The sequence below is a fragment of the Pollicipes pollicipes genome, unplaced genomic scaffold, assembly GCF_011947565.3.
Source record: "Pollicipes pollicipes isolate AB1234 unplaced genomic scaffold, Ppol_2.1 Scaffold_5724;HRSCAF=6776_pilon_pilon_pilon, whole genome shotgun sequence".
Classification (NCBI taxonomy): domain Eukaryota; kingdom Metazoa; phylum Arthropoda; class Thecostraca; order Pollicipedomorpha; family Pollicipedidae; genus Pollicipes; species Pollicipes pollicipes.
Genome location: NW_023596746.1, coordinates 1,370,947 through 1,513,090, shown reverse-complemented (window position 1 = coordinate 1,513,090; position 142,144 = coordinate 1,370,947). Strand labels below are relative to the sequence as shown.

Here is a 142,144-nt window from a genome sequence, read left to right as displayed (position 1 = left end):
TCAGAGGCAAACACAGGACGGCGTACCATCCACCTAGGATGACTATGCCAAACATCGGTTTCAGAAGGATCGGACAGCATGGACCGCACCACACGTCCCGTATTCTTACCATGGTAGTAGCGCTGTAGACGGTAGCAGACGCAGCAGAGGCCGCTGCCCAGCTCGGCCAGGAGCTCGACCTGAAAACACGGAGAAAACCACGCGGCTGTGAGCATGGCCGAGACGAACGTGCTGCCGTGAGCCGGCAGGAGCTCAGGCGTGAATCCAGATAATCACGGGCTCATCTGTGAGTACGCTTGGGTTTCATCACGAAAACGAAAGTATTGCGCGACGGAAATGGAAGGAGGGAGGGGAGGAGAGATCAGAGATAATCATGGGGCAACGTGATAATTCATAACGTTCGACGAGACCAACCAACCAAGTGACGCAATACAAATATGCGACTTCCAGTTGTCAAAGGTTTGAGTTACAATTACACATGGACCGCCCGAAACGACACAATCTTGCAGCTGAACTGAAGTCAGTGAAGCAATATGCACAAAAGCTGAGCTCACCTGGTCACTATCCAACCCAGTCACCAGGGTCTCTGGCAGTGCAGGCAGCCAGCACTGCAAGCAGGCCACAAGTCACCAACCAGGCCAGCGACACGGTTAAAATAGACGTCCGAGTCGTGTTTCAGACCTGTTGAGCTTGATACTGTCACGGTAGTACAGGATTGATAGGCTTCATCACTTCTCGTGTCCAATGATGCAAGTGAGATGGGGCAAAATGTCCCACAAAAACCTGCCCATAAAGCGAGGTGAGCTAGTTATACCACTAAAGAATTGCTCCGTGGCATGAAACTATCGCGCACACCGAACGGAAACGCACGGACGAAACCTTACAAACACAACAAAACGCCTTCCCACGCAAAACACTGGCCGGTTCTCACCAGGCATGCCGTCCGCGTCCAGTTGACTGCGGGTGGTACGCCACCCACGCAGCCAAGATGCCGGACCCCCTGGCGGACGAGACACCACACGGCTCGTCAGTCCCGGAGCCAGCCAGCGCAACGCCGCCAGGCAACGCGCGCTATCAGGCGTGAATCCAGATAATCACGGGAATCAGCAGTGAGTACGTGTAACTTTCATCACCAACGCGGGCACCCTCGCGGCAGACGGACTGGCATGACGTGTTCCGGGACCACCGCTAGCATTTCGACGTTCCCCATCTCGTTCGCGGCAGCCAATGCGCCTCTCCTTACCCCGAGCAACACCGGCAGCGCGGGGGCGGGGCGGTCGGCCGGCGACCGGAAACCGTGCCGCCGATGCTCAGGAGCTGCCTGGCGGCGCAGGGAGCCGGAGTCAGGCGAGCGCGCCCGGGAGGGTGGCGCCGGGGCCAGCTGGCAACCAGACTCAGATAGGGGCGAAATAATGCAATCACGCGCTGTCATAACCGATTCAATCATCACGAGACAAGAGAGTAGGCGCGCCAGGATGTGCCACAGATGTGTGGTGTCGCGGCCGCACAGCACGCACCTCCTCGACGTCAAGGGCCATCACATCCTCCGGTCAGGAATTATTTCACAGCTGCATTGTCATGCCAGACTGAAACAGAAACAAAACGCCATTAGGCCCTATGCTGCTTGAACAGTCCACCAGCGAACATTATCGGTAGTCAGCCCCAGAGCATAATCCCGCAGTTGTCGGGCGGGCGGCGGCGGCGGCCGGGCCCCGTCAGCGGGCCAGAGAACCTGACCCGGCGACATGGGCCAGGTCACCGCCACTGCGAGGCCGGGCGGCGGCCGCCCGCACCGACAGCACAGTCAGAAAATGGATCAAGGTTCTCATCACACTGTCGCGGTCACAGTCAGGTGGAGGGTGATATGTTGGTCCGATACATACCCCTTCGTTTTTTCGCAGTTAAGACCATCGAGGGTTCACTTTCTGGCGAATTCCCAAAGGCAGCCTGGAAAACAGTACTGATGGGTCAGAATACACTTAGTGGCTAATTATCTGGCAGCTAACCAGGCATAAATCAGCATAGGAACAGTCAGCAAAGCCTGTCGGCGTTTATGTCCGCCCGTTCGCTTAGTATCATCACGAAGTGTATTCCTTTAGTACTGCAATTACGGCCAGGCGCAAAAGTCCACACAGCTCAACTAGTTTAACAAACGGCTACCAGACCGGACAGCATATTCGCTCTTCGAAGGGGACCGTAATATGTCAACGGCTGATAAGCAGAGCGCAGCAACGCAGATGGGAGAGCAGGGAGAGCAGTGCATCAGCTGAGTGACCTAGCTACCACTCACGTTCGCCTGGCGGAGGATCGACCGGGCAGACGACAGCCGCCGGCCCACGCTCGCCCCCCGGGCGCCGGGTCTGCCGACGGGGTGCTGAGTGGAGCAGTGGCCGCCTCTCCCGGGCCGGCTGCCAGCCAGGCGCCTCCCGCCAGCTCGGGGGCGGCACCAGCCTGCTACAGCCGGGAACGCAGACACCGAACGTTAATCCATGCACCGGGCGGAGCAGCGGCCCAGCTGTACACCAGGCGTTCTCAGAATCCTTTTGAAAGAATCATTCTGTGTCAATATCGGTATTTTCCTCATGTCATGGGCGGGGGACCGGTCGCGGCAGAGGGCCGGACGCCTCACCTGGCTCACCGGCGAGGCTGTAAGGACAGGACGGCGCCGGCCCGGGACCGCTCCTCCCGCCACCTGACGACAGGGACAGTAAGCTGACGGCGGCCCCGCAGTGGCGGCCCGCCATAGCCGTAAACGGGTGGGGCATCAGCTGAAGATTTGTCTCATCCGAGAAGTCAACAGTCTAACATGTAAAGACATCACGTGCGCGGCGCAGGACGAGTGACCGGGGCTCGCGTGAGTGAGCGGCGACTGACCTGGTCCGGAGGGCGATGGCGACGACAGAGGACCCAGAAGCGCGCGCCAGGCGGTGGCCCAGGGCGGCGCGGCCCTCTCCGCTGAGGACCACACGACAGAGGTCACGAACTGGCAGTGATGTGCCCGCACGCCGTCGGGCGGCGGCGCAGTCAGATAGGGGCGAAATGATGCAATCAAATATGTCATAACCATTATTCAATCATCATCTCTGGCGGTGACGTAACAACCACGCCGCCGGCGCTCTGGTTTACTGACCTCTTTGGTTGAGACCGGGGCAGACTGCGGCCAGCACCTGCAAATGGAGAACATATGGTGATCTGGTCCCGTGGTAATACCACACCGAAAGTGGCAAGTTTCTCAGCGATCTTGGTGGTAAGTGTATCGTAATCAACAGACTCAGATAGCAAATACTTGATCATCACAGTAGTGTGAGCGGAAGCCATCACATCTGAGGCCCGAAGCGTCGCGTGTCACTTACCTCCAATGCCCCAGCTCCACAGCACCCCAACAGCTGCCCAGTCCGTGGCGCGACCCACAAACTGAGGCGGTGCGCGCCGACCACACCGCTGATCCTGCCAAAACAACACAGTGCTCAGAGGCACCCCGTGCTGCAGGTCCAACATCGGAGGCGGACCGGATGTCAGCCCCAGAGCATAATCTTGCAGTTGTCGGGCGGGCGGCGGCGGCGGCCGGGCCCCGTCAGCGGGCCAGAGAACCTGACCCGGCGACATGGGCCAGGTCACCGCCACTGCGAGGCCGGGCGGCGGCCGCCCGCACCGACAGCACAGTCAGAAAATGGATCAAGGTTCTCATCACACTGTCGCGGTCACAACGCACCGAGCGTTTCAGGAGCACACCAAGTGTCATTGCCGGCTGACCGTGATATCTTACCTGGCACACCCAGCCGTCCAGGGCGGCATCAGACTCGGCACGACAGGATGGCCAGCAACCGTGCGACTGGACGGTCGGAAGACGAGTCTGCGGATACCAGGAGCGGAACCGGCCTCAGAGCGAGCCAGCGGCCGGCGGGGAGCAGCTGGCGCCGCTAACACGGTTCAGACGCGTCAGGGTATTCCCAGTCAGGGGTCGAAATTGCAGGACACTTGTCATCACGTCACAAGAAGGGACACCAGCCATGCGCCCCAAGGCCGCGAAAAAGAATGAGGCGCATGACACAAACAAGTGCATTATGACAAAGAAATAACTGCAATTTATAACTGTCTTAACTCACCTTGTATTAGCAAACTCAAGTGATTTCGTAGATTACCTATGTAACGGCATCAGAAATGATTTGCGGTGACATGGCCAATTTAGACCACGAGTCTCACGAGGATTTATAATTTTCACGATTATCAGGCATCAAATGCGCCCGGCCGCTGGATTCAATGAGCACAAAGCGCAATACACAAACCTTACCATTCAACTGGCTCCTGAAGTTCCACATCCAGTCAGCAGAGGTACGGCCCGCCCTCACACCAAATCACTGAAAGCGCAGCCTTCGTCAGTAACTAGCCATTCGTTACATAACCGCGGATGCCAGGAACATCTCAGCTGTTTAAAAAGCTATCACTCACGGCCGCCTGGGCGGCTGGTGAAGGATCGACTGGAAAACATCATGTTCCCGAAAACACCCTGCTAACGTTACCCGCGCCACACCGCCAAGCGGCATCCACACATCGAGCATTGTCAAGAGCAGAACTTCGTCCAAACCGGCCTATTCGCTGCCTGTGATCCGCATCTGCAATAATGTAACCCAAACTCCCAGCTCACCTTGTCTGACTGCGGATGTCGCGACCCAACACGCTTCAGCCGAGCCCGCGTGGCCCGAGATCCCCACCGCACCGGATCTCTTAAACAGACAGACAGTTGTCAGACTGCGGCCCTCGGGAGCACATGCGGCACAGCGAGAATGCCGGCATCAGTCCCGTCTTGAGGTTCCCAGCATTCATGTCGATGGTGTATGTTAACATCACTTAAGCCACGTGGGCGATGCCAGACCAACACCAGCCACGACAGACCGCACCACATACCTTCAGAGCAGCACCACACAGAGAGATGGGGTCGACCTGCGCCAGCTGGAGATGGAGGGCTGACAACCTGCAGCGGAGAGGGAGAGAGCATGGTCAGGTAATGAACGCCGAGCACCGCTCATCTTCGACGGAGGGACACGCGTCAGTTATGGAACGCTCAGCAGTGCCGACCGGCAACTCTGTCCGCCCGTTCGCTGGAATCATCACTCAAGCTGGAACATGAAACACAATGCTGATCGACTTTGGTGTCACAAAGCAAAGCTGCACAAATACGCAGCACACCATTTACATTCTAAAGACTAGAACATACAGGCAATTAGCAGGATTTCTTTTTAAATTCAGCCTAGCCCAACCCAATCGGAAGACTTCGAAATTAGACAAGGGCGGATTGCATTGCACATGGCAAGACCAGTATCCTGAAAATATAATGTGTGAAGTGTTGTAGCGTGTGGCACACCTGCCGAAACTGCCGCCGACTGACCTGGTGACACTGACGGTCGGCACCTCGGTGCGTGACGCCAGCACAGTGCCGGGTCCGGAAGGCCAGCCCAGTCCGCCTGTGGCAGACGCCCTAGTCAGTCCTGCACCGGATCCACGACAGCCCCCTCGGCCAGCCAACACCGTATCAGAGAGTACATGTAGATATCATTCAACGCCCGGCGACGAGCTAGTGAAGGATCGACTGGAAAAGCATCATTTGAATGGACATGAATAGACTTCTTTAAAGAAGTGATGATCTGACTTGAAATGTCATGGAACAGCTTGGGAGGCTAGCTTACCAGGCAATCTTTTGAATGTCCTGACATCTTTCGCTGTTCACTACGAGACGGCCTTCTGCAGAAACGTGGGACCTGAAAACATCATCACAGTGGTTAACAAACCAATCAGTAAACAACCAGGATGTGTTTTTTCTCCAGCGCCTGTCAGAATCCTTTTGAAAAGATCATGGCTGATCACCCATATAGTTTTCCTCATTTCACAAGATTTACTGAAGCATGGCAAGATGTTTCAGGGCCCCAATGAGCATTGGTTCACAGAAATGGAAAAGTTGTGACTCTTACCATCTAAGATGAATGTTCGCGAACGTTTCCGTCCCCAGTTGTCAAGAGGGCACCGTGGACTGAAAGACGACAGTATGTCAGCAACCCCATTACCAGGAAAACAAACTATGTTTCACAGAAGCTATCAGAATCCTTTTGAAAAAATCATGAGTGGTCACGTTTAAATTTTCCTCATTTGCATGATGGAAGACAAGTAACAAGTCCCTTCGGCCCTATAGCAGTACAACGGATCCCCACTGACCCGTGTCCGGCAGGCCGCAGCTGTACCCGGGACCAGCCGCGCCCTGACCGCACCGGCTCGGCCACCAGTGACCACCTGAAACGGCAGCCGCGCGTCACGACCGGCAAGGGACCACACCGCACCCGGTCCGGTCCGGCCACCATCAGCGGAGAGTTACGTGTCATCCCGGCGGGTCAACAGTCTAACATGTACAGACATCACGCGAGCGGCGGCGAGACTTCCGGCTGACCTGACCCCTGGGTACTCACCTGAGGCGTGGCCGACGGACGCTCCCGTCACCGGCTCCGCCCGCCAGGCCTGCGGAGAGGGCAGTGGCCGACGGACGCTCCGTCACCGGCTCCGCCCGTCAGGCCTGCGGAGAGGGCAGTGGCCGACGGACGCTCCGTCACCGGCCCCGCCCGCCAGGCCTGCGGAGAGGGCAGACACACGTCAGGCTGTCGCCAGGCCACCGCAGGTGCCAGGCTACCGGCGCCGCTCAGATAGGGGCGAAATGATGCAATCACATACTCATAACCAATTCAATCATCAGGTCAGCTGGAACAGGTCACTCTAACCACGTGGTGCGTATTCTGGTAGCACGTGCAACCCACCTCGTCTCGGCGGCACGAATTAGCCGGCACCGTCGGCAGGACGCCTGTAACAATACGAGATGCTGTTAAGGCTGGCAGCAGTCAAAGACGACCTCCAAAAGGGCACAAGGACCTTAGCAGTAATGCATATGCACTCAGATAGCACACTGTCCTGTCAGTCCATTCAGCCTCGGTCAGTAACGGTGTCCGAAGAACGATGCCGGGCGTCTCATGCACATGCTACATGCAGGGCCCACCTTTGTGTTCAGAATCCACGCCGGTCAAATGAGAACCGGTGCCGTCCGTTGGTGCGACTTTGCACATCTGAGAAGCGAGACGTCTGTTACTGGCTGTGGATACGTCACATACAGCAGAATCAGCAGCAGGAATCAGTCCTATCATTGGTAATCACAGAGGTCATTGGATTGGCTCTAGATATGCATCATGTACGAATATAAAACTTAATGACCCCTCGGCCCTTCTCTAGTGTCCCACCTTGAATGCGCCGTCAGACTGAATGCGTTCTTGTCAGCACTGACATCGCAGCTGCTGCCTGTGGGGAAGAATCAGGAGACTGAGTGTGACAAATATGACTGTCGAAATCACGAAATAGATAACAGCAGTCAGAAGGAAGGCAGCATTGTCGGTGAATCAACAAGATTGTTCTGCCGAAACCATCGGTTCTACATCATCTACTTCAGGGCATTCAGCCTAAATCATCAGTTTTGCTATACTTGCTTCAATGCAGGTAGATATGAAGACATGGGACATTCATGTTTACAAAATTGCTAACCAACAAAAAAGAAACAGCTCGCCATACCTTTAAATATCTTGTAGTCCTGGGCCACGCTGGTGCCACAAACTGGTTGCCTGCAAAGGATCACGGCCGTCATCACCAGGATCTGGCAGCGTTCGAGACGTCATCTCTTGAAACAATGTCAGTCCGCCCTAGGATCGTCACTAGATTCCGATATATTCCAACCGTTTGATCAAGAGTGGTTATCATCACGCCTGCCGGGCACCGGAGCACACATCCCACCGGCCCGGGCGCAGCACTCACCGCCACGGCCGCTGGAGCTCAGCGCCGCCGTCCGCCGCCGGCCTGTAACGGGGCGCCGCCGCTCGTCAGCAGGGCGCCAGGCCAGGCGACGGCCCGAGCGGCGCCACACATCTCAGCCGCGTCGGTACATTCCCAGAACAGCGCGTCAAAATTGCAGGACACTTATCATCTGTCCTTCACCATCATCGGAGAGCGAGAGCATGGTCAGGTAATCAACGCCGAGTACCGCTCATCTTCGACGGGGGGACGCGCGTCAGTTATGGAACGCTCAGCAGTGCCGACCGGCAACTCTGTCCTAATGCATATGGACTCAGGCAGCACACCATCCTGCCAGTCCGTTTAGCTTCGGTCAGTAACGGTGTCCGAAGAACAATGCCAGACGCGTCATGCAGATGCTACATGCAGGGCTCACCTTTGTGTTCAAAATCTACGCCGGTCAAGTGAGAGCCCGTGCCGTCCTTTGGTGCGACTTTGCACATCTGAGAAGTGAGACGTCTGTTACTGGCTGTGGATACGCCACGTACAGCAGAATCAGCAGCAGAGATCAGTCCTATCATTGGTAATCACAGAGGTCATTGGATTGGCTCTAGATATGCATCATGTGTGAATATAAAACTTAATGACCCCTCAGCCCTTTCAAAACACCTCCAGTGTCTCACCTTGAATGCGCTGTCAGACTGAATGCGTTCTTGTCAGCACTTACATCGCAGCTGCTGCCTGTGGGGAGGAATCCGGAGACTGAGTGTGACAAATATGACTGTCGAAATCACGAAATAGATAACAGCAGTCAGAAGGAAGGCAGCATTGTCGGTGAATCAACAGGACTGTTCTGCCGAAACCATCGGTTCTACATCATTAACTCCAGCGCATTCAGCCTAAATCATCAGTTTTGCACGATTTGCTTCAATGCAAGTAGATATGGGGACATAAGAAGTTCATATGTTTACAAAATTGCTAACCTACAAAAAAGAAACACCTCGCCCCACCTTTAAATATCTTGTAGTACTGGGACACGCTGGTGCCACAAACTCGTTGCCTGCAAAGGATCACGGCCGTCATCACGAGGATTTCACGGTGTTCGAGACGTCATCTCTTGAAACAATGTCAGTCCGCCCTAGGATCGTCACTAGATTCCGATATATTCTAACCGTTTGATCAAGAGTGGTTATCATCACGCCTGCCGGGCACCGGAGCACACATCCCACCGGCCCGGGCGGAGCACTCACCGCCGCGGTCGCTGGAGCTCAGTGCCGCCGTCCGCCGCCGCCGCCGGCCTGTAACAGAGCGCCGTCGCTCGTCAGCAGGGCGCCAGGCCAGGCGACGGCCCGAGCGGCGCCACACGGCTCAGCCGCGTCGGTACATTCCCAGAACAGTGCGTCAAAATTGCAGGACACTTGTCATCATTTGAGACCGGCGGAATCGCAGCACAACAGGGGAGTTGCCTTACCTGCTGCATGAGGTGGACGGTGTACACTTAAGATTCTGCAGATGAGTCCGGCTGAGAATTGTGCTTTGCAGAGGTCTGGCGGAGAGACATGCAGGCCTTCAGTTACAGGATTCTATGACGCCAGGCGTGCTGGTTACGGGAGACATCAGCAAGGGAACACTCAACAAAGCCTGCTGGCTGTTCGGTCCGCCCGTTCGCCAAATATCATCATCTGAAGAGAAAAGCAGACCACGAGGTTTACTGTAAAACTGTGATTGGGCAGTTTTGGATTATGCGCAACAATGCCATCATGTTACCTACAGGTGTCAGCATGACTGAGTATAACTTACGCCATAATACACAAAGACCATCTGTTTTGCACATAGCATCTCCAATTAACCAAGAGCCCCAAATCGAGCTTGACTCACCTGAGACACCGGCTGGAGCCCATCCCTGCGCCGCGACCAGCTTGCCGTCTTCTCCAGAAGTCCGCTGCCGATAAACGAGTGTGAGCACGACAAGGACAAACAGCTGTCCACAGGAAACAGGGTGGCAGTCAGTCCTATCATTGGTAATCACAGCTGTCATTGGATTGGCTCTTGGTATGCATCACGTCTCCACGCTGTCCTGTCTCCCGACACGAACGCCGACTCGTAGGCCGAGGCACGCTGCCAGGGACGTACCTAGTCATATTGCCACTGGGCTCCTGCCACTAGTCAGGCAGCCACTCCTCGTCGCGCCACACCAGGAACCTGCCGACAAAACCAGGTGATGGTCACAGGCGGTGATGGAGCCGGCCTGAGCGGCGCCGGACGCCAAGTGGGCACGACGGCGGGGGTGGAGGGGGGAGGGAGAGGTGTCGCCGGCGCGGACGGGCGGCAGGGCCAGGGCGGCGCGCGCCGTCCGCCCTCCCGTCGTCGCTGTCGGCTCTCAACTGATCGCGGCCGGGCAGGCACACACCCGGCCGTGAATGGGTAAGAAGCCACCGCCGTCGGGGTCACAGCACGCGTCCTAGACGTCTAACATTACCGGCGGGCGAAGCTAGCCACCAATGGCACCAAGCATGGGGCCATCCGCACACTGGGACCATCTACAGCGGACTGTGCCTGGATAACAAGGGCGCATTCCGGAGATCATACGGCCAATGGACAGCAACGCACAGATCACGCGTCCAGGCACGTATCTGTATCAGTAACGTATTCGCATGAGAAGGATAGCATTGCTTTTGAATGGTAGTGGCAATTGACATGTTCATAACAGAAGTCGCAAACTTACCGCGGTACCCAACGCCGTGGTCAGCTGCGATGTAACTGATAAAGCCACCAGTCGGACATCCCACTCTCCACAGCGCCGAAATAACACCTGCGGACGGAGCGTGTGGCCGTCACAAATCAGGACCAGCACCCAGGGAGTGCCTCAGGTAGACAGCAGTCAGGGCTACAGTCATCTCCACAGGCGGTCAGAGCGCGAACAGTAGGCTGAACTCATCACAGGGAAGTAAAACAAAGCACTGTGGTAACACTCACAGTGGGGGGACTCACCACGTGTCTGAAATCCGGGCAGCCATGCAAGCTGGACGTGGGCCCGCTTCGGAACCTCGACACCTCCAGAGTCCATCCCGTCTGTGTTCGGGCACGCCAGCTCGCGTCCTGCGGCAGTGATCGACGCTGCACGTGAGCCCTCCAGTCCACAGATGGTTGTCACCGCTGGGTGACACGCTCTCAATGGGGAGCTTGCTGGGATCAGTGACACACGAGGCGCCGGAGCAATACACGACTGCCTCCAACCATCCGCACATACATGACGGCCCGTCCCTGCATACATCTGTGACTGCCATCAGCATACGGCCTCTGTATCAGTCACCCAGGAAAGCAATTGCCTCGGAAGCTAGCCCGACTAGACCTTCCCCACCCAACCGCTGGCCAAACTCGCGCAAATCTGGAGACTTTCGAGCGGACAGACGGTGTCTGGTGTGTGTCGCCGGCGGCGGCGAGCGGCGGGGCCGTGTTGGCGCCAGCCGCCCACCGCCGGCGGAGCGTCGCTGTCGGCTCTCAACTGATCGCGGCCGGGCAGGCGGACACCTGGCCGTGAATGGGTAAGAAGCCGCCGCCGCCGCCGCCGCCGGCCAGGACGCGGCATGTGACGGGTGACGCTCACCTGGCGGTGGCGAGCGGAGCAGCGCCGGACGAGCCGCAGCCGGGACACAGCCGAACCGGGGCTGCAAACAAACAGCTCACTCAAGGGCATGCAGGAAACAAGATACACTGCCTTTTTAAGTCATCATGTCAGCAAATAGGCTTCCATCACTGGCAATAGGAAGAACGAAAGTATGACCATCATACATGTTACGTGTGGTGGGCTACCCGCCACCTGGTCCCCCACGGTTTACCATCCAGAGGGGGGGGGGGGGGGGGGGGGGAGACCTAACGATACTCCCGGGTATCAAGGCAAAGGTAAATGGCAAATCACGCGTCATACGTAGAGGGCGTACTGTCACGTTAGCGGTGTCTCGTGGCAGTGGACAGTCGTCTCGATTGTCTGACAGTGAACACATCTCTGCTCTGCGCCGTCTCCCCCGGGGGCGCGGCCGTGAGGCACAACTCAGCGCAACATATCCATCTCTCCACTCACGGAGTTCTCATCCAGAGTCCTGCAGGGGTGAACACCCTTCAGTCATAGTCTCTGGAACCCTGCAAACAAAATCAAAATAGTCAAAACAAATCCAAAGTGGCTAGTATGTGGGAACATGTTTGTGATCAGTTTGAAAAGACTTCCTTCAATAAGAATTAGGAAGAACGAAAGTAAACCCATCATTTCTGTGCAGATCTGCACATGAAAACTGGATTACACTTACCAGTCAGCTTGGATACATTCCAGTGGACAGCAGCTGTAACCGCCGTGCCGCCACACTCCGCTGCTGTGGTTGGAGAGAGCACAAGCCGGTTAGCGACACTTCTGGGCATGCACGGCCTGCTACTGCACTACACACAGTATCAAACATGTGATGTCTTCCAGCATCATCAGTAGAACAAAAGCAGTACACATCGTACAGCCAATAAGTTGACCCCAGACAACCAGAAATACTCACCTAGAAAATGCAATTGATTGCGCGGCAAATTTCGGTCCAGAGGATCCAACCAAAAGTTCCATTCTCATCAGTGCATGACGAAAAGGTCACAGCTGGAACAGGAAGGTCAATGTTAGATAAAGCCAATGCCAGGGCCACAAAATCACAACGCATCCGACAGTAAGTTCAGTCAAACGAACTCCTCATGGTATGGTAGGTTTAGAGGGATCGTTTCGTCATCAGTGTCTTCAAAGCAAAACATTCACATGCTCACTGCTCTTGAACTCACCAGAGCTGCAGACATGCAAACTTCGACGTCGGAGGCGCAGCAGGATGAACAAAACCTGCAATTCAGGACAGGGGTAAGACTAGGATCCGCACAATCGTGTCCGGACGTACACACGTTCACATCCGCGGAGAACAACACCTCTACATCAGCTATATTGCAGATACACGATGTTGCCCACTGAAGCGGCTATGAGAAACGGACGAGATGCCTGGACGAGTCCACCCAATGTAAGTCATAAAACCATCCAGTGATGCTTCTCTGTGCAGATACGCACCACACAATTGCAAAGTCCTAAAACCAAATTGTCCACTTACCTAATTTTGACGAGCTTCGATACTGCATTCCATTACATCATCAACCCACTTTGTCAAATCAGCTGTGGCATGAACAACAAACACACTGGTACCACTGAAGGGGGCATACGTATATTTGCGGCAGACGGGACAGGTTAAATCATGCGCTTGAGCAGCTCATTGATCATGCCCTCCCGGTTGCCGAAGTCGCCGCCCTCCACGAAGTGGTTCGACTTGCGGGCCCAGCCGCCAGTGGGGGTGCCCAGCTGAAATGACATGAAGCATGTGTCAGTCTCAATCCATGACAGGCAGTGTGGTCGGACTAGTAATGAAGACTCCCATGTCATCATTCCGATAGTGCATATAATGCAAGAGCTGGACAAGTGGAATACAAAACATCGGAAGCAGTTACCACTATGCAGATAGTTCTTGACATTTAATGAGACAAATGTCCCAATACATCATCCCACACGCTAAGTGCACAGAACATATGCCCGAGTCCCGAATAGTCATACCTTGAACGGCCACAGGAAGTTGGTGACCTTCCTGAAGTTGGGTCCGACGGTGAAGACCTCGTGCACGATGTCTTCGATGCAGATGATGCCGCGGCTGCCGACCTTGCTCTCGATCAGCTCGTTGCTGGTGATGGGCAACCGCTGATTGTTCACCTTGACGAAGCCCCGCTTGTACAGCAGCTGGCGCACCGTGCTCAGGCTCGGGTAGCCGTAGGCGATGTATGGCTCGGCGATACGCAGCATGTTGATGGTGGCCTGCCAGGCACAATGAAGAGGTCAGCATCTCCATTATGAAATGAACATCTTCACTTTGAAACCAGGACATGTAAGGAAGTTTTACATCATTACAAGACATGCACAGCTCTATAATGCCTGCTCCACTTTGACATGCTTTCAGTATGGAGTTAAGTCAAAATGACCACGGGTCAATGATCCATAACAATTATGGCATCAATCTTCCAACGCATACCTTGTTCAGCTTGACAAACACGCCGTTGTTGATCTGGCGCAGACGCAGCAGCTGCAGCACCTTGCGGACCTTGGGATGCAGACCCAACACACCCCGGATTCGCACGACAAATGCCAACTTGGCCTCCTCCGGTACATAGAAGTTGCCCTCCTTCTTGGCCTCTCGCTTCAGCCGGATGATCTCCCGCTCACGCTCGCGGTACTCCTTCACATACTGCTCAGCACGTTTGAAGATCAGCTTTTTCTTCTGCTTGCGCAGCTGGCGGTCCTGAGAAAGAAAAGGTCCATGATGACAGCTGCTGAATGATCCTTTACAACCATGCTTTACTTACTGCAAGCTTATATGTTGGAGGGATTTTCGGATCAGCATTAGTGCTCATGACAAGCACACTTATCCCACCACCTTCTTATGAACTTAGGTCAACAACATTATCATGAGACAAAATCTTGATGTACCGCAACACTTGGGATCACTCATCCTGTGCTGGGCATCACCTGAGCACGCCACTCCCACCAACTGCAAGCCAGCTTTGCCAGGAAGGGGCGAGTACCAAACGTGACTCGAGCCTACCCCTTCCCTGATGGGTGAATCCAAATGCAGGCAGTGACCAATCAGGATGCAAGACATCTTATTTTAGCCAATAAACAGCTACAACCAGGGCCCTAAATGTTGCATTACAATGCCAATGGTGCAAAGGGAGCTGTAAGTCGGTGTTGCCCAACTTGCTCATCTCCTTGAAAGCTATGAGACAAATCATCCACACCCCTTACATTCAACCTCAGCCATCCTTTCCCCACACGGCCATACCTTGATCGCTTTAGCATGTCCTGCATTCTTCCTCTCCTCCCTCAACTTCCTTCTCTTCAAAATAGTCTCAGTGACAGTTGGCAGTTTTTTTGAAGCTGCCAACTTCTTCCTGTAAAGAAAAGAATTGCCTCATGACAGCAATATTCCTTTCATGCCTCACTTTGTGTTTTCAGTTAAGTCAGAGTGTAAGAGTTTTGATTGTGGGTTTTGCACATATGCTGGTCTGGCACTCCCCTTGCAGGTGCATTGTCATGCACTGTGATAAAGCTGTCATGGTTATCCCAATAACAGTAGAGTTGTGGAGCCAGTGGCCTTTGAAGGGTTATTTAAAGTCTGCTGTGATACTGGTTTGGTGTGCTTTATTTGGTTTACATATGCTGTCAAGTCGATTTTGATTACCAAAGCTACTAGTTGTCCTCTGATAGTAGATGGTACATACCATTCCAGTGTCTTAATCAGCTGGCATGATATTTGTCCTTACAATGTTCTGCAAAACTTTTTCATCCACTTTATCATCAGGACATGCAATTTTGATAAAAAGTTGATGGTTTGATTTCTTGTCAAGTGGTTTCAGTTTCTGTCTATTCAAGGTGGTCCTTACCCCTTGGTCACTGCGCTACTTGAAAAACGGTTATCTTGCGTCACTCAAGCTCATGGTGCTTGATTACTTCATCCATCCATTAGAATGACAACATGGTCTAAAATATTGATCCTGCTGGTCCAGCAGGCATCATGAACTTTAACAGCGCAAGCAACTGCTCACTAATAACAGCTATTCAAACAACGCAACTGACCAAGAGATTACATCCACCTTACATTGACAAAACCCCCACTCCATTCCATGAGTGGAGTGGTAGTTCTTTATCAAGATCAAATGTCCCCATCATGTGGTGGATAAAACTTTTACACAGCATTGTCTACACAAATGTCACAATGACTGACACAGACAATGAAACAAGACTCACAATATTTGTCAGGAGCAATACAACAAAGTGCCTTGTGATGAAAAACAATCCAACAGCACACCAAACCAATGCAGTGTGAATTTAAAGGTAGGTATGATGACTACCAGCTTGGCCACTTGAGCTGTATTACAATGACCAGGACATCCCTACCACAACCTGTGACAAGGCACCTGCAGGAGGGAGGGCACACCAGCACATGTACAGGACACCAGCAGCACATTAGGGTACACCAGCACTTGTAGACCAGCACATGTACAGGACCCACAATGAAAAATTCCTATACTCTGACCTAATTGAAAACAAGCTGATACTACAATCATGTCCAGACAAACACTGTTTGCAAGCTCTCAAAACTATCCCCATCATGGAAAGAATACCATGCATCACTGGACCTGTTCAGTCACCAATGACAGCAGGGTGGTTTGATGCCTTGAACCCACCTTGGTGTCAAACTGGCTGGAAAGTGATTAATCTATGATTAATGACTCACTGTTACTAGGTCTATATTACCAGCAGGGTCATGAAGTTGTCTGCTTGGATTCTATGAAATTTTGTTTGCTTTTTGTGTGGAGCTGCTTTAAACTACTCTACATGTAACAAAATTCCAGACATGGTGATACACACAGGATCTAGGTCATCGCGAATTCAAATTGGCAACTGGGCACATCTCATGACACATGCTGCCCTGGCCAATGGACCATCAAAAAGATCTGAAAGGATTTGGACAGAATGTGACCACAAAGAACCACATGTAAGTCGACTGGACTGAGCCAGATAGAACACCATGAAGTAAGATGCCAGATGGGACCACTCCAGCCTGATGGGTTCCTCATGGAGCCAGGCCCGATGGGACTGGAATAACCAGACAAGACCAGATGGCATCACACAAGACCCAGCGGAACAGTAATGGACCCAACAAGGATTGGATGGAACTGAATGGAACCAGATAAAATGGACGAGACTAGACGGCATCAGCCATGAACAGGCAAAACAGCAATGGCACTGGACCAGACGGGATGGGATGAAACCTGACTGCGCTGGACAGAAGTGGACTGGGTCAGATGGAAACAGAAGGCATATGACTGAATGGAGCCCCCAGCTGCAAAACAAGACCAAGCAGGACAGGACCGATTATGATGATGGTGGCAGATAGGCCTGGATAGAAGCAGACAGGGACAAACAAGACCTGATGGGATGGGGTGGAACTGGATGTGCCATCATGGGGCTGGATGGTACTGGGTGGAACTGGATGAGACCTAGTGCCCATGACCAGGAGAAACAGGAGGAATCATGATGGGACTAGATAAGGCTAGACAACACAAAGGACAAAAAGAAAGCCAAATGGAATAGATCCTGGTAGAACTGAACCGGACAGGACTGGAACTGCCAATCCAATCCTGTAAGGCCTGATCTGACCCCAGTAGGTTCTGTCCAGTGTTGCCTGGTCCCACTCTGCCTTGCCTTGATTGATCTAGTCCAAAAGATCCTTCCTAGCCTAGCTCAGTCCCATCCAGATCAGCCCAGTACCTTCCAGCCCTAAGCCTCCTCGAAGGAGTATATTTATTAAATGGAGAAAGCATTGTCTAGAGCAATAATTTCTATTAAGAAGCACACCAAAAGTTATATAAGCTTATTTCATCATATCTGATGTTTGCTTTATTACCTCTGAATGTGTAACATGCCCCTAAGAGCCCACTGACAGCTGATATATCCTAAATTGTTCCCACACATCATGAAATAAATGCTAGATGAATGGATATCAACTTTAATTTTGCCTCAGCTGCAGCATGGCTTATGGTATGGCAGGATCTCAATCATGTTACTATGGCATCACAGATGTCTCTGTGACCTTGGAAAGCTCTTTCCAAAAGTCAGTGCATCTGCACAAGTATATATCTTAAAATCTAGAGTTCAGGTTTTAAAGGCAGAATATATGGCACTAGGTGATCCTCAAGATAACTGTTTCAGGTCAAAATCTGAAACAAATGTATGACAACACTCCTCTTAACCAACTGAACTTGTCCCTTACCATCAACAGCCAGGTTTTGGGTCACCAAACAGTTTGACAGTGAAGGTCTGTCCACAACAGTTTAGGGGAAAAATGAATACTCTGCAATGCTCAGCACAGTCTGTCCCACTTTCTCATGTCATCTAACCTGCAGTCTTTCATCTAACCTGCAGTCTTGATCCCATCTTCCCAAAGGTGGGTGAATCCAAAGGGGGACCCTGACTATACTGGGCATCCAGACAGGACAACTTAGATACTGGATTTGAATCATTCCACCAGTTATGCCAAACCATGTGACCTGTGGCAGCCTCAGTTAACCATATCAGGTGACATAAGGGGCAAGACAAACCATGGGGAGCATTGCCACGTGTTTAACTTTCACAATCACATCCTGTTGACGTGAAATTGTACTCAATGATGGCAGGACTCAAAACCAAACCCTCCTTGGCGTGGGCTCTTATCACAAGCATCCGCCCACTCAATAGGCTTAAGGTTAAATTCCTAAGGTTGACGACAAGACTTGCAACCCGAAAGTTCGCAAAACCCCAAACCCAACCTAATTTTTGGTGCGCAGACGTTCTCGCCGCAAACAAACACATGCACATGACGGCGACAGAATCAATAATTCGTCAGAATATTCCACTAGTACCCAACTCCAACTTCACCGTCACACATATAACGCGTTTTTGACGCCACACACACGACGATACACAACTAATGCGAGTGATTGTGAGGACGTACGCGGTTGTCGGCGCCATGACGACAGCCACCGGAAAAAGGGGGCTGCCGGGCGCCGCCGTGCTATAATATATTTTATTCCTTGGAAAATTTTACTAACACATTGATATAAGAAACAATGAGAAATATTGAGCCAAAAAGACAAAAACTTTTATCATTGAAAAACAGATGAATAAAAAATCTTTAGATTTAATCGAAGACTTAAACTCGTAGCAAATAAAAGGTCTTAAATAACGATGGGAAGCAGGACTTACAGCAAAATATACTAGGCCACGCGTTCTTTCAGGCTGGCGATCTCAATTCTTAATTTAAATAAATCGGCGTGACAATAATTTAGCTTCGATCACTTTTTAAACGTTATTTCACTGGTGAGATGCTTAAGTACTTGCTAACAAAATTGTAGAATAATATCCTAAATAGCCTAGAGAAGTGCCTTAATGTGGCAATTTTTACGGTTATGGTGCTCAGGGGACAGACCCGGAGCTCCGGATAGAAAAAGGCTTGGAAATTGGTTTAGGTCGTGGAGGGGAAAGGGAGACGTCGTGTTGGCTCACTTGGAAAAGGGATTGGAGGCATGTATAGAGCTATGTTTCAAGAGATTGGCATCTGTCATCATTCATTGTCAACTGTTATCTGTCATCAATCTTGTTTGACCCTGCACCCCGCCCGCGACGCGGCGTGTCGCCTGTCCGGGGTGGGCTGCTTGCGTAAACCATGAGTGGGACGAAAGGCTCCCCTGGATGGGGGACTCTCAAACGTCGAATGATTGGGGGAGTCAAATGATTCAAAGAAGTTATAAAATGACGTGAAAATTCAGCGTGTTTTGGCGTGGTCTGTCTCGCACACATGAGTATGCGGTTCAGTGCACTAATGTGTAGGTATGTGGGACAGCAGATGGATTTTTGCTGGCCGGATGGGTGCTGGGTTTGTGTTCTGCAGTGCACAGTGTGCGCCCCCAGAATAAGGTTGCAGCACTGGCACATCAGCTCTGTACGTCCGAACCTGCCAACCTTGACCTGGATCTGCATTTTCTGACATTTCCATGCTGCCGACCGGTCCAAATCCAACAATACTCAGCCATGTCATTATTGCAGCCCGGTTCTTCCAAGTACTCGACACGACACTTGAGCATACTGAAATACACGACTTTCACGCATATTCCAGTATGCTCAAGATGATGCTGCAGTGTGTGTTGAACATTCGGAACCGTTTGAGTACCTGTTCCCGCCTTCGTTCTATCCTAGCCGTCCGCCAGCGGATAAGGGGAGAGGAAGCGCCGTTCTGGCCGTGCCGCCCAAATGGCTAAAAATCCTTAAAAGGTTTGGCCCCTCATCAGACCGATTTGATGCCGCTGTTGTAAGGAAATAATGTTTGCGGGAAGTTCAAAACCAGAAAACTCGGACCTTTAGCACGAATTCGCCAGCACTCAACCGTTCTGAAGTTATCAGCCGAGCTGTATGGGTAGCGGGCGTATTCTGTGCATATAATAACATACTGTGAATGTGATCGTGCCTAACATGACAGCAAAGTTCAACTGGCATTGAACACACTGAAGCAACCGAAGCACGAGAGCGCAAAATGGACATCAGCTGCATGCGCTGAACCTCAAGGATTTTGCAGTCCGTTAATCCCGACATATGATAAGTGTGATTGTGACCATGTGACCATGGCACGATTACGAATGCCGTTTGGTGGAGCCCGCCGGACCATATTTGCAAAGACAGGTGTTTTGCAAGCTGGAATAATTTATCAAGAAGTCCTTAGGCTCTATTCATTAATATAAATTAATTCCGGGAAAGGAATTGGAATATGAGAAAAGCTACATCTGGGATGGCGAGCCTACCACGAAGTAGCGTCGACTGCGGGGAGTTTGAAGCAAGTTGCCCTCCCCTTATCGGAGAAAAATGCCTTAAATGAGGGATTTTATAGCAATTCGGGATATGTCGACAATTTTACGCGTTGACTGGTTTTATTCCTGAAATGTAAGCACCAACACTTTCCAGCAACCTAAGGATGCGACATCTGGTCTGCCACGCATGGTAGGCTGCAAGCTATCCTGGCTTTGCGTGAACCCGGAGTTACTGCAGGGTGTGCATGAAATTAATTCATAAATCATCGAATTAAAAGAGGAGTCGCACAGTTATGTTCACAGTCACTTCAATGGGCTGTTGTTCCGCACTTAAACATTTGAGGCAAACATCAAGTGTGGCGGAAAAGGCACCCTTGTTACTATTTGTATGCCTGTCCCGTACAGATGCAGTCACGGCTGTCGGTTTCGTGCAGGATCGGGCTTTTTCCTGCCGGATGGGTTTCAGTCGGGCCTTTGCACAGGTTCCTTTATCTCAATCAGTTTTGTGTCAGACCTCGTATTCAGAATCGGTCCCTTTCAGTCAGGTTTATTCAGAGCCGGTCCTCGGGAGTCGGGCCGACTGCGACGATTTGCTTTGCGCCAATAGTGCTGGGCTTCAGACCAAAGAGGAAGAAATGAGTATCGCGACGCTCAGCGCTCCGTTTCCCATGAGGGCGAAGCACCCTGGCGGACGCGTGCGGAACTGATTGTGGACATGAACTGTTAAGATTATGAGCCGGGGGCATTGTTAAATGTGGGCAGGATAACCGCCCGCGCAAAAGGATATAAATCGATGGGCGAATTCGTACGCCAGGAATCGGGATAATTTCTCGTGCCTCAATACACTAACGTTGCCTAGTTATCAGCACCATGAAAAGAACGCCGCTTGTTTCTATCGTCTATTATCTATGTTGCTCCTGCATAAGGCGTACGGACACCACCCACCGCGCGCCGGTGATCGCATGCAGTCTGACACGCGCATGCGTGGACGCCGTGAGATCGGTCATCCGACGGGTGATGACCCCGACATTGCAGGCGGGCCTCCCGCCGCCCCGGACACGGCAGCCAGGCCCGGGCGGTCGCGTCAGCTAGTGCCGCCAGGCAGCGCCACATCCACCGTACGGCCGTGACCGCGGCGGATCGCGCGGAACAATCGGGAGCGAGTCGCGATCGGATCGTTTGGGGCCGGCGAAGCGCCCAGCGCCCAGCGCTGTCTCCTTGGTCTTCCAGCGGCGCGGCGTGCCCCAGGTCGGCTCGGCGCACTGTCCGCGCGCACCGTCGCGACATGCCACCTGCCAGAGGAGTGCGCGATGGACCGACAGCGCGAGAGCCGAGTGAGCCCGCGGCCCAACACGGCAACACGAAAGAAGCGCGCGGGTCAGGCCCTTCGGCAGGGCGCCACACACCCATCCGGTGTTACAAACGTCTAATGGCAAGGCGATGCGCCGGGCACGGAAAGCTACACTGCGAGCGATTTACACCTTCAGTAAGGTGCGAGGGCAGGCGGGCGGCACCGCAGGCCCACCGGCGGCGGCGCAGTGACCGTCCGTCCATGACACGTGATCCAGATGATTCGTCTGCGCCGCTGGCATACACCCTCCCGCTGTAGTCCCCCGGAGGCGCGGGTCCTGGCCGCCGCGCGGGCGTCGCCGCTGGCTCGTGGCGTCCGGATGCGCCGCGGACGGCGGACGACCGTGTCTGTTTGTACTGGTCGCGGCGCGGCTGTCGTCGGCAGCTGCTCACAGCCGCTGCTGCGCCACGGCAGCTGCTCACAGCTGGACGCTGGAGAAGCCGGGGCCGCGCGTCATCACGATGTCGCTGTAGGCCGACTCCTGCACCAGCTCCAGCATCTGCAGCTTCTTCAGTGCCAGCGCCGTGTAGAACTTCTCCGCCACCTGTAGCAGCGCGGAAAAGTCGAGACCTCAGCATCACACATCACTTTGGTTCCGACGGCACGCTGGTTGGCTTCAAAAGTCGTGCCTTTGGAGGTTGCAAAGCAAACAGATAAACGCAGAAATTATTGTGGCTGAATACCTGGAGTGCTGGCAAAGTAGGGACAGATAGGAAGTGAAAAGATACATATGTGTTTACTCCGCCAGTAAAGGGGTGCGGTTCTTTCGGCGTTAAATTGCAGCTGCGCACGAAGTACTGGCTGACATATTGAGACACACTGCGGTTTTTGCTACTTACACTACAACTTTCAAACAACTTTGAGTTTCCCAAACAAGCCCGTGTGCTGAACAACGTGGCCGTGAGGGCACAGGGATTCATGGTAAAATCTGAATGCAGACACGCATCCCTTCGACGCAGCAAACAAATCTGTGGCCATATTCTTGACTGGCAAACGCGTTGAGCCGCCAACCCGCGGCGAAAACCGCAGACGCCCCTGCAATCAGCTGACAAGTACGGCCCGGTGGCCGCCAGTTCCATGCTGCGCCGCCGTCCCCGTCTCAGCGACGGCCCTCGCTCGCCGCAGGCGTCTCCGTCTCGGCGACGGCCCTCACGCGGTGGCGTGTCTGCGTCTCGGCGACGGCTCACGCGCGCTGTCGGCGTGTCTGTGTCTCGGCAACGGCCCACGCGCGCCGATGGCGTGTCTCCGTCTCGGCGACGGCCCACGTGCGCCGCCGGCGTATCCCCGTCTCCGTGGTGGCCTTCATGCGCCGCCGCGCCCACCTGTTTGCGGTTGCTGCACCGGACCAGGTCGGTCAGCTCGAACTTGGTCTTGATGACGCGGTACATGACGGCCACGCGTTTGTTGACGCGGTCCTCGAACTGGGCGTACGTCTCGCCCTCCTGCTGCGCCTCCTCCGGCTGCCGGACCGGTCACAGGTCACGCTGGGTGGCATGTCGGGTCGCATGTTAGGTCAGCAATAAAATTGTCAACACTGGCGCTGCCGAGATCTCATGGACAAAACGCCGCTAGCGCACATACGCCATGTAGTCATTGGGGCTTCATGGCACGCTTAGCTACTGCTAAGGCTATATGATGTCTGCCTCTCACCCTGGCAGGACAGGCGGGCACCGTGGGGAATCGAACCTAACACCTCTGGTTTCCTAGACATGTAGCTGGGCACCACACTATGCCCCCCCCCCCCCCCATCCGCTATGGAAGCGCCCAGAGTTGGGCTTCGGAGGCCCACAGCACCACGCCCAGAGTCGGGCTTCGGAGGCCTACAACACCACGCCCAGAGTCGGGCTTCGGATGCCTACAACACCACGCCCAGAGTCGGGCTTCGGAGGCCTACAACACCACGCCCAGAGTCGGGCTTCGGAGGCCTACAACACCACGCCCAGAGTCGGGCTTCGGATGCCTGCAACACCACGCCCAGAGTCGGGCTTCGGAGGCCTACAACACCGCGCCCAGAGTCGGGCTTCGGAGGCCTACAGCACCACGCCCAGAGTTACCCTGCCAGTGACGCCAAACACAGTCCCCCCAATTGGTGCCCCCTCCCCCCTAACTGGTGCCCCAAACACCAGATGTCACCAGTAATATGCCACCATGACCACGGAATGCTGAACAATGCATCTCCTATGATGTAATTAGCCGTTGCCTCTCATATGGTGTGCCATATGACGATGTCGCATGCAAAATGTGACGTACAAATCACAAATATCACATTCGACGTCGGTTTTCAAACATTCGCGGACTTCTCTGATTGCTTTGAAATTCGCCACCAATAATTACCTTACATGGTTCCACTTCGTCACCAAATATTATAGTATGACATTAGAACGCTTATCCTGCAGAGGCATTCAAACCTTGGAAATGACGGCCTTGCACGTGTTAACATATATGCTTTTCATGGCAGCTAAATGGACGAGAGACTCTATCGATCACCTTGAAATTTAAGACAAATATTTGGCATGTACGTGTACAGTTTTTTACCAAGTGGCAAGTTGTGACATTCAAATTTACGCATTCCAGAGGCTCTCAAGCAATGAGATACATGACATATCTCTAAAACGACACTAACAACGCTGTAGTATGCTACCAAGACCTAGGGATGGTATGCAGTGCGTCCCATGAAATGTATTTATCCACTGTACCTCGCTTGGCGTGTCATATGACAGTTTGACATGCAAAATGTGACATCTGAATGAAAAATATCACATTGAAATTATATAGGAGGTGCAAGAAGTACCATATTCATAACCAATCGATAACTGTGTTATGTGCCATAATATAACCATCGGTAACTAATCGCGCGCCAAACCGGCTCATCCTGAATAAGTCCGGTAGGCAGGTAAAACAGAGTGTGGAAGGAAAAAGGCACAAATATGCAACTGCCTTTGGTGTTAGGATAGAACATACGGAAACCCACGATCAACAAGGACCTGTCATTTACAACCATAATTTACGTTATATATGTGGCGAAAAAACTTATGCTGACAAGTTTCGGTGCATTGGGTACCAGGCCTGCACATTGATTCAGCATGATGTGTACTTACTACGCGTATGTAGAGTTAAGTGGCAAATTGGTTTCCGTCAGATTTTCATACTCTCTAGCAATTTAACCACGATATCAAGAACAAGGTCGGTTCAGTCAGTATAAGATGCCTCTGTGCGACGAGCGTTTGAATGTCACAGCATCATATTTGGTGGCTAGGTGTTGCCTGGCGGCGCTCTGAGGGTGTGCGGGAGGTGGTGTGCCAGCATCATATTTGGTGGCTAGGTGTTGCCTGGCGGCGCTCTGAGGGTGTGCGGGAGGTGGTGTGCCAGCATCATATTTGGTGGCTAGGTGTTGCCTGGCAGCGCTCTGAGGGTGTGCGGGAGGTGGTGTGCCAGCAAGTGACTCCTGACAAAGGGACGTTTGCGAACAAGAGCAGAAAATCCGCCCAGTAAGTGTTACAAATCCGCCCAGTAAGTGTTACAAATACAAATGCCGTTATCTAGTCATAACAAGTTTCGCAGGCTGGTGGTGCAGAGATACTGAACAGGTGGCTGTGTGTAAAACGCGAGACGAGCGTGACCATATCTCAAACGCCACGCTCTGCTTGTCTTCCTGACATCACATCGCCCATGGTTAGAAAATGGGTTTGATCTCATGCATGTGGCTGGCATGCAAAATATCCCACTGATTCTGCAAATGCCAAATCAACCGACCTTTCGATAGAAAAGAGAATCTGGTGTCAGAGACAGTGCCGAAAGGGGGGGGAGGGGGGCTCTGTAGACAGACAACTTGGTTCGTAAGGGTATCAGGGAAGACACTTCCCGCGATATCACAATGCCGCGGTGTCCATGGAAAATACATGTTTTCCGGCAGGAAGCGAAAGCAATGTCATGGATGTCGTACACTCCGTGGTGAATGCCTCTGGAAGACGAGCGTTTGATTGTCACAGTATAATATTTGGTGGCTAGGTGGAGTCATGTAAGGAGAGACTTTGTACGAAATTTTAAAGCAATCAGAGCAGTCCGTGAATGTGTGAAACCGACGTCGAATATCATATTTTGGATTTGCACGCATAGGTGTAGGAATGCTTCGAAAAGTGGGTGGGTGGGGGGGGGGGGGCAAGCTCAGGGTGTACTCCACGAACTTTTTCTGGAAGGCGAGCCCGATGACCCGCGGGGGGGGGGGGTGGGGGGTAGGGATGGAGATTGTTTTCGCTCTTTATTCAGATGCCATGGCTGGTATGCATCTAGAGCTGTTTATCACTGGTGCACAATCTTGCCTATTCGACTCATCCGTCATTTGGCAAATAAGGGTATCCAGCTTCCCTAAATTATTCGTCCATTTTAACATTGTCTTTCCTGGGGAGACGAAATTCCACGAGCGGGTAGGTATTTTGGGTCATTAAGGAAGCATATGCCTTCACAGTGTACATGCCGAAACACGGCATGGATATAGGCTGGTGAAAATTTTGAAAGTGGATCGATGGCTCACAGTGTGCTAGATTTTTCAGGCGCCTTCATTTCGCTGGCTGCTTTTCAAGAGATTTTAGGCGGAAACAAATTCGGGAGATTGAAACTACTAGAAACAATGAAAAAAGCCATAAAAATAGAGATCCTCTATTTAGAATCATGCCACATAATAACGCCCATCTGTCATATGTTCCTTATCTGGGCCCTACTCCTGTCCGCCGGCGGCGGCCACTGCCCTGGCCCGAGTGTCTCCCGCATGACTGACTGCGAACTGATCGTATGGCTGCCTTGTTGCATACTTTTGGACAAGCGTTACTACTACATGGTGTATGAAACGTGTTGGACACCCCCAACGGTGTCTTTTCCGAATTATCTTCCCTCACGCCACAACCTCGCAGAAAAATAGCCTCCGGGAAGCTGTCTGCCTTAGGTATGAATTGGCCCAACGGACACTTCATTGCCCATCATGCAACGTATACGACTTGATCTGCTTTTGTGTGTGGGCAGGGGCGTAGCCAGAGCCTTGCCAAGGAGGAACACAAGGTTGACAAAAGCCCATCTTATGGTGATCCTCCCCCTCCGATCCCCGCATATGGCTTACTTGTTAACAAGTGACACGGCTTTCTTCGTTTTATTGTTATTTTTACATTGTAAACAGAACAGAAACCAGGGGCTACTGTGAGCTTAATGCTGCGTTTTGAGGTCAATAAACTGCAGAAATCAGGCGCTGGACAACTGCATGGAAGAAATCACCGGCGCTCTTAATTTACAATGTTTAGCTGACTCTTTCTAAACCGATAGAATTCAGAAGCTTTGTCAATTTGTTATCTGGGTTCTACAGGCATTGGGGACATCGCGAAGGTAGATTGTAGATCGATATGTGTGATCCAAATGTGAAGACGAAAATTTGGTTGCAAATCGAGTGGTCAACAATGTGCATTAACATGGCCAAGCCATGTTTGTCTGAAGATCTTCACCATTCAGTTAGAATCAATTAGTGATTAAACTCATGTAATATGTTTTTCAACAGGCTCGCTCGCAAATCTTAGCAACAAAAATCTCGACACCCGGCGTTGCAGTCTCCTTAGTCCGCGGATAATTAGCCCAGTAGCTAATGTTAAGTTGTGACCAACGGGTGGACGAAAATGACGACGCTTCTCATAGAGTACCCTTGGACGCTTCACGACATCAGATCTTGTACTTAGACGGCAGTCTGAGGGCATAGTTCACGCGTGCAATTTTTAGATTGATGAAAAGAACGGATTGGCCCCTAAAGCACCGTGAAGTGGGGCTGGAAGCTGGTGGCTGAACTGGAAGAGGGAACGTAAAATCTTTATTTTTCGTGTTTCCACAGCTATTTATCTGTCCAGAAGACAGATTAACACGGCACCCGCAGTCTGGTGGCACTTGCAGCGGCCGAAACTTATCGGTTTTGCGGAAGTTGAAATCCAGACCATCATTGCCCTTGCTCTCGAGGTTGCGGGCGGGCATGTTCAAGCCTTTTGATGTAATTTGTTTCAGTAATACATTCTAAGAAATGAACATTTTCAGGCAAACATGGCATGACCTTGGTCGTTTTTTAAATTCGTTTTGATCCGGGCTTTTCAGCAATAATGAGAGCCCCACTCTACCGAACAGTAATGAGACCCCTTACTCCCTTCCGGGCAAGGGACATCTTGAGTAGAACACCAGGGGTACATTACCGTTTCTGGCCAAGGGCTGAAGGGCCATTCCGTCCCATCGCGAAGTGTCTTCTGGCTATCTTTCTGGTGGCACGGGTCGGGATCTCCTGGTCGACCCGGAGGTCATTAGAGGATATATCATATCACATTGTTCCCATCCCTGACACGGGAGGCCTTCTGATCCGCGCAATTAGCCCTGGATCAGCACAGGGGCCTTCACTGACGCAACAACATCCCTGATCACCCGCAGGCAGTCCGATAGTTTCACATAGACTCCAGTTCCATGTTTTTCTGTGTTCTTTAGAGATATTGAGTTCTCCCTGACTGTAGATTGCAGATGAAATGGGGTTCCTAACTCGTATTAACATGGCTAGCCCATGTTCGTCTTATAAAGCTCAAGATTCTGTCAGAGCTGATTACTGATAAGAAAGCTACGTAATATGGTGCTGAACAAGCGTGCTCGCGAGTCATAGCAACAACGGCCTCGACGCCCGGCGTTGCAGTCTCCAGGCCATGAGGCGTCGGCCTTGCGGCTGTATCACTGGTCAATGAGCAAACGAAGAAATGACTCATCTTAAGGGAGATGGCTGGCAAACTAGACAAATCGGCATGCATGTTTAATACAGTAGACCCCCCTGGAATGCCATGACCCCCTGCCCCCCCCCGTTCCTACCCCCATGTTTGTACGTCACATTTTGCATGCCGTACCGTCATGTGGCACATCATATGAGAGGCAACAGCTCATTACATCATAGAATATGCATTGTTAAGCATTCCTTGGTCTTGGTGGCACCTTATGACGCTGTTTGTGGCGTTTTAGAGATATGTCATATGTCCCATTGTTTGAGAGCCTCTGGAATGTGTAAATTCAAATACCGCAAATTGCCACCTGGTGAAAAACTGTATACACAAATGGTACAGTTTTTTGCCCAATTCCAAGGTGATCGAAGTAGTGACTCTGCCATTTTACTGACATGTAATGCATATATGTTAATACGTGTGAAGCTGTCACTTCCAAGATTTGAATGCCTCTAGAAGATGAACGTTTCAACGTCGTACTATAATATTTGGTGGCCACGTGAAACCATGTAAGGTGATTATTTGTGGCGCATCTCAAAACAATCAGAGAAGTCCGCGGATGTGTGAAAACCGACATCGAATGTGACATTTTTTATTTGTACGTCACATTTTGCATGCTGTACTATCATATGGCACATCATATGAGAGGCAACAGCTAATTACATCATAGGAGATGCATTGTTCAGCATTCCTTGTTCTTGGTGGCACCTTACGACGCTATTTGTGGCGTTTTAGTGATATGTCATATATCCCATGATTTGAGAGCCTCTCGAATGAGTAAATTCAAATGTCACAAGTTTCCACTTGGTGAAAACTGTGTATGTATATTGCTCACATATGTGCCAAATTTTAAGGTGATCGAAGGAGTCTCGCCCATTTAGCTGCCACGCAATCTGAATATGTTAACGCGTTCGAAATTGCCATTTTAAAGGTTTGAATGCCTCTGGAAGGCGAACGTTTGAATTTCACACTAAAATATTTGGTGGCGAGGTGGAACCATGTAACTTAATCATTTGTGGCGAATTTCAAAAGGAATCAGAGGAGTCCGCGAATGTGTGAAAACCGACATCGAATGTAACATTTGTGATTTGTACGTCATATTTTGCATGCCGTAACGTCATATGACACATCTTATGAGAGACAACGGCTAATTACATCATAGAAGATCCATTGCTCAGTATTCCTTGGTCTTGGTGGCACCTTACGACGCTGTTTGTGTCGTTTTAGTGGTATGTCATATATCCCATTATTTGAGGGCCTCTGGAATGCGTAAATTCAAATGTCACAAATTGCCACTTGGTGAAAAACCGCATACACACATGGTACAGATTTTTGCCCAATGCCAATATGATCGAAGGAGTCTCCCGTGCATTTAGTTGGCATACAATGTGTATATGTTGACACATGCGAAGCTCTCATTTCCAAGGTTTGAATGTCCCTGTAAGGCGAACTTTTCAATGTCGCACTATAATATTTGGTGGCTAGGTGGAACCATGTAAGGTGGTTATTTGTGGCGAATTTCACAGCAATCAGACAAGTCCGCGAATGTGTGAAAACCGGCATCAAACGTGACATTTTTGATCTGTGAGTCACATTTTGCATGCCGTACCGTCATCATATGGCACACCACATGAGAGGCAACGGCTAATTACATCATAGTAGATGCAATGTTCGGCATTCCTTGGTCTTGGTGGCATATTACGACGCTGTTTGTGTCGTTTTAGAGATATGTTATATATCCCATTGTTTGATGGCGTGTGGAATGCGTGAAAGGAAATGTCACAAGTTGCCACTTGGTGAAAACTGTGTATGTACATGGAACATATTTGTGCCAAATTTCAGGGTGATTGAAGGAGTCTCTGCCATTTTACTGACATGAAATGTGCATATGTTAACACGTGCGCAGCCGTCGTTTCCAAGCCTCTGGAAGACGGAAGTTTGAATGTCACAATCTAATATTTGGAGGCTAGGTGGAGCGATGTGATGTGCATGTTTGTGCCAACTTTCAAAGCAATGAGAAGAGTCCGATTTTGAGTGACTTTGAGCTTCTATGGTTCTTTACTGGCGTGGTTTTAAATGTCGCATTTGGAAAATGCAATCTCATTAATTGGAATGTTTTGTTCTATCAACAAACCAAATTGGGTCGAAACCTGTGTATTTGAATCACGATTCGGATACTAAATACGCAGCAACACCCAGCATTTGCGCAGGACAGATTCAGCCCCTGACCTAAACCGGCCGTCCCTACCTCTAGTCTGCGGCCGCTCCGGTCCGCACACGCGACCTCGGCCAGGTCACGTGGACAATGGCCCGGAGGCATAAACACAGCCGGCCGCGCCGGTTAACCGCTGACCAGGCCGCACCCGCGCGGCCGCACGACACAACCTGTCGAGTCCAGGAAGGTTCACCAAGCAATGACCTTGAACGACCTTGAACTTTGATCTTTAATAACTCCTTTGTTTTTTGGATGTCGCACTTAGTGACTTGTATATTCGTCAATGGCATAATTAGCTCTATCTGTGAGCTAAAGTTGCCCGAGTTGCGGCAATGATCTTGAGGCTCTCCTCATGTGAAATCTAGTGACGAAGCAGCATTTTCCAACAAAGTATTTCCCCAATTTATCTTGACAACGCCACAAGAGATGCACTCAAGAAAGTCAATTTTGATATAAAAGAACAAAATTTAGTTTTTTTAGCCGATGAAGATCATTAAATCAGACATCAAATTCCTAATTTCAGTTGGCTTTAACGAACAGTGTAACTCGTAATAGCTCTATCGGTGCGGCCGGTCGGGTTTGTTTGCCTGCTGGCGGAGCGGCCGGGTGGTGCATCGGGATTGCAATGTCGATGGCGGCCCCGACTGCCGTTGTCGTACTTGACAGAGGCAACAACACCACGTGTACTGTGAATCTCCACGGTAAGTAACCTATTTTTCCGCTTAGCAGTGCGGAAGTATAATATTCAGGGCGTCTGCCCCGACAAGGGCTGCGTCTGTGCTGCGCATTGTTTGTCTCCAACCGGGTCAGTTGCCTCACCTGAGGCTCGATGGGCGGTTTTTTTATAAACAGGAAAATGCCCTAGCAAAAAATAGTCTGGAGTGGTTCTCTTTGTCCATGCTTTTTATGACTTTTATGGTTGAGGAATTGTGTAACCAAACTGTTCATGTGGTATGGTTTTCAAGTCACCTGCACCTTTTAGTATATTTAAAGCTGTGTTAGATTCAGCCTATGCCCCTACAATCATGAAACCCAGAAAGTATGTTATACCAACCCCAACAAGAAAATGATTGGGATGGATGGGAATGAATACTATTTTGCATGCATGTATATAATATTCTGGAAGAAACATGTCAACTAAGCATCTACATATTGGGATTTGACTAAATTCAGTGCCATGAATGGGGGAAGGACCATGGGTATCTCTTTCATTTGTAGTTCTTGTGAGGGCCCTGCCCCCTCAACCATGTTGGTTTGGGCTGCCCTATGTTGGGTTGGGGCCTTCCTCCCAATGTTTTTGGCTGTAACATAAAAATAAATATAAAAACTGGCCATCACATCCAAGAGTATTTCATTTGATCTTACTGCATAGCAGGCTGACCATGGAGGATGCAGCAGGGTGACTTGATCCCCACAAGCTCAAAATCATTTTCCCAAATAATGGGTAACTGAAGGGCATGACAACTAAACCACTTCATGGATGCCATGTTTTGCCCATCAAATGTTTCTGCAGAAGTGACATACCTATGGTAAAGAAACTTGAAGCGAGCCTCAGAAACTATTGTGCGAAGCATACTCTTCAGTGAAAAGTAGTTTAGTCTTGGCCTTTGTCTGCCCTTCATAGTTGGCCCATGTTTGATGAAATTAGCTATACTTCTAACCTCATTGATTTTGCCATGTCACTTTTACTGCTCCATGTTGCTATGTTGGCAATATCTTGCCAGCTTTTGGCAAATTCTCCTGTAGCAATAAGCCAGTCAGTGAGTGGTCTTTGTTTCCAGAATTATGCCTTGTGCCTTAAAACTCATTTTGTTACAAGGGGCTCCAGAGAATTCACTTAGCTTAAAAGTCATAAGATGAAGGAACTATTTATTAATTTATTATTATTAATGATAATTGTTAGGATTTCAGGTTGATGCACTGGAACTATGGTCACGGATTGGGCATGGCCAGGCAGTCTAATTTTATTTACATATTTAATGAGATAATCAAGGCCCCTTACCTCCATCATGCCACTTATTCAGTCCTCTAGACATTTAGAGACCCAACTCTTTGGAGTGCCCATGAAATGATCAGAGTCTTTGAAAAGGGGAGGTTGGGATTCAAAGCAGTTCATAATGCTGACAATGATCTTTGTGCTTGGGTCTGTAATAGGGTTTACATAATTGTCTCAGGATCTAACCAAAAAATCAATGTGAGGCCCATAGGTTCTGAAGTAGCTCTCTGATATAATTGCTCCTGAAACAGTCAAGAAATGTCCTAAATCTTTCAAAGTAAGGCTGGGGAGGTAGCTAGGTGCATGCAACACAGCCATAACTTGTTAAGTCTCTGTCTAGAGATTGTGTTCATTGTTTATAGGAATTATTACTGGGTTTTCTGTAATGTGAAGATGATGAGGTACTTGTGCAATATGATAGGGTAAGTGATACAAACTGCTTAGTGTACAAAGGTCAGACTGGATTGGAACACATTGTTATTCACAGTACCCTCACATTGACTTGTGACAATGTGTCAAATGGATGAAATATATGTGTCTGTATCCTAAAAACAAAATGACTTTTTTGCCTTGAGCTAAGGAGAATAAATATACTGCATGCACATCCACCATGCCAGTGTCTATGACAGCAATATGATGACACAGCTGTCTAGGTCCAGGCTTGGGCATGAGTGCTGTGCCCTGGCTGCTGTGGGTCAAACAGAATGACATCTGACAGCATGTACCTTTTGCTAAGTTCATCCTAGCTAGTTATTTTTAGGTGTAATTTGTTCTTGCATATGACCACTGTGTGCGTCTTAGGCATCCACAACCATTATAAGAAAGTTTTGACTATTGTCTCAGCAAGTGTTTGAAAGTTGTGTGTAGTCATGTCTAAAATCTCAATGCCACACAGGGGCTGTTTTGTTGGAATGGCTGCATTTGCTGAGAAGCACAAGCATATGCTGAGGGTGTTTGAGCTTGGATGTTTTCATGCTTTAATTTGCATTTTCTTATACTGATCTTGATCATAGTATAATGATTGTATCAGGCAGTTGGCATGGTAACCCCATCTCTCTAAAAAGTTCTGACCTTATGCCCTTGGCCATGGTGTCAAATAACAAACATTGAATATCTGATAAACAATTAAGTTCATTGGAGCTCTTTTTCTGCAGATTTATTTATGCCCTAGCTTCAACAAAATGCACTTTGAGTTGAAAACTGCAGCACTTTGTACCATCATTGTATTCCTAGAAAAGTTATTCTCATCATGCATTTGAAAGCATTTATTTATTGAGGAGCAATTGAATGCCTTGGGGATACTACAAACATGCCTTATTCCAATTCTATGGTGTGTGTGCTCTTAACTAGAGATACAGAAGCTGGGTATGACATGTCATATACACGCTTGCTTCCGATGTTGAGTCTAGAGGAGCTGCTGCACGCCAAATGTGCGCTTGCTCCTGGTGTTGGCCCAAAGTGACTGCTGCATGCCAAATGTGCACTTGCTCCCGATGTTGATCCTAGAGCGGCTGCTGCGTGCAATATGTGCACTTGCTCCCAGTATTGAGCCCAAAGCGGCTGCTGCGTTCCAAATGTGCGCTTGCTCCCGATGTTGATCCTAGAGCGGCTGCTGCGTGCAATATGTGCACTTGCTCCCAGTATTGAGCCCAAAGCGGCTGCTGCGTTCCAAATGTGCGCTTGGTCCCGGTGTTGATCCTAGAACGGCTGCTGCATGCCATGTCCAAAGTCCATTAGTTATCTTTTAGACACCAGTGCTGTACTTGGCCAAGCGAGATCCAGTAAAGCTATTTGGATCGTCAGGATATTGTAAGGATGCTGGTTAGAATGGTCCATGGAAGATTGCCGCGGGAGATTAGGGGCGATTAGCGGTGACCGTGGGAAGTTCGCAGAACAAGGGCGCAATGGTGGACATTCATTGTCATACAAGTCAAAACTCTGAAAATTCAATATTTGTTATGTGCCTGTATGTTGGCACCATTCCGTGAAACTTGGGTGTGAAGCAAAGAAAGCATGATTATGCAGCAGGCCTTTCACAAACTAGACTGTTTTTTTTCCAAGTTTCCAGCATTTGTCCTTTTAACAAATGCGTGTCACAGCTTCTGCGTATCATAGCGCTCTGGGCATTTTGAACAATGTTTTGTTTGCTCTGCTTGTGGCTGATCACATTATGAGCAGAATCTCTGCCCCTTCTGTTGCAATTTTATTTATGTGCAACAATTCATGTGTGCACATGGAAGTACACTCTGGTTGATGTGCAACGTGGCCTTGAAGGTTTTGTCGATTCATGTTAACCATATGCGTTGTTTCAGGTGCCACAGTTGTATCATGGCGCGTTAACAACCAAGAGCAGCTGTTCGTCAGGTAAATGATTATTTGGACGGTGTGTTTGTGTTCGCAATCCATAGCATCAATTGTTTTGAAGTGATGTCTTTGTAATATTATGGGTTGCAATATCTTGTACTGCTCGAGAGGACTCGCATCAGTCCAGCGGCCCGGTGTATTGTCAGATCTTCAATTTGTAATACACACATGCGCACGTACACGCATACGCATGTATATATATATATATATATATATATATATATATATATATATATATATATATATATATGTATATAAACATGCATGTGAGAACCATTCCCGAAATCTTCTGTCTGGCGTAAGTCTGTTTTGAACATTCAGCAGTCGTCATTTGAAATTTGTGGGGCGAATCCTCGAGTGGTGAAAACATTGTGTGAAAACTTATGAAGTTTTCTGAACTATTATCGCCATTGCATTGCCTCCCACCCCTGTACCCGTGCAGCTGGTTCCGTTTCATTCCTTGAAGTGTGTTTATTCAGGTATTTGAGCGCGCTGAGCACTGGGGTCATATGGCCCCCACAGTGAGTGTGTAGCATCAATAAGTGAATGCACTATTGTTTTCAGCAAACAAGCACTGTTTGACGGGAAGAAGGCTATTCGTGGTGGCATTCCGATAGTTTTCCGTGAGTACTCTTCGCCATTATCGGATGGCGTATTTGGCGAGACATAACGACGGCTGGAGCAGGAATCGGTCGGGGACGTAAGCGGTTGCTTGGCCTGTCACGTCGCTCTTTTCATGACTGCGTTCTAGAGCCCGGTCCGTGATCTGTGGTCATTGTCGTTCCCAATTTTCGTGGGGATTGCTATTTGCCCCTAACGAGTGACGTAGTTTATGTGATGGCTACGCGACATCAGTGTTCGGCACTCGTGCCACCTGTGCATGGGGCGTGCGCCTGCGCTCTGGCGCGTGCTGCTGCTCCGCTATGGCCGCTCTGACCTGCTGGGCCCGCGCCGGGCAGCCCACTTCGGGCCGTGGCCGCTGGGGCCGCAGCACGGGTTCGCGCGCACCAGCCGCTGGCACCTGGAGAAGGCGCCCGAGCGGCTGCCCTCGGGCGACATCGAGGCCATCTTCGTGCTGATGGACAGCGAGTACACGCACCAGTTCTGGAAGTACTCGTGAGTGTCGCGCCTGTCCGCGTCGGACTGTGCGGCCGCGGAGCCGCCCTCGGCCCCCGGTGGCAGTCGGGGCCGGTCCGGCGCCCGCCGCCCGCCGCCCGCCGCTGGCCGGTCCGCTGTCTGTCCGGTCCCGCTCCCCGGGCCAGCCCCGCTGTGTCGAGGCGGCGGCGCACCGCGTCACGCCCGGCTCTCTGCGCTGTCATGCCCTGTCATGTCCGGCTCGGGTCTGCGGCCGTGACCTTGGCTGCATGCCCGGTGGTGCTGCCTCGCTGCCGGTGTCAGGTGGCCACTGTCCATGTGAGCTAGAACATGAAGCGCACTGGGCGAATACGATCAGATTCGTGCAACTGGTTCGCATCCATGCTATTACGCAATGTCAAAAAAAATGCGTCCGATCTTGTGCGCATGATAGCACACATGCGACTCTCCCGTCGCCTGCTCACCCCACTCCGTCCCTACCCTCCCCTCCCCTTTTGCAATGGTCCTTGTGTCAGCAGCCGCATGCCACCCCTGCCTGCCGTTCCTTGCCGCCGTGCACCTGACGCGCTGCGCTGTCCGTGCCTTCGGCAGGTTCCGTCTGACCTACCGTCTGATCCTGCGCGAGAAGGAACTGCACTTCAACATCGGCGTGTACAACCCGCTGGGCTCGCAGGACACCTTCAGCTTCACGCTGCTGCTGCACACCTACTTCAAGTGTCCGGACGTCAGGAAGTGCCAGATCACCGGCATGCACGGCTGCACGTTCATCGACAAGGTGGGTGAGATTGCCGCCGGCCGCGGCCTGGGGGCTGCTGTGACAGTCTCTATCACACCATACGGGCCATTGATCACGGAGACGTGTGAGCGGTGCTGGCTTCGCGATATCCTCGGCGAAGGCTGCGGTGCGTATGTCTATTTTGGGCGCCGTAAGGCGTCAAAGAGGGTCATAGTACTCGGGATGATTACATGGGATGAGGAAAGGCGCTAGCGTAGTTTCCACAGGTCTGCTAAATTGCCGGCTTGGAAGCCTGATGAAAGGCACGTTTGGTGACCCCAGAACCAGGCGTGATCGAATAAGGCGGAAAACGTCCCGTCTCAGGCGGTGCTGTCGCTACCCGCTCGCTCACGCCTCATGCTGTTTGGGTGAAACCGGACACGCCTTATCTACAACTGGGCGGACATGAGGCGGTTTTCTCGGCGTATCGCCGCCGCCGCCTCCGCCGCCTGGCAGAAGGGCGCTGCGGGGGTGGCGCCGGGGCGGCGTCGCGTCGACCAACGGCTGACCGTGGGCGGAGGATGTGGCGCTCGTGCGTGGCCCGCTCAGTCTGTCGTCCCCCAGAGATCTGGCTACCATAGGCTGACTGTCGACAGGCGGATGCGTTGGAACCTCATGGATGTATGTAGGGCTGTCTAACCGCTTGTATCGCGTGTCGCTGGCTTGAAGTGCTGGCCAAGCATGTACGGTTGTTCCCGGCTGGTGTCCGTGCCCCTCCGGACCTGACCATGGCCGGGCCAGGCCGTTGTGTGCCAACACCGCGGTCGCTAACCGTGTCGCACTGACGCGTGACGTAACCACGAGAGCGCGTGCCGGCCGGCAGACCCGCGACGGCGCCGTGTACCAGGAGGGCCGCGACGTGGTCATGATCAACGAGTGGACCGACCGCATCTACCAGAACACGCCGCAGGAGCACATCATTACCAACGTCGTCTCCGGCCGCAAGATGCGGATACAGAAGTTCAACCTGCCTGACACCGGTGCGTGTGCTGGGGAGCGGCGCGAGCTGACGCCGCGGAAGGGCGGGGACCGGCAGGCTGGCGTGAGCTGTGTGTGCTGGGCTGTCCGGAAAGAGCCGGAAGGTGACTCACGTGGTCCCGAGGGAGGGTCAAGGTGTGCGTTGTTTGTTGTTCCAGACGTTTGAATCTCTTCGGGTAACGTTCGCCCTATGTATTTGTGCGGTTATCTAGAACTCGTCTGACCCTGGCTTCTCATTGTTATCATTATTTTTTAGTGCTTTGCTGAATGGTGTGGACTCCTTGAGAGCCTTTCTCTGTGAAAAGCGGCGTGCAGTGACGCCCGAGGCGAACGGTTTCACGGCGGCATAGGTAACGATACTAACAGCTAGAAACACTGACCAGAGGTCTTAACTTTTGACGTGAGCGTTACGCTTCATCATCAGCGGCGTGCAACGCCTTGAGAGCCTCCTCACATATATTCTGTGCTCCATCCTCAGCTGCCTTAAGCTCTTGGAAATTGACGTGTGATTTCCAATGTGCTTTTCCCAGTGGTCTGGAACCCGTGGGAGCACAAGGCCAAGGAGATCGCCGACTTCGGTGACGAGGAGTTCCCGAACATGATCTGCGTGGAGGCGGGCAACGTGTCCACGGGCATCATCCTGCCACCAAACACGGTGTTCGAGGCCTCCCAGATCCTGCAAGTGATGTAGGGCCAACGACTCGGCGCATGGTAATAATGGTCAGCTCAGGAACTGTTGAACTCTGATTCTTTACCGGTAGGCTAGTGTTGAAGCTTGCCGGCGGCGGGGGCGTGGCGGCGCGCGCGGCGGCGGCCGCCGTCCCGGCCCCGCCGCGCCGGCCGCCGCCTCCCGCCAGCGCCAGGCCCAGGTCGTCTTGTTAGCTACTGACCGCGTGCGAGCTTCGCTTCGCAATTTTCTCTGTTAACCGTATGTTTGGTCGACAAGCGTGCGTGGTGCGAAGGCTCTTGTGCGTATCTGCCCGCGTGCGGACATTTTGGCTTTCCTGCGCTTTTCGTGAGGCTGGCTGAGCAGCTTGTTGCGTAGGCGCGCGCTTGGCGGGGGCGGCGCGCGGCGCGGGGGCCGCGAGGCGGGCGGCCGCGCCCGCTCGCCCGGCCGGTCGGTAAAGTGGCGCCGCGCGGCCGACGCCGCCGGCGCCAGCGCCCGTTTGTGATAGCGCGGAGCCTAGCGTCCGCGTCTAGACCTAGCCGGGCGGCGGCCGCTCGCGCGCCCGCCGCGCCGCCCCGCGCCGCCGCTTCTGAAGCGGGCCACTGCCGCCGGTGTGTGACACTCGTGAGGGCGCGCCGCGGACAGGCTCCATAGCCGGACGGCCCGCGCGCGCGGTGCCGCCGCTTTTTAGATGCATTTAGCCGGGGCACGGGCGAGGTGCGCGGCCGAGGGCGGACACTACAACAATCTCAGGGCAGCGACAGTGGCGTACACGGGGCGGCCGGCCAGCCGGCGAGCCCGTGTCGCAGCTGGCGCGTCTGATCAGGCATCGGTGCACTCCAGTGTCGGCGCCAGGCGCTGACGCCGTCTGATTCGAACCTGCATGTTTACTTCTGAACTAGTTTGTAATGGCTAGACTCACGTGTGTCGTACCCCCACCGTTAGTGCGGCCTAGGGCGTGTCTGATCTAGTGCATATGCCGCTACTCAGAATGGAAACGGTAGGCTCGTTGCACAATCCATTGTGGTATAAAAACAGAGTAGGCTAGTTTGGTGGGACCGGGGTGAAATTGTGTAAATTTGCCGACCCGACACGGCTGTATGCAAAAGCATCGCTTGCATGCAAAACGTCTGTTTTCTTGAACTTTACTTCTGTTTACTTCGGCGCGGGAAACTGAATGAACGGTTGATCTATGTGGTGATTATTAGTTTTCCTATCGACTGGTTCGCGCGTGAAAATCAGCGGAGTGGCGGGAGGAAGGAAGGAGTGATTGTTAGGATGGGTATAACCCGTAATATTGTGCATGTTATAGAAATGTATTTTTTCTTTCAAAAATCCAATGAACTAATAAACGAATGGGCTAGACTGTATTTACTGGTGCGGTGGAGCCGGAGGGCGTGTTCCAGAGGTGGCACGTGCCCACGGTGACAGTTGCTCCGCCGCTGGGTATCCGGTGGCCGGAGCGGTCGGCGGGACCGGAAGCTCGCCGCTTCCGCCATCAGAGGTCAGCGCTCGGCTGCGGGGGTCCGGGCGCCGGCAGCCGGGTGGCATGGTCTGCGTCTGCGGTACACTCGAGGCGCCGAATGTGCCAGACCAAGCCCCGCATCGCCGCAGGCTGCCCGGGCGGACAGATAGGCTACAATACATTGTGGAACGCTCTTGACTACCGGCGTTCCGAGCGCCGTGTTCTAAGGCATCTACTAGACTTCCCGCGTGTATGTCCCATGCGACAACTACGTCGTGCCTGCTGTCCAGCAGACTGTCTGACGTCTGTGTGGAGGCCCCGGTGGGGCGCCGTGCCATCACCCGGCTCTGTATTCGACCCGTTACCCGTCGCGAGGGTTGTGGTCTGTTGACTACAAAATGAGTATCGCCTCCAGCTGACAGGTCGGGCTGATTGTGTCTACCTGAATCCAGAATGGACACCGGCTTCTGCGATTGCCTTTTCGTCGTCCATTTTAGAGCCCTGGAGTTCAACATAGCACCATGCGATCGATTCAGCTTGCATTTTGTCGCGGCTCCCTTCCAGGTCCTTCGTTTTACGACTGGCTGCCCAGTGTGCATAAGGGGGAGACTGGTCACCCTCAATAACACTTGATGGGAACGCTGAACAACGTTGAAACGCAGTGTCTATGGGCAGTCACCCAAAATGATAACGCCATTTGGATGGTTTTGGAGTCAACTGTTGCAACGCGATAATCGGTGGTTGGTGAGAATGTATTCAGTGGTCACATCTCGGCGGACCACCCCACGCACCACGGCGAACTGCCGCACGCAACACCGACAGAGAGACCCACCCCACGCGCCCGAGCAGCACCTCTTATACCATACCCGCAACACGATCTGCTTGCGACTGGCCGGCGCCACCGTGACGTACCGCCCCGAGCCGGGATTGTTCTCCTCACTCAGACATGAGTCTTCGCCCCACTCGCCTTACATGCTGATACACTGACCCGGGGCATGGTCCACCGCTACAGAGAGATGCAGCCGCGATGTTTTTTTCTGCAATAAAACCTAACAGAGCTTTGCCGTCAGAGAAGCCTCCGAAAGTTCCTGGAAGTTTAGCACCGGTTGCAGGGGCGCAGCCAGAGCCTTGGTAAGGGGAGGGGCACAGGATTGAAAAAAGGCTCCCTTATAGTAAGAGTCCCCCCCCCGAAAAGAAAATCGCCGGGTGTGGCCCACTTGTTACTGAGGACATGTTTTCCCTATATATTGCGCATTTTATATAAGGCAGATGCTACCACGAGATCCATTCTGTCTCCAGTTTGTAGGTAATAAACAACCAACATTGAGCGTTAAATGGCCACGAAATAGATCGCTGGCGCTCTTCATTTTATAATAGTCCAGGGGACTCATTTTGAACCGATAGAACTCAGAAACTTTGTCAGAACTTGTATCTGGGTTGTACCCAAATAGCAAGGATTCCGTGGATGTAGCTTTAAGATCAAAATGGGGCAGCAAGTTCCATTAACATGTTCAGGCCGTGTTTGTCTCGATACCTGCAACATTCAATCAGCATTGTTTAGTGGTGCAAATTATGTAGCGTAATTCTGAGCATGCGCGCTCGCATATCTAAGAAGAAAAAAAAACTCGACGCCAGGCGTTGCAGTCTCCCTAGGCCGTGCAGCGTTGGTCTCGTGGCTTACACTGGGCCGTGGCCAACAGGTGGATGAAAATAGTGATCCATTTAAAAGAAGTACCTTTGAACGCTTTGGACACCAAAACGTGCATCCAGATATATTCGGCGCGTGTATTTTATCTGTGCGGTTTTTAGATCAATGACAATAATATATTGGTCTTTACAGCACCGCGGGGTGGCGCTCGAATCTGGTCGTGGGACGGGAAGAGTAAATATACAATTTACATTTGTCGTGTTGCTGTAACTGTTAATCTGTCCAGAGCATATATTCAGTTGTAAAATGGGTTCGCCCGGTGTTATATTTGAACCGTACGAACCAATTTTGAAAGACATTCGGGAACATTTTATCGTCATTGTTGCGCGCCCGGCGCCCACCCCTTTGCGTTACAGCACCTAACGCCGTTCGGTTTTAAGAAAACTGCGACCCAAGCCATCGCTATCCTTACTCCCCGAGATCACGGCCGTGCCATTCGGGCTTTATGACGCACTCAGCTGCTGGGGGCCGCAGCAGCCTCGGCCTGGGGCCATACGGTGCTGCCAGCCTCTCACCCTGGCGGGAAGGGCGGGCACCACGGGGGAATGGAACTCCGTACCTGTGGTTTCCCAGACGCGCAGCGGTTAACACAGGCGCGGGACCACTACACTATCGGTACCCGGCGTACGGGCTCAAACATTCTCATGATATTTGTTTCACTAGCTAGTTTCACTTTCACTAGCTGTTTCACTAGATTCTGCAACAATAATGAACGTTTTCAGGCAAACATGGGATGGCCTTATGCGTTTTCAATTCAGTTCGACCCACTCCATTGAGTTCTAGTGAGACCCCTTATTTCTTTCCGGCAAAGGGGCCCCCGTGACTACAACTCTGCGGGGCACATTGTTGTTCCCGGTCAAGAGCTTAACGGCCATTCTGTCCCACCGCGGTGTGTTTTCCGGCCGTCATTCTGGCGAAGAACCGTCATTAACGCAACAACATCCCTGCATACCGCAGTTGGTCAAACTATTGGCACATAGACCGCAGTTGGGCTTAACGGGCCCATGCTGAAAAAAGAGTCAAAGGGCCCACCGTTTGGGAGTGGGGTACCTTGACTGGCACGGGACTCTTGTAGTACCTCAATGTGAGCACTCATCATAAGTTCTTGTTTCCTTCAGTTGTCAGAGGGCCCCGACCAACGCAGGAGACCCTCCGCCTTCTGTCATTAGACCCTCTACCCATACCCTCCACCATGAGACCTTCTACCCATGCCCTCAGCCATTCGGGCTCTCGTCCCCGTCCCCACTGAACAAATCTTCTCCTGACCGATTCGAGGTCAGTGTGCCGTGTTGGGCGCTGTGAACCTGACAGTGTGCCGTGTTGGGCGCTGTGAACCCCTGAACGATACAGAAGCCTGACCGATGTAAATCGTGGTCCTGGCCTTGTCCCTGCTTGGGAAATGGACCCCAGAACTCAGACCAACACGGAGCTGACTGCTCGTTGTTCCTGATCTCCGGCCGAAATAGAGGAACGCTCTGTCTCAGCGGCCGCTATCGGTGCAAGAGATCATCTCACTGGCATTTGAGGTCACGGTCCTACGGGCAGGGCCCTTAATGTGAACTGCAGCCAGTCCTTCGGCCCTTCAGCTTTCCCATCGGGCCCTTGATCATTTGTCTCGAGGGACCCTTCGGCTCCTCTTCGGGCCCACTCAGACACCGCTCCGACTCGGGGCCACTTAATGTCAGCGACCCTGAACATAGCAAATCGCGGACCCCGACTTCGTTTCTGCATGAGAAATTGGTCTCAAGGGCTCTGACGGATGTTGAGCCGACGGTTCGGTGTTAATGGTCTCTGACCGACTTAAATAACGGCATTGTCTCAGGGGTCCCTGAAGCAGTGCAAGAGGACCTCTGACTGATATTTCAGATTACGACCCTACGGGCCGCGACTCTTTATGTGACCTACAGCCAGCTCCTTGGGCCCTTATGCCTTCCAACCGGGCCTTTGAAAGTCGGTTCCAATGGGCCACCCGGGCCCCTCTTCTGGCCTCAGCAAAAACTACCCTTGGTCTGCTCGGGGCCCTTGCGAGTACCAGGCCCTCTTTTAGGCATTGTGGGTCCCTAACGAATACAAGGCCCCCGACCAGTGTAAATCACTGGCCCCGGCTTTATAGCTGATTGGGAAATGGGTCCTCAGGCCCATACCGACACGAGGCCGACTATGTGGCACGGTGGTACCTGATCGACATACAGGCCCATGTCGACTCAGGGGGGTCCCCGATCGGTGCAGAGGGCCCTCTGACCGTTATTTGAGGGTCTGTCTTGGCAGGTCTGGACCCTTGAATAAGACTCTGACCAGCCATTTATGTCTTTAGACTCTTCAATGGGGCCCTTGATCGTCGGACCGGGTGGGCCCTCTAGGTTCTTCGGGCCTGCTCGAGCACTGCATCTGGCTGACTAGGGAACCCTTGACAACACAGGGCCCCTGTTGGGCGCTGTGGGGCCCCGAGCAATGCAAATCGCTGGCTCCGGCTTTGTCCCTGCTTGGGACAAAGCTGGAGCCATGACCCTTAGGCCCTTAGGCCCATGTTGCCACATAGCCAGGTGTGCGTTACTGGTGGCGTCTGACCAAAATAAAGACCCTTATCGACTTAGTGGGCCTCTGATCAGCGCGCAGGGCGCTTTGGCTGGCATTTGAGTGCCCGGCCATTGAATGAGAGCTCTGACTGGCTTTTCGGGCCCTTCGGGCCCGCAAATAGGACTCTTAATCGTTCCGAGGGGTCCGAAGTGCCCCTCGGAACCTAAAAGGGCAAGTGCGCCTGTGTTCCGCCCCCCCCCCCACGCCTGCGCTACCGGCCGGTTGTCCTTTGAAATAATCGACTCTTGGTGTCGTAACTACAGAGCCTGGTAGACCATCTCTTGGTCGCATGCGTCAGGTAATATCTTGTCCAGCACTATTCATCAGCTGTTGCAACAGTTGCGACAGATGACGAAAGCTGCGTGTGTGTGACAATTATCTGCCCGATACCACCATCTAACGACCACTGCTGTCCCGGTACAGATTTGGCGGCGCCGGTATTCCCCATGTGTAGAGTCCTGGAGGATACGAACCGTATTACAGGGGAAATTTAGTTGGTGAGTTACCAGATGGTTTTGCGAATTATACACGTGTCCCAACAACCTTTGGACCAAAATACGTGTGTAAATAGCAGTACAACTTGGCGTCTGCTGCCAAAGGCCCGACACTGGCCTTTGAGATGATCTTCGTGAGTTTTGCCTGCCGTTATTGCATGTGAGCATCAAGCTCAATATGGGTTGAATCGTGCCGAATTTTGAGCAGGTGCTGCTAAAATATTTTGGTTACTTTGCATGTTTTGCCATAAACATTTAAAGCATGATAATTATCTCAAAGCATTAGATGGTGATGTGCCAATACAAGTGACTCTGTGTTTTAAACACAGAATTTGTGAATTTATTGTGTCAATTTTGTACCTTGAAATATTCAGCATGTCACTGTTATGCTGTAAATCTTTATCATGACTGGATGTGTTCACAGTCTGGCCATATTAGATCCATTTTTCAAAATAATTATGACAATTGTCTGTATGACCATTTGCTGTTCATGCAACCTTGAATGTGAGATAATCATCAATTGTGACAATTTTTGCTGAATGCCGTGCTCCCCTTAAAAATCCTGGCTGTCTCCCTGTCCCTGGCAGGACCTGTGTTCACATGCCAGTATGCATCACAATCCCCCTGTCCTTTTATGACAGGTTCTAAAACCAAGGTCTTTGACTCTTGACGCTATGTTTGTGATCCTTGTGCTTTCAACCAGCAATCCTTCATGCTGCCCCAGCCTTGCCACAATTCACTCATGTGCACACCAGAACCGGTATAAACTCGGCTGTTTTTTATCTTGTGTTGAAACTGTTGTCCCCAGGAATCTGTGTGCATTGTCAGGCCCAGGGGCAATACATAACCACTTAGGTGTGCATATCAGGCCACTTGCATGTAGGTGAAGGGTTCCAAGAGATTCCACTTCCAGCTTTTGAACATGCCATATTAAATGTGCTCCTTTCCAGACACTGTAAACATGGACTTTGATGAGGTGGATGCAGGCCTATTTCTAGGTAAGCCCTATTTCTAGGCAAGCATATGTGGCATCCAAGTCTGGAATGTGCAAAGGTCGCTCTTTGGTGTAAAGTACAGCGTTTGCCAATGAAGGATAATTTTTTTGCAGACTGTGCCAAACCTACTGCAGCATTTTTGCTAGCTGTGAGACATAATAGTTAGCTACAGGCTGCTGCATTAACATGTAAAATTTTTGTGCAGGTAACAACAGCTTAATATCACAAGGTTATGCCTTCTCTGTTCAGCTTTTGGACATACTGTGCTTTGGTATGACACAGTGGAGCTATACTGTAATCTTTGAGCCCTGATAGTGGCACATGCTCTTTTTCTCGACTTCAGGGAAGACCTGAACGGGTTATTGAGATTTTTGAACTAACAGTCATATATCCAGCATAGAAAAACTGTGTTTTTGGTGTCTCTCTCTCTGATAATTTTTTCTCTACTTCTTCCTGCTTGTATTCTGTTCTGGCAGGAAGCAGAAGAGCCCTGAAGTCCTTTCTGTCCTCTCAAAGTGGTGTCACGCTGTCTGTCCTGACAGTGGAGAGTGAGGACCTCACTGAAGTCCTGCAGGAAGTGAATCAACACTTGTTTGTCCAAGGTACACCATGATATCTACTTGTAGGGCTGGCATACTTGTAGGGCAGCATGCACTGGCATAATACTGCAGGTATTTCACATTGCAAAAATGATTAGGCATGAAGACATTAAGCCTTGAGCCATTGGTGCACAGAAACATGCCATGATTGCACAAAGGAAATATTGAAACCATTTTCACCATACCACCGTTGCAGTGTGTGCCAGTATTGGTCTGAATTGTGCTCTCTGAGGTGATATTCGTGATGCGACTCTGGTGGCTAGGAATATACCTGTCCACAGAAATTAACTTCAGACTTGCTTGAGTTGGGATGAGGGAACCTGCCCGCCCTCACAATAGCATGGGTGGAACTGGCAAACAGTGCCACCTGCCTGTGGCTGCATGGGCCATTCAGGCTGCTGGGGTGTTTGCTTTCAGTGGATGACGTGAAAGATGGCGACCTGCTGTCTCACTTTGATGATATGCTCGCCTTCATTGAAGACGGACTGCGCGACGGCGTAGTTTACGTCCACTGGTAAGCTGCTCATCTTTGTAAATATATTTTATGTGTTGTAGTGGCATTAACATCGGATACAGAACATTGACGAATGGAGGAACGGTGCTGTCACAAGTGGTCAGCCACTCATGGGTCAAGTGTTCCACGCTCGCTCCCGCCTCTACCGCGTAAGACTGCTGTGACGCCCCGGGATTACCTCGGACGCCGCCCGATGCCTGGCGCCATCTGTGCTGACCTCCGTCCCCGCCCGGGGCAGCCGACACGGCGTGTCCCGCAGCGCGGCCGTCTGCGCCGCCTTCCTGATGCGGCGGTACGGCCTCGACCCCGGCCAGGCGGTGGACAGGTCAGTGCCGCCGCCGGTCCGGATGACGAAGCGGCTCGGGCGACGTCAGTGGCGTGCCCACAACGCTGTGAGAGGCCGTGGAGTTTGCTGGAGGCGGCTGAGGAAGTGGTGCGCCGCCGGCTTCCGGTGCCGTGTCGGCACGTTCTGCCGCTGTCTGTGGGCTGTTCGGTCGTCCTACCGCCACCCATCAGTGTCAGTGACACGAGGGCCGTCCTGCCGCCGTCTGTCAGTGTCAGTAACACGCTGGCCGTCCTGTCGCCGTCTGTCGGTGTCAGTGACACGATGGCCGTCCTACCGCCGCCTGTCAGTGCCAGTAACACGATGACCGTCCTACCGCTGCCTGTCCGTGTCAGTGACACGCTGGCCGTCCTACCGCCGGCCGTCGGTGATGCTGCGGCCGTGCCGACAGGCTGCGCCTGTCTGAGTCAGTGACACGCTGGCCGTCTTGCTGCCGTCTGTCGGTGTCAGTGACACGCTGGCCGTCCTGCCGCCGGCCGTCGGTGATGCTGCGGCCGTGCCGACAGACTGCGCCTGTCTCGGCCGTTCGTGACGCCGAACGCCGGCTTCATGCAGCAGCTGGAGCTGTACGCGCGGCTCGGCTGCCGCGGCAGCCTGCAAAAGCCCATCTACCGACGTTACCGGCTGGGCGTGGCTGGCCGAGCCGCGGCCGCAGGTCAGCGGCGTCGCCCAGCCATGCGCGACAAATTCTGCCGGGAAAGAGCCGTGACCCGTCCGGGGTCGCCGCCAATGTGACCCATGATCTATACCTGTGAATTGTGGTCTGCGGTCCGTCCTATGTGCTGCATAACTGACTGCGGCTGGCTTCTTCTGATAAATGATTACTGAATGTCTGTACTGTCCTCGGGTAATGATTACCAAGTCATGATTACTGAATGTCTGTACTGTGCTGGGGGCGTAATGACCATGTGGGTATCACCTTGGACACCTACGTGGGTAGCCCGGGTTTGAATCTCAGTCGCGCTATGGCCTCGGAGCGTTGATATGGCCAGTGCAGTTGCTGGTGCTCCATAAAAGGGGCGTGACGACTCCGAGTCTGAAGTCCGGAGTCCCGAGTTCCGAGTCCCAAGTCCCGAGTACGAGTCCTGAGTCCTGAGTCCTGAGTCCTGAGTCCTGACTGCGAGAGAGCGCGTCGCGTCATGTTCTACAATGGTAGCTGCTGACTGCCTACTGCTAGTGCTCTCCACTGTGTGAATGTGATCAACGGTCTCGGACCAGCCAGCCGCCCATCTCACGAAGGGCACCGTCCTCCGCGTCACGCCGGTGCCTCTGCGCCGGCCGCTGGCGCGAGTGATCAGCGCCACGCCGTGCCGGCAGACCCGGCCAGCCAGTCGGCGCTGGTGACGCCGCTCGTCCTGCCCGACCCCGACATGGCCGGCGCTGTTGCTGCTGTCTATAGGTGTCGCCAGTGTCGCACGGCACTCTTCTCGCAGCTGAGCGTCGTCGACGGCCAGGACGTCGAGGTCAGGACAGAATGATTACCCCCGGTCTGTTGTGCTGTGGTCGTCCGCACGTTGCAGACCCAGCTGACGCGCTGTAGCGTAAAAATACGCTTTTCTTGTGTGGTTGCAGCATCATGAAGCACGATTCGTTTCGTTCATATGGCGCTGCGGCACGATTCGTTTGCCTCACTCTGTTTGCGGAGCCATGTTTAAGTCTGGCGCCGTTTTGACTGTGTGCGGCCACCGGGCCAGCGTGAGGCAGCGTGTCCCCACTAGAGGACGCTCATGGTCCTGGACGGCCCGGTCGTTCCAGAAGCCAGACTCAGGCGGCGACGGCAGTCTGCGGGTGCTGCCGCTGCCCTGGATGGCCGGCGTGGCGGGTCAGCCGAACGGCAGGCTCAAGTGTCACAAGTGCTCCTGCAAGCTCGGCGCCTTCTCGTGGGCGCCAGGTAACCGGGCGACCGCGGCTCCGGTGGCAGACCTGGTCCCACGTCAGAGCCCGACACACTCCCGACAACTCAACAACTGCTCCGACGACTCGGTGCTCATTGCTTTGTACGGACGGTGTTACGCGCAATTTCATGTGTTATTCTCTTTCCTCTCCGCATCATTTTAGTCCGTTACAGCTGGTGGCAAAACAAAACGCATAGGTAGTACCGCAGTCCCACCTGATCTGAGTTCTCACAGAATGTGGCCTCTCGGCTCTCTGTCAATCCCAGGACAGGCAAACGGACACCGCGAATCAAATGTTTTCTGAGCGCAAATTTATTTTATGTGAAAGCGAGTCTGCATTCGCCATTTAGCGGGGCCGCTATGTTGTCCCTTGAGTTGCATCAGGTTCCCCGCACAACAAAACGCATTTCTTTAAGTCACAGGTTTTTCTGTAATACAGAGATTTAACAAGCCCAGAAAATGAATTCAATTGCCATGCAATAATGTTTGTGACAGTAAAATGAGATCCTTTGAGGCATCTTTGTCAAATGTTACCGTACGATAGATACAACTGAATGCCTGTCATTGTTAAGAACCGCGCTATGGTTAAAGCTGTGGTTTTTTCAAGATCCAATCCAAACCTTTTGAATGGATAGACTTTGGGGACCAGCGCTCACGCCCAGCAGTGTTTGTTGTGCGAGTTGCGTGACTCACGCAACAAGTTCGCCTGCCTTCCGAGCGCCTTCCTTCCGATCGTGGATTGGAAGGCAGGCGAAGGAAGGACGGTTGACGAACTAGCGGACCGTGTCGCACTGACGGACCGTGTCGCACTAATGGACCGTGTCGCACGCGGACCCAAAAGACAACAATCTGACGCTGGGACCTAAGCCCAAACTTTCGAAATATTAGCGCCGGCAGGCAAGACTATTTTGTTGACGGCTGACGTACAGACCCTTTGGATGTTAGCGATTTATTTGCATTCAGACTGTTGTTATGTAGACTGCTGGTTTACAGACCAAGCCGCATATCGGGTTTGCAAGGTATATTAGGAGACAAATAAGTGGCCCAGGCTTGGAGACTTTCTGTCAATGCCGATGTAAATGGCGTAGAAGGCGTATCGCAATAATAAGTGACATATAAAAGGCGTACAACAAAATTCCAGAACTTTTTTTAAGCGGTTTGAAACTTTGGCCTTGCAACCGGAGGGGCTCCATCCAGTCGCTGCTTGTACAGGGTGCGAGCCGACGCCGGGCCTGCGTTCAGCGTGACAGCGCCGCCTGCGCCGCTGGTGGTGCTCCTCCACGCGTGCTGATGGGAGTGGCCAACCAACACGAGCAAACCGGCGCTTGTGGTGTTTCAGAGCCGCAGCCGGCGCTGCTGGGGCTGCCCGAGCCGTCGTTCCGGGTCACACGGTCCCGCGTGGACCGCTGCCTTCCTCGAAGCGCGACCTCGTGACGGCGGCTGGGCGTCGGATACAGTGTCGGTGTCAGCGTCGGCGCTCCCGATTAAGACGTGAAAGTGGAGGAGCCTTACTTGTTAGCTTGGGAAATACAGACCTTGCTTTGGAACACGCATTGACTTAGTGTTGATCGCATTGAATCGAACAAGCCATCTCGAACAGATTTTCAAGAATAGGAAGCGTTGACCCGCCGCTTTGGTTGGTGAACATGCGACAGACCTCCCCATATTAGCTCATCCGTGACGGCGACCCGAGCATCCTTAGGCGTGGCGCACGAGGCGCGCTACGACACCGATCGCGCAGCGCTTCGTCACTGGAGCCAACTGGAGGCATGTCCGTAATTATGGTGTCCGTCCCGTGATATCTCAACATGCTCGCAGCACGGAGCATCCTGCATTTCGCGGGATTCCTTGCGAACCACTTGCTGGGTGATGATGTGTGGTGTGATGCTCGTGGCACAGATTTACAGCCTGGAAGCCGTACTGACCGGGCTTCCTTAAGTAACCTCCCTCGGCGAGCATTTAACCTTCCTGCGACCGCAGTGCTCGCCCGCGCAGTGTCCCTCGCGACCATTAGCAGCACAACTGCCACTGCCTCGTGCGACGCCGCGTCCGGGGCAGTCGGGTGACGGCCTCCAACACGGGGTCCCATCGGAGACAAGGGCGCCGGTGGTCAGTGCACCGCCCGGAGTGCAGCGAACGTCACCCCGGCGGCTCCAGGGCAGAGGCGGTCCGGTCAGACCTGTGTATCCCACGAGGTCTTCCGGTAAGGGCTCACAACGCCGCTCGGCGCGGGGCAGCGATCGCGGCGCGTCTGCAGCGCACAGAGAGGAGCGCTGAGCGCCGGGCGCGGGCGGACGCAGGCCATCAGACCTCCGCCGCCAGCCGCACTAGCACAGTGCGCCGCCCACGGACTGCGAACCGACCATGACCGCAAAGCAGTGCAATTCTATGTACGTTTGTACAAAACGTGGACACATTTATTAGGGCACGTACAATACAGTACATATTGAGTATACACCATACAAAACGGGGCTGGGGCCGAGAACGTAACAGCGTCCGCGCCCCCCAGAAATCACAATTTGAACAAAAACCTCGCGGCCGCGGCGCGTAGCCCCGCCGCGTTGCCAGCGCCCGGCGCAATCTGTTTCTAGCGTCGCGTTCCGCCCCGTCCAATGCACGCGCAGGATGCCCAAAACTTAATATCCGTGCGTGAGAACATCGCAAACATCCAGCCGGCTGCTGTGAGGAAACGAACGGGCCGTCGCTGACGCGTCGTCGGTGCAAATGAAGAGGGCGCTGCGGTCGGCGGGGCGACGCCGCCGGTCGGCGCGCTCCGACCCCTATTTACACCCCGGCGCCGGCTCGGCCGCCCCACCGCCGCTCGAGGCGAGATTCTCGCACCAGTAGTCGCCCGGCCCGCCGTGTCAGCGCGCCCACTGGCGGCGCCCAGTGGGCGGGACGCGATTTGGGTGACTGCCGTTCTGCCGGAGCGCGTCCCCGTCCGACGAGCAGGTCACATGCAGAGCCGCAGCCCGGTGGACGGCATGCGTGTCAGGTCAGGTCGCGGCCGGGTCATCTGGACGCGTGTGGGACCACCGTCCAGTGGACAGGACCCGTGCCGGGCTGCCGCCCGGTAGACGGGCCCGTGCCAGACCACCGTCCAGTGGACGGGACCCGTGCCGGGCTGCCGTCCGGTGGACAGGCAGGTCGCCTCTCCGGCCCGCGTCATAATATCAGGGCGCAGCCGACCGCCGGCGTTCGCTCGCCAACGATCACACGCACTCCACGCCAGCTCTGAAACAGGCCAGGGGCAGCATATAGCAGCGGCCAACAGACCAGACCAGACCCACCGACAGCATGTGGCAGCAGGACCGGACGCTGGGTGACGTGCTGCAGGCAGACCCGACTCTCGGCCGCCGGAGCCAATACGTCGGCCAACGCTCAACAATAGGCCGACCTGGAGCACAAAAAATTCACCCAGGGACTGAAATTGAAGGGGAGACAATGGCGCACAAAAGGCAATTGTTCTCCGCTCGCGAAACGATGACAGGAGAAATGGGTTGTGTTTGGGTGCGCTCCGAGATTGCGTGGGAGAACCGCAGAAAAGCGCAGACCGACTGGTGATGCAGACCCTCGGCCACCGACAGACCAGCGGCTCCTATCATCCGACGGCCTGGGCTGATCAGGCGGATCCGGGCCACGGTCTGCTTCGGCGGGGCCGGGCGCGGGGGAGGGGGGGGGGGGGGGGGACAGCCCGGCCCTGACGTGACCGGCCGCGCCGCCGCCATCGCGCTCCGTCTAATTTACAGGCGGCCCCCCGTGGCGCACTGCTCCCCGCTGCGACCCGCCGGCTGCACGGATAATGAACATTTACCTGGAAGGCGGCACAACAGCGCGCGAGCGGGCGGCCGCGTGTTTTTGTGGCCGCGGCGTCCCGCGCTCCGCCCGGGCCGCGCGGTCCGGCCGAGCGACCGACCATCGAGCGGGCCGACCGCCGGCCGCCGGACCGCCGGATTCGATGATGGATCGCGCGCCGGCCCGTGATGAATGTGCCGGCGGGCGGCGACGTTCGCACGTCCAGCGGTGCGGGGCGCGCCGAGCGGTTAGCGGCCGGCGGCGCGCTGTCACCGGCCGAGCGTGCTGCCGGGCGGCGCGCCCGCACCGGACCGGACCAGACCGGACCGGACCGCCGGCCGGCGCTGATGGGGCTCTTTAAATGCGCGCCGCGCCGGCGGCCGGACACGCTCGCTGGACGTGGCATTCGGTTTCGGCGTGCTCGATCCCGACGGCGGTCCGGCCGCATACCTAATGCGGCGCGACCTGCCCTCGCGGCGCGGCGCGGCCGCCGCCCGCCCGGCGACGGCCGCCAGTGGCCGTGTTTGGGCGTCCGGCGGGGTCGCGTGTTGCCTCACCCCGTGTCAGCGAGCGACGCATGGCCGGAGCCCAGCGGGGCCCGGCGGGAGCTCCCGTGGCCCGGCAGTCCACATGAACAGGGAGGGTTGAAACATCTCACGGAGGACAAATAAATCCCGTAACAAACCGTTTGAACGTAACTACTCCACTTTTCTGGCTGCACATCAGAAATGCAAACTCTACCATGCACTGGCCTTTGGTCCACGACCACTTTCTCCAGGAGCGCACTGTTTCCAAACGTCAGCGGACGCCTACGACCCAGCCGCAACACTCACCTCACAAAACACGGCCTCGTTAGTACCCTAGTCCCGGTTGCGAGTCGGAATAGCTGCTCTGCAAACAGAGATATTGACGATCGTCAGAACAACACGTTTGAAAAGCAATTGCTGGTCATTGTCCAACGCTGGGTTCGGAGAAGTAAACATCATGCTCCGAAAATCGCGTGAAAACATGCCCGATAACAGTAAGAAAATGCCAATACAACTCCGCATGGCCACAGTCCAGCAGTCTTTATCGCTATCACGTGTCGAACGCCACTCAAACTGAGCTGGTTGTTCCACACGACTTGGTTGGCGCCGGTGGCACTCACCTGGCTCTGACTGTTGTACTGGGCGCCGTTCATGGACATGTTGTAGCCCATGTCGGCAGGGGGTGGCGACATCATGGGGCCGGGCGTGCCGGCTCCAACGCTGTAAGGGGACGAGCCTGCGGCACAGTGGACGGGCCAGAAGTCAGAGGCCATGGGGCGGAGGCTCTGACTCCAACACAGTAGGGGGATGAACTGTGGAATAGTAGACGGCGACATAATCACAGTCCAGTGGCAACCAGGTAAGCCGGCGTTCAGGATGCTGAGAAAGTGTGGTGCAGTGCACCAGCCGTGATATACACAAACAACGGGAGCGTATTTAAATGACGTCCACCAAACTGAAAGCTAGTCTGGCCACTGAGATCAGCTTCTCAATTTTCACCTACAGCTGGAAACGCTCATACACGGGCTCGGCCGGGCAGTGGCCAGCCCGCATCGCTCAGCGCGCGAGGCAAACAAATGGTGCCAGGTGTCCTGCCGCCGTCGCCGCGGCGCCAACACTCAGAGGCGTATAGGTGGGAACTGAGGTCAGCCAGAGGTCGAAAGTCCCTTCTTTGCACAGGCTTACAAAAAACGGGACTATGCGTTGAGCGGTACTCTCGCATGCGTCATAAAGCCTGCATTCTGTATTCCACGAGCGGCGGTCCGACGCCATATCCAGGAACTGATCCACTCGGCGGATCAGCGATGCGTCCCCGGAGGGGTCCAGTAGGTCACATAAATTCCCACAATTTTACACGATGGTGTACTGGTATGAGCTCGACCTAACTGTTATAGCATGGATAAACTGCGAATGAATCGTGTCGGCCCAGTGGCATCGAGTCCACAGTTGGGAGTCTACTTGAATCGATGCAGCCGTTGGTCGGACTCTTCCCTCTGCATCTTCCGAGAACATCCTAACTTACTCTCAAGCACAATGCGTTTAATCAGCCGAGCTGCAAGTCACATATTTGGAACTGCCTCCTGTCGGCCACGTCAATAGCACCTACATACACGCGATCTTCCCCTTGGGCGCAAGCCAAACGTCAATGTAAAACACTTAGAACATGGAGATGAGAGCCGAGAGTGGTCCCCGAGAAAACATCAGACCCACGAATGCATTCTTCGACAACAGAACCGTCCATGTCTTCGGCGCGTTTCTTGCAACGGGGAGGCCCAAATCCCCTTCTGACTGAGAAAGAGTCGCCACACCGCGGCACAGAATAGTCACCACACCGAGAGGAGACCCCAGCGCGACCATATCCCAGATGTCGCGAAGATCTGCTACTGCCGCGCCGCTACCCGGCCGGAGGCTGCCCGATCCGTCGCGTTGAACCCCGGGACCGGTCAGCGGTCGTCGCAGGCGGCGCCCGGGCGCGACCCGCCGGCGGTGGACGGTCCGCGGCAGACGCGGCGCGCGCCGAGAAATGGCGGCCGGCTGACGAACGTCGGCCGTGCGCAATAACGGTGAGGCCGGGGCACGCCGCGCCGCGTCTGCCGACGGCCGGCGCCGGCGCCGGCCACCAGGCGCGCCACGTCCGTTCTCCCTCCTCCCGCGCTAAGAGCGACTGCCGGCGACGGAGACAGGGGGCCGACGGAGGCCGGCCACGCGGACTTTGATTGTGGCCCGTCCATCCGCCAGCCAACAGGTACGCCATGACTCCGACCCGGGCGCGACACCGGGAGACATGACTCCGACCCGGGCGCGACATCGGACGATGTGGCTCCGAGCCGGGCGCGACACCGGGAGACATGACTCCGACCCGGGCGCGACATCGGACGACATGACGCTGACCCGACCACGACACCGGTTTTCGATGCTGTCAGATTACCCACCGCCCTTGCCCCGGCATGATCTTCCCTGATGATATTCCGATTGAATACCAACATCAGTGCCTACTATCGGCGGGGCGTCGCGCGCCCTCTCGCGCCCGAGCCGATAGCGTGCCGGGACAGCAGTCTGGGCGCACCAAAAGGCCTTCACCGGCTGGGTTAACGTCATGGGACCCGTAAAGGATGGATAGCGGACTGCATTTGGTACGGACCTGTAGAAAATCACGGATAAGGTGCGGTTGATGTACGGTACAACGGTAAGGGTATGAATTTATGGGAATACCGGGTGTACATTTCAGGAGATGCCAGGCAATGACTGCTGTCTTCATTTTTTCAGTCACGGTGCATTCCACGGATACCAGTGTTACGACTGTCAAACAAAGGGTTCTGCTCACAAAGTTCTTGATCCCATCTACAACTTTGAACCAAAGCTTTACACGACAAAAACGAATGACTAACGGGAAGGTATCACTGATGAGGAATTTGTAGCGTGTAGCGGGTCGTTATGCTCACATAAGGGAACGGGTCGATTGGAAAGATAGTCCTATCCGTACAGGCCTCTAGGCCAACTCCTAACCCCTTCCTCCTCCAAGCCATCGGCAGGCCAATGCGTCCCCCCCCCCCGTCCCACTCATCGTCCACTCTCCGGATGCTATCAGCGGCCGAGGCCGACCACAATATCAATGACGTCATAAATCGCTACTCGAAGTAATTAAAAGCCGCGTCTTGACACGGCTGCGAGAAGCGACGTCGTAACTCTCCGGCCGGCCCGGCTCGGCGCGCCAGGCCGAGCACAGGGCCCGGCTGGTGGCACAGACGGCCGGACAGGACAGGACAGGGCAGCCGACAAGACAGAGCAGCCGACAGGACAGGGCAGCCGACAGGGCAGAGCAGAGGACAGGACAGAGCAGAGGACAAGACAGAGCAGAGGACAGGGCAGGACAGGACAGCCGACAGGACAGCCGACAGGACAGGGCAGCCGACAGGACAGGGCAGCCGACAGGACAGGGCAGCCGACAGGACAGGACCGCCGACAGGACAGCCGACAGGGCAGGGTAGAGGACAGGACAAGACGGCGGACAACACAAGACAGAGGACGGGGCGAGACATGGCGTCAAAGCAGGCACAGTGAGACAGGATGGCCGGCTGGCGACATCGAATCGAGCGTGTGAAGCAGGACAGGGAGGAGACACAGCAGGACAGATTAGCCGGGGCCGGGCGCGTGACGGGGCGGCGGACGATGTGGCACGACGCGATCAGTGCAGACCAGATCAGGACGGCTCGGACGGAGGACAGGGGTCGTGGAAGCTAAAGCGGACAGATGTCACACCGGACGGAGCGCCATCCGCACCACCCCCTCAGCAGAAAACGTCGGAGTGCCCTCTGCTCCCGCGTCCAGGCGACGCCGGACGAGTCTGCCAACTTAGGCTCGGATAGCCAAAGAACCCCAGCAGTCTGTCCCAGCAGCGTCAGACGAAGGGCGTTGTGCTGCGGTCCCCCCGGCGTGAACGACACAGGTGTGGCGGGTGCCGGCAGCGACGGGACGGGTGTGGAGGGGGAGGGGGGGGGGGGGAGAGGGCACGGGGGTGTGCCTGGCTGGCGGCAGGGTGCCCACTGGCCGGTACAGCACGGAGGGGCGGGGCGGGCCGCGGCCGGTGCAGCGGTCAGCACCAGCCGGCGCGCCGCCCCCGCTGCAGCCGCTGACTCCGCCCCCCAGCAGCGGCCATGCTGGGCCCGCCGCGCCGTCACACGCACGGGAACAGGCGCGACGACGGCGCCGGCGACCACAACACAGCGACGCCACCGCCGCCGCCGCCGACTGCACGTACCTGACACGCTCCCGGCCCCGCGCTGCCCCGGGGCGGTCGCAGCCACGGCCGACGTACCTGAGTTTGCCGCCTTCTTCGCTGCGTACAAGTTGGCCTCCTCTTGGGCTTTGGTGATGTTCTTCTTATATCTGATCCTTTTGTTGCCAAACCAATTCGACACCTGACAAAATACGAAAGTCTCGGTGACTAACCTGCCGCTTTCTTTGCTGCGTATAAGTTGGCTTCCTCTTGAGCCTTGCCGATGTTCTTCTTATATCTTATCCTTTTGTTCCCGAACCAATTGCATACCTGACAAAGTTCGGTACGGCTCAAACACATGCGTCCAACGCACGGCACACTCGGACGCCACGCTTCTGGAAGCATGCGAAAGCCGCAGCCCGGAAGCCGGCAGCTTTTCACGAAGCAGCCGCTCGGGATTCGCATCGGTCCATACCATTCGCGACGTCAATCGAACATCTCAGGACATTACGGACAAGAGCGGCCTCGTTAAGCCGGCTGAAGGCCCGCCGAACGGCGCCGTCGCGGCCCGGGGTCGCCTCCGGTCGGCCGGCGTCCTGGCCGGCCGAAACAAAGCCGGCCGACGGGCCCGACAGAGCCCAGGCCGCGGCCGGCCGGCATCGCTGAGCGGCCGCCGTCCGCTCCGGGCCGCGACACACTCGGCCATTATCAAAAATTGGCCGGCCACCGTACCGGCTAATGGACATTATGATTCGCTAACCAGCCAGAAATCGAAATTTCCGCTGACCGCGTCGGACCGGTTGCTTCGGCGGGCAATTGTTCAAGTTGCGGCGGCCGTTTCTGGGAGCGGGCGGCGCCGCCCGGCCGGCCAGCGTACACGGAATCCATTAGGACGGAACGGTCGGGCGTGCGTCAGCCGCTCCGCTCCCGACGCCGGCTAGCGACGAGCCGCATTAGTAGGATTACAGCGGGTCCGGCCGCCGCTGACGAGCCACTGAACGGTCGTGGCTCGGTCCGACCGCCGGCGTCTGCCCCCTGCCCCCACCGCCACCCGCCCATCCTCCCCTCTCCAGATCCCGAGTCCGGGAGGCCAACGGGGACTGACACTTCCCTGAAAGAGGCGAGGTTTGTGGGCCGACTTCGCCGTCCCGACAATGACAAGTGTGCCGTGTGGTTGTAACGACACACAGCCTCACTGAACAAGCCAGCGCGGCTGGCTGATTGAGCCCTGGACACGGGCACCGGAGGCGCGAGAGGGATTATCGGCCCAGCCCTACACCAACCCGCCAGGGGGCGGCCTGCGCGCCATAAAACACCCCACAAGGGTACCGGTGTCCTCGTCCGGGACAGAATGGCTATCTCCACAAAGGTGACAGTGACGAATGAGATCCCAAGAGCCCGGTACAGTCCGGGGCGGCGACAGTGGGGCGTCGACCTCTTCCCGCTTGCTTCACGGATACGCGGCCAGCAAGTCATTCTGCCGCGAGGCAAGCGGCTGTGTGGGTCGAACAGCTATGGCTGCTCTGTACGTAACGCGGCACCTGCAGGCCTGTTACGGTCGGTATTTCTAATTTTGGTGAAACAAACAGCTCGAGAACCTTTACGCTTGTGGTGTGCGGGAAAATATAAGTTACAGGCGTTTTATTTCAAATATGATTTCACTCCACGCCGAATGCACGCCTTCCCTGGCCGGTGGAGGACAGGAACACAATAGGCAAATACACGCGCCGTCATGCATTTTGTCCTCAAACCCCTCCAAAACGCGACCTGCACGGCCACACGTACCCCTCACGCGATGCTGACAACCGTACGTGAGTCGCAACACGCGGCCACCGTTCTGATGCCGCTTGCGTACATCACTTACCAATGAGATGACTGACTGAGCGACCCGGCGCAATTTCACTCTGGGCACCTCCCTCGAGACACCACAACTAACAGTGTGTCATGCACACTGAATCCTAACAGGGAGCTTCCAGGTAGCGCGCGCGGCGACCGGACGCGTGTGATAATGTGTACAGCGGGAACATAAATCAAGCTATCACATAAATTTACAGGACAAAATTATCATAAGCCGGGCAGTTAAATTCACCCTGCGGCACATTGTCGAATATAGTCAAATCAAAGCGCGTACTGACGACTTACGACCCCGTGTACCTATTGGAACAGCCCCCCCCCCCCCCCCAACTAAAAGGCAACCGCCTTGATGCCGGCGTGCCTCCACCTAACGGTTGCGATGTACTGTGTGCAGCGCACGGGATCATACCTGGGACACAGTGATATTACACTTTCTGGCCAGTTCCTCTTTGACCTCCTCCGTGGGGTAGGGGTTGCTCAGGTTGGCGTAGAAATACTCATTTAGCACTTCGGTAGCGGTTTTGGTAAAGTTTCGCCTCTTTCGCCTGCAAACAAACGAACAAACTTAGCGCCAGGGGAGAGCGAGAGAAAGAGAGAGAAAAAGAAAAGAGACCGTCGGACTGGCAGGCGGAGCTGGCATGGCCGGGGCTGGCATGGCCAGGGCGGGATGGACTTCGGCGCGGTCTCGGAGAGGACTGAGGACCCGGCGCGGCAGACGGCGGCGAGCGAGGCGCGACCTGAAGCGGTGCCCGTCTCGAGCGGAGCCCCGGCCCCGGCGGAGGTCAAGGGACGCGGCGGCCGGCCGGTGACCAGAGGTGGCGCCTCGCCCTCTCTCTCTACCTGACTGACGGTTATGCCACACTTTTTGGCCAGCTGCTCCTTCACCTCCTCTGTTGGGTACGGATTGGCCAGGTGGCTGTAGAAGTACTCGCTCAGGATTTCTGTGGACTGCTTGGTGAAGTTGCGCCGCCGCCGCCTGCAAGAGGGACAGACCACGAGCCCCGCTCAGGTGCGGGCGGGTCAGATTAGAGGGGCCCGGCGCCGCCGCCAGCCACACACCTGCGACACCGTTATGCTGCACTGCTTCGCCAATTCCTCTTTGGTCTCGTCCGACGGGTACGGATTGTTCAAATTCGAGTAGAAATACCCGTTGAGGATCTCGGCAGCCTGGTTACTAAAGTTCTTCCGCTTTCGCCTGAAGGCGTGAGAACATCGGTGGTGTAAACGTGCAAGCGATGCATGAGCGACGAGCAGCAAAGATGCGAGACGGCCGGAGAATGGGCATTTCTGGCGGAGCGGGACAGCGGAAATGGGACTTCTAACGGACCGGGAGAGCAGAAACGGAGAGCTTCAGCGGGCAGGAAAGCCGGCGGTGCGAACATGCAGCCGGGCCGAGAAGCGGACTGGTACTAAACGACGGCGCAGACAGCCGCGCGGCCGCGGGGAGAGCAGCCGGTCACAGACGGGGCCGAGAAGCGGACTGGTACTAAACGACGGCACAGAAAGCCGCGCGGCGGCGGGGAGAGCGACCGGTCACAGACGGGGCCGAGCGCGGCGACTGGGGCGGGAGCCTGACGGACGTGGGGGACAGTGTCGTGCAGGGACCGGACCTTGGCCGCATCCGGGGCCGGTGGGACGCGGCCGCATCCAGTCACGTGCGACGGAGGACAAGCCGACGACGGCAGCCAGGTGCCACCGAAGTGTGCCGCGCCGCAGCGTAACAGGCACTGAGGCAGGACCACTCCAGGTGTGGAGCTCCCAGCTTCTCACCGGCCCGCCCACTCAAGTGCCGTGAAAGGTCACCAAACTGATGACCTTGGCTTCCGCACCGTCCATAAATCACCTGGTGGTTACCTCTAAGGTCACGTAGCGCTGCATAACTCACCAAATGCCCCGTCATCTACCTAAGGTCATAAACCGTTGTAAGATTCGCAAAATTGACCCGAGAAACATGCATGCAGACAAGGCGCGGTGAACATCGCAGCCCGGCATCTGTTATATTGGCTGCTCCCAGTCAACGACCCGAAGACGTCCAATATTGGAGCGCGCCCCTTACATCGAAACGCGGCCGGAATGCCCGTCAGACGCGCCCTCAATGACACACCGAGGCTGCGGGCAGGCCGGCGCGGGCCAAACGAAATGAAGGAGCGAGCGGAAACGGCCGCGGCCGGAGATATTCCTGGGTGGTCCGACACATGCGTAGAGCACTGAGGCCGCAAATCAAGGATACAACACGGCAGAGGACAAGGCGTTACGACACGGCAGGGGCGGCAGAGGGCCAGATGTTTCGGGCGCCCTGGGCAGCCCAGCCAAGACTGAGATGCGCGGAGTGGCGCGCCGCTCCGGAGGACCTTTCGGAGAGTGCAGCCGCGCATAGCTGCCATTCACGTCCCTGCGACCCTACATCCCGGCAAGAGACCCTAGGTAGCCACGAGAAGAGACCCTTAAAAGCCACGAGACGGCCAGGCCGCACGACGAAAGGCACGGCTCGGGGTACCTAACGGCGTCAGCAGCCGGTCACACATGGCTGAGACAGCACCGGCTGAGACAGCTGGATCACGGCTGCGGACTCCGGCCCGGCTGAGCAGGCGGCCCCGGCTGGATCACGGCTGCGGACTGCACCCCGGCCGAGCAGGCGGCGCCGGCTGGATCACGGCTGCGGACTGCAGTCCGGTTGGATAGGCGGCGCCGCAGTTCAAAGCCAGGCCCGGCCACGTTACAGTTAGGCTCAACTGTGAGCTGAAGCCGAACGGAAGCTCTCCCGCATTAATCATTGAAGAGCCGTATGACGCAGTTTACTTAAAGGGAATGTCTGACATTTGGAGATATTGCAGTAAGCATCAGACATGATGAACCAAGCTCGCTTTAGTATTGGTATACTCTTAAATAGAAAAGACCGCTCTAGGCAACACAATTTCTCTGTTGAGTAAATATGTTCCTCGAAACGTTATCATTCCATTACGTCATCGTACCTTGCACATCATTGAATTAGAGCCATTGACGGCCGTTACGTCAAGAAGTGCTCACGAACGCCAGACATGAATGACTCGACCATTATATTTTTCTCGGTCTTCATCGCCGCATGGCTGACGGAATAGTAGGACTTGAATGATGTTATGATGACCTCATGAAGGGCACGGTTACGGTGAAATACTCTCCCAGCAGTCTCCCCATTTCTGAGGGCGTATAGCTCAGAAACTAGAGGGGTTTAGGTCTAAGGAAAAACAGGGTTTTGCACTGCATCGAAAGGTCTTCCAAGATCGCTATTTCAGTTCAAAACCTATACAAGTGCTGAACACTTCCTTTAACCATACGCACAACGCTTGGTACATCACCCACAGAAACCCCGTTAGTCACAAGCCAGTCCCATCAGGAGTATCAGAAAGCATAGATAACTGCAGACACATAGAACCCAACCAGATGTAAGTTGTTAAACGCCAGAGTCATCCCATAGGCTACCTGCTGCTCCAGACCCTTGCAAACGCTGCCCACCACGGCAGAAACGTCGTATGACTTCATCGAAATCGGCTTCGACGTTCGAATCAGCAAAGCGGTGCGCCTCGTCCGCCGGCCGTTCCTGAGTCGAGACTGGCAGCGTGACGGACTGCTCGTGAGCGAATGCCCACACCGGGCATTCGCTCACGACGTCTGCCGAGGCACGACTTTGTCCGGAACGCGCCGCCTACAGAAACCGACGGTCACACGCAGCCTCGTCCGGTCAGCTGGCCGGGCTCCGCTGCACGGCAGACACCGGCGGGCCACACGGCAGACACCGACGGACCACACGGCAGACACCAGCGGACCGCACGGCAGACACCGACGGACCACACGGCAGACACCGGCGGGCCACACGGCAGACACCAGCGGACCGCACGGCGGACACCGGCGGGCCACACGGCAGACACCGGCGGGCCACACGGCAGACACCAGCGGACCGCACGGCAGACACCGGCGGGCCACACGGCAGACACCGGCGGGCCACACGGCAGACACCAGCGGACCGCACGGCAGACACCGGCGGGCCACACGGCAGACACCGGCGGACCGCACGGCAGACACCAGCGGACCGCACGGCAGACATCGGCGGACCACACGGCAGACACCGGCGGGCCACACGGCAGACACCAGCGGACCGCACGGCGGACACCGGCGGGCCACACGGCAGACACCGGCGGGCCACACGGCAGACACCGGCGGACCGCACGTGGGGACGCAGACGACCCGACTCTCTGGGACTGACGCTCCCGCTGACGGCATGTGTTCCCATCCTGTCCCCCGTTCGACATCCTACCCTGTCCCTGTGAGATAGTCAACCGCCGATCCTGGCCGCACGGGAATGCTCAGCTCGCGCTAGCGCTCACCGTTCGGCTGCTCGAGTCTGTGTTCTTGAGCGAGATGATCGAGGTAATGAGGACCATTAACCACCCTCTTCCCACGCTGATTTACGACCGCTTTTGGTTGAACGCACGTCGTTTTCTTTTGGACGTTTTTAGGCCGAATTAAAGTCAAGTTACTAACTGCGTACAGATAGTCATGCAAGGGACGGAAACACATTATGCGTGAGCGTATACGTGCAGCATAGATGCCACAGATGCCGACACGTAAAACTAGGAATTGGTTATGAGGTTACAAGTACGTTCTGCGTGGTCTTTCTTCCTTCCATGTACTTTATATCACATTTCAGTCAATATAACCACGTACACGCCTTAATCGCATGTACAGTGATCTTCGTTTCACCCCGATAGCCTCACAAATCACACACGTCAGCCGACCCTCTCTACCCACGCGTCAGTCGGCCAATGCCGGCCGTTTCCAGCGAGGCCGGTATTCTTCTCACCGACGCCGGCGGGATTGGGCGGCCGTCGCCGCCACCGCCGGTGTCGCCGCAGCCACCTCCGACCGCAAACGCTTAGCGGCCCGCCGCATGCCCCAATTAGCATTTGTCTAATCGCTTTTCAAAATTCGATAATTGCCCGGTCGGGCGGATTGCGGAGCAGAAGGCGCGTCATTAGGGTCCGGCCGCGCTCGTTAGGACGTGTTGGGGCGGCGGGCCGACCGAACTGCGCTGCCGCACGCGGCACGCAGCGGTCTGCCAGCGCCGCTTCCCTCTCGCTGCCGCGGCGCCGGAGCAGGCGGCGCCGGCCTCGCACCGGAGCAGGCGACCGCCGCCGGCCACCGCGCCGAACTTGGGCCGGCATGTTCCGAGTAGTCGGGCGCTTCGCACGGAAGTTCGGCGGTTCGTGACGGGGTAATTAAACGGGAAAGAGAAGTGGTCACCCAGGTCAGGAAGCCGCCGTGTGCTGGCGTTAATGGCGCGCTGGCGATGTCCCGGCGCTAAATGGCTTTCGTGTCGGACGTCAAACATTCCAAACTCGGAGCACTCTGGGCCCCGGCAGAGCCAGACATCCACCCACAATGGAATGGAGAAACATGCCGCCCCAAGTCGGCACCGACTGCACAGCTGCAAACGAACACAAGGCATGCTCGTAAGACTGTGTGCAATCACTACCGAACTGCAGCCTGCCGACGGGCGACGCCACGCAGGCAGAGGGAGGGACCGCTGACGACACCGCGGCAGTGAGGTGTCCAGGGAGTGGCTCAGCACTGCCGCTGACCGACGAGACAAACGGTCCCCGGCGGCGGCTCCGACCGGCAGCCGCGGCGGGACGGACTCGGCCAGTGGCGTAGACGGGCGGCAGCAGAATTCAGGACCGGCTCACCAGCGCCCGCCCGCCTCCACGGACGCACGCTGGCCAGTTTGCCGCGCCGCGCCACACGGTCCGGCGAGCGGCGTCGGCCGGGCGGTGACCCGAGGCACGGAGCCGGCGGCGGACACGGCCGGAGGCCACGGCCGGCATCGCTCTTTGCGTGAGGGCCAGAGTGGGCCGGGTCCGGCCGGCGGCGGCCCGTCGACCGGAGCTGACCCACCGGCCGTCCCGGCTCTCACGACGCGGCAAACACGGCCATTACGGCTGGCGGCGACTGCCCGCCTGTCCTCCGGTGCCAGTCAGCGTCCTGGGACGGCCGGCGCAGCCCATGCGGTGTTTGAAGCGCCCGGCCCGGCGACCGCCGCACACGAGCCGTCAGGAGTGCGGAGGGCACCGGGCACACCCGTCCGCCGCCAGCGCCTCGTTGATTTTACGGCCGGCAGGCGGACCGCCGCCACATCAGTATGCACCGACAACTTTCAGCGGCGAGGGACCGTTTCAGAAGCCGCGGTCACACGTGGCCACAGCCTCCACCCCGAGACGGTCGGCGCGCGACCGGCCGCCGCCGCCGCCGCCGCCGCCGCGCGATCCGTGCCATCGCCGGCCGCCGACATGGGCCATTGGCGTAATTTCAGCGGCGAGCGGCCGTTTTCTGCACGATGAGCGGCCGTTGGACGGGGCCGCTCCGCGTCCGCCCGGCCGGGCTTGGCTCGTGCCGACGACGGCCGGACGGGCGCGGCGGTCGTCGATGGCCCGTCCGGCACGGCCCGAGCGGCCCGTTACGGCACGCCCAACGGCCGGCCGGCCGATGGAGACGTTGCAAAGTCGTCAGCGGCCCTGACCAGGCCGTCGGGTGGGGGCGGCCTCGCAGACAAGGCAGGGCAGAGTGCGGCGGGCGCAGCCGGACGGCGGCACGAGGCAGAAGCTGGACTGCGGCGCCGACGGCGCGGGAGATGCCCGCCACGCACAGCGCGGCGACGGCCGATCGGTGCCGACGGCGGGGGAGCCCCGAAGGGCGATTAGCCGCTGACGCACGCCGGTAAGGAGGATGGGGCGGAGTGGACGCGGAGGGCGCGCCGGCAAGGAGGATGGGGGCGGAGTGGACGCGGAGGGCTTGAAAAACAAGTCGGCAGGCACAAGCAGCGGCGGACACAGGCAGGCCGGCGGCTGCCCACAGCGACGAGACAGAACGGCAGTGCGCACACGAGCAGGTCACAGACCATCGAAAACAACACAGAGCACTACAAAAACAATGTATAAACGGCATTCGTCGCTCTCGGCAGCCCGGCGTCGCTGGCGATGCGTAAACACGGGCAAAACACGCAGCGTCCTTTCTGAAAACAGAGTGGCATTCAGCAGCGGCGGCGCCGCCAGCCTGTCGGCTCTACCGCCACCGCAAGCCGGACACGCCCACAGCCAGGCCAGCGTACTGAAGCGGGGCGCGGGCCACGCTCGCCAGCCGCGAGCCTCCTTCGCCGGCCGCCGGGTGGGGTCAGGAGCGGGCAGGATACACGGCGGACACGGCAGCCAGCCCGACGACCGACACAGCGCCAGCGCGCACAAAAACCGGCAGCGCGACGGCCGTCAAACGCGGCGCGGCGCGGCAAAAACGGGGCGGCGACACATCGCGACGGGCGCGGCGCGGTCAGCGGCGTGTCAGCCGGGGGCGGGCGCGCGCGCCGGCCCGGCCCGCGCCTGGCGCCCCGGCCCCGGCCCGCTCACCTGGCGTCGAGGAAGCGCGAGCGCAGGATCATCACCGCCTCGCACGTCGACTGCTTGAGCTGCACCTGGATGCTGGAGAACTTCTTGTGGATGATCTGCACCATGCGCTCGATCTCCTTGGGCGTGATGGGCCGCGTCCGCGACTGCTCGCGCAGCAGGTTCATCACGTGCGTCGTGAACTCGTTGCACGCCTGCGGAGGGGCGGCGGAGCGACGGGTCAGCGGGAGCCGGCGATGGCCGCCCGGGAAGGTCACACGGCGGGCCACGCGGGCCAGCCCCGCGCCGACCGCAGCCGGTGGACGCTGCGTCGACAGGTTGGATGCTGGTTGACGGATGGGTAATGCACATCACCTCCTACGCATGACCACTACGCAGATCAGGACAGCATGCATGATTGCGGAGTCATACATGTGCAGCCGAAAAAGTCTCCCGCATGATCGTGAAGTGATATGAAAGGTCACGCACATCGAAAGGAAAAAGCATTGGTAATTTGAGAACACATCTCGCCTTACGAGTACAATACTACTACAATCAAAACGAAATGCAGCGATGTTGCGAGTTGATATTAAAGCTGAGTCACTCACGCTTAGTTTACGGGTTCGGCCTACTACGCCCCCTCAGCTGTTACTCCGCCGTCAACCCTCCTCTCCAAGCCAAACATGTCAGGCATCCAAACAAGGCCCACATCAGTCGCTCTCGCTTATTTCCGCGCAGAGAACCAGAAGCGTCAGGACAGCGCTGTCCGGCCGGCGTCAAGCCACCCACTCTTCGGCGCCGCCCCCTGCGCGCGGGCGCCGCGCTGGCCGAGCCCGGCGGTGTGCCGGCACCCGGGCCGGTCCCCGCGCGGCGGCCGGCCCGCGCGTATTGACCACAACCGGCGCGGCAGCAGCCACCATCGATCTAACAAGAGCCGATGAGTCGCGCTTCGCTTTTGAAACGCGCTGCCCGCCTTAGAGCGGGCGGCGGCCGACGGTGGACGACAGACAATCGGCCGTGGACGGCGAGCGGGCGGACGGTGGAAACGTGAGGACGGTGGACGGCACAGGCTGGATGACGGGCGGCGGGCGATGGCAAGCGGCGGTGGGCGGTGGGCGGCGGGCGGTAAGCGGCCAACGGCGGACGGCGGGCGGGCGGCGCGCAGCCCCTGAAGACGGCCGGCACCAGGTGCGGCGGCGCGGCCGCCGACGCGGCCGCCGCTCCGTGAGCCGGAAGCGCCCGGCCGATGCTCAGCTGTCCGTCCCGCGCCGGGCGCCGCCCGCTCCGGCCGCCGGAAATAGCCGGCCCCATTTAGATAGGCCGGCTCCGTTTTGGCCGGCACATTCCACGCCCCATTCGGCGACGCGAGTGGGCTCGTTACTCGTCCGTCGCCGTGATAATCATCTGGTTAGCGCCTGGACGGGCGCCGGTGCCGGCCGCCGCCGCGCGGCCCCGTGACGCGTCGGGAGGCCGCCGCGCCGGTCAGGGAACAGGCTGGTCTCGGGACACGGTCCGGCTGCCGAGCGGGCCGACACAACGGTTATGGCCGGCGATAACGGCGACGTGCCGCCTGATGGGCGTAACTAACCCATCTGCCTTTCAACACGCGCCACGGCAATCGTGCGCCTAACGACTTAAGTGGATGGGGCCATTCACTGGCCCCGTTCGCGCACGGGCCCCGATCCAAATGAGAATGGGATAGCATGTAATGTACCTAGGAAAATGAACGCGAGCAGGCGACACCGCTACTGTTGTAACGAGGCGGCCGCCGCTGGCGCATCCGAAGCGCGACACGGCGAGGCCACGGCGCTCGGGCAGGAGCCAGTGCGCAGATCCCGGCGTGCCGTGGAGCGCCAGTAGGAGCGCCCCAGCCGCGCTCCGGGTGACCTACTGTCCGGCCTGAGTGTGAAAGGTGGCCCGATCCCACAGACGGCAGCCGGCGCCAGAGCAGAACTCACAGCAGTGCGGCGCCGACGACCCGGCCGCAGCCTCACCTCACGGCCGACACCCAGCGGGGGTGCGCGCCGCTCCCAGATGGCGGCTCCCACGCGCACTGCCGGACAACACAGCGCCAGAGGCTGCCGGTGCCGACGGCCGGCGGCGGGGCGGGGCTGGGAGCCCCCCCCCCCCCCCCTCCCCCCTCCCCCTGACGTCCGCCCAGCGCCCGGCCGACAATATCCCCGGCGACGATTAAAGCACATAAATTCTGCCGGCATGACAGCTGAGAAAATGGAAACTGAACTGGCAGACAAAGCTGAGGCGAAAAAGGATTATTTGGTCTAAATAAAGAGGGCCAGATAATGCCGAGGAAGATGGCGCATCAACGTTGGGACCCAATGACCGACAATGCCCACCGCGGGCAACAGCGCCACGCTTCCAGCCGTATTTCCCGCCTTCATACCACTCCCGAGGGAAACGCGCTCTGCTCAGTCATGCAGTGAAAGGACCACCGAGTAGGTCCCTGGCAATGTTTATGGGTGCCATACCATCCAGAGCCCAGTAAGGCCATCCGGTACATAACTCACCACAAGTGTCAAACCTGACATGGGTAAACATGGAACACCACGCAGCTTAGTGGATGGGGCACCGAAACCAATCCCCAGCTGATGAATACATGAGCGCTTTGTCGTAGTCCTGGGCGGCCAAGTCAGATAATTGTTCCCGCAGCGTCCCATCTATCAGCAACGACGTTCTACAAACGCCCCATCTATTCGGCAGTGCCATTCCATCTCCGTTATGTTCATCACACAGCAGCAGAAGCATATGCCACTTAGCGTAGCGTGAGTCAGCAAAACAGCGGACGATATACGTCTTCGCGCAGCGTGTGTCGAGCTCGCTGGGCACACTGCCTGGCACCCGTCCACTGACGGTCTTACTTGCAGATATCAAACTTGTCCCATACCTCACGTGAAAGCAAGCGTGCGCGGGATAACGACGCCGTCTCTCCGAGCATTGCCGGCTGGCCCCAGCCGCGCTGCGTCGGCACGCCAGCGGCGCACGCGATTCATTCACGAGCGTCGAGGGCCGTCCCACCGTCCGGCGTCTCGGGCGGGGTCCCCCAGCACAGGCGAACGGCTCGGGCCCGTTCACTTGACCGGTGACCCCACTGCCCTGACGAGGCGCGACGCTTAATAGCGGCGATCACGGCGACACCAGAGGAGTCCACACGCTCCGTCCACATGAGCAGCCTGACGTCCGGCGCCTTACGCGGCGCGTCCTGACCAACAGCCCGCGACCAAGCACCGGGTTCAGCATGTAATCTGATTACCAGAGGATGACGTCGGCGCCGGCCAGCCGCTGAATACAGCTGTCAAAGCATGCATGAGAAACAGATATGTGACGACACGCACAGGAACGCTAAATCCTTAAACCGCACACCAAGCTCTTAAGCCGCGGTATGCTACTGCACAACCGCCGCATAACCAACTTCGCCATAAGCCAGAAGCCGCACCGCCCCTGAAGCTGCGGCGGCATTCCAAGCTGTCTGCGCGCGCGCCGCGGCCGAGTGAGGACGAGCGCGGCCGTGCGCCAGCGTGACTCCCGTGATTCACGGGCGCTGAGTCACGAGTCGTTCGGCGTGCTCAATCCCACCGTTTTATGTTCACGCTCTGCAACTAGGGGCAGGACTTGTGTTTACGACTTCATTGCGGGCATACTTCCTGCAGCCCAGCCCATGTCGGAAGTTCCCGTGAAGTTGTGCGCCATGACACGGAAGTTTACTTTACGAAATAAAGCGTAACATCGGATAACATTAGGCATTGGTCTGGGACATGTAAAAAAACCCACGCAGGGCATACACGGGGCGGGAAAATATCGCATTTCCAACTCCAAGGAAACCGAAATACACGACCACAAACGCCCAGCCCACCATGGAATCCAGTGCCTATCTCAGCGGAGGTCAGACAGTCGGCTAGTCCGTTCTGCTAATTCGATTTTGTGACCAGCTGAAGGCTAATAACTAATGCGCGGACTCAGCATCGGTTCTTTCTACTTAAGGGCGTGGAGCGGAAAATTGATCCCCTTCCATGCCAAGTATTCAGATAAATTCAAATTTATCCCGAGATATTCAGACCAAAGAAGATTTCTCATGCCCCTGCTAACGTTCCCAAGGTCTGCCAGGCCTCGGGAAATGCCACACCACTGGACTGTGTAGCAGCCAGAGAGTTGCCCAGGTGACATGTCTGTGTCCTGAATACCTAATATTTTGAAAATATAACCATCAGAATTCATTTAGAATTGGTTGCTTTACTCACCGGTTCCACTTGCTGCTTCCCACCAATCAAAATATTTTTTACCATTACATCAAAAGATTTTCCCGTTGGGAAACATCTACATACGTTTGCCTGTTTGAAGGAGAATCAATCGGTTACGTTTGATTTAAAAGACCTGCATAATAGCACTTATGCAATCAACTAAGCGCTGTAAGAATCCATAATCCAATCTTTCTACTTAACAGAGTGGATAAGTGATTCCCACATCCGCGGCTGGAATCCGTGCGCATGCGTTTATCAACAGCTCCCGCCTCCCCCACGACCCGCTAGCAGGGTCGATTAGCCGCTACCTGCGGCCAGACGACAACCGGCGGCTAGTCGGCCAGCTGAAGCCGGCCCTTCGGCAGGGACAATGCAGCTGTACTGTCATGCACTGTGACGATGTCGCTGCGTTAGCGAAATCAGCTGACGCCGTCATTTCACCCGCGAGGCTCGCGAACGCAGTGAGAAGACTAGCAGCCATGCCATTTCACGCACTTCGCGGCGCGTGAGCGTGCAAAGGAAATTCTTCGCCACCGCTACAAAACTCTCAGCCCAGTTTGCAGATCCCATGCTGGTTTGCAGGCTGCGAGACTGAATGGTGAAGGCAGGCAGTGCATGACCTATGACAAAAGCCTGGGCCACTGTAAATTGCACTCTCCTGTTGCATTGGTAACGAATGTTGAACATCCAATCAAATTGGATGCTATCCTTTTAGCACGGAACCACTCTCAGCTGGCAGATTCTGGATCGTGCTTCCAAATTATCCAATGATCCAAACGGCATGCTAGCGACCTGCTCACCTTTGCCACGTGGCGTTTCCCGCTTCAGCTATCCCCAACCAAAGCATCGCTCGCATTAGGAGCACGTCGACACTAATGCATCACACCGCGGGGAACCGACGAATGATCTTTCACCTTCCCACTCGGCCGCGTTCATCGGCCACGCCGCACTGAACAGTCCCCCAGAACGGATCGTGCATGCAGAACCCGCAATAACTTACAAAACGACGGTAATTTCACATTGCTGGCTATCGGTGATTCCAAAAATCACAACATAGCTATCGACGGAGCCCTGAGAACGCCTACAGATGCGTCCGATGTGCGTTGAGTTTGGTTGGAGAAATAGCAGGGCGGTCCGCTCTCGGAACATATAACCTGGATGTTATTGACGAAATGCGAGCACGACAAACGGAACAAGGCTGGCTGAAGCCACGGAGGCTCCGAAGCTACGCGTCAGATGTACAGCATTGACGTTCGTGGTGGCATCATCATTGCGAGGCCCTGAGCCCTGAGGCCCAATGACGATTTTTATGGGGTGTGGTTCACGCGGAAGTTATTAGCATCAATCAGTTAGGAGATGGCTTGCTTTCCAGGGCCAAAGCGCCGCGCGTCAACTGTTCCAGCGATGCTTTCCGGACGGGCTTCATCAAGCAGCAACGAAGACACGGGAAACTGCCGCCGGAACCAACTGCCGGAAAGTACACAACTGTCCACCAAGCCCTCTTCAAACACCTGCAGCGAGCCGCTCTAAACAAATCCCATAAACTCTCCACGTGGCCAAAGGCCGGGTGCGTCACATGTGCTCGAAGGATTTGCGCAGCGTCGCCGTTTCCGCGACTTCGGGAGCTCACGGGCCGTCGCACCGTCAGGGCTGCCACGGTCAGGTGCGATCGGGCCCGCGACGGGCGGACGCGGCCGCCGCTCTCGACGCCGCCTCCGCCGACGGCCATCCCGGGCGGCGCTGCCGGGCCGCTCAGCCACCATGGCCCATTCGCCGACAAAACTGCAGCGGCGACGGGGGACGCCGGCCGACCCGGCCCGCCGTTACCGACGCGACGACGGACGCTCGCGTCGGCGACGACACCCCGGTGACCCAGCACGGCCCAACTTTTCCTATGAGGCTATTAATACGAAAGACCGTCCGCTCGCAACAGCAATCAATGCACGGCCCGTACAGGCGCATTAGCCGCCGTTACTTGCGGTCCACGGGCATTAAGTGGTCGTTGGAGCAATGTATGGGAAAAGTGGCGGAGATGGAGGATGAAGATTACGCCCATATATGTCGGCGAGCACCGCGTATGGGGTGCAACAGATGATGCAGCGGCATTTTCAACTTGAGCGGGGCAGCTGGTGCCAGCCGTGACCGCGGTCGGCGCACGGCCTCCGTGACGTATCCGGCTAATAAAATCCTCTTCATTACAATGCAACGGGGATTAGTGGCCGCGGAAAAGCCTGGCCGGCTCGGAGTGACGCCAACTGGTGCACGGTAGCCGCACGCGGCGCTTTACGAGGACGGGTCATCCTGGCACCAGGCGACGCGAGGGGGGCCCCGTCAGCAGGACCGCACGGACCGGCCCGGATCACAGTAAATCACTCGAAGCGCTCAGCAGCAATACAATGCAGGGACATTAAGTCATCTCCACTCGCAAGACAAAGCGCCAACTCCGACGGCAGAGATAAGATGCGACGCGTTCCGTGGACGGCCGGCCCACGCAGAGATACGGCCTGGAAATCCATCCGAGAAATGTCTAAATCTGGAATCAAGCACCGCGACACATTTTCCACGACACTCGCGCCTGTCGCACTGCGCGTGCTGGACCACGCATGCCTCGCTGAGTAACGCACCCCTGGTGCTGAGCAGCGTCCATCACTCAAGGTACCTCGTAAGGCGCCCCGTCGTCTCCGTCCCCTCTATGCCTTTGGTATGCTTCGAACGTGGGAATATCTGTACCTTTCCCACAGCTCAGTCTGCCGAATCTGAGATATTCAGCCTATATGACCTGTGCGATTTTTTCCCGAGGGTCACATGCCGGACCATCCCCACAATCGTAGGTCTAAGCTCCTGGTGGTAGAGCTGCCGGATCTCCGCTCGGACCCCTCTCACCCGTTTGTATTTCTCGAGCTCCTGGTGGTAGATCTGCCGGATCTCCCCCGGACCCTCACCTGTTCGTAGATCTCGAGCTCCTAGTGGTAGATCTGCTGAATCTCCCCGAACCTCTCTCACCTTCCCACATTTCTCGAGCTCCTGGTGGTAGATCTGCCAGATCTCCTCCGGACCCCTCTCACCTGTTCGTATTTCTCGAGCTCCTGGTGGTAGATCTGCCGGATCTGAGCCAGCTTGGCCCGGTAGTCGGAGTGCTCGATGGTGCCCTCCTGGGAGGCGCCGCCGGCGGCGGCCGCCGCGCTGGCGTTGGTGGCCGCCTGCGCGCCGCCGCCCTTCTCCGGGCCGGCCACGCCCTCGGCGATCAGCATGTTGTCGAGCCGCATCAGCTGCGGGTCGGGCGGCTCCTCCTCCTGCGTGTTCCGCAGGTTGATCACTGCAACGGGAGAGGGCTGCGGTGAGGCGCAGGCCGCGGGCACGCGGATGCAGCGCCCACCACAACTGTGGCTGCAATCGCCGGCACCGGTCTGTGTGTGTGGGAGGGGGGGGGGGGGGGGGGAGGGGCGCTCCTTTAAATGCGACGCTCGAGGGTACTCAACGGGGAAACAGAGTCCCAACTTCGAACGTAGGGGACCGGGGAGTGAACGCCGTATTGCGGGAGGCGCGTCGGAGCCAGTCGCGCTTGGATTTCACGACTGCAGGCAGCACTCAAGAAACAATGGAAGACATTGAAAATGCCTCGAGGAAGAGCCTCGGCGGAAGCTGTCGCAGCTCATCAGGCTCCAATGCGGGGAGCAGCCATCGCGATGGCGATTCCTAAGTGACGCGAGTTACGCATGAGACCGGGAGCCCAGGAGAGGGGACACTGTCCTTCTCCTGGATGTACCTCTCTGGCAGACACATGACAGGGCACGCTAGCGGGGTTTGGGCCGACACGGACGACACTTAAGGAGGGTGAGACAGGCTGGGACTGCCGACACAGCGGAACTTCCTCCGTCGCCAGCCCAGCTCGACAGCCCAGCCTCCGGGAACTCCTTGCTCACTCGCGCGTGGATCCAGCCGCGAACTGCACGCCCGTCAAGTTCGCGGTGCCTAACTCGGCCAATTACCAGCGCTCTTCGATGAGACGGTTGAACAGCGCCAAAAGTCAATTGACCCAAATTGCAGCAAGTTAGTACGCACGGCACTCTGGCGCCCAACAAAGCCCGCACATGGCCGAGTGCGCGCAGTGCACTCATGTTGTAATCATTACATTTGTCAGTCGAATGCCACCACTTGCAGTAAACTGCCTCTGATGAGTGATTCCCGCTAAACAGCCCGAGACAGGCTGTATGAAGGCCTTCGGCACGCCGACAAAGCGGATCGCCACGCCGCCGCTGAGCAGCAGACGCAGGCGGACGACCTCCGCGCATGACTCGCCGGCGACCGGGACCGGCGGCCAGCCGGCAGCGTCGCGCCGCCGACGGCACCACGCCGCTGCGATCAAGACGGGCTCAGAGCTCCGACGCTCGCTCGCCCGTCCGGCACCGCATGCGTCTGGGCACAGGTGGCACCGGCTGGTTGGCTCGCCACAAAAACAGGCGTCGGTAATTGTTGGACCGGTCACGCACGGACTGCAGAGCAGCCGGCTTCATGTGACTGGAGCCGTGGCCACGCGAGTGCGCAGCCAGCACTACCAGCTTAGCACGTCCCGACTGAGGATTTCACGTCACGTGGCCCAAGTTGTGACCCCGTCAACAACGCTATCGCCGTCGGCACGTCCGGACCGAAGACCGTGCGCCTTCACGTGGCTCAAGAGGACACATAAGCGCGGCCAGCACGTAAGCGCGCGACCGCGCACGACTGTCGTCGAAACCACGTGAGCCCATCTACCATCATCACATGCCGCGACCAGAGACCACAGGACCTCACGTGACGGCGGTTGGGACCACGTGAGCCCATCAATCACCACCAGCGTCACGTCAAGATCAGCCAGCACGTGGCCTCATACGGCTGGAGTCGGCAGCGCGTGCACACGATCATCACAATCCACCGCGTGCGCGCCGCCGCCCCAGTGCCGCGATGACGCGATTGACCAATCAGCGTGCGTGGCTGTCACCCAGCCGTGGAGTGGGCGAATTCCGGGCAGTTCGGCCAGCTCGCAACCAGTAGTACCCCTGAAGCGTCCAGCCAGCACCACCAGCCCGCAACCAGCAGTTCCGCTGAAGCGTCCAGCCAGCACCACCAGCTTGCAACCAGCCCCCCCCCCCCCCCTGAAGCGTCCAGCCAGCACCACGGGCCGTATTGTAATCAGACATGGCTGCCGTGCCGCGAGGCCCTACCCGAATGTTGACATAACACTGGCCCGAGCGAGTCACGGCGGGTCCGGTGAGCAGCACGCCATCACCGTCCGTCAAAGCCGCTGCTCTAGACGCACTTCACGCCGCCGTTTGACGCGCCTGGATTCACCGCCGGCCCGCGTGCTAGCGCCGGATCGAGCGTGCCCCCTGACCCTGGGTGGCGAGTGACCCGCCTGCCGCGCGCCCCGCGGCCGATCACTCCTCCGCGAGTGTCGGCCGCCGACACTCCGTCACTCCGCGCCGCCGTGAACTCGGCCCGAATCTGCACGTCACATAACTCATCATTTATGAACATTGATTATATTTAAGAACCGGTCGGCGCGCGGGCCGCGGCGGCCGGGCCGGGCCGTGCCGCCGAATAAAACCGTAATTGCAGAGGGCTGGCGGGGGGCCGGACGAGACCGCGGCTCGGTTCAAAGGTGGGGAATTTCCGCCGCCACACTCGCATCCGGTCGGCCGGACACCGAAGGCTGCGCTCCAGGCGGACGCCGGCATCTCGACCATGCCCGCATCCATCACGGTTATGTTGATCTTCATTCATGAATCATGCACGCTTCTCCGCATGAAATGGCCCCGCATTGCATAAACCGGGAGCGAAAGAAAGCATCCGTCGAGTCAACGGTTTTCAAGTCATCTACGCAAGCGTTCGGCGACAAAATTTTGTGTCGAATCTTAGAACGATTCATGCTGGTTTAGACAAACCTCGTAATGACTACAAAGACCCAGAAACGGACACCACTACTTCGGTCGGAAGCGTAGGGCTCTTTTTCATCTTTGCTCCTCATAAAACGCGTTGCAGGTCGTGTGTTGAGCGAGATATCATCGTCATGTAACTAGCTTGATCCGAGCTTGATAATAACAGAGTAATGTATAGGGGAAATAACGCAAATAAATTCTGCAACGTCCCTCAAATTAATTAGAGATGCTAGGCTACTTTGTGGCTTCGAGCTTCATTCTCGCATTTTCTGTCCTGGCAAACAACATTGTAAGCGGTTATAATTGCATGTTGATGTTCAAAATGCTTCGCAATGGGGTGTCATGAGTTGCATACAACGAATTACACAGACCACTAAGGAAGACGGACTATTTTTTAACTGGTTAGGATGGTATATTACTGATAAAATAATGCACTTACATACTAAATGGTCTCAGTCGTCCCCGGATCCGCCTCGGTCGTCCCCGGATCCGCCTCGGTCGTCCCCGGGCCCGTCTCGGTCGTCCCCGGACCCGCCTCGGTCGTCCCCGGACCCGCCTCGGTCGTCCCCGGACCCGCCTCGGTCGTCCCCAGGCCCGCCTCTGTCGTCCCGGGACCCGTCTCGGTCATCCCCAGGCCCGCCTCGGTCGTCCCCGGACCAGTCTGGGTCATCCCCGGACCCGCCTCGGTCGTCCCCGGACCCGTCTCGGTCATCCCCAGGCCCGCCTCGGTCGTCCCCGGACCCGTCTGGGTCATCCCCAGGTCCGCCTCGGGCGTCCCCGGACCCGCCTCAGTCGTCCCCAGGCCCGCCTCGGTCGTCCCCAGACCCGCCTCGGTCGTCCCCGGACCAGTCTCGGTCGTCCCCGGACCCGTCTCGATCGTCCGCAGACCCGCCTCGGTCGTCCCCGGACCAGTCTCGGTCATCATCAGACCCACCTCGGTCATCTTCAGACCCACTTCGGTCGTCCCCGGACCAGTCCCGGTCGTCCCCAGGCCCGCTTCGGTCGTCCCCGGACACGCCGACCGGCCACCGCCATCCTGAGCGGCGGCGGCGGTGGCGGCGCGTCCTTGGCCGGACCGGCGCCGGGCGGCCGGCGGCCCAACGCGACGCCGTCACCCGGCCGCCGCCCGTCAGCGCGGCGCCCATTCTGCTGCCAATCAGCCGCCTTTTTATTAAGCTCGGATTAAACGGAAACTCAGTGGACACCATTAATTCCGGACATAATCCGGCCGTCGCGGTCCGGCGATATATGGCCGCTGTTGCGGCGGCGCGTCAGACAAGCCGACGACTTCATCGCCGAGTCCGGGCCGACGGGGCCTCCGGGACCCGGCGTCGGGACGGCGCGCCGCCACACAGAGCGCCGCCGCCCGGCCGTGTTGCAGAGCGCGCGGCGCGGCGCCGTGGGACCGGCCGCAATTTATGGACAGGCCACTCCGCTATTACGCTTCCTTTTCATTGCCGCCATTCATATTCAAATCTCGCACACCTCTTTGTGCGCGGCTTGGCGATGCAAAAAGACAGCTCTCGGAGAAGAGCGGGCCGCCGCGCCGCTCCGAGAAACTCCATCACAGCGCGCTGTGACAGATTTATGTCGGGAAAATGAGCCGGCGACCCTGTAGGGCAGGTTCGGCCACAGCCGCGTCGCTCATGATTGCAGCGCCGCCGCGCTCCGATAGATTAATGGCGGCGCCGGTTCACGACTCGCCGGCGAGGGACGGCTGGCGGCGGCTGCAGCCGTCCGGCCGACGCCCCGGTTACCACAACCGCTGGTGCACTTGAGGCCTGCAGATCACTCTGGCGGTCAATAATAGAGCTTCTGCCGGCTGCATCGGCGTGCGGGCTTGCGCTGATCAGCTCCCCCTGGACTAAAGCAATTCAACTGCCCCAAAACTTATGTCCATCGTCAAACCATCCTGCTGAAATACGCCTGATCCAGACGCACTGAAAAAAACACGGACTGAATCCCACGCCGAACTCCGGCTACCGCCCGGAAAAAAACGCGTCCGAACGGGTGGCCGGAGGAGGCGGAACGGCAAGCGGCCGATGGTCGCGGCTTCACTTCACGATTTACAGCAGCGCGCCCATGTATCGCCGGCCGCATTCCATCTCGTTTTTGCCGGTCGCCATGGCGACCGGGCCGATTGGGCCGTCGGCTAATGGAGAATGCAGGGCCGGGGAGTTTGCGAGGCCATTCGTCAGGATCAGACCATGGACGGCCACCGTGCGGCGAAAACAACGGGCGTGCTTTATCGTCGGCGCGGCCGGCGGGGCACGTCGATCGTCGTCGGCCCGACCCGACCTGGCCGCCTGACGTCAGCGGAGCCGCTCCGGCGGCGGCGGCGGCGGGGGTGGGCCGCCGGCCGCCGCCGCCGTATCGGACCGCCCAGCCGCACCGCGTCTGGAATTGGCCTGCCAGCTTTGAATGATTTAGTCGACGGCGGCGACGCCAGTTCGGGTCGATCCAGTGCGCAACTACAATATCAGCCGGTCATCCGGAGGCGGCCGGGCGCGCGGCGCCGGCGGGGTCGGCGGCGACCTCCCGCCCCGCCCCGCGCCACGCCGCGCCCGGATGTCCCGCGGAGTCCGGGCCGGGGCTGGCCACGACCTCCGCCGACCTCACCGTGTTACGCGGAGCGGCGGCGTGCAGACCCAGCGAACGCGAGGAACTCGTGCCTCATGCACGGCCGCGAGCCCGCCACGATAGACGGCGAGCCAAAGCAGGATAAGCGGCACTGGTTTACCAATGAAAGGCTTCAACGCTCTTCGAAAACCGGCCACGGCGTTAGATTTGTGACAGACGCCAGATGGCTGCAAATTGTACAGCATACAAGCTAGCGAAGCATAGCGGAGCATAATTTTGCACTCTACTATTTTGCCAATTGTAGCCCACCCCAGATGGCCACAAACCATCAAACAAACAAACCAGCGAAGCATACTAGAACATCCATGTTTGCCAGCGGATGTTCTGGCGTGGGAACCAGCCCTTCCGAACCAGCCAGCGTCCGTCAGGCGTATGACCCGTGCCGGAAGCACATGACCCATGCCGGGAGCATATGACCCATGCTGGAAGCATATGGCCCGTGCCGGAACGGCCTCAACAAATGGCTCTAAATGATCAGCATTGCCCGTTAGCGTAGCGACTTGTCTTGTTTTTCCATCACAGCAGCGTCCAGCGGAACGTCTAGGGCCATTTTTACAGACTTTACCAACAGGTCTCGCTCTGGAATACACCAGCAGGTCTAGCAACAACTCATTCGATAGAATAAGCCTGCGTAGCTTGGGTTAGGTTTTGACGTGAAGAACGGTGACAAAATATTTGAAAATCTAGTTCAAACAACTCGGAAAAGTAACTATCGCATCGAAAAAGTAAATTTATCCTGACATGGACCCAGACAATCTGATTGAGACTGTCACTGTGATTACAACACTGCGAATTCGGTTGTCGCACCGTTGGAGCCTACGCAAGATTGAAACGTGAATCGCATCGAGATGGGTTGCCCGTGCACACATGCCAGCCATCAAAATGTACACGCAGGCATTCAGCTCCACATTTCAAGACGTAAAGCTGGCCCAACCGCTAATTTCCTATCTCCGGCGGCTAGATAAACCCTACCTCTACCTCCAGCGAACCACGATGCGAAATGCCTCGGGGTTAGGTGATCACAATTTGGGATAATTTTTTGGTAATCAAGACGAAAGAATGAATCTCGGAGGAGCGCAACAGCATCTGATACAGCTGGGCAATTAGCGCTCATAAACACATCACGGCTACCAGCATGGCTGACATCACGCTGCTAAACGTCACTTTACATTCATTATCCCTTTCACCAACGTCTGGAGTTTCCAAAGGCCATCCACAAGCACCTGTTCTGTGTGAAGGGCAGCTCCAGACCAGCTCCTAAAGCAAGTCCAAAGACCCGGGCTGTCGGGGAGGAGCTACATGCCCGCACCGCCGCCGGCGTGGCACACAGCGTCCTCCTGCGGGCCGACAACACAGCAACAGCCCGGCCCGGGAGGGGCCGCATGCCTGCACCGCCGCCGGCGTGGCACAGCGTCCTCCTACGGGCCGACCATGCAGCAACAGTCCAGCCCGGCAGGGGCTACATGCCTGCAGCGCCGCCGGCGCGGTACACAGCGTCCTCCTACGGGGCAACCATGCAGTAACAGCCCAGCCCGGCCGCTGGCAGCCGACCGTCTGTCAAACCTGGCAAACACGGCGGGCCGCGGCGCATGTACGCCGCACCGTCGTGCCGGGGGAGGCCGCCGCCGCGCCGCGCCCGCCCGCCCGGCCAGCCGCCGATAATAACCTTCCTCAAGCTGGAGCCAGCCGGCAGACGGCCGCCCCCGTTCGTGAAGCTCGCCAAGCCGGCCGGCGGGCCGCTCTGGAGCCGCGGGCCGCTTTACGGCCTCGTTACGCCGCCAAGCACCGGTGTTGACATCTCCCGCCGGGGGATTTGCGACGTCCGCAGCAACAGCTCGTGTGCCGGCGTTTACGACGGCGACAGCTGGCAAACAATCAGCTGATCGGGCGGCGATAGGGGCGCGCCGCGCGCCGTGGCCGGCCGGCGGCGCCCTGACGGGCGGCGGCAGCGCGGCCATCCGTCACCCGGCTGATTGACAGCTGTCGCGGCTCCGGCGGCCCCGCCCCCGCCGGGCCGCGCGGCCAATCAGCGGCCGCCCTGCCGACCCGCCGGCCGGGTCGTCGCCATGTTGGATCGGCGCACGTGCCGGGCGGACCGGCTGGGGATCCGCCGTCGCCAGTGGGGCTCAGCACCTCTTCCTCCGGTACCAACATAACTACCTCGGATGACGGGCTGAATGTCACGAGGGCTGCAGGTACAAAATGCGGCACAGCTGGTGTGACAGCGGCCGCAACGACCATGCAGGAGGTAGTTATCATAGCGTCTATTCCCGTGGTCACATCCAAGCTCCTCTAAGCTGATTTAAACTATGACTGTTCCAGCGATTCCCCTACCTCCCCACCTCCTCCAACAAGCTCGTCTCAAATAGCTGCCAAGCTCCTCCAGCCTCCTTCAAAATGAAGGGTGTATTTTGGGAGATTGGAGGGCTGCCAGAACCTGAGGAAGAGTGGCGCATAATTTGCACATGATTCGTCCATTTGTCAGCATTTTGTGTTTAGTGCTTGTAATTGAATTCCGAATGTGTCAAGACCGCGAGCTGCTCCGCTGTTGTTGAGAGTTTAAAAATGGTGTTGCCAGAGGATATGTGATCGGACCTTTTCCAGCTCTGACAGTACTTCATTGCTCATTTTTGAGTCATCCTTTTAATTCGATACCTTATTTCTGTCATGTTATTTCAGTTCTATCGCAAAGCATGAACGAACAATCCCAGTTCAGAATCAGTCAAAATCGGAATAATCTCATTGCCGCACAATGTCTTGTCATCCTGTGCCCATCGCAGCCCGCCCAATTCGCTGGTGCTAGCACCGGACGTGATCCAAATGATCGACATCAAGGCGCATTCACACCTCAGCTTTAGACTTCAGAACGATTATCAAATGACCCACGTAACACACGTGACGTCACTGGTGTTGCAAACTCTGATGGAGGCCGGAGCCAGTCACAACGAACCGTGCTCAGGCTCATCCGCATGAACACGCGCCCAGCTGGAACCAGGCACCTAACGACACTAAAAGGCAGGAACAAAATGTCGGTGAAACATCTGAGAAAGATCGCATCGACGCCGTTTTTAAAGCGCACGGCGGTGCAAATGGCGACAAGCTCTATCAGTTTCTGCCGATCAACTTGTTCAGTGGGCATAACTAAAATGTATGAATGTAGCATGAACATGGCGACTCGGACGAGTACGCTGGGAGCAATACATGGCTTCGGCGTTTTGAAACATTTCGGAATTTCGGGCATCAATTTTGGTCATCTTTGAAAATCTCCCGTATTTTGTCCGTGGGTGCCATTGCGATCACTGCACACACTAGCTAAATGGAGCCTGTCGTCCCCGTTTTGAACGGATCACCCAGGCGGTGGCACTCTATTTCAACGAATAGTTTTGCCACCGGTGCTACCAGACATGCTCACAGGGGGCTCGTTTTTGCGCCAGCACAATGCTACACTACAGCCGCGCCGAGTCCGTGCTGCGTGCGGCCAGGTTAAACATTACGGGCTTCCATAGGATTTAGCATGTAAAGGCAGTTTGACGAGACAGTGTGCCGAACATGTATCGTGCCATAAGTTGGCACACATTTATTTTGCCGTCTCCAAAACGGTGTTTGTCATGGCAATGCGCACGGAGCATTGTGGGAAATGATAGGAATATCTCAATTATGCAAGTTGAGAGCTAGTGGCACATTCTCCCTCCCGCCCTGTTCCTAGTGTGTATGCGTTCTAGTCTAGTTCTAGATCTAGATTTATTCCAAATACAAATGAGTGTTCTCGTAGCCGCTGCCTTCCTAGCTTATACGAAATTTGATAACCAGTTTAGGATGCTATCTTTTATTTAAGTGTGTCCGACGTGGACTGCATATGGAATTTTCTGCCGTTCTTCCTCAACAAATCAAATTGTCCATTGGCAATCTTGTGCTGAATAATCTGTCTTGTTTCTGCTTCCGGGAATTCTTCTGCCAAACTACTTGCTCACTGCCGTCGCCACGCCCAAGTCTCCGGATTTATGCACACGCGTTGGAGTTCCCTCTAATTCTATATTAACTTAACTCCATCCATGATAGCAGCGCCAAAGCCACCAGCATCGCAGCAAACTCGTGGGATGTACAGAAGCAGGCTTCCAGCCCGCCGGCCTGTGGTTGACTACCACCGTGCAGGGAGTGACCGCCATGCTTAAGGTGATTGTGACGCAGGGGCCATTTCCAGCTTTGACCAACTTCCAAAATTGGAACATAATCAAAATAAACTAACATTGTTCGCTTTGAGTGCCCAGGATGCACTACCTGGTGTTAGTCATGGTGGGCATTAGTCTCACGCGGCCATGGACGAGGGTTCATGTGATAACCTCCGAATGTGACAACCTTCTTTTGCATAGATAAGGTGAAATTTCGCAACAGTAATGCGTCGCGCCGATACGGGCAGCCATTGCATCCAGCTCAGCATGTGAAGCTGTGGTCAACGTTTGCAAACATAGCTAAATAAACAAAACTGATTAAGGCTAGAAACATAATAAACTTTACACCTTTTGGTTACTTCTAGCCAGCTTTCTGGCGCCAACCGCTGATCAAAGGTTGCACACAGGGTGAAATCTATCAGAATGTTTTTCAGACTCAAACATTATGCTCGGCTATAGATAGCACGTCTTAGAGCCTTTCAAAACAGTGGCGCAGCCAGGACGTCTCGACAGACACGCGTATCAAGAGCACTTGTGCCCGCGTGGGTAACGGTAATGATGAGCCATCCATGCGCACGGCAGTGTATCTTCCCGCTTCGCACGGCCAGTGTCACCCCAGCTCCGCTTCGCAGCTCCGGTCAACACTACACGAGCCACGGTCTTCACCGGTCTTCAACATTGATCTCCTGTCAGCATCAAGTGCTTCAGAAGAGCACTGCCCGCTGCCTACCAAACATCACATGTGCGGAAGTCTGGACAGCGGCCGATGAGAGCGCACCACGAGCGCACGATGTTTGCGTTCCAGATCCGTGCATCGCATTGTCAGTCACTCCTTATTGGCCCTCTAGGTGTCTCGACTGTCTATTTGGGCAGTCACGAGACAGCGGACTGACCGGACTCCGGTTTGGACTCGCGCAGGGACACGGTAGGCGCACCGCACGGCGTGTGTACAAACACCTCTGTTGGAAATGGGCGTGATGTGTTTAGTGACTGGACACAAACGTGCACGAAAATGTTCAATGTTTGTTCCGTTCAGGTCTCAAATGTTAGTTCACAAAAAGTCTGTTTATGGGTCCTGAGATCGCCCGCACGTCTGCTGCCCAGTACGCGCAGCGCCGGCTTCTGTACCCGTACAGGGCCGGGCACTCACACCGAAGCCCGTTCGTTCCGTTTGGTGCCGTGGGTGCGCAGGGGAGCACGCACAGCAGACCCGTGACCCGTACAGCAGACCCGTGACCCCCGCGCAGCAGACCCGTGACACGTACAGCAGACCCCTGACACGTACAGCTGACCCGTGGCACGTAAAGCAGGCCCGTTACACGTGCAGCAGACCGGTTACACGTACAGCAGAACCGTTACACGTACAGCAGACCCGTGACACGTACAGCAGATCCGTACAGCAGACCCGTGACCCGCACAGCAGACCCGTGACACGTACAGCGGATCCGTACAGCAGACCCGTGACCAGCACAGCAGACCCCTGACCCGTACAGCAGACCCGTGTGCGGGCATGGCCGGTGAGGGGAGCCGAGAGCACCACCGGCCGGCGTCAGCGCGACGGAGCCAGCTGGTGCCTTCTCCCTCGACGTCGGACGCCACACTGCACGCGACGACTACAGAGCCGGACTGCGACTGTGCCGCTGAGCCTGCACACGGCCGTGCAGGCCCCTATGTGTACGATGAAGACCCGATGCCTTCTTCGGTCGCTGGACACGCAGATCCAGTGGAACAGATCATCGAAACAGCGTCCCATCTTATTCGGCAAGGAAGCGGTCCGATGCAAACCCAATATCGTGTAATCTAGTTTATACCCAGAGTTCTACTGAAGGAAGTGCCGGCTGGACCAGGCCCGGCGCCACGCCCCTAAACCGCGACGGCTCTTCGGGCCGCTCACTCATGTCAGCGTACTTCAAACTAAATGCATAATTCATGTCTGGCATCCCAGAGATCAATGCCTGTCCCATGGACGTCAAATTACGCATTAAATATCAGTTGCTCATTTCCAATATATCATGTTCTGAATAATGACTACATGGCGTATGGCGTATGTGATCAGTCGAGTCGGTCACCGCCAGTCAAACAGCCGATTTGAAAAGTGATGGACATCGCCCTATCTTAGTCAGCACCGCATCGGAGCTGCGAGACGTCCTCTGGCTTGTCCTGATGGCTTGTGATGATGATGATAGCCCTACGATCGTTTCTCTCCTCCCCAAAGGACCCTACCGATGCGGGAAGGAACGCCACAAACGGTCACCTCAGTGTCCAACGGGAACACGTTGCTAGGTCACTCTGGAATACTTACTTTTGGAGGTACTTTTTTAAAATTCATATTTTGGGGGAACAGAACTTTGCTAATCTTGCGCGCTTTTCGAGTAGCACTGTCTATTTAACCTCCCGGAAGGAGTAGGGCTTAGGCTTTGGGATGCTGCGATGTCAATACACATTTAGCTTCAATCAACGTATGGAGTAGCCAGGCGGAGCCCACAGCGATTACCAGCGATAGTTTTCTTACCTTTCGACGCTCAGTTTCACAAGCTTTAAACAAGTTTTGGCAGCAAATGGACACTTGCCGCAAAAGCAAAACAAATGATTTGTAAAACAAAAATGGCAAGCTACCACTATGTTACCACTTTTACCACTAGTGTGTCTAATCTGACAACTCTGACACCCCAAACGTTTTGTATGTGCACTGCAGCTCACCCAAATCGTGAAAATAGCATCAGGATCAAACCGGTCCGGCCGTCGTCTGACAGCAAGCTCACAACCTTCACACCAGGCCGCAAAGCTGTGATCGAATATGGTCACACATGCCACGGTTAATAACCGAATCAGATCAAGGTGCACCATCAAAGTACGAACTTCAACCGCGCGCTGGTCGCAAATTTCCCGACACTGACCATCACACATGCAGGTTCTGAACCCCGCATCACCTAGATCGACGATCACCACCTCGGCAAAACAAGAGCCACGAGCGGACCCCAGGCCGTCCCCTCGGCGCTCCGTGCCCGGCACCAGCGCCACAGTCCGGCGCTCCGTGCCCGGCAGCACCGTCCTCAGGCCGCCGCCTCGGCGCTCCGCGCCGGGCAGCAGCGCCACAGTCCGGCGCAGCACCGGCCACACGCCGCCGCCGGCGTCGCGGCAGCGGCAGATCCGTACAGCTGTTACCTGTACAATTACACGGCCGATAGCATCGGAGGCGTGCGGCGGCGGCGGCGTCCTGGCCAATTAGTCAAACGCGCCGGCGGAGCGCGGGCCGACGCGTGGGCCCGACCGGCCCCGCGCGGCCGCGCCAGGCCCACGCAGCCGCTGGGATGGAGGCTGCGTCACCGGTGCCGCCGTCATACGAGTCGCCAAATCATTTGGGTACGCTTGTGACCAAGGGCCGTGGAAGTACTCGGAGGAAGGACGGGAATAGCCATTATTTGTTACGTCTTTCTAGTCAATGCCTATGGGGTTAATGTGAAATTTTCAGACAGCTCGGGGGCTCAGTCAGCCCCCTCCGGCCTGTAAAATTTCCGTGGCCCTGTGTGAAGCAGACGGCGAAGTAAGTTAGACAGTAGGCGCCGCCACGTCCACATGAAGTCGGGACCAGTGATCCCCGAGTTTTCGGCGGGAATCGACCCCACCGCACCACCGAGACTCGGCGCGCAGAGCCGGCCGTTTTTCAGCATCGTCGAAGTCTGCAGAGGCGACGGCACGGCTCGGGCACTCAGCAGGTGGCCCGTCCAGCCGCGCCGCCGCCACGCAGCCGGCGAGCTCCGCAGCCGAGGCGGAACTTGTCCTCCGCCGGCCGATCGCATCGGAGCCACCTCCCAGAAAGGCCGATACGATATGGATAAGCAGGTTACCGCCTTGTAAACACGAGCGTCCGTTTACACGAAATCACTCAAAACGTCCGATCACAATCTGTATTGCAGTCGTCCACCACGCCCTGCAGCGGTGCCCAGCAGTACAAGGCAGTCCCACGAGTCAGGTTCCGTATTGCAGTCGTCCACCACGCCCTGCAGCGGTGCCCAGCAGTACAAGGCAGTCCCACGAGTCAGGTTCCGTATTGCAGTCGTCCACCGCGCCCTGCAGCGGTGCCCAGCAGTACAAGGCAGTCCCACGAGTCAGGTTCCGTATTGCAGTCGTCCACCACGCCCTGCAGCGGTGCTCAGCAGTACAAGGCAGTCCCACGAGTCAGATGCTGCCATTCTGCCCGTGCCTGGTGGCTACCGGCCAGAATGCATGTCACATGCGTGCTCCTTTTCGTCCAGCCACCACTGTTCTAACGTAAAATGCGAACAAATGATGGCCAGCGAAACAATGAATCGGATTCAGCTCCGATGTCTGTGGCAAGCAGAAGTCCCGCCGTCATTCCAGACCGCTTCCAGGAGCTGGAGCCGGGGGAAGCACACTCAAACATGAACGTTACAGGGACGTAGGAGTGCAGACCTTTTAGCACCTAAAATGCAATTTGCATTACCACCGATACAAAAGTTTTAACACGCACAGGTCACTAAATCACGAGACCAACAGGTCACTGAATCGCGAGACGAATAGCTTTGATTTGGGGCCAGCCTTTAAGTTGCTCTGATTGAGCCATTTTTACAATGAAGTGCAAACTTATTCTGGCTTTTCGTAGGGCCAAATACGAAAAAGGGATTTCAGCCGCATTCTTAGACCCGGATTAAGGGGATGGAACCCATTGACAAGCTTTTCAGCTAACTTTACCGATTGTTGCGGCATACCTTCACGATTCGTGAACTTTGTTTTCGCCAAGCGTTTCATGACCAAACATTTATAACATTCCATAAAGTTTGCGTCTACAAACGGGTACAATGGTGGCAAGCACCAGTTTCAATGCTGTAGCGTTTTAGCCCGTAACGTTACGGCCGAAAACGAAGGGTGAGTGGCAACATTTCAGATGTTCGTGATTTCTTGCGCGTCAGATGAGCAGCTTTATCGTCATTCTCCCAAAAAAGGACAGCCAGTCCCTTTAATGTTCCCGTCTAGTGAAAGTTTAAATCGTCAGAAGTCGGTGCATGTAAGCCATCCACGCACAGTTTTGACCAGGAATGATTGAACTCCAGTTCCATCAATCACCATAGTTGGCGGCGATCAAATTCCCCACCAACACTCGGTGTCATGTGAGGCTGAGGATACGTGTGAGCGGCATGCAAACGATGGCGCGTCCTCTGTCGCAATCATCCTTGTCAACCGATTCTGCCGATGCCATGGCCCCTGTAGGGTAACCAGTCACTGCGCCGCAACAAGCAAACTTTCACTGCCCCGACGGCCGTGGAACTCGGTCCTGCGCCGGCCCCTGGTCGCGGTCTCAGGTCCTGCACACTGCCCTGGCGCCGCAGCAGGCCGGCCTCCGCTGTCCTGGAATGCTGCTACATTAAACGTTTGCCCGCCCGGGGCTGGTCGCGCGCAGCGGCGGCGGCGGCGGCGGCCGCGGTGGTGGGACAGCGGTCCCGCGCCTTTGTCGGCCGGCCGTTCCGGTCCAGTTGGTGCGCACAAAGTGCCGAGTGAGAGGAGCCCCAGCTGCCGGGGCGATACCGGCTGACGTCGGCCGCCGGTCGGGCCGCGCGAGGCGACGCCGGCCCGGCGTGTTCGGACGCGCGGCGCCGGCACCCCGTCCGACGCGACGGCCGCGGCTGAGTCACTCCGCTGTCACGATAATTACTTTTCCGGGTGGCTGCGGGGACGTCAGGGCGTTGAAATGTGTTCTGCCAGACCATTCTGTTCTGCACGCCTGGACACCGACGCCCACAGTTCATAAATATGACACTGTCCTGTTTCGTTCAAAGTGGCCGTGAGGGCATCGGCACTTTTCATTCCATAGCAAAGAAATAATCATATAAAACGAACTCATGACGCACAGATGGCCACGCTGTGCCATACTAGAAATAAACGTGCCGTTTCCCCATCAGGACTAACAGCGGTTGGTTCTAGCATCGTTCGGCCCTCAGCAAAGCCTGGCACGAATATCAGATAAACATTGTCTTTGGTTCAGCTCCAACTCGTGTCGTCCCTGTACCGACCCGACTTTCGGTTGCGCGATGGCATTCTTATGCCAAACACATGTTGGTGAATGGGTTGTAAGCTGTCGGTTTTTCCGTCAGCGGTGTAACTGATGGGCGTGGGATAGTGAAGGTAGCATCCATTCACCCTTCCAACGTCGTCGCACATCACACAATGCGTTCCGACTCGTCTGGTTATACCTGGGAGCAGTCTTGTCTGGTACAATCAAGGGACCTATGGTTGATTTCAAAGACAGTCCCACATCCAGAGCACAATATAGTACATAACTTGACGTAGTGTTTCGCCCCTATACGCCCCAGACATGCCAAACCGCACTAAAAAGGCATCATGGCAGCCAGCATCCTGTCAACGTTACGTGCCAAGACCCAGCCAACGTTGTGCAGAGCTGGCGTACGACCGTGACGCAGGACCTCACTCGCGTCCAGATCCAAGTCAACGCTATGACAGGATTCCACCCATGGCTGTCACATCAGTCCGGCCTGTGGCGTGACAAGGCCTTGGTCGGCACCGCGACAGGATCCAAGCCAGGGGTATGAATGACATGATCCCGATTAACTCTGACATGATCCAGCCCGATCCTGGGACATAAGCCCAGTCATATTCGTGTCGTGATCCCGGCCGACACCGTGACATGGTCCCAGGCCGCGGCTCACACAGCCCGACGCTCCTGCTCCGCGCTACGACAGGGTCTCGGCTGAGCGGGTGGGTCTCAGGGCATCGGCCCGAGCTCTGCCACAGACAGCGGTGACACGGTCGCATATGTCCCCACAGGTCAGCACTGCGACTGCTGCAGAGGTCACTGCCGGCTCGGAAACCACACCATAGAAGAGGGCGTGAGGGAAACGGTGCCTCTATATCCAGAAAACACTCAGACGCGACTGACCCGTTTGGCGTACCCACATCGGACCACATTTCGCGCCGGCGTGTCCACACGGGACCACCTTTCGCCGGCGAGGCTACGGCATCGGTCACGTCCCAGCGCCCAGTCTGCACGCGTCCACCCCTGCTCGGCACACCCACCCCCGCTGTGACCCGGCAGCGCCGGCCCGGCCGCGGAGGCCGACCGGCGTGAGACGCCGACACGACCGGCGCGCCCCGGCTTTTTGCGGTCATTACCTGAATTATGGGAACGGTCGTCGCCATTATTACAGGGCCTGGCAAGAAATCGCGGCGAAAAAGGCGCGGCGGGAGCGCGGGTCCGGCCGGGTCCGGGCCGCGTCGGGCCGGGCCAGGCGCGGCTCATCAGACCGCGCCGTGTCAGGTGGGCTGACCGACGCGATTTATGGGGGCGCGGGCCGCCGAGGGGCGGGTGCACGCCCTCGGCTCGGAGAGCCGGCCAGGCGCCCGGCGCGGGAACGGGCTCCACTTGCGCAGGGGCCGCGTGAGGATGCGTCGTTAGTTGGGGAGGGTCGCGGCATGCGTGCGCATGCGTGCCGGTTTGCGATGTCTCCATGAATGGTTAATGGTTATGAAATGGGTGGAAAGTGACACCTTGGTGATGACCAGCGGTATATCATACTGGGTCCACCACATCATATAGCGCCTATAAATTGACACTTTATGACAGTTACTGTGAAACACGCCAAAGACACTAGCTAGCTCCTTTTAAACAGTAATAACTCTGCCACGCACACGCACAGCCCGAGTCCTTTATATTTTGTCTGGTTAACTGAGAGCTTGCACTTCAGGGGCCGCCGACTGGCTGAGTGTGGGTTTTTAAAAAGCCCACATCTCTTGTAGCGGGCTTTGCAAGCCTTCACGGAAATTCAAGGCTGAATGTATCTCGAAAATGACAAACTATCATATACAGACCTAAAAAACGAAAATTTTGCAAACAGGAACTTGTCAGACAGCCTACAACAAAAGCCTAGAAACTGAGTTGCATATAACTGCATTGGTATCTCCAGGCTATTACGTATATGTATATATATATATATATATATATATATATATATATATATATATATATATATATATATGCATATGCGCGTGGTATATTGTGAAGAGCTCAGCGGGAGTTAAATAAAGCAATGTAATACTCATCTATGCTTAACCGATAATCCACAACGGAACCTGATGCTGTAAATATTAGCCGTCCCATTGAGAACAACGTGCACTGTAATCGGAGAAATAGGAAAGGAGCTGTGGGAAAATATGATTATTGATAGGATTAACATGTGTGTAAGTCTGATGTGTTATGCTGGTAGGCAAACCAGCTAAGACCAGGCACTATTGGGTAGACCGCAGTAACCGCAAAAGATATAAATGATAACCTTACGCACCATCCAGTCTTGTAGGGCGTGGCGACGGCAAATTGGTGAAGGGTCAGCGTTCCATCTTCCCGAGCTTTACAGTACCATTCAAGTGCGTTCGGTGGGCAACGTGTGTGAGGTGGGAAAACAGGGCCAAAACGGTCATTTGACCACAATAAAGCTCACAATGTTAACCAGGATCTTTATATTCCCTGCATTTCGTTCAAAACATGACCGGCTTGTATTTAGAGTTCTTCCCTGACAGAAATACACCCATTGCCGATTTCTGAGCTTAACACCTGTGGATCACGTTTGTCATTTCTCAACCACCTCATTGCAGGCATTTATTTCTCCAGATAAATTGCCCGGCGCATTTTCACAATTGTGGCAGCCATGTTCTGGAAATTATATGTGGCGCGTCTGTAACCGCTATAGTCAACGACCTTCGCGCCGCACGAACACAAAGTTGATAAGCGTTTCGATAATTTCGACGGTTTTTCTTCGGTTTGATCCCGGTCACCATATTGTTCTCTACACAGCTGCTGATGGCTGCAATCGTACTTCTGCTCATTCCCAGACAAATATTTTTTTCCGCTTGTAGCGAAGCGTTCCGTGATACATTTGATAATCTGTTCGCTTTCACACACTTTGCGTAATAGCTCGGAAGTGTGAGAATGGATTTTCATGGTCGCCGATGCATTCGCTTCAATGAATTGTGCTCCGGTAAGGATTCCGGGCTCTTGCATGAGATGCCAGGATTCGCACCCCGGTTGCTCCAAGGCCCATGGACGGTAATGTGGCTGCCTCAGTCGCAAGAGCACCATAAAAGATTCACATTGGTGTGTAATGTGTACGTCATAGTATTTCTGCGAACAAACTATAACGACTGAAGAAGTTTATAACTCTCTTTCCGTTTCATATTTGGCCTTGTCGCTTTATCAGGGATAAATATTAAAGAAACAAAACTGGACTCGAGAGCACAATGATTCGATTCTTTCCATACACCAAAGGTCTAAATAGGTCAAATTCCACAAATGTTGGGCACTCCCCTAGACCCATAACGTAGCGATTATTCCCCACCCTAAGTCGGCGCCTTTCCAGAGTTTTGATGCACTGGGTAGAACGAGGTCTAGTTCCCGCGGCAAATTACCTAATCAAGTTTCATAACCAGAAAACTGCATGTTTTTGGTCCACAATGCTGCTGTGCCGTTGGGGAACCCCTTAATATACAGGAAATTACACCCTCATTCACAGCTGGCGAGGCATACCGGAAATCACCCATCCAATGGGACAAAACCAACCCGCAGGTACTTACCGCAGGTAATGGCTAATATGTGTCCATAAGACGTGGAAACCTAGTTTACATGACCTTATCTTCTAAAGGACCAATAACCTAGCTCCGCGGTTCTCATCATCCTTTCAGCATGGGAATGCAGACAAATACCGCTGCATGCGTGATTGAAAATCATGTCTTGCGTCGTGTGACGGGACAGATGTACCGATACTCATGGAAGTCTATCAAACTGGGAATACCATGCATACTATGTATAAATACCATATATCAAACAGCGGGTTTCCACAAGGCACAAATTCACAATGCAGATTATTGAAACCACCTGAGCTTATGCACTCGTTAATCGATAACGACAAGCCTGCGGCACTGGACAAACTTCATGTTTCTGTTGTTCGAGCACCGAACCTGAACACTGTCTCTTTTCGTGGAGAGTTTGACAGTTTGCGATCGCATGTGCGCCCCTCAAAACAGCTGCCGACGTTTGTACCGCGGAAAAGGCAATAGCAACAGTGGCAAGCCACAAGCCGGCCTGGAGTGGCTTGCAGACTAAAGGAACTGTTACATATTTGAAGACATTGAGGCAAGTATCAGCTAAGATAGAAGAAACTTACCCATAATGGTTTGCATGCTTTGAAGTGTAAAAGACCGCTCTAAACATTCAAATTTCACTACTTTCTGAAAATGGTTATCATTAATTATGACATGGTTTAATTTTGGCCACGAAATGCTTTTACGACGTCAGAGTCGCTGCCAGAGTTGATGCGTCAGAGTTGCCGCCATAGCGGACGGTGTGACTCACTTGTAATAATTCTACCCGCCGCAAGGTGGCGTGGATTCACGTGGGTGAATTTAACGAACGAGCATGTATATGTAGATATATATATATATATATATATATATATATATATATATATATATATATATATATATATATAGTACAATGTGACTATGAGCCAACTGCGCTCTGTCATTGGGGCATTTGGTGCAGCATCACCGCAAGCAAAAATGCTAAGTAAACGCAATTTTCTTGACCATGAGCATAAAACAACCATTCAGGTGGGGTGCTCGCGTTGCGCCGTTATGACGACCTACATATATGAGCGACTTTTTCATAGGCGACGCGTCATAGGCTGCACAAATTCCCGTGCATCTAGCCCAGAAACAGGATTTGGGGCCTTCATAAGGCAACGACTGTGAACTACAGGAAATGATCGTGAAAATGGTCATCTCAGTTCAAAACCCCATACAAATGTGGAACAGTCTTTCACGCTGGCGTCTGTTGCTACCCAGTCACTCTGCGCTGCTACATGATGCCGTTTTTCAATAACGCCGAACGCTCGTTCACTCGTTCAAAAAGAACCATGTTGGCAAAAACAGTCTGGTGCGATTACTATTGCCAATGGACGCTGATATGACCACTGTGCTCGCTAGCCTGATATGACCACTGCGTTCGCTAGCCCGATATGACCACTGTAATCGCCAGCCTCACACGACCACTGTATTGGCTAGGCTGCTATGACCACTGTATTCGCCAGACTAATATGACCACTGCATTCCCTGGGCTGACATGACCACTGTATTCCTTTGCACTTCATAAAGGGTCGCGTGACGACGTGAAGCAAACGCCTGCCGTGTGCCGCCTTGCTAACATTCATACATGTGTTGCTTTAGAAGGACCAATGTGCAGAGCCTTTCTGCCCTGCACATTCACGCTGGCCTTTCCCTGCATCTCCTCTTGCCGGGTGCGTCTCTGCGTTCCATTGCAACAATGTATTGCAACCCAGCCAGCGATCGGTTGTGTCGCCTGGTTCATCCCAGCAAAGGTCAGTTGACGACGGATCAGCTGCGGCCGGAATTCATAACGGACGACTGAAGTGCATGTAACACCTGTTTTTGCCTCTTTCATCTAGACTACCTGCTATATGCAAAGTTTGTAAAACTCAGTAAGTAGAAAATTGGGAAGCTTCTGCTACCCGCTTCTGCTATCTGCTACCCGACGCCACGGATGGTTATTGTTGCAACAGCAATTTCCAGCAAGCCAATGCCAAGTTCGGCTCAAAGCCACAGGCCGCGAAGTCCGGCACCACTCATCTGAGACGTAAACGAGACACTTTAGACACTTTCGGCAACCGCGACATGCTCATGGAAAACCCGAGCTCGCTAATTTATTACCGCGGGGCACGTGCAAGCTTTTCGAAAACAAGAACGCAGCCGCCACTCCCAGCAAATGATGTTTATCTTAGGGCTTTTACAACGGCAAGTACGAGTCGTTTCTGCCCGGCTGTCATGCTGATCTCACCTCCCTCGCGAGAGCCCTCCCTAGCGCGCGCCGCCGCCGCCGCCGCCGCCGAGCCCGGGAGAAAGTGACGTCATGAACCGCTCAGCGCACCGACGCGACCGACGCGGAACAACTCCATTTTACGAGCAATTCGCTCCTTTTTACGGCTTGGTAATGATTCGAATGGGACGTAAACCCAAGAAAACAGAAAATAGCGCAGCCGGATGAGGGATTGGAGGCTTTTACGACAAGCTGCGGCAAATCTGGCCGACAGGGACAAGCCATCTGCCGGCGTAAGCGGCGTAAGTGGGGATCTCGCCGGGGCCGTAAAGCGCCGTAGATGCCACGAGCCGTCGACACCGTCGGGCCGGCTCGCGCACCTCCGCCACGCGTCTTCGGAAGGCACGCGGACGCCGGCGACGCCAGCAGCGGGTCGGGTCGGGGCCGGCGCGACGGCGGCGGTGCACAGACCGACACCAGTGCCCGGCCCGAGTGACGGAGCTCCGAGGACCGGAGCGTACCGGCAGATGACCGAAGCCCACGGCGGGGCCGGCAGGCGCGAGGGGGCGGTGCACAGACCGACACCAGTGCCCGACCCGAGTGACGGAGCTCCGAGGACCGGGGTGCACCGGCACAGGACCGAAGCCCACGGCGGGGCCGGCCGGCGCGACGGCGGCGGGAAGGAGCCGCCACGGGCGCAGCTCGCGCGCCGGTGCCGGCTGTCGATGGCGTCACGAACCCAGCCTGTTTGGCAGCATGCCGGTCACGCCACCCGTCGAATGAAGTGGATGTTCTGAGAAATCGAATAACATGCTACCAGCCTGGAAAATGGAAATCGTGCCTGAACGCCAGATTGCCGGCAAGATCTGCGTCGCAACGACGCAAAACTGAATCGGAATTTGCACCACGCAGCGCAGCGGGCCAAACGGCACGGTCAATTTAGCTGGCTTGCCAATTGGAGCATTATTGGGGGACTGTTTATCAGAAGTTGGAACTAATAAAACGACAGCCAAGTGTCCCATGTCGGACATAATTATTGCCACAATTTATCACGGAGCGGGTCCAATATGTCATTCCCGGCGGACCTCCTGTTAATAAATCTGAAATGCCTGACAGAAGACAGTGGTGTGCTGCATTCTGGATCAGCTGATGGGTGTAGACGAGGTGAATTTCTGTCAGGATTGTTTTCTTCCAAAACATTATTCGCACGCAAATAACGATTATTTCAATAATGTGGTTGGCCCAGCACAGCTCGCTAAACTTCATGAAAATAAACATCTACATGGCGATGATAAATGTTTTACCACCCGCTGCACATCATGCTTCTAGGATGAAAACATTACATCTATCTGTTTTGCTTTCTATTGCGATAAATTCTCATATGTGCATCAGCTGCTTCGCCAAACAAATTACCAGCAGCCATTAACTGGGAGGCACGATGTGCACGAATCGATCAGATCCCCACCGATCACCGGCGTGACCATATGGCCCTGGCCAGCGGCTGTAAACAACGCTGCTCCAGTCGGCAGCTGGGGCCGGCCCGGCCGTCACCGGCCGCAACATCCGCGCCGGCTGCCGAACGGGCGGCCGGGGGCGGGCAGCGGGCAGCGGGCAGCGGGCAGCGGGCGCGGCACCGGGCAGGCGGCCGCTCGGCAGCTCAGCCGGCACCGGTCACTCGCGGACCGGACAGCCGCCGCCGGCGCTGCTGATGGTCGCTGGTGAGCACGCCGCGCCGGCTAACGACGGGCTCCGACGGCGGGGGGAGCGGGGCCGGCTGAGGGATGACAGCGGGCGGCCTTCGTCGGGACCGCCGGCCGGCGGCAGGTCCGGGTCCCGCACCACGTGGCGCCGGTAGTCCGGGGTAGCCGGCGTCCCTGCCGGAACGGACCACGTGGCGCCCGCCTCCCCAGCTGAGCAAACAGCGCCGGCCGGGTGCCGGCGGACGTGGCCGCTCCGTTAGCGCGCGGCACCCCATCTGGCGTCGATGGAGACGTGCCAGTCGTCGCCGCCGCCGCCGCCGCCGCGTCTCGCTCGGCCCAGAGCCGGAGCCGCCGACCATTTGTCAGGGGCCGGAGCCAGAGCCGTGGGCGCCGGCGGCCGAATCGATAGGTCGCCACAGTTTACGCGACATTTATCATTGCCGGCCTGCGAGCGTCGCGGGCTGATTATCCGCGGGGCGAGAGTGGCGGCAGGTCAGCTGTCGGGAGCTGTGGGCTGACGCTACGCAGAACGACAGCACCGGCACGTCGGCTACACGTCCAGTTCCGACGAAGACTGAGCGTCGAGCGCCAGCGTCGCTGACCAAGTCAGAACGCAACGCAATTGCGCGGAAGAGTAAGTGGTGGAAGTACGAAGCCCAGACTGGAACGACACCGAAAGCAGCCGCAAGCGACACTTACGGAGGCACCACTTCCCCAACACCTCTGCAGTGTCCCACCAATGACCAATGGTCTGCCGCCCCCACCCTTCGAGCTCGCTAGGCGCCAGCCCTACCAATGGCCCAGAAGGCCCGCACGCGAACCCATTTCGGCCCGGACGACGTCATCCGGACATTTCGTGGCGCTTTCCTGTCCGACCTAAGCCGGAAGAGGACGTAAATCTCGCCGGTCGTTATGCAAATCGGCTCAATCCCTGTGTGATTGTTTTTAAGTGAGCGGCGCCGAGGTGCGCCACGACACTCCGCCGCTGAAGGCGCGAGGGGGCGGGGTGGGGTGGGGAGGGGGGGCGAGAGACCGGTGATGGCTCCCACTGCAGCGGCACGCAAGACGCGGCAGGAAATGAGCCGATTCTCGTGCGGTAATTACCACGTGGCGCCATTAGTGCGGCCCGGGCCACGTCCGCGTCGGCTGCCGGCTAGCACGTTGTCTACAGCCGCCACACGCCGTCAGCCGGCCGACGTCGACCAACCCGACTGTGCCCTGCGACCGCCACCAAAATCTGGTTGTTGACGGCAAACCCCAAGCTCCTTACGATCTCCGCACGCTAGGGCACACATCAGCCCAGACACAAGGCTGCGGTTGCGGTTGCATGCATTGAGAAGTGGTGGCAGAAGAACGCCTGACGACCGCCGCTCAGCGCTGAGGCGGCGCACGCGAGGCCGCCTTATCTGGCGTCGAAAATAGCCCGGTAACGCTATCGTAACCAGGTACTCACGGCACGCCGTCGGCCGGCGCTAACGGTGGCGCGTGATGTCATCAACGCCGGCGGCGCACGCGGCTTACCTGCAAAAACCGGGGGAAGAAAGGTGAGACGTGATGGCGGCCACATGGCAGACACGGCGCGCCCGTGCGGCCGCCGCCCCCGTCATCAGCGGGCGGCGGCAGCGGCGCGCCGAGCCGCCGCCGCCGCCAGTTCTCACCGCAATCAGGTGCCCCATCAGCCCGCCCCCAACACGGCCGCGGCGCCCGATGGGGGGCGCGCACGCACGTGCGTCCGGGCCGCGCGACGCGGCGGCCGCCGCCCGCGGCGCCCGGCCGGCTAGGCGCACCCGCTTCTTTCAATTACCATTTATTTTAGTTTACGACGTCGGTAGCGCAAGCAGCGTCCGTCACGCGACGCGTCGCGGCGCGCGGGGCGGGGCGGGCGGCGCGCGAGGTCGTGTCGGGTCGGCGGACCGGGCGTCACCGCCGGCTGCCGGCCGGCCGGAGCGGCGCGGCGCTGGCTCCGTTCCCAGCGACACCCGGACACGTTACGGTCGGCGCGTGATGGACGGCCTGGCGGATGTGGAAGCAGAACCGCGAGCACTCAGGCAGACCGGGCCGGCGCAGAGCCGGTACGGGCCGAGCTTTGAGGGGCTGTGGACTAATGGTCGTCGGCTGCCACTGCGAACTCCGTGGGTGTCCAGCGCTATTGTGCGAGTCTGCTGTGCTGGGAGTTTCTGCGTGAATGCCTGCACCTGACAAGGGCCCACTCAGGCTGTGTGAGCAGGGAGCCGTGACTGAGAGGTGCAGAGCACTACGCTCGTCACCAGAGGGTAGTGGGTTCGAGACTCACTGACGGCTGAGTTCGGGCTTCCGTGCAACTGGCGCGAGTTTGCAAAGCTAACGACCGCAGTTAGTGCATGCGTCTCCAAACAACTGATACCTGCCGAGACTTCTCCCAGTCACGAGGATTGTCAGGGGTCTGGGAGCACCCCGTCCCCCGTTCGAGGCCGCGGGGCAGTGTCAGCCGCGGCCTGAGCTTCATGGCCGGCCAGCATTAGCACGGCCAGCTACATAAACCACGACCCGGCCGGCGTCCGGTTAGTTACGTTGAGTTATGCGACCGGCGCACGCGGCTCCCTGATGAATGGCCCATCGGTGAAGGAACGGTGCCGAGACGGACGGTGCTTCAGCGCGCCGCCTGCCTCTCCCGCCATCGCCACCACCGCCCGCTCGTCCAGCGGCGCGCTGACCCGAGACGGCGACACGCCGAGCCGGTCGCACCGACAGTGGCCCACCCTCCCGCTAATGAGCGCGCGACAGGCCGACGTCACGTGATGACGCAGACACCGACGGCGTCACGTGACGTCGGCCGACGCTGGCACGCGTGGGCGGACCTGTCGGCGCCGGCTGTCGACGCCGCGCTCCGACGGCTCCGACGCGCCGCCGGCGACACGGCCGTCGTGTCACCCCGGACATGCGCTGACGCGTCCGGCGTGCCGCACTCGGACCGCGGCGCCTCCTCGCTCCGGCGCCGGCCGCCGCCCTGTCGTGCAGCGCCGCACGCCGCGCCGCGATGGGGCCGGGTCACGCCAGCGCGCGGCCGCGGGCGTCGCCGGTCGGCTTAATTCAGCAGCACCGCACATTAGCGGCGGCGTCCAGCCTTGATACGGGCCATCAGCAAGGCTGGCGGCCGCGTCGGCGGCGCCGCCCGGCCGGCCGGCCCGCTGCCGTAATGCAGCGCCAATTGACGGACGGTGCAGCGCTTCTTGAGAAACGCGGCCGCATTAGCTGGAAAGGCGCCGACGCGGCAGCTGGTGGCGCTCGTGACGTCCGTCGGTGTCTGGCCGCGCCATTTGCGAATTGCATGCGGCCGGCTATTTGCGGCGGACCGGACCGTAATGACGGGCCGCGCCGCAGGAAGCGCCGCCGCCGAGCAGCGCCGGCACCGACCCCCGGCGTCCGGTCAAACCCGGGCCGCGCCGGTGCCGCGCTGCCGCGCCGCGACACGCGCGACAGCGGTCCCCGCGCGCTCCGCCGCCGCGCCCGGGCCGACATCGCCGCGCGGAGGGAGCTGTGTCACCTCGACGACCTGTTGGCACGGTCAGGAGCGGGCGCGGGCCTGACGCGCCGCCGCTCGACGCCGGACTGCGGACGGTGCGACGGTGGTCACGGGGCGCGGCGAGCGCGCTCGCGTCGCTGGTTCACGGCCAGAGGCAGTCAGCCAGGCGGGACATCTCGAGCGGCCAGCGGCGACCGTGCCCCACGCTCTGCAGTCTCCGAAGGCCGCGGCGCGAGGCGAACGAACGAGCCGACAGGGAATGAGTGACGCGGCCATGAGCCACTTGGAGCTGGTTGGGCGAGCACACTCAAGTCCAGGTGGATAGCGTCCGCTTGAGTCGCGATATAAATATCTTCCACCAGACCATGTCGCGTACTTAAAAACCGCGTGCAGCCCGCTGGTTTACGGCGCGGTGCCGGCATTCAGCGGGACCACGCCTCCGGCAGCACGACTCGGCGCCGGCGGCGTCGCCGGGCCGGCGGGCGGCCGCGCTGAGTCAGCGGCCGCCGGCGGCCGGCCAGCCCGTCCGGCGCCAATCAGACCCGACTAATCGAGGACGGGCGCCGCGGCACAAACAGGCGCACGGGCGCCGGGGACTGGCCGGCCGTATCCGGGACCGGAGAGGAGCAGGGCCAGCCGCGCGCCGCTCGGGCGGAGGCACACGTCCGCCGCCCAGCGCACCTCGCCGCCGAAGCCGGTCGGCCGCCGATCGAAAGCCGATAGCCGCTTTACGACTCAATAAAGTAAAAAATGTGATAGGGCCAATGTCATGGCTCCCATTGTGGCGGCATTAAAATGCGGGGCGCGCCCTGTGCCGGCCAAAAAACGACGATAAAAGGATGATGCGAGCGGGCGTACGTCGGCTCGTCGGCCGGCCGCGCCCCCTGCTTATCGACAGCGACGGCCAATACCGCCAGGCCGGCCAACGACCAATCAATGGTCGACCGCACAACAACCGGCGTCTTCACGACGCTTCATTAATTCACGACCAGTTGCCACGCGTGAATCGTTTGATGGCGCAACTCGGCCACTTGCCGGCGGCCGTAAAAGCTTTACGAGCGCGACCGTCGCGTCGTCACCGACGGTGCCGCGCGCCCCGCGGGCCCGATCGGCGACGGCGGCGACGCCATCGATCGCGGCGCGGTGCCACCTGGTCTGCCGACGCCACCTGCTGCCCGGCCCGCTCGCCCGCGCGCGAGGGGAGCCGGCCTCCCCTCCGGCGGCGCCGCGCGCCGAGAAACGCTTCAGCCATCGATCCTCCAATCTCACGGCGGTTGTGGCGGGCATGCGGCGCGCGTGACGTCACCGGCCGCCATTACGGACGGTCGGCCGGTCGGGCGGCCGGGCGGCCGGGCGGCGGCGGCGGCGGCGCGCCCAACGCCGCTAATGCATGCAAATTGTATGCCGCATGATGGAGCGATAGGAGTTTTCTGATGACGCCGGCTGCCGCCGTCGCCGGCCGGCCGGACCGGTGCTACCCTTTCGACCGACGACCGAAGGAGGTCGGCAGCGACGAGCGGGGTTGCCGGCGGTACGCTAGGACTGGGAAGTACGGCGGTACACTGGACCAGGTGCCGGTACGCTGGACCGGACGGCCGTACCCTCGCACCAGTGCACTCCCACACGGCGGGCGGGACCAGCAAACGATGGAGACCGGTCGGATTCGGAGCAGTGTCAGAAATGGACAGCGGGCCTGACGGGAACACGAGCTCAGTTTATGTGCCCACGGAACACCGGGCCAGGTACGTGCAGCAGCGCACGGGACGGCGATACTCGAATCATATCCTGGAGGACAGACCAGGATCCGAGACCGCCCTGGAGGAGTAAGAAATGGACGCAGCCGCACAGCAGGAAAGCCACAGGCTTGAAGAGAAATAGGAGCACGGCCAGTGAATGAAGGACAGCAGAACGTTTGGAGCAAACGAGCGGAAACGGGCATCCCTCGTCCGACACGACTTAACCCAGAACGCGATACCTACGCATCAAATCCGCCGATCACGGGAGGCCGTCTCGCACGCATGAGTCGCCTGAACCCCCCAACCCTCATCCCCACCCCCACCCCAGGTACTCGCACAACCAGCGCCGCGACCCTGCCAAGACTAACAGCGTCCACGGCGCCCTCGAGCCACCAGGAGCTACTGAGGAAAGCACTGATCGGCGCGCGCCCCGCCGGACCATTGCTCCGGCGTGTAGTGCCACCTGGCTATCGTAGTGTTCGGCAGGCTCAGCAACACGCTCAGCTTGGCTCATGCAGCCCGACCACGCTGCGGCAAAAGACGAGCTCAGTTTAGCGATGATTCGCGGTTCCATCCCGTGCTCGACCGTCGATCGTCACCTCTGGGTACAGACGTCACTCGCGTTCCACCATCCATGGCTGACCATTGCTTTCTCGGGTTGGTTCCATGGTATCGGCCGGTCGCTAGTGCGACACGTGCCTCCGCTCCGGCAGAGATCCCTGCTGGTCAGCTCCCCCCCCCCCCTCCCCCCCCCCCCCCGTAGCGCACCGACGCCACCGTTGTCCGCGAGCGCCGCTTGTCGACGTGAATCGCTCCCCGCCGCCAGCTGGGCAGATCGCTGTCTCGGTGTCAACCAGTGTTACGCGCCCGCCGGCTGGGGGGGCCCTTCGTTACTGCGGCCTCTTCGGTGCTATCGTTAAGCACTGTGGTCGAGCGATTGAACAAACCTGATAACGTCCAGCGGAGCCAATTATCATTCGTTACCGGAGTATCATGCAAAATCTGCGAGGCGGCAGCAGCGGAAAGCCGGGGCCGTCCATTTGGAATTAGGGAGCAATTACAATGCTTTTCTCTTTTCAATTAACACTGATACGGGCATTTACCATCTCGTTCGTTATGAAGCTGCCAAACCGGTGCAAGGTGGGTACCAGGCGTCCTATCTAAGAGGATATCCCAATTAAATAAGTCACTCCAGAAGCGACGATGGTAGCATTTCCGTGTCCCATTTTCCGATCATGAAAGCCGCACTGTGCCCTCGCCCCAAACTGGGTCATCAGTCGTGCTGTCACGGTACATTACGAACACATTCACCAAATCATGTAATGAATGTTGTGCTGTTCGGTAGGTTCGCAGTGACCCCGCGTGAAAGGCAGCACATCCTGCGACCCCTCTCCAATCTGACTACGGGCAATGCGTAATTCTAACCTTCACTGATTTCACGAACGAGAAAGCGTAATTGCGTTACTTGTCCGCGCGATAGGTTGCAGCAATGCCTCATTCCACCACAGATTGGCGTGGCTCGCTGTGGCCGACAGTTCAGTCCACAATGGATCGGTACGACTCGATAAGGCCACACGGCCGCGCGCCGCGCCCGGGTGGTTCCCCTAGCATGACCTGCTGCGCCGTAACACGTCATCGCGTCGCCTCGACGCCAACCGAGTGACCCGGCGTTCCGTCGGTGTGGCGGCCTGCCCGCCAGCCCGACTCGCTGTGCCGTCACGCTCCACCGCGTCGCCTCGACGCCTACCGAGTGACCCGGCGTTCCGTCGGTGTGGCGGCCTGCCCGCCAGCCCGACTCGCTATGCCGTCACGCGCCACCGCGCCGCCTCGACGCGACGCGACTAAGGCCATGTTCCGTCGGTGTGACGGGCCGCTCCGTCGGCCCGACACCACGTGACGGCGGGCGTCACGGCGCCGTCCGGCGGGACGCGTCGGCGGCGTCGGCGGCGCTGTCGGCGGCCGTCGTTTGTCTTGGCACGGCCAGCGGCGGTCCCGCCCGCTGCCAGCCGGCCGCCATGGAAGGTCACCTATCGGTCAGCCGGCGGCCACCGGCGGCGGAGGCACGCCGGCCGGACTCCACCCGTCCCCGGGCCGGCCGCAGACGCGCCGGCCGCGACCGACCCGTGACCGCCGCCGCCGCCGCGGCCGCCGTCCCCACGGCCGAGCGGCGATCAAACCGCAGATGAGTCCGGCCACGGACGGTGATCGATGGGAGAGCATGAGCCTGAGACAGAAGATCTCAGCCAATAAAAGAGCTGTAGATCACCATTTGGCAGCACTCTTAACCATCTTCCAGCTTCGACATACTTGCGATAATCAGTGACGTAGCATTTCATGTCTGTACTCACGCTCGCGCTGGTCAGGAATGCAACGGCAGACAGTAGAACCCCGGTCATACCAATCACGTAACTACCGCAACCCTGCATCGCACCACCCGCGCGTCACTCAGCCCACCGGACGTTTGTTTGCACTGAATGGTTATCGGCCCTGCTGCCGTCGAGCTCGACGGTAACGACGGCATTGACAATGCAGATCGCTGTCTCTGTCAGCCGGCGTAACGCGCCAGCCATTCATTACCGGCGGCTTCTTAGCCGCTATCGTCGGCACTCTAGCGGAGCGATTGAACGGGCCTGGTAACTCGGCTCCACGGCGCCGATGAATCGGTAGCAGTCATCCGGACACTTCGACCCGGCATATCAGTCATTTAACATTTCACTGTGCGCAAACAGCGCAGCACCACGTCACCTACGTCCGGCCGGGCGGAGGGCACCGCGACGCCGGGAGCGGGGGTGGGAGTGACAGGGCGGACAGCGGGTAACCGGCGCAGCGGGCCCGCCAGAGGTCAGGGGTCGCCCGACGGACAGGTGACGCCGCGCGCCGGGCCGCCGGGAGTCCGCCGGCCGGGCCGCCGACGCCGGTCGCAGACGGACGGACGCCCGCCGATGCCCGCCGGGAGTCCGCCGGCCGGGCCGCCGACGACCGCCGGGAGCGCGCGCGGCCCACAGTCGACTTCTGGTCTTAGCGGCGGAGCAGCACCGGTCACGGCAGCGGCACGCCCCGACGCCTGCCGCACCGCTGACGTGGGCGGGCGCTGATTCGCTCGACATCACTCGGGCCGTTAACGACCGCCGGGAAGCTGGGCAATCCTGACGCTCAGTGCGCCGATGCCTCCGTGGCGACGTCGATGACGTGCTGTAGCCCACTGCTTTGAGAAGGGCGAAGTCTTAAAGCCTTGAAATGTTCTGTGGTGGAAGCAGTCGCGTTTGTCAACCTGTACCCCTTAGCCGAAATGAAATATCTCCACAACGATTCTTTTTGCCACGCACTGCCCCCATGTATTCTGCAGGGAGTCTGACGACCTGACGGCTGGCCAGCCACTGACGGAATCCAGATAGCCTGCGCCGGACGTCCGCAGGCTAGACCATGTTACCGCATCAGCGTCATGCACGCACCGGAGCGGCGGACGGATCGCACGGCCGTTCAGTCACGCAACGATAACGACCCCAGTTACGTTAAGCTAGCGGCAGCTGCTGAGCCTGACGCTAGAGACACCGGCCGGCCGCGGACGGACCCCCGAGTCAGCGGCGGCGGCGGGCCGAGGTGAGGAACGGCTCCGCGCCGGCCGGCGACACGCCCGCGGGGTGGGCGCCGGTGCCGTCGCGCGGCCCGGCCGTGTCTCGGCGCGCCGCCGGCTACGGCTGGCCGACAGCTCCAGCCGAGCGGACGCACGTGACGACGCCCCGCTGAAGAGCGGCTCTCCCGCCGCCGCCCTGTATATTTAGTGTTGTTCGTGTTTATTTATAGCTGGCCGATCGGCGCAGTGAGCAGTCAGTCGCAGAAACAAAGCCCGCCGGCCGGCCGGCCGGCCGCGTGGGCGGTCCGGTGGCGCGCGGCGATCGCGACGCGCCACTCCGCCACTCTCCGCTGCGCCTGCCGACAATGCATCGCCTCCACGCGAGACTGCGAGGAGTGCGTGGACACCGGGTATGCTGCAGCGCTTGGATTACCCCCGACATGTGCCGTGGGACTATGAACCGAATCTGGCAGTCCAACTTTGTTTGCCAGGTGTGGCATGTCGCGTAGCCCACTGAGCACGACACGGCGGACTGATGAGCGGTACTTTAAGAGACATCGGTCGGCTGTCAAGCGAGACCGCCGGCTTCAGGGTATGAATATTGTGGATTTGTCCGTGTAGGCGCATGTTTCTACAAAATGTGTATCCGATTATGGCTGCATGGTTAGTTGGATTGAAATGACTCTCCGGAGCTCAGTCCCATTTCAATGGTGATTTGTGCCAAGGCCTTTCATCAGACACCTCCCACGTGACCTTAAAAATACTCGGTTTGTTCGTCAAAATTTCTCTCCGTTTTGCAAACCTACGGCCATGCCATTTAATCCGTACACTCCGTGGCTGAAACGATGTGCTAAGTCACATGAGCGCTGACAAAACCACGTTCCAAAAATACATCTCATCCACTTTAGTACAACTCACCGGAATGCCGTGGAGTACGGTTCCGACGAATGCGATAAATACATTCTCGTCAGCAGCGTCAAGACCAGCCCTGTCATATTACCAAGAATTGGTCCGCAGCCTTTCTCAAACATTTCCCCATGATTGGCTACCACATAGGGCCTAATGGTGGTGGTTCAACCCGAATTACGTTCGTCCAGTAAATAGTTTTGATCGGGTGATATTCGCTCCATGTTCAATGAAACGATCTGCCTATTCTATGCGCCGAAAAGCCCATGTGCCATGTGCTCGTCGTCGTGCCACGCGATAACGCCTCCCGTTAACTGCGGCTTTTGTGATGAATCCAAAGGTGAAGCTCTGCCCGAAATTTTTCGTTAGCAACGCCCTCGAGTTTAGCCTCAAAGTTGAATTTGCGGTCTTTATAACGAAAAACTTTGCATGAGACACAAGAATGTAAAGGCATAATCTAATACCAGACATGAATGCTGAAGCCGTGAAGTCACGATCCCTGCCGATAAGCTTTTGGCGGCGACATTTAAACCTTCACCTTCGCATCTTCAGAACCAAACCTTGCTGAGTGCAGTCGGGGCTCGCTTTGCACTATCAGGCCATAACCTTGCACACGTGACCAAGGAGGGAGCAGGGCGTTTCTCGGCGGCCGGACCCCATACGTCATACGTGACGTCACAGCCACGGTTTGTTTGCCGTCCGGGCCGCCGGGCCATTCGTCATCATTCGCACGCTAGAAGTTACCGGCGACATAAGGAAGAACTCGACCACACACAAGCCTCTGGACAACCAAACGGCACGGTTATGAATGCTGATTAGTTATTGATCAGAAAAGCATGCTGCGCTGAATGGATACCGCGAATGGATCCCGCGACAAATCCATTCGGCGTTGATAAGGGGGAAACACTTCCAAACATGACACCAAGTTTTCCACGACTCGCAGGACTTACCTGTTTTCTCTTTTATCTCCATAAGGACTGAGAAAAGGGCGTTTTTCATTCGATGGCTGTTCAACGTGTGCTTCCTCGAAAATTCCGTACTGAAATCAAAGAAGCGGTGTTAATATCACATAGACTTGGGAGTGCTCCGTATCTGGCTACATTCTTCTCCAATGTTTGGGAGAACAGAAAGGTATGGCGTTGCCCTTTGGGTCGGACTTTCAAATAGCGTTGCACCCTATGACAACTGTGTGTAAGTATTTGGCACATTTTTTACATGCTTTGGTCATGGGACAAAGACTTACTTCAGACACAGCATGATTCAGATATAGCATCTGTGGGCACCAGGTGTGAAGTTCGAGACAACTTGATGTGTTTCGGTTACATAATAAAAGTGCAGATTACACGAGCAAAGCTGACCTCGATAGTAGCTTGATAAGATACTTATGATCGCGGGCTGATCACAGATTATTCCCGAGTGCAAAACGCACTCTTTTGACATGAGGATCAGCACGTGCATCTGAGCATGGATACAGCCGCGTGGGCATCACTAACAAAGCAGGAGGCTCTCCTTCGATTTGGGATGCAATGCCGTCATCAATGCAACTTCATCCACCATCCGAACGCCGCATTTCTAGTCGATTTCAGCGCGTCTAATCACGCTTTTGCGGCCTGCGCTGCCAAGAGTACATTAAACATGGCATTTAAGGTACTGGTCGCAGCGAAAGCTAGCACGACAATATCCGGGCACACACAGAGGGCCTCAAACCTATTCCTGGTGCTTGGTGTGGTCCTGGCGCCATCTGGCGGAATCTGAGCCCCGGGTAAGCCGAGCTTGTTATTCCGGCTCCATCCCGGCCGACGGCCTGTGCCCAAACGTGGATTAATTCCGCCGCGCGGGTGCCGAGCCGGGAAGAGCTGCGGATCTTAGATGCACCTTCAAGGTCATCACGCGCCCGGCCGTGGCGGAGGTCAACAGGGTCACTGTACTGTGACGCAATGAGGCATCTGCATTGGTCAAATTTGATTGAGACCTATACAACGTATATACACTGAATACAACGGCCTGACAACAACAGGTAGCTATATGTGTAATATATATATATATATATATATATATATATATATATATATATATATATATATATACAGCTTTCGTCACGCATTTTTTTATCATCACCCATTCACATGCTTTTGAAAGACGCTGGCAGGAGTCAGCTGCATGAAAATACATCTCGCATAGCTGAACTCAGACCCAAGCACTTATGTGAACAACTCACTTTTACACGCCTACGTCAATCCCAGTGAAAGGTTGACCATAGAGAAATCAAATGTTAAAGCGAATGTTCCCCAATTTTAGGGGATTTGAATTGAGAGTCCTCTTGAAAATCATGCGGTGCAGTGCACAGCCCTGCCCTTCTTTAACAACTTAACTCTTCCAGCTGTTTAAGGTGCACGCCCGTTAAGATATGCAGATCATTTCGGGAGACTATTTCAAGACCACCCAGGCATCCATGACGCCATAATAACGTCCATCAAATCCTGTCATTCCATTAGCCATGCGACGATCAAGGCCCAGAAAACTATAGTTGTCGAGTCGTTCATATCCGGCGTTCATGAGCACGATTTCCAGATATAACAGCCGTTAACTGGCTGTCAATCAATATTGTGCAAGGTGCGATAGCGTAATCACACAATCACGTAATCACAGGATGTATTGAGGAGCATATTAACTAAGCCGAGAATTTGTATTGCCTAAAGCAGCCTTTTCCACTTAAAAGCGCAGTCAAAAGGATACCAGTAGTTATAAGTGAGCTTACGTTATCATATCTAGTGTCTGCTTCAATATCTTCAAATGCCTGACATTCCGTTTAAAAGCAGCTGCCTGGTTCCCCAACTCCATGGGTGGCAGGCTCTGACAGTACACCACATTTCAGAATAATGTGCACACAGAAAAGTCATGTAAAAACACTCGCCCAATTTTGGACCCCGCCTTCCCTTCCCCCGCCCATTTTTTCGCAGGGCTGAACAAAATGCTCATTTGGCTATCAATTTTGATTTAGAAACATATGCATAAAACTTCGGTGGTACTTTATTAATTACAAAAGCACATGCCACAAATTGTCACTTTTTCGTTCATGCCAATCATACCCAACAGGCCAACTTGGTCCTCCCAAGCCAACTTAAGTTCTTTTCTAACTTATATCGGACGTAAAAGTCATCAAACTTAATACGAAGACACAAAGCAGTACGAAAATGCAGTGCACTGGTGCATTTTGAGTGTCGTGACTGTCATAAATGGTCGAAGTGATCCCCCCCCCCCCCATACCTTTTGATTATAACTATTCTAACATCCTCCACATTTGTTTAAAGATTCCAAAATGCCCTTCCTCTCCATTCGGCATTAACTTTTCTCACTATCGCTGTCGAAGATTTTCAACTTCATGACACTGGCAACGGGCTTCATAACGCCTCAGAATCTTAAAAATCCATCCTGTCCTATAAAAATCCATCCCGTCCTATAAAATTTGATACAGTAGGGATGTTAAGTGCACGTTCATTTGTGCAGCCTATTAGCATGTCATCCAGGGTAATACGTACCATCAACAGAAATTACATTACAATGGCGACTCCCATTTTTTATCACTAGTGCAGTGGCGTACATTTCGCGCCTCCTGAACCACTCATATCCAAACGAGCCCAAAATGGTATAAAGTGCCTGGGTTCAAGCAGACATGAAACCCTTCCAAAAAACGTAAAGGTGCCTTCGGAAGTGTCCCACAGGTGCAACTTCGACGCATAGCTACATATCTTCGAAAATGGTTGAGGCCATCATGATATTAGCAAACTGCCACATAAACATCGCCATGAATTACGCTTATCTTATACACTCTTATCAACACTCTTCTGACTTCAAAAGAAGCAAAAATACTGACACGACGGTGGATAAATTGCAGAGTATTCTGGTATGCCTCGTCTTGGATTTATAGGGCAGCACAAGAAATAGCACCTTCTGAAATGACTGCGAGCTAGACTCGTTTGAGTCCTGAAGAAACAGTTCCAACCTTGGGGGGGGGGGGGGACGGGGGGGGTTCCTTTATTTATCTTAGATCCGTCACAATCTGTGCTGTGCAGATGGACATTAAATACTACATCCGCCCTTCATATGCCATCAATGATCCCTTTTATCGGGAGAATCAAGAAGGGGAATCAAAAAGTTTACATGTTCTTTATATATTAATGTCATCTGGTTAGGTATCAGGGCCCTGGGCAGAATGTTCGGGTATGCTTCATACAAGGCCCCTGGGCAGAATACCAGAATCGCGTGGGCGCTATTCCAGGTATGTACGAGTGGCATACCACGTATCAATAGGAGGCATACCAGGTCTCGTGAGTCGCATACCGGGCCACTGTGAACTGCCTTCCTCGCATGCGTGGTCACAATACCAGAAACTGTTAGGTAGTGATTCTCGCGTATTAATTTTCAACGACATGCGGTACAAAATATCGTTGCCCAACTGCTCGCTCCGCAGTCGGTATGGTTGGCGATCCCGGGCGGATAGTAAGGCCTACATCATCCAGCATTCGAAGACCTGACAGAAAGAAGTCCCTGGCAATGACCCGAAAAAACCGGTCCGAAGTCGCATGTGAGCACCCAATATTGTCCGGAATCTCAAGCAATGCTGATGAGGATCATTAAATATCCCAAATTCCCATATGCAGTCCAATGCACCGGCAATTGCACATAAGCGCAATTCCAATGTCATTTCATGTCCTCAAGATTGTTAACTGTACAAAGCTCATGGCAAGATAAACACAGCATCGTTGGGTATCGAAATGAAACAATCACTACCTACGGCTCAAAACCCAATAATTCATGGCATAACGACAGACATCTTGTATTCAGCGCCAATAAAGGGTTAATATACAGTTCCCAGAGGCCTCACATTCCTCTAATCGACGTGTGGCATGACATTCTTAGAAACCTGGAATGGCACCCACGCAGGCCTTGTGCGACGCCCATGGAGGTTTGGTATTCTACCCAGGAGCCTGGCTCAACTGATCGTAGGTGCGTGCCGCCCACTAGGGTACACATTGGCAGTTCCGTTCTTAGATGCTATCCGCAGCTGCCAGAAACAGTTGAGCCATTTTTCAACTCCACTGCCAAATGGTCGGATGCTGGATGGCTGTAAAGACACACCAACGTCACAAAAAAATGCACGACTAACTGGGTCACTGCGGCAGCGAAATTTAAGGTTAGCTGCCAACTAGATAAACTCGGTCCGTGGCCTGGCTCGTAACCACCGTTCGCAGCACTCATCACGACTGCAACTTAGATGCAAATGGCAAGTACCATGCTCATGTCATCAGAGCGGGTAATGGTCTAGTGGCCGCATTAGCATGATCTACTCGCATGAACTCACACGAAATCTGTGACGAACGTTTTTTATCGACGAAACGCTGATTGTCAACAACTGATGTTCATGTCCCTCACGTCATAAGCTGAAGTTACCACCCTGCCCAATAGCATATCAAAACTCGTTGTTTGTGTCTGCAATACCTGCATGTCGTTTGACAACCTAAACGTTGACTGCGTAGTTACAACTGCATCCCTAATTCACTTTTCTGTTTTTGTGAAGAAGCCATACACAAGTATTCTAACATTTCAATATAAAAATGTTGTCGCACGGTGTGAACTGGTAGTATGTGAAAGAAGCCATACACAAGTATTCTGAGATTTCAATCGAAATGTTGTCACACAGTGTGTTAACTGGCAGTATCTGGGTGTCATCTAAGAGGACAACTTTCAAACCTTAGCCGTCCCTGATACGTTCGGGTAGTATTTTAAGCTCAACTACATGAAGGCCAACATAGAAGAAAGACTCTACCGCGCAAGGCAAAACCACAAGAAGGTGAACACAGCTTCCGAGGGGCGTGGGTAAATCCAGAATTGGTTAATAAATAAATGGGTGAAATCCAAGCCATGCGAGACGGAACCTGCCGCACTCCTCCTGGGAGCCGCTGGCTAAACAGTCGAATGGTATCGCTGGAACACGGAAGCGATGCCGACCTTCAGTGCCACTTGACACACATTGCACACGTAAGTCCACGCAATGACCCACACCTTTGTCAGCACGCGTGTCCGTTTTCTCCCCAGACAGCGTGACTCGGTCTCTCGCCTCGCTGCGACGCTGTTCACCGCGATCTGAGCCTGGTTCTGACACGACCTGAGCCCGTTTCTGACACACCGTCTTCAGCTTTTTCGTAAGTTGATGGCTTTATTTTTTCATGTTAATAAAATGGAGATGCCAGTAACATAGATGACTCAATGGCGTTGGGACGGCAAATGCTAAAACAGCGCAGCCTGTTCATAACATAGCATCACATTATCATCAGCATAAAAGATGAAGGCGTTGCAACGATACACATCGCCACCTCATCAAACGGCCTGCATTTACATGTTCTGAAAACGGCAAACGGCAAACGTAACAGGGCAAAATGGCAAAATTGCGACCTGAACAAAAGCGATGAGTTCTGATCTGGGTCAATGGGCCACATTCATCCGTTGGAAACAAACCTCCACTCTAAGATATCCAAAGTTACAGCATACAAGACCTTAGCACAAAAACGAGCGACAGAAACTGTGACATGTACGAGTAAACAGGCTATATATTGAATAAATGAAACAATGAATGAGTACAGTAATGACATAGATGCATAAAATGAATACTCGGGGATAAGGCATAGATGAATGGATAAATGAAAGGACAGGAATGAAACCGAAAAGTTAGATCACTGCATGTTTTCAACCTTCTGGCATCAACTAGTTAACAACACATTGTCAGTGAACGCGATTCTTATTGACTCGCTTTGCAAGCCCACCAGGCGAGCAGTTTCACCAAATGAGCTGGGGAAGGGGCAGGCTGAGCGGTGGAAACATAATGCCATCTACCCCAAAATACCCCAAGAAACGGGCTTATCCCCTAATTTGCCCCACTTTCTTCTCAAAGTTGGGGGGGACTGAAGCCCGCCCAACGGAACAGGAACCACACCCCTGATGCCCGCGCTATACTTTAAAATAAATGTCAACTGCTTGGGAAGACTTGGGATGAAGAGTACCAATAAAAAATGTCGCAGAATAGCCAAATAACTCTACAGAAAGACGGATAGGCATGATCATAACAACGCTAATATTATAAAACCACCGAGGGCATGAACTGCCCATATGGATCTATCGTTGCTACTGAAGCTTCACGATGCATTCAGCTGCTAAGGCTGAATGACGCCGCTTGCGTCTCACTGTGGCGGGAAGGGCGGGCACCGCAGGGAGTGAAACTTAGTGCCCAGGTGGTTCCCCGGTGCCCAGTGAAACCACCGCGCTGCCGCACCCCTTCAGGTTTTATGCCTCGAGCGGAATAACATCAACCGGCAGAACTGGGATGATTGTCAATTTTGCACTGTAGCTGCCGTATGCAGTCGAAGATAGCATACTAAATGGCAGCCTTATGTGGTTTCATTCGAGCATGTCCCTATACACTTGAGCTCATGTAACTACACTCAGTATTACAACATGCAGCCCGAAGATGCTGATATGGGCTTTAAGGCGCGGAGACTGCCCAGGCATGTGGCGCCAATTACAGCACGAAATCAACGCTCCGTGTTGCTGGATGAAATCTTTCTTAGGGTGTGTTCTTCTCATGTCTCCCAAAACCATACCTGACCTTGGTTGAGGGACAACGCCAACAGCAATATCACGCGAGCCATTACACCATTCTTCGACCCATTCACTGAAATATGACATGATCATTTACATCACGCTTTTAACTAAGCAGATTCCGACATTTGATATGGGAAGCCCAAAAAAAGATTTAAAACTTATTAAAGTTGGGTATTACAGGTAACAACCAGTTACTGGCATGGCTTTAAGTACCAAAAGCCGACATTTTGTCAACACTGCCAAAAGAGACGTTCAGAAAGCAATCGCATTACGCCTGACATCCGATACAGCACACCCGGCTAAATGGCTAAGGGCCGATCCATGCTGGTCAATTTTCCTTCCGTAGCGATGCAATGCGCTGCGAGGCGGAACAGAACTGATACGTAGCATACCGTTGCAACCAATGAGATTCCGCGCCGCGTCCCACACTGCAGTCTACAAACGAGACAGAATGAACATCTAGACAGATGAAAGCTTGCATTTTAGTCAGCTATTTCCGCTATTCACAGGGAATTGCTGCGGAACATATCCTTTGCGTTCCGTCTTGACTAGATGAGATTTGTCGCGGATTGTTTGTTTACATCCAGGTGCGCGCCATTTTGGTTGTATTGCTTTTAGTTCCGTCCCGTCTCGTTTCGCATCGCATCGCATCGCATCGCATCACAACGCAACGCAACGCAACGCAGCAAGAAGTGGCCAGTGTGGGGCGGCCTTGAAACACGCGGCGCAAAAAACATTCACGCATCTTCAGATACCCATGGCGTACTCGGTGCGGTTCTCCCCCCCCCCCACCCAAAAAACACCGATTTCTGCCATCATACTGCCTTGCATACATTACAATACTTGTCAAAAATTATTTCTGATGATGCTGAAGCAATGACTTAAGCGTACTGTGCGTGCGTACGTGGATGAATACGCGCGGTCAAAACACTCCACTTTGAGAGACATTTTGGCACGTTAACACAATGCCCATCACTATTGTTCAGGTCACTGTCATTTTGCCGTTTCCATACCTACGATTCCAGCTCATAAGGGACCAGCTCCAATTGGAAAACGCATACACTGCTTTCAACTGCGAAACACAGAACTCCTCAGCCATATCGTCAATGCAAGGTGAACTAAAGCGGCAGAAGCATGATTCCAAGGAAATTATCCACATTTGTCCGGGTCTTTGAACTGAAATCGCCATCTTGAAGACCGTTCCGTTCAGTTCGCAGTCCTGCCCTTCTTAAGACCCAAACCCCTCTAGTTTCTGACCTACCCTTCCGCGAAGATGTGGACCATTTCGTGCTGACTGTTTCAAGGTCATCCAGGCTTCAATGACGCCAAAATAAGGTCATTTAAATCCTGTCGGTTTACTGACTACGCGGCGATCAAGGACCCTCAAACTATAATCGTTGATTCGTTCATATTTGGCGTTCCTGAGCACCACCGACACATAAACAGTACATAACCGTCAATTGGCTCTTAATCAATGTTGCGTAAGATAAGATAACGCGATCAAACAATGACGCATTGGTGAGCATGTTTACTAAATAGAGAAAATGTGTTGTCTATAGCAGTCTTTTCCACTAAAAAACATAAATATATATATATATGAGCTTATTTCAATATCTGATCATTCCTTCAATATTTTCAAATGTGAAGTGAAAAAGCGAAACCCCTTTAAGAGCTTAAATTAGGTGATAACTTGAGTCGCATCCATTATAAGGTTCCACCAATCACGCGAGACGAAGACGCACCTTTTCCAAAGCTCTTTTGATAAGTCAAAGCCAACACATTTCACGCCAGCCTTTATATGCACTTGTTCAGTTCTTAATGATATTCAAGAACTGAGGACCAGTGCTTTCTGCGCTCATTGGACGTAGAAAGATGCCTGAAGCCAGTATGAACAAATCATTAATGCTCATGAAGGATGAGGTTACATTTTCCCCACCAGTTGGTGACCCGAATTGTCTCGCACCCACGCCTACTAATCGCCATGACCCCACTTCTGATATTCACTGCCATCCTGGAGCATGCTCTAACAGAATGAGTGTGGGGGGAGGGAGAACAGTAAAAAATAATCCAATAAACCCCAAGATATGCCAATAAACACGCCTCTTCCCCGATCTGGCACACTTTCTTCCTTGAGTTGGGGGACTGAAGCTCCCATACCCGAATAGGAAACTCAACCCTTGCCGCCATCCTATCATTATATACCGTTGTCTTGTCAGGCTGTTAAATTGATATAATTTATATGCAGCGAACAAAATGCATTCCGTAGTTCAGGCAGCCATTAATCCACGGGCATCACCACGAGGGGAAAGTAAGCAGTTCACTTCGGGTACTTCTAAGGTTTTGAAAATTTGGCATATTCGCTGAAAAAGTCTGACGTGATAACCTGGAGTTTTCTACCTTCAAACTGCCATTAAGTCTGTTCATCATATACGCGGCGCAGCCTTATTTATTTCTAAGTAATGTCCTTTTCCGATTTGTTGGAGGTCCTCACCTGTCAGCGCATGCTGGCGATGTTTGAGTTACGGGCGATATGAATGCAACGGCCATTTTCTCCACCAGAAAGCAGTCAAAAGCTGGGTACACTTACTCCTCCAATTTCAATGCTTCTTAATTGCAATGTAATATTTCTGACGTCCAAGCTCAGGCAAAAAGAGTCAGCTATGTATAGGTCATCGAGAGGTTTACTGGATAAATGTTGGTTCACGAATAGACCGCGTGTATGATTACAGTGCAGAAGACACGTGTAGTTATACATGTGTATCAGTGACCTGTGGCAATGAGGTGGTTCGCTGTTGGATGAGCCCGCGGTCAGTTTACAGTCGGCTGATAATATATGGGTGCATTGCGAATAAATGTGTTTCATAAACACAACTTAGTTTCCCTGGCATGGATGCGTGTTTGTAAGTGTAGCCATGCCTTTATCCCGCTATTCCTGACGGGTGCTTAATTCTTGGAAGATGTTTCATCGGCCTCGGGCAACGAAGCTAGAATTATAAGTTGGGGCAGGGGAGAGTGAGGGGAAGGGAGGTCAAGGTTCGTTCCACAACTTTGTTAGATTTGACATCACACCTATGACAATGACAAAGGAGTGCCCCTTAAAATGCCCTTATGCCCCCCCCCCCCCCGCCCAATCATCTCTGGCCATGAATGTAACAAATGGGGTTGGTAGAAACATGTCTCTCCCGATTTTCCCAACACGAGCAACACGAGTTGTCCTCTCCCATTGTGTGCGTATAATGCAGGCGTTTTCCCGTTTTCCCACCCAAAATGTCACTTGTAGGTCAGGATATCGCCTTAAGATTTCCGTTTGCCCCACTGTTCCCAATGCTGATCTATTCCCTCCAATTTCGTAGACCTATGCCTCCGGCCCGTGGCGGACTCGCTGTATAATAATCCCTAATGCGCGTGTATGTCCCTGCAGATGAAGAGGCGCCCTGTCATGACACAAAAGTGCTACACACAAACATCTCAATTTGATTCCCGATCTAAAGCTAACCCTGGAGAGGGCATCGACTGGAATGGAAACAAAGCTCTAAAATGTGGGGGTGGTAAGTATTAACACTTACAGGAAATCGCAAAATACCAGCAGTCCATTAAAAGCTTCGGCAAACCACAACCAAGTATCTTGAGAGGCTCAGAGCCCCAAGAGGTCAAAGCTCAAGAACAATCATTCTCACCAGAGTTAAAACAACGAGATATTTAAAGATAGAACGCGAGGTTCCTGTCTCATTTGTGACACAGAGAAAAACCTCAAACCGGTTGCCAAAAAATAACTTTTGATTGTGCGCAAGGTTCCTTTCTCGCGAGCGCCAGCTCTGGGCCCAAACCGCCTGACCACTTCGCTCACAAGTTTTGATTGCGCTGGTTTAGGTTTTAATGTTCAAGCAATCCTTCATCAGAAACCATTATTACCGGCAAACGAATACCATTACCATACGGTCTGCGTCAAACCAGCCTCCCGAAAGCGGTTTGAGGCTCATTAACGCGACGCAAATGTTTCGACTGCTTTCGTCCGGATCATGGTCGTGAAAATAGAGGCACACTAGTCATGTCCGTCGTAAGAATACACAAATAGTAACACCGTAATCATCACGAGCCTTAAACGGCAGTGGCACATGGAGCGAGACAGACATCTTCACGGGCACTAACTGCGCGTGTACACGTAACGTCGGCGAGAGCAGCTCGTGATTTCCCATGACGCCCAATTTTCCAGCACAGCCCAAGGGTAGCGGTCGTCTGTCGGATGGCACCAGACTTGTCACCCAGCCAGGAACCAGAATCACCAGCACCCTGAACGACGGTTCTCTCACTGAGGACGTTAACCTTTGATCATTTTAAGGCCCGGCAGCCTGGCAGCCGATGACAGATGTCCGTAATAAGTCCACAAAACCGATCTACGGGCTACACATGAGCCGCAAATAGCTCGGGGCTTGTACAAAATTGGGTGCAACTGTATTTGCTAGAAGACTTAAAGAAATGATTTAATGACGGTGATTCTCGTAAGCTGACATGAAAATATCACGATTTTATGTCCGCGTCATTTAAAGCTACGCCCCGACGCATGTAACGAGAACGACCTCAATACGTTGGGTATGCATGTTCGTCTGTGCAAAAGGGTTCCGACACACATCGATTGCAGGGTGATAGAGCACAGCGATATTCCCATTTGTTTGATAATACTGTGGCACGCGACAATATATAATACGTTCGTATCAGCCACTATTGCGATACATAGACAATTAGCAACTCGACCATGATCACGACGTGGGGTGGGGAGATCTGGCTTATCCTCACATGGACATGCTGAATTGCAACACAAGGTCTTATAATTTCATCTTTCTTAAGCCCCTTTAGGAACTGATATTTAGTTCTGTGACATACTGTTACAAGATCACCTATTGCCACATAGTGTCCGTGCAACGCTCGCAAACCTTGTATCGAAATGATACCTAGGCACATATTTGGTCGTTGTTATTTGAACGTGCAGCAAAAATTTGTACTTAAAATAAACCTCGTTTTAACTTACATGTTGCCTCAGTGTTCCACAAGATGAAACTTTCCCACAGGGATCCATCAAGCAAACGCATGAACCTAGCATACCTTGATGTAAAGCATCAGCTAATGTATTAAATAACGAGAGCAATACCAGCACTTTTCTACTGGCAGGATCGTACCAGGCAGAGCTTGGAAATATTTTCAAATTGTTGCGAGAGCCACACAAATCGTCGCCAAACTTTCCTCCTCGGACAAGTGCATGACAGCAAAGCAGCTGATTGAGACTGACGAGCCCAAATACACGGCAGAGCAAACATGACGGATTTGACACCAGGCTCAGATTCGACCCGTCACATGCGTCAGCACTCTTGGATTCAAGGCCAGCTTAAGATCCTTCGCCTTGCCCACAGCATTAGTGAAGCCTGATTACCGGCATTTCCGTTCTGTTCGGATGGCGCGCGGCGATCTAGCGGCCAGCTTAACGTTGAGCACCTCTCTGCACACCCGTGCCACGTCTCTCCGTTCTAGCGTGCCCGCCAGCGCCGCCGTGTGCAAACGGGCGGCAGAGGGGTCTGGAGCTGGCCAGCGCCGCCGTGTGCACACGGGCGGCAGAAGAGTCTGGAGCTGGCCAGCGCCGCCGGGCGGCCCGGCCGCGCCGTCGCCGGCCTGGAGTCGGAACTCCCGGCCGCCAGCGCCGCTCGGCCGCCGCCGGCCCGAGAGCGCCGGCTCGGCCGTGCCGTTGTTCCTTACGCGGCGCCTCGCAGTCCCACACCGGCTGACGGACTGACAAACCACAGTGGCCATCAGCGCGGGCACTGGGTGTCGCAAAAGAGCCTGGTTTCCACCCGGGTGCGGGATCACGAATGCCCGTCATATTGGATAATGTTGCCATGAACTGGACGCTTGCTTACATTGTTCCCGTAAAGCGCTTTGGCGACATCGCGTCACCCACAAAAAAATCCACGTCAAGCAGCGAACACTTGAACCTGGGGTCCATGCATAGCAAATGTGATATGAATGGTTGCACGTGATAGCCCTGAAGCATTATCGCCAGGTAGGTACCTACCCGTCAATAAACAGTCACCGGCTGAAAAGACGGCACTAGGTCTCATTTACAAGATTCAACGTCTGACCCAGAAATCATACAATTTTTGCCAATTGATGGTGTGTCACGCCTTTCAATATAGACATGTTTATACGCAATGGAGAAAAGAACTGGATTTTGACGAGGGCTCGCGGCGCTGTATGAGGCGGCGCGCATTCTGTCGAAGCCAATGCTTGCAGCATTAATCCGTCGTAAGTGATAAGTGCAACCTGCGAAAATTTTCAGCCGTGTGGCAATTGCATCACCTTTCCGTCGTCAGTCATCTCAAACCACCCCAATAATAGCCGAGCAGTTTCGTGCTAACTGCATTTTCCCACAATAATTGCGCTGCTCCATCCCAACCAAATTTCAAGGCTTCCGAAGGCGATCAGGCAATATAAAATTAATGTATGGTGTCATGAGTACAGACACATAATTTGAGGAGTTTGACGCTTTTCCTCACTGGACACAAGATTATGGGATCCATGGGTGTCAATCCACTCAAATATTACCAGGCATTGGACGCACGATGCAGCATGCGATCACACCAACCTGGCCTGAGCTTCGTCCAAGCTCTGTTCGGTGATGGTCATGATTTGCTGCAGTATCTCGTTGATATCCTGTTTCCTTGGTTCACCTTCGGTATGATTTTGTCCATTCGGATCCACTTGGGGCTGCATTCCATAGCCCATGCCATACTGCTGACTCTCCATAACTTGAAGCACTCACACAAGCCCACACCACACTATCGCTATCACAGCCACCTCGTGCTCTCACGTGGTTCTTGATGTCTGACCGTAAGTCACAGATGAAAATAATAACTCATTCAAATACAAGACGTCAATGGTATGATAACCATAAAATCCGCCGTCCCACACTCATTTACGGCCTCCGAGCCGAGTTCTCCAACCAATGGCGTTCTTTGTTTAGTCGTCATTCTCGGCCAACGGCCCTGAGGAGCGCCCGTGGGAAAGGCGATGCGCGCGCCATCTAGGTAAAGGATGGCTGCTATTTTTAAGAAATAATTTTACCAGATTATACCTTTGAATCAGTTTCGTCATTGTTGCATACTCCTTTTAAGACACAAAATATGAAATTATTTCATGCTTTTTATAGTATGGAGGTAACACCCGCTACAGAGCGTTGAGGGTGTCCATGAAAATGCAATGCAAAGAAGACACATAGATATAAGGCTAGACTGCACTTAATAGCAGATCTATTACGATTAAGTGCTCTTAGTTTGATTATGCAGACTTTGTACGCAACATGCTAAGATATTTACCTCACTGTTTACCGAAGCTCCGATGAGGCTACTTATTAGCTGCAGCAATTCCACAATGCTAGAACATTATATTGGATTATAGATGTAAAATATATCACCAACAAAATACAAATAAACCTCCTAGTAAAATATTTTATAGCAAGAATTTTAAAAAACATTATTTGAATTTTCTGGCAAAAAGTGTTTTATATTGCTTTTGCATTTTACTTGCTGCCGACAATTGCAAGTTCACAACTACCATCATCGCCGTTGGGCGGAGCGAGTGTGCAATAAATTAATTGCCTCCTCCCCCTGGTGAAGCCCGGCCCACTCAGTTACAGGTGCACAAGTGCGCGGGGCGTACATTGATTGGTCCCTACGTGAACCAGTAGTTCATTGCCTAAAACCTGTAATGAGGGAAGAATTCTGCCGAGGGCACGAGGTGAGCTGCCGGAGAAAGAGAAAGCAACATTAAGCGGTGAACTTGAATGCTATAGGCACACCGAAGCATTACAAAAAAGGTTTCACCCAAAATAGGCTTGGCTGAGAGGGGCAGTCTATCAATTACTTAACGCACGGAGGATGGAGTGGGCAGGAAAAAGCGCAGTGGAAGCGTAACAAATGAGGCATGGTGAGGCGTTGGACAACGTAACATTACGCTCAGATGTGGTAGCGAATTGGAAATGCGCTTAGATATTCCAAAGCAACATGGGCGAACGTGAAAAGGAGGGAACCCAAAAGGGAAATAAACAACAAAACAGGTGGAGAAAGAAGAGCCGAAGAAGGCTACGCGGCTGCGTGCGGTTTCGGTATCCCCTACGTTTACGTTGAGGAGAGTGAAGGGAGCGGAGCGAGAAGGGCGGCCGCGGGACAATTGACAGTGTCCGTCGTGCCACTGTGTAGGTAGGTGGAGATTCGGCGTGTGCTTGATGAAATCTTAAATGGATTGTTTCACATTTGAAGACGATGAGGTAAGCGTCAGGTATGATGAGGAAAGCTCGCTTATAACTATTGGTATGCTTTTTAAGTGGAGAAGACTGCTCTAGACAGCACAATTCTCCGATACGTAGATGATATTCCCCTCAATGCGTGGTGGTTTGATTATGTCATCTCATCTTGCACTACATTGATTGAGAGGTAATTGACAGCCGTTATATCTGGGAATCGTGCTAACGAACGCCAGATATAAACGGCTAGATTATTTAATTTTTATTGACCTTGATCGCCGCATGGCCTATGAAACGGCAGAATTTGAATGACGCTATGATGACGTCAAGACTGTCAAGGTGACTTTGAAATGCTCTCTCTGACATTGTCTTCCCATTTTCACAGGCTCGTGGTTCAGAAACTACAGGAGCTCAGGTGTTCAGAAGGGGAGGGCTGTGAACAGCACTGAGAGGTTTTCAAGATGGTTGTTTCAGTTCAAAACCCCATGTGAATGTGAAGCACTGTCTTTAAAAACATATGCAGTGTTGGAACCCGCACCAGACGCAGAGCAGTGGCGTTTCATGTCAGCGAGGAAGGCCGTATGCTTCCACTTATTCTGGTCACTGGAGGAAGGGCTCCAATCCGTCCTCTCCTTCTTCACAGCTGAATAGGGAGCCAACCTCTTGTGTTCGGCATGGTGACCTCAGAGTTCCCAGCCGAGTTATCGACTTTTAGTACACTAGGGGGCACGGTTAAACGACGTAATGGAGCAAACATTGGTTATGGTGTTATTACCCAGCCTTTCGAGCTGTTATTATGGTAACAAGTGTGTCCTCATAAGCACACAGTGTTGCCCGAGGCTTCCTGCCGTCTTTGCCCCTTAAAACCGTTTGTCTTTTGACTTCTCTATCTTGACTTATCCCTGTCAACTTTCCTCATCCTCTTTTAGCCCCTGGTTTTTCATTTCGACTTTTCCATCGACTTTTTGTCCCTTGACTTTTTTGTTATTTTCCATTCGACTTTGTTCTGTTCACCTTCTTGTACGGACACCGGTTGAAATAGAAACATGCTTGCAATGCCCAGTTTTCGCATTAAGTATTTGTTACATCATACAGAACGCGTCGCAAGTCGTCATTTTATGGCGCACCAGCGATTGTAACTGTCAGAATAGAACTCAGAGCCTTTACTGGAATGCGGCTTCGCACCAGCCCCTCCCCCCCCCCCCCCACCCACGTGCGAGACGAATTCCCCTATAGCCAGGGGTGCAGTTTCCTTTTCATTCGAAAGGCTTCAGTCCCCCCCCCCCCCCTCCCCTGTCCGAACTTGGGCTCCCCCAACTTGGATTAGAAAGTCTGCCATATCCGGAGAGAGCACGTTTTTGTCTATTTGGAGCGTACATTGCATCATTTTTCACTGCGCAGCCCCCCCCCCCTTCAAACAAATTTTGCGAAACTACGCCCCTGGTAGCGGCACAGTATTGTTCCGCCCTACGGCGATTGGGCATACCGAAACAGCATAACAGTGTTATAACTATATTTTCCATACAGCGAGCAACACATTGGCATAAAATTCTAACAGCCCCCCCCCCCCCCAAGCACCTAACGTATTGGCGTTTCTGCGTGTTATTTTTGGCCGTAACGGCTGGTCGGTATTCCGCTTGAAATATTTGCGTAACCAGTGGCGCCGCCACGGGTCGGAAGTCGGAGAGTAGACAAAGGGGTTTGTAGGGCGCCCCTTTCCTTGCACCGCTACCGGCGTAGTGCTAAATTCTGCAGGAGTTGGGGTGTCTTCTTTCCCATACGGCTGCTACAGTGGTCATGCTAAAATCCCAATGAAGTATCAATTGAAGTGTCACGTGAGGAAATTGAAGAGCCAATGATGCGTAGTTGCCTCCCGTAGGATCCATGTCAAGATTATGACAAAACATCCGAAAAATTTGCGGCATCGAAAAATCTCTAAGCAAAAAGAAAAGTAACGCGTGAATCGAGGAAAGCGTCGCAGTCTTCTACGCCGGTAACTCAAGCACAGGTTGCTACAGGTTCAATGACTCAAAGACCCCAGGCCTCGGTCATTGCGAAATGAAATAGCAGGGATTAGGTAGGATCCTGATGTATTGTATATTTTTTCTTGAGTTTTGAACACAAAGAATGGTACGCAAAGTGGATCTAATGGGTTACATTTTTAGGAAGATGCAAACGTCTGCGCGAAAAAGAAACACAGGTGAATGCATATTTCAAAGTAGAATCTTAGCTGTTCACTAATGACGCGTAGAGATCTTTTGAACATCGCCAATAATGGCGCATCAAAGACGTTTTGAAGCCGGTGTCGGTTTCTGATGCAGATATCGATTTGTATGGTTTTGGGTGGGCCCCTGCCACCCACCTCAAAGTCTGATTTGGCTTCCCCAGCGGTTTTGATCGACTCCAACGAGTTTGCCCCCTACCCTCTGGAACCACAATCAAAGCATTTGCGTATGAGATCAAGATTATATACGTTTGGAAAAAAGTTTCTAAGAAATGCTTCTCAATGAAAGGGATCAAAGATAAGGGGCACTGCGCTGTCGTGTCCAGATAAACGCTGCTGACTGAATCAGGAATAACGCTTTTACATGTAGCGCGTGCGCATCATGCTTACTTGAGCGTTATCTGTTTTTGCTTCATGGTGCATGTATTTAATTACAAGGCATATGTTTTCCTGCCTCTGGTCTAGTTCTCTTGTGGTATGGCGTTATTCAGCCACGTTTCAAACCCTGCAGCCTACAAGAAGTGTTCATTATTTTAACACGGTGTCTTATTGATGCATTATCGGTGAATGAAAACAAGTCGGTGGCATGCAAGCACCCCAAAACGCCAAGAATTTTCCAGTCGTCTACGGTTCAGAAAACCCTTGAAAATGCCCAACCCACCACTTCGACGTAGATGTTCGAGGGAAAAGTTACAAAAACGTGACCATCGGCTCTAATTGACTGAACCGATGGCGGTAATCGTCCGACCACGACCATCACAAAAACAGCACAAGCCGTGTAGAACACGCTTGACGCGAGTGCTCCTCTCAGCCAGCAGCCAGCCTTGCGGACTCCGGTCGGGGGCCTCCGAAGTAGCATTTTACAGTTGCGCACATCAACTAGCGCCTTTTATTTCTGAAGCTACGGTGCCCATTTTGACATGTTATCTGGGGGATAATCTCCATCTGTGACAGCAAATCCCCCCCCCCCCCCCGGAGCAAACCGCGAAATCCTCCTCCCCCCCCCCCCAATAAAACCGCGCTTTGCCAGCAGGTCACGCCATGCAAGGCCTTTGTTGGGGTCGGTGTTAGTCGACGGATGTAGAATAGAATCGTTTTGTATAACAATTATGCACCCATACAATCGTTACATGACAGCAGAATGTCCGTCGAATATGTACCAGAATGTAGGCCAGTTCTGCTGGGTTGAATTCTTATGGTGCTACAATGTTGTCTAACCGATACTTCGTGGTATGTTAAAGTTGTTGACTCAATACAAGAAAATCAAATGACAAAAACCCAGGAGTTCAATGCTTTTTCACACATTATGCATCGGAGTTGCAGTGGACGCATACACTTGTATGGGGTCGAGCATTCCAAGGTGAGGCAGCTGCGCTTAAATAAAAAAGGAAAACAAAAATGAGAGAGAAACCGCTTCGAAAGGTCAGACGTCCCTGTGTCAGGTCAGACAGGACTGGTCAGACGGGCGTACAGGGCCACGAAAGTTTTTGCGCGCTGTAAAACAACATCGCATGTGCTCGATCTTATTTTCACATGTCCACGCTTGTCAGCTGGAAATTGATTGGCGTAGACCTGCGCCGAAATGTTGGCAAGGATGTGAGCAACAGGTGCTATGCACGCTTGCGAGAGTTCTGCTGGATTCCATTTTAATTGGTGCAATTTCATGAGCACCTGTGACTGCAAGTGATATAAGACAGATCGTATAAAAATGCGGCGAATCCAGATGGCGGGCCAACGCAAAATGTATAGTTCCGATGACATTTATTGTAAGTGAGATTTGTTCTATTACCTTGGGATCTGTCGGCCTACCTCAGTTTAAATTGCTACCGGTAGCGTCAAATCATCTGAGAGATTTGGAAAGCAAACACAATTTGTCCCTTGGCTATTTCCATGTTACGTTACAATACTTATGTTGGATTTTGTGGATCTGAAATGTATTCTACCACTCTTGCGGCACTGGCTTAACACTTATTTCTGCGGTTTTTCTGGGGGTGGGGATTTTTCTGAGGAGAGGGCGGGGCTGGGAGGACATTGGGACCAAATTCCCTAGTGTCCGTCTCCTTCGCTTTCACCGTTTCACGACAGCGCAGATTACCACGCTGCGTACAATGCATCGCCCATGCCAGTATACAGGTACCTTTCACTATTCCACATGCACAGCTTGCTGGTGCTTATATTTTTGGAACACGTACATGCGCCCAAACGACTGCCGTAAAGTTCTTTTACACACCCACGCATTGGTGGCAGAAGCCATTGCACTCATCCCACCGATTTTTTGCGATGGCTCCAAAGATCTACGCGTCCCAAACAAGGAGGGTCGGGGGACAGCTCAAATGTTTTCACTGATTTCTTAAGCCGGTCATGTCTCTACTTCGTTGTTGTATTTCCGACTATTTTCGGCCGCGTTAGTGCTTTGATAAGGCACACTTCCAGCCCGATCCGCAACTCACGGTTTGTGGAATAGTCGCAGCTGCCACATTTCCGGTCATGTCATATATCACGGCATAAGTATCTACGCACTTACATTCCCCGCGATCGTCCTTGATCTGCATTCCTGCTTTTCGTGCACTGTCACTTTTCACGGAAGTCGTCGTTCTCCTGCAACTGGGGATCCCAAGCTTCATTGTTGCTCGCGAACAAAGTGAATATCTTTCTGGCGGATTCACCAGGTTTGAATAGCGCTCAACTTGTTTCACTGCGCAGGCGATTAAAGGTAACCCTATGTGGTTGAAAACAGACCTTTCCCACTAGCGTGAGGCGCTCATCCATCCTCGCATCGAGTCATCAGCGCTCGTGTGCACTCCCCACGCTCGTACATGCGTGCCTTGAAAACTGCAGGCTCTTGAAGCCCTCTGTTTGACCTGCACATGGGTCAGCGCGCAAAAGACGACAAAGAGAGAGAGAGAGAGAGAGAGAGGAGAGAGAGAGAGAGAGAGGAGAGAGAGAGAGAGAGAGAGAGCGAGAGAGAGAGAGAGAGAGCGAGAGGAGAGAGAGGGAGAGAGACGAGAGAGAGGGAGATGAGAGAGAGAGAGAGAGAGAGAGAGGAGAGAGAGAAGAGGAGAGAGAGGAGAGGGGGGGGGGGACATACAGACATATGCACATTTCTGTAAATAGTGTATTATATAACCGCCTTTTTTGAGCACGGGGCCGGTACATAGATGCTGTGTATTTCTATTTCTGAGCCAAACTCATCCTGCAGTACGGGGCTTAAACTTGCTTCCAATGAAGCTCACTTGTTTTAACAGCAAAAAACAACAAAACCAATAAAAGCTGGAGATGGAACGTTGTGTACATCTGTCGGCATGACAGCAATGGCGGCGAAGCCTGCAGATTTTGTTTTTAAGTTATTCGGAATTCAACTGGCCCAAGTCCCCCTCTCCCCCCCCCCGCCCCCAGTGATTTGCTCTCAAGATAGACCCTGGCAGGATCTATTAGAGGTATATGCAAGGGTGAGAAGCCAAGTAACACAAAACAGCGGCACATCCACGCATTATACTTTAAGAACTGATGCGGGCGTACTGACACAAAGCACTCCGACAAATCTTGACTGGTATCAGCAGGTCTCCTAATTTGTCATTCTTAAATCTGCCACTGGCAAAAGCCCGCCGAATGGTATGCAATTATCTTACGCCTAAATAAACAAGATTATCAATCATCGTCCTGGGAAACTCCCTCAACTTTGTGTTTAGCAAAGGGCTTAACACATTGCATTTTGATGAACAACAGTCATTACTTTACTTGGTGCGCCTTTTATAAAAAAGTCCTTAATTTGAGCAGCATGGTTGCCAGGGCCAGAAAATAATGCCCCCCAAAAAGATAGGATTTGCGTGATGGTAAACTTTTTCCCAACATTTTTGTAAGGATTCAGCCAATCACCTTGAGTGGACCTAATCAAACATTGGGGGCCCAATGGGGACTCATTGGAGTCTCAGGGGGAGGGGGAGGGGCAGTGCCCTCGCGAAAGAGCACGCATCATCACCCCCGGCTTGTTACTTGTTAGTGCTAAAGAGCAAGCAGGACTTTATCTCCTGGTTTTTCAGCATTCTGAGTGTTTAAAGTTCCTATGCCGGGTTATCGACCCCCAGTATCCCAGGAGGTATTGGCTAAACCACCTTACAGGGCAAACGCTGATTGCGTTCCTAGTACTCGACCTTACAAGCTGTGCTCATGATCGCGTGTGATCACTAGTACTCGTGATCATAAGGACAACTTGAAACGCCGAGTGCTGTCAATAAAACCGATGTTTGCTTTATAACATCGTTTATTGGTACACTGAAGATCGATAACTCAGGATAAGAACTCCGAGCTCATAAGACGTAATAAATTGTGCGCTTACCCCACTCAGACCACGCTCGAGTGTGCCATTGGTGCTTCTCTTGTTTTTATTTTTGTTTTGTTGTTGCACGTATTGTTGTTTTGTTGTCTGTGTGTATAAATATGTTTATTCGCATGCACAATTATTGTTCCCGACTACTTGTAGTATTTCTAGTCACCTCTGTGCAACATAAGTCGAGCAGATTGGGGACACTCGACCGGGTGAAATCTTCCAGCCCCTCATCTGACCGAAAACATATTTCTGTTTCCGCTTCCGCCAAAGAACAGGCGCTATGGGTGTCACCGCGCACTCTATAAGGGTGCCCGAATCTTGTCTGAGTCGTGCCGATACGAAATTACAAAACGTCTGTTCTCTCCACTGTATATGTTCTTCAATGTACCGCTGCCCAAATCTATGACCTTGCAGATGTGTTAAGAGAATTTAGGCTACGGTAGGTGCAGTCATCGTTTACAAACGGCAAAACGATTTCAAGGCATCAGGTGATACTTTTTGTGCATCAAATCGACCGCGGTGCACGTCGTATCGCCTTTTTATAGTGCGCCAGCGACTGCAGAGGCCATACCAGCGCTCAGGGGCCATGAAACGGGTTTCAAACACGCGCTCCGGCGCGTGAGCCGAGAGTGCTAACCACTCGGCCATTACGCTTCCCAGGTGATCAAATCAGCTCGAAACAACTAACGACTCAAGTGAAACCACATGAGAACAGGGCTAATGAGCGAACCTGAAGCACGGCGGAGAGCGCTGGGAAAAAAAAAACTGTTTGGAAAAGCCGCCGGAACGAGGACACTTCAGTGGCGACTATTAAACAAGGTTAATTAAAATGACAGTCGGTGTAGACGCTGCCACACCGGGCATAGCACGCTATCCATCCATACTCAGAAGCCGGACGCCTTCGTGCTCACCTGATGATGGCCCAATCGGGCAATCCGTCCCGTAACGTTTGGCTCATCTCGTCGTTGGTCATCATTGCCTAGTCCAGTTTTGGAGCCCCGCCAGTCTGCATGGCTATTACGAGATGGGACCGCCCAGCCGCAATCAAGGACTTGCTCCTCATCTGCACATGTTCTCGCTCCGCGTGACGCTACGGTGCCAAACACACGCACATAACTCGCGTCATCAAACCTTAGCTGCTTGGGAATGCCGCGGCCCTCCACAGCATATTGTTCTCGCTGCGCGTGACGCTACGTCGCCAAACCCACGCACATGACTCGCGTCATCAAACCTTAGCTGCTTGAGAATGTCGCGGCCCTCCACAGCATACAAGGCCCCAGCAGTGCGAGGATTTCTCGTGGACGTGGACGTGTTGGATGGTTTTATGGAACTACAGGAACATGGCACTGTATACCGAAATCGTTAGAGTTTACATGTGCTCTATTACGTTGGCATACGTGTTTCCAAATAAGTTTAGCGCGCCCGTGCTTTGGAAAAGGGACATAAGATCTTATATTAAGAAAGCATAACCAACGTTGGTATGGTCAGCGTTTATGTACGTGCACTTCTAATCATTGCATTGCAAAACAGGGACGGAAATAGTCAAGAGCATGATGCACAGGATGACCCCTTCAGCTCGAGGGGTCATTGAGACGAGATGTATGGGATTAGGCGGTGGGGCCAATGAGGTCATGCCCCTACACCTTTCAAGATGAGTGTGTGTGGGGGGGGGGGGGGGTCGTTGCAGTGTTCGTTCAGCTTCTTTTATGCTACCTTAAACACCATGCCGATTTATTTAGTTCACCAACCAATTGTCGGGATATGGACGTAACTTTCGCAAAATTACCGCTAGTACGCTATCTGATAGCAAATTGTAGGCATCACTTGAAATGCCCGATCTTACGGGCGTATCCCAATTGTTACGCTATTTACCTGACCGATGCATCATTTTTATGAAACATTAGTAGAGCATTGGGCGTTTCTAGAACGGTCAGACTAAACCGAACATAAATGATGTTGTGTGTCCGTTTTATGTTTGCTGTTTAATATATAATCGTCATTATTGTTCATTGCCCTTTACGCCTTATAGGATACCACTAACTGCAGTTACTTGTCATGCGCCAGCCATGTGGTACTCAATCGTTTCAAATTTAGATTTGATGTAGAGTAAGTCTTCAGGAAGGTGCCGGAACGTTTGGGCATGTGCCGGTAGCTATTGCAGCTAGCGGCGGCTAGCTATCAGATAGCCACGAATTTGTGGGGGGAGGGAGGCATTTCTAAACGGTTCTGGGTCAGGGGCAGGGGGTTACCCGGCGTGTTTGTAGAGCAGGCGTAAAAAAGTGCAGCGCCGTGCACCTAAGTGCCATGCAGCGCGTGCAATGCGTTCGTCGAGATGTCACGAATGAGCGTCCAGTGTCAACGAGAAGACTGTGACAAACGACGAAAGTTTGTTAGTCCCACACACAAACACAATCTTAAAGAAAAGGGCTGTCGCCCGTCATTATTGAGTGCGGCTTTTGTTGAGTCACAAGACGCTTGGCAGTGTTTTTCGAAACTGCAGTATGCTTTTCTTGTTTAGTTTTGTCCAAACGGCTTGCAGAGCTAACTGTTTGGGGCTACCACTTCGCCCATTTCGTAAAAATTCGCCTGCAACCCTCTGGGAGCCGTTCACGCGTCATTAAATGCATGGACACGGTCACGCCGTATAATTGTGGAGACTTTTCGCCTCCTGCCGGCTCGTATCGGCCAGGCCAAACAATCAGCTGCATCAGGAATCAAACCCCAGGAAACCTACCACATGCTAGAGCGGGGAGAGTGCATGTACAAATTTATGGATAATATACACCTCAATGATCAACCACCACATCGCAAGCTGACAACGAGTAAAAACCATATGTTCGACGCCTGATAAACTAGGGACATTATTTTAGCCAATGAGGCGAAAGGTCAATTAAAAGTGCGGATTATTTAATTGAACATGATATACTTAATTTCATTGAACATCATGTATATCTTCGCCAGGCGAACGCGGTAATGATGATGATAACAGAAGGTGCCCGCAGGAAGGCCTTTCAAACCTGTAAGCTATTTGGGCGGGGTGCATCTGCCTGTGTGTCCTATTTGCGTCGCGTCATGCCCGGGCCGAATGGTTGATCGTCAAATGGTTGAACACGACAGGCGAATGCACGTGGTGGTGTCACACAGGGAGTTCGCGATCCACTGCGGTCCGAGGCTCAGGCGTGTCACGTGCTGTATGATCCGTTTTAGGCCTATTGGTTTTACACGGGCGGCCCGAACATGTGATCCTATTTGATAAAGCCGACGAGCAATAGTATAAAGCCGTGGCCACATCGGTAACCGGACGTCGGATCGACGAGAAATTGGCAGCGTGTAACTGGCAATTGAACGGGAAATCTTATCCTGTGATGTGGGCGATTGCACGTGCAGCGTGTCACATTCATAAAAGTGGGCAATGTGGATTTGCCCGTTCTGATCACTTTTCACGTTTTATGCGTCGACTCGACAGCCTGCCCGGGTGGAGGCGCTATTCCAGTTTAGAAGCGCCGACCAACGTACCGTCCGCGATGCGTGTGATCGACACGAGTTTATGCGATGAACGGTTACACCGGTATTCATCAGACAATCGGGGAGTATCGGCATATCGAAAAAGGCACCAAATACATTCCGTTGTCATCGAAAACCGTAGCGAATTTCGGCAATGCCGTCCAGACATTATCCACACGTAATGGGTTGCAATCCCTTATTTTTTTGTGTCGTCAAAATGCCAGTGGTTGATCGCTCGCGTAATTTCATGGAGTTTCAGAGCAGCCACAGCTAGCGGCAAACCGGAGAAATCTGGTGGTACGTGAGAAATCGAGATATTTTGTGAAATAATTTGGCGAATGAGGAACGAAGAGGAAAGCGATGCGTTGCACTTTCCATACATGTTCGTGGGAAAGTGGAGTTGTGAAAGGTGACGTACAACTATGATTTTCACTATGCTGTAGGAGCGTTGTTCACTGCCTGAGCGGTCACTGCCTGTTCCCTTTCCCTTGCTCAAAATCGGCCAATCAGCATGGAACCAGGCGGCGCTCAACTTAGCATCTGGGCGCATCAGGTGGCGCAAATAACCGTTGCAGCTGGCATGCCTTTGGAGCCCAATAACTAACGAACTAAGTGCCTCAGGTCAGATGTCAGGTCTGGGTTCGGGCTCAAGGGCAGCAGACAAGGCGGCCTCCGCACGCCAACGAATGGCGTGCGGAGGCCGCCGGGGAGCCCGGGATTCAGGTAGCAGAGTTTATATAAACATCCTGCACATCCTACTGAATGGAGTGTGGAGCGCTGCTTTACATGCAGCAGGCCCTCCGCGTACTCGTGTTTTTTTGTTTTTTTAGGCGGCCAGTGCCCCAACGCCACAGTCCACTGTCTGCGATAGTGGGAGCGGCTGTTCACGTGCGGCTGCAGACTGTCCACTTGCAGCCGGACGGCTATCGAGCCTCCATCATCTCGGCGACCTCCGGGGTCGGGGCGCAGCGCTCCGTGTTTCCGTGTCCAGTTGACCACCGTTACCCGCCGGACCTGCATGGCCCGGCAAGAGCGTCTGCCGGTCAGCCGTGCAAGGTAGCCAAGTCTGACGAATATAGATAAATGGCGGCCTCCGCTCGTCAGTTAGCTGCTTCCCACACCATGGCGACCCACGTGGAGGCCAACCGGTCACTGGAGCGCTAGAGGGAGCTGAGAGCACAGGAAAACTTACTTCACAGGTGCATCCATGGCAGTAGTGTTCTTGGAAGCATTTTGTAAACGGACGTTGTGCGTGGATTGGCTGTACCCTGCCTGCGCCCGGGTACACCTGGGTGCGCCTGGTAACTGTTATTTTATCATCAGACACACAGGCACTGGTGTTTATATGAGCTTAAGCAGATGTCTCAGTTTGAACGAGGTTGTGACATATGTTGCCATCAACTTGACGCAACGGAACTATTGCTGACCCCAGCCACTCCCTTCGTTATTGGAGCTTTACGAGACGATTTATCATCTTGCAAGAGATATATATATATATATATATATATATATATATATATATATATATATATATATATGCATATATATGCATGGCTCCGTTGGGCCATTAAACAAAATACGCCGATCGCTAAGTCCCCGCCAGCGGGTATTTCAAGAAAACGACAAAACGCTCAAGAGCCGAGTGCTGGTATTCAGCTTTCGTTAATTTATTTGTGGCGGCGAAAGCGTGAGTCGCAGTGACAATAGGATGAATCGCTCGAACGCACGGTTACTGAATCTACTGGCTCGGACTTATTGCTTTGAGAGATGTCGGAGACGCCACATACATCGAGTTAAGAATAAGTTGCATTGGGCGCAATGCGAGGACCCAGGAAATGTAGTCAGTTTTCAGCGAAGCCCTTTGTTACGGCAAAATAGCACTCCCGATGCCTTGATGGGGGTATATTTTGGAGTCTTAGCGGAGTCTTAGTAAACAGATTGTGAGCTTATTTTATGGAAATGTCTCAAATGATGCTTTCGAATGCTTTTTTACCATTTTGGTGCGCTCCATCACTTTTGGTGCATGACTGTGTTGCGCGCAGTTGGTAAGCGCAATGTCAGTGTTAATCTCAGGTTCGAATTAATACTATCCCCATTAGCTTACAACTTCTTCTTGAAACACACAAAATGGAGTTTTAAGGCATTTGCAAGAGCATTTTCAAGCACACGGACGCGCATAAAAACGGCGGGGAAGGAGAGAGCACTCACCGACCGATTTCCGTCAAGCCTGCGAGTGATTCACCCCATGTTGCGGCATGAAAAACTGGTTTAAGTTTGTTTCCCATGACCCCATACGTCCCTGGTAGTCAGCACGTCACACCCGGTTCCCGTCAGGCATCCCGGCAGCCAGAGGTAGGATCGGGTCAGGTAGGATCGGGATCAGATGCCTTCCCAGTGACACAGAACGTTTTCCAGTGGAAACAATGTTGAAAACGCGCGAATAATTTTAGTAGACTGGGTGGTCTTATTTGCCGAGTGGTGGTATAGATGAGTCGAGTAGGTAAGATTGTTCACAACAAGAAAACAGCTGTAGGTGTATATCAAACCTAGCAGCCAGAACATTGAAATGTCTCCAAAAAGTTACTTAAATATCCTGAGCCTGGCCCCCGCTTTTTGAAACGTTCCTACGCCAATGCGGAGATGCACCATCAACAGATAATTGACTTCTCCGTCATCGAAAAAGGTTTTGTCGTTACCCTTGATCTTAAACCAAATATATCGTTGGATATGAAATTGAAAACTTGGTTATGAAGTAACTTGTCATACCGAGCCGACTATCAAAACAATTCACTCGTTATGAGTTCATCCGGATTTTAAGTCCAACATCGTTCCCGTGGCCCACAGAAGAGGCATTGATCGTCCTTGACAACAGAGACAGACAGTGGGGGTATCCAACACTAGCTTCAAGACAAAATGACATGCATGATTGCATCCCAGTGCAATGGATGCGCTCACTCACCACACTATATAACAGCAGCTTCACGACCGTAGGTTGGAAATTGTGCAGTCAATTCGTCTCTCACGGTAGCATTCGTGTGAAAGCGGGTGGAAACGGCAGGAAGATATGGCTAAGCCCGCCCACAAAACGCAAGAACGAATTCCTACCACATTCGTTCCGCCTTTTTCCCAAAGTCAAAGGGAAAGGGAGGGGAGGGGTGGGGGTGAGGGTGGGGACGCGGGCTGACTGAATAATAGGAAGCTGCACCCCTGGCCTGCACCATATCATTCTCTTCATATTCTAATTGTTTTCAGTCATAGCCACGCTCGGCAGTGATGGGCATTTGTGTAACGTTCACACCATTCAATGTATCAAGTGGAAAATAAGCAATGCATGAATGCTATCTTGGTAAGGATACTGTGAAAGGTTGCCAGATAAGTAAGATAAGTACGAATTACCGCAGAACCTTTTTGAGAAATGCATGTAAGTCGTTCGGTGTGTTATACCACATTCATGAGCACCTCGGGAGCTTACCGTTGCCAAAATGGTCTTACGACCTGTCATTAGTATCTAATTTGCATATTTTTGTAGCCTATACTGTGCTCTGTACACCGCCGGAACGTCTAATTTACAAAATAATCTTTTGCCTTCCGTTTTGAGTGCCTAGATTAACATCCAAAGCTGCGAGTGCCTATTTCGAAGGTACTGCGAAATATGCCATTGGAAAGTCTCAGGTCGCATGGGGAGAAAAATCTCACAAAAACATCGGCAAGGAAAAAGATGACATGCAGGAACCGGCTGGCACCGCGTTAGGACGTGGTGCGCATGCATTAATGACTAGCCTCAGTCCCAATAATTTTGGCTGCATGCTGTCTTTCAAGACCCAGCCAATGTAAGCGTATTAGAATCATGACATCTAGACGTTCCGCAGTGCTCCGTTCTGAAACCTTTTCTTGACAGAGATTACCAGGCAGGCTGGGTGCTTTCACGAACAGCATTCCTTGGATCCCTGGGACAGAAAAAATTTGAAGCTTTGTTGTCCACCTCTCAGGTTGATATGGTATGCTTACGCATGCATATGCTTGTATTACATATGCTCTACGTACGTTGCTTATGTATGTATGCATATGCCTATTTTGACGGTATTGGGACATTTTAAGACATTTACAAGGCTGGTTGCGAAAATTGCCCTTCTTCCATCCCGCGACGGGGGCTTCATGGAAAGACCGGTGTTTTTTGACGAGTGACCGAACGCATGTCATTTGTTGTTTGTTTGCCTGGCTGGAGCTAGCCGACATCATTCGGACAGGTCACGGGAACGCGTGGCCGTCGTGGACAGGTCACGGGAACGCGTGGCCGTCGTGGACAGGTCACGGGAACGCGTGGCCGTCGTGGACAGGTCACGGGAACGCGTAGCCGTCGTGGACAGGTCACAGGAACGCGTGGCCGTCGTGGACAGGTCACGGGAACACGTGGCCGTCGTGGACAGGTCACGGGAGCGCGTGGCCGTCGTGGACAGGTCACAGGAACGCGTGGCCGTCGTGGACAGGTCACGGGAACGCGTGGCCGTCGTGGACAGGTCCCGGGAACGCATGGCCGTCGTGGACCCATCGAGTCTTTGAGCGACGACCTGACACCAGCGGACCGGAGTATGAGCTGCAGCACGAAATGGAGTTCTATTTGTCCCTGTGGAGTCTTTAAGGCCACATAACAGGTCTTTATGGCCGCTGGGCAACCGAGTATATGACTCTAGCCATTCATAAAATGGTCGTCATCGGACCCTGGGCGGAGGGATCTCTTCCATGCATCACGCTTCAGCGCTCTTCCTCATCGCTTATGCGCAACGTGTGGATACTTACATCGAATTGACCCTCCATAAAGTCAGGGGTAAATAGGTTTCCTCAATTTTACACCATTATGTCCCTGCGAGGCGACAGCCGACTGTGTCCAGGGCTAGATCTTGGGCGCAAGGACGCTTGGACCTCGTCAACATTGCGAAGATACGTCATATGGCCGAATACGTCATATGGTCGAAAGCTTTTTCCATTCAGGCTTTATTTGCATTTGTGTGTTGCACTTTGCATGTCTGTATGCCTATGCATTCTTCCAGATCAATGAAATTTGACCGGAGATGTGATTGCCCCATCTTCGCCTGAGGATCATATAAACATCACGGTGTTTTATTTTTGTAGCTGCATCTCAAAGCATGTGGTATTCTTAAATTGCATCACTTTCAGGAAACATCAGTATCAAATCACTTGTCAAAGCTTGAGCATCCCACATCATCCAAAGATGACTCCACGGATGGTTTCTGAGAATCATGTCGAGACAAAGCATGGACTGTGTCAGAACTATGCCGTTAGCAGTTCTTGGACTGTAACCCACCACATTTCGCTAAGGTGAATCACAGCACGGTCTATCACATTCAGACTGACCGCATTCAGGTGGTGCAAGACACAGTTGAACTTCAGCGACGACCCAGGAGTGGACCCAAGAGAAAGACTTTGTGTCCCAGCTGTCCATACGAGCTCTTCTGAACGACTCGTGTCTCATTTTATTAGCAGATGTTATTGAAAGCCTCCAGTGGTGAAATACGTACACGTAACACATGCCGTATGCATAGATCACAAAGACTAAATAGATTGATAATTTTTTACCATACAGTCAGTGAGGAGCGGGATCGGCACTTTCTTTCCAATTCAGCCGGCGGGTAACATGGCCATATATTTGATTTCTGCCAACGTGTGGCATGCTCATCGACAATGACTATTACAGTTATTTGCTTTCAGAAACGTAGATATGCATGACAGGGCGATGTCAGGCCGTATAGATTGGAAGCAAATATTTTGATGCCAGCATTTATGACTATTCTAGAGGACATGTATGGCAGACCAATCACTCTCAGCGATATTTTGTAATTTGCGTGCATAAAAAAAACGGGAAAGTGATGCAGTACAGAGAGCTTTGTATGTATTTGCATATATTACAAAACGGAAAAAGGATGCAATCAGAGATTTTTGAAAGGGAGCTTCATACGTTCTAATGAAATAACTGATCGGACTCACGGGTGCAACATGCTTAAACAGGAGACCCTGGTTGGTACCAAATTGACATCCTTATCTAGCATTTCTACGTCCGCCACTGAAAGATCAACCGCCCAATAAGTTCCTACAATCTTTCCAACAAGATTATCATGCGTCATGACCTTGTTTACACTGATGTAATAAGCCGCAGTGACTTGTCTTTTGACTCCCCTTTTCTAAAAGTTTGCTCTGTGTGCTTCCAAGCCGTGACTTATCTATGAATCATGTTGGAAATGGATGGTCTAATCCTCTTTAGATAGCGCGCCGGCCATATCCACTAATTATGCGACAATGCACAATCTGTTCTTGCCCCAGTTTCCCCAAGCATGTCAGTGGCAACGCTTTTCAAACGAGATATTTTAATAAAAGAGTAGACGCTCTGGCAGTCAAACTGAGACTAAGCGCACAGAGGGCGAAATCGTCAATTCTCCGTCAAAGTTTTCGTGAGATTTTGAGAAATCGTCAAAATTTTGAGATTTCGTGGGATGAAACGGACCCCACATACAACTCGAGCGAAAGTAACCGCATGGGAATCGAGTAAAGTGGCAGGAGCAAGAGAACGCAGTGACGGAGTCGCGTGGTTTTGGACAGCGTGATTTTATGTACTGAATACCGCTTTGGGCCTTGGTAGAGCCTACGCCGAATTAGCCCGTCGGATATATATGATATGTTCACACATTCTGAAAGGTCAAGCAGAGTCTTCATGCCGGAAGACAGACCCCGAGTCCAGTGCCACATGGCATGTACCTCAACCATCGCGTTAAAGGTCTCGTGGGCTCACGCTCGTGATTGTGACCGGACGGTTTGGAGCCAAAAGTTGCCGGCGGCGGTGGCTGCAATCCTCCGTTACTGCCCGCACATATATTAAACGGATGCAATGTGTTGTCCAGCAGGCGGAGCGGAGTGGATTATCGCTGCTGTCTCATTATGGGTTCTTATGCTGAAAGTAACTGGCCTTTAAGCTACCAAGAGGTAATGATTAAAGAAAGATATCAAACAGTCATTAAAATACATTATGATGATGCTGAAATCGCAACAGAGATGCAGTCAGGTAGCTGATCGTGTGTTCATTAATGGATGATTATCTATCCTATTAACCTCCGGTGCTCAGTACCTGCGTCTAACCGAGCTCCGTCAACAAGATGCAAAAAAGCACGTTGGCAAGGACCAGGCGGCTTTTCTCTTTGCTGATTAAGGCAATTATATGTAACCGAGACATTTACCTGAATCATTAGTCGAACAACTCCATCCACCACCTTTGCCATGGCGAATAGTCTGCCGTCCCACAAGTTGCGGAGAGCAATCAAACATCGGTTTCAAACGTAACGGGCTGCAAGAACCAGACCAGCCGATGCGACAGCACAAGCAGTCCAAACAGCAAGCAGCGCGACAGACAGCAGTGCGAGCTGTGAAGCGGGCGTCTTGAGAGGTGCGTCGGGTTCTCACCAATATGAACCACGCTCTTACAACTGGCGCAGCAGCACAAAATGGCGAAGGAAATGTTTCTTGGATGTTTGAGGGCGGCAGACAAGTAACGAAGCTCTTTTCAGCAGTACTTAGGCGCGACGTGCCTAAACAACAACGTGACTGCCAAGTGCGTGCCGTCACATGTTATCGTTTAACAAATCACGCTAAGAGGCGGCCTAGAGGGTTGCGATTATTTAACCTGTTTTTGATTGTAACCGGTCTCCGTACAGAAGCATGCTAATTTGGACGTTTAATAAAACATTGGAAACTTCCAGTTAAAAAACTGGTGCGGTAAAGTAAGCCTCTACTTGTTCACCTTGCACCAATGTTCAAAAATGCACTCACATTTTCAAGGTCGCGGATGCGCTCTTTGAACATCAGTTTTCAGAGAGATCGCCTGGCAACATACAATGGTCTCAGATAAAAATATTTGCAATCTTTCCAATTGCTGTTATACGTTTTATATGAGGTAGCAGATATTACTGGAGCGTTTCCAGCGACAACAAAATCTAGCTCGCTGCAGAGGGCAGCCTCAGTAGCGCCGAACCGTTCTGTTTCGCGGCCTCCAGACACCAGTTCGTCTAGTGGTGGTTCAGATAAGATTTTTTCAAGAGGATTTAGTGTCATTGAACTCAGCCTGATAGCGGGGCTGCGATTCCAATGTAATCAGTGCCCCATAAAGGTGTCGATTGTGTTCCAAATTTTTGGAATTAAAAAAAATTGTATCGCTCTATTTGGGAATTGGACGGACAGGTGCAAAAATCTTTGGATTTTCTCGTAAAGTCGATAAAATTGTGTCGTATCGCAAGTTGGCGTGAACCTCAGCTTATTCGGCGTTGTTGTCTTCGAAAAGATTTGATCCTGAAGCATGAGGTGTTAAAGGAAGACACGAGACAACTTTGCTTTTTCAGACATGATCTAAAAAGCTTGCATGATAAGGAATTTGATAGAAAAGGCATCAATGTCAATGTCTTTAGGGGAGCCTGTTATTTAGGTTCATTACTCATATTTATGCTCATAACTATTCATATCATACTACACTGCTTATCATATTTATGCTCATCACTTACCAAGTAAAGGCTCGTTGCCACTCACCATCCGACTAATCGTCCATCGTTGATCCTAGTAATAGTGAAACTTAGCGGACGCTAAGGAGCCTTCCACGCTGCCCTTGAATTCTCTACATTTGCTCGGAGGGCCTGCGCTGTTGTCAGGGCCCTTTCTTCTGGCAATGCTGGAGCACTCTTGTCGCTGAGGGGCCTTCCACAGATTCTCCTCATTCGCCCGAAAGGCCCCTTACGCTATAGCCAGGATCTCACGTGTTAACACAGGCCCGGTTGACCGACTGGATGCCCTCCGCTCGTGTGGAGGGTCAATTTGAGCCCATGAGATCTCAGGAGCCAAGAGATCCAGAAACACCAAATTCACAGGGTGTGTTGACCTGTATGTGAACTCACTTAGATCAAAATGTGATGTTCCTCGGTCATAGCCTTGAGGTCAAATAAGGTCAAACAGGGTAAAATTCCAGGCTGCTCTCCAAAGGGCGTC

The 142,144-nt window shown here is 54.2% G+C and overlaps 5 protein-coding genes across 16 annotated transcripts in view; 2 read left to right on the top strand and 3 right to left on the bottom strand.

Annotated features, from left to right (window-relative positions):
* Positions 1 to 9,029, bottom strand: part of LOC119102623 (uncharacterized) — a 9,837-nt gene extending 808 nt beyond the window's left edge. The window contains exons 1-27 of one of the 4 annotated variants that reach the window (XR_005094721.1): positions 8,823 to 9,029; positions 8,496 to 8,553; positions 8,249 to 8,315; positions 7,837 to 7,878; positions 7,597 to 7,646; positions 7,272 to 7,329; positions 7,034 to 7,100; positions 6,798 to 6,841; positions 6,456 to 6,614; positions 6,208 to 6,282; positions 5,967 to 6,025; positions 5,685 to 5,756; positions 5,387 to 5,462; positions 4,906 to 4,972; positions 4,646 to 4,724; positions 4,292 to 4,358; positions 3,767 to 3,853; positions 3,354 to 3,447; positions 3,131 to 3,167; positions 2,875 to 2,955; positions 2,630 to 2,692; positions 2,291 to 2,454; positions 1,884 to 1,947; positions 1,518 to 1,586; positions 932 to 1,000; positions 555 to 608; positions 110 to 179 (exon numbers count right to left, since the gene is read on the bottom strand). Coding sequence is in view for 1 of the 4 variants with exons in the window: in XM_037226068.1 (XP_037081963.1) it covers positions 110 to 179; positions 555 to 608; positions 932 to 1,000; positions 1,518 to 1,538 (214 nt within the window). In the remaining 3 variants the exon portion in view is untranslated. Of the gene's footprint in view, positions 1 to 109; positions 180 to 554; positions 609 to 931; positions 1,001 to 1,243; positions 1,285 to 1,517; positions 1,587 to 1,883; positions 1,948 to 2,290; positions 2,571 to 2,629; positions 2,693 to 2,874; positions 2,956 to 3,130; positions 3,168 to 3,353; positions 3,448 to 3,766; positions 3,854 to 4,291; positions 4,359 to 4,645; positions 4,725 to 4,905; positions 4,973 to 5,386; positions 5,463 to 5,684; positions 5,757 to 5,966; positions 6,026 to 6,207; positions 6,283 to 6,455; positions 6,615 to 6,797; positions 6,842 to 7,033; positions 7,101 to 7,271; positions 7,330 to 7,596; positions 7,647 to 7,836; positions 7,879 to 8,248; positions 8,476 to 8,495; positions 8,554 to 8,822 lie in introns of those variants that run through there. The other 3 variants (XR_005094722.1, XM_037226068.1, XR_005094723.1) reach the window with 3 other exon arrangements.
* A 3,989-nt stretch (positions 9,030 to 13,018) lies between these two features.
* LOC119102621 (60S ribosomal protein L7) lies at positions 13,019 to 18,479 on the bottom strand. The gene is made up of 5 exons (XM_037226065.1): positions 18,417 to 18,479; positions 14,703 to 14,811; positions 13,896 to 14,162; positions 13,427 to 13,681; positions 13,019 to 13,177 (listed from the first exon to the last, which is right to left on the bottom strand). The coding sequence occupies exons 1-5, from the start codon at positions 18,431 to 18,433 to the stop codon at positions 13,067 to 13,069; spliced, it is 759 nt and encodes a 252-aa protein (XP_037081960.1). The 5' UTR covers positions 18,434 to 18,479; the 3' UTR covers positions 13,019 to 13,066.
* A 12,728-nt stretch (positions 18,480 to 31,207) lies between these two features.
* LOC119102618 (putative glucose-6-phosphate 1-epimerase) lies at positions 31,208 to 38,879 on the top strand. The gene is made up of 7 exons (XM_037226061.1): positions 31,208 to 31,299; positions 34,907 to 34,958; positions 35,523 to 35,581; positions 35,918 to 36,074; positions 36,645 to 36,828; positions 37,652 to 37,808; positions 38,337 to 38,879. Exons 1-7 carry the CDS (start codon positions 31,224 to 31,226, stop codon positions 38,495 to 38,497), a joined length of 846 nt encoding a protein of 281 aa, XP_037081956.1. The 5' UTR covers positions 31,208 to 31,223; the 3' UTR covers positions 38,498 to 38,879.
* On the top strand, positions 38,433 to 50,627 carry MKP-4 (dual specificity protein phosphatase MPK-4). 4 transcript variants are annotated; one of them, XM_037226060.1, is made up of 9 exons: positions 44,642 to 44,720; positions 45,668 to 45,715; positions 46,189 to 46,314; positions 46,729 to 46,825; positions 47,064 to 47,150; positions 47,675 to 47,823; positions 48,486 to 48,631; positions 48,924 to 49,059; positions 50,403 to 50,627. In XM_037226060.1, exons 2-9 carry the CDS (start codon positions 45,679 to 45,681, stop codon positions 50,495 to 50,497), a joined length of 873 nt encoding a protein of 290 aa, XP_037081955.1. In that variant the 5' UTR covers positions 44,642 to 44,720; positions 45,668 to 45,678; the 3' UTR covers positions 50,498 to 50,627. The 4 variants fall into 4 exon arrangements, with proteins under 4 accessions (XP_037081953.1, XP_037081955.1, XP_037081952.1 ...); XM_037226058.1 differs by lacking the exons at positions 44,642 to 44,720; positions 50,403 to 50,627 and adding an exon at positions 38,433 to 38,517 and having other exon boundaries at positions 48,924 to 49,699; XM_037226057.1 differs by lacking the exon at positions 50,403 to 50,627 and having other exon boundaries at positions 48,924 to 49,699.
* An 820-nt stretch (positions 50,628 to 51,447) lies between these two features.
* Positions 51,448 to 121,770, bottom strand: LOC119103804 (homeobox protein extradenticle). Of its 6 annotated transcripts, none has more exons than XM_037227463.1 (9): positions 121,398 to 121,770; positions 108,061 to 108,149; positions 74,180 to 74,430; positions 66,886 to 67,076; positions 60,515 to 60,650; positions 57,835 to 57,931; positions 54,006 to 54,121; positions 53,692 to 53,749; positions 51,448 to 52,297 (listed from the first exon to the last, which is right to left on the bottom strand). In XM_037227463.1, exons 1-8 carry the CDS (start codon positions 121,556 to 121,558, stop codon positions 53,711 to 53,713), a joined length of 1,080 nt encoding a protein of 359 aa, XP_037083358.1. In that variant the 5' UTR covers positions 121,559 to 121,770; the 3' UTR covers positions 51,448 to 52,297; positions 53,692 to 53,710. The 6 variants fall into 6 exon arrangements, with proteins under 6 accessions (XP_037083358.1, XP_037083354.1, XP_037083357.1 ...); XM_037227459.1 differs by lacking the exon at positions 57,835 to 57,931 and adding an exon at positions 57,701 to 57,803; XM_037227462.1 differs by lacking the exon at positions 60,515 to 60,650 and adding an exon at positions 60,296 to 60,431.
* Between the last annotated feature and the right edge of the window lie 20,374 nt (positions 121,771 to 142,144).

Bases quoted from the DNA above. Each gene is read 5' to 3' on its own strand.
- LOC119102621 (XM_037226065.1), bottom strand. The intron at 14,163-14,702 runs GTATGGCCGTGT...TTTCTTTCTCAG, and splicing joins GACATGCTAAAGCGATCAAG to GACCGCCAGCTGCGCAAGCA. The intron at 13,178-13,426 runs GTATGACTATTC...ATGTCATTTCAG, and splicing joins ACTTCCTGTGGCCGTTCAAG to CTGGGCACCCCCACTGGCGG.
- LOC119102618 (XM_037226061.1), top strand. From the start codon at position 31,224: ATGTCGATGGCGGCCCCGACTGCCGTTGTCGTACTTGACAGAGGCAAC. The intron at 35,582-35,917 runs GTGAGTACTCTT...CGCGCCGGGCAG, and splicing joins TGGCATTCCGATAGTTTTCC to CCCACTTCGGGCCGTGGCCG. The intron at 36,075-36,644 runs GTGAGTGTCGCG...TGCCTTCGGCAG, and splicing joins CACCAGTTCTGGAAGTACTC to GTTCCGTCTGACCTACCGTC.
- MKP-4 (XM_037226058.1), top strand. From the start codon at position 45,679: ATGGACTTTGATGAGGTGGATGCAGGCCTATTTCTAG. The intron at 45,716-46,188 runs GTAAGCCCTATT...CTGTTCTGGCAG, and splicing joins GGATGCAGGCCTATTTCTAG to GAAGCAGAAGAGCCCTGAAG. The intron at 47,151-47,674 runs GTCAGTGCCGCC...CCGTGCCGACAG, and splicing joins CCCGGCCAGGCGGTGGACAG to ACTGCGCCTGTCTCGGCCGT.
- LOC119103804 (XM_037227459.1), bottom strand. From the start codon at position 121,558: ATGGAGAGTCAGCAGTATGGCATGGGCTATGGAATGCAGCCCCAAGTG. The intron at 67,077-74,179 runs GTGAGAGGGGTC...GCCCCTCCGCAG, and splicing joins AGCTCGAGAAATACGAACAG to GCGTGCAACGAGTTCACGAC. The intron at 60,651-66,885 runs GTGAGCGGGCCG...TCACGCCTTCAG, and splicing joins TCGCGCTTCCTCGACGCCAG to GCGAAAGCGGAAGAACTTTA.